Source organism: Anopheles coustani, chromosome X (assembly GCF_943734705.1).
Source record: "Anopheles coustani chromosome X, idAnoCousDA_361_x.2, whole genome shotgun sequence".
NCBI lineage: Eukaryota > Metazoa > Arthropoda > Insecta > Diptera > Culicidae > Anopheles > Anopheles coustani.
Genome location: NC_071290.1, coordinates 3,867,155 through 4,007,939, shown reverse-complemented (window position 1 = coordinate 4,007,939; position 140,785 = coordinate 3,867,155). Strand labels below are relative to the sequence as shown.

Sequence of the window (140,785 nt, the reverse complement as noted above, 5' to 3'; positions counted from 1 at the left end):
ATTGAATGGTTCGCACGGTTCGGGTACTGGTAGAAAAAATTGCACTGTGGGTAAAGTGTGGTTTGCCTTAAGGCGCTGACGCCGCTTGCAAAACCAGGCCACAAAATATGCTACAATAGCAATGGTCGCCAAAACGGGGCCCGTTACCCATGGTTTTTCCAGTGGTGCATACACAAGATTTTGCAATGTTGTTCTTTGGTGTTCTAAATTGTGAACAGCAACACCGAGTTGGAACAATTGCCGTTGGTCAGCAAAGGAGTATTTCTCGGCCGACAAGTTTGATGCTTTCACACGCTCTACTTCGCTTCCCGCTAAACTGAGTTTTGGAATGTTGATTGTTTCTAGCATAAGTAAGCTCGCCTCTCCCGCATCTGATTCCTCCTTATAGTGAATATCGATGCTGGGCGTGTGCACGGAAGTTCCCCGTTTTAGATGTATTATCCCGCTCCCCTTTATTGTTTGTTGAGTGTGGGTCCTGTTTATAATAGTGGTCAGGATAACCTCATTGGGAGAAAAATACATCCATTGATTGGCTACCCACGTTTCTATCCATATGTCGTGTGCAATTCTTATTCCCCTACTAATGCAACTTTCTGAGCTAACGTTGGTCAGTAGGGAAGGGAAACAGTCTAAACTATTTTCTAATGATTGAGTGGCTCGGTTCACTGTACATAATCTTAACTCTCCTAACTTTCGGCATTTATTTAACTCTTCCTCTGTGAGGGTATATCCTAATTTCTCTCCCTCTCTCATGAGTAGTATATTCCGGTCAAGATCGGTTATTATTAGCGTGTCACCCGATAGGCGCGGTGATACGACTCCTTTAATCGTCTGATAACTATTAGTTTCAACTATGGGTACCTCCAGATGTAATTCTATTATTCCCTTTCCCGTGACCACTGTTCGTTGGTTCATAAAACCCAGAATCCCCATGTTGATCTTTCCGTTGGCTTTCCGAGGAAAACTACGGTTAGGGGGAAGGGTTCGCTCCCTACGATCCATCTCGGTCATGAATTCTACCGGGCTAACTAATGTCATGAGGTCGGAAAGGGGTACGTCCTGGTTCATTAGTGCCGTTAGAGCAATTCGCTGTTTACGATGGATATCGTTAAGCAACTGTATAATCCACAAATGTAGCTTTACTAGCTCCTGTTCCATCCGGATCATTTGTCGGTGATGGTTCATATCGCGGATTCCCTCTCTCCACTCTCTTCTGATGGCTTCGAGTGCTATGCTATGGTTAACTAATCTCTCGTCAATATCCTTAGACGCATTCGCTACCAAATCATACATAGCCGTTACTACCCCCACTTCGCTATCTAGCCTGCGTTTCAAGTTTTCCTCATTGGACCGTACTTTATCGAGATCGAGATCGATTCGGGACCGATCCTCCGAATCCATTGCCCCCAGATACGTCCATAAGCTCCTTGCGGGTCGTCGTGGAATCAATTCCTGTTGCAGCATCCGCTGTTCTTTTATCTTATTATACTCGCTTTGTAGATTGTCGATCAATCCGTTACATACGTTGGAGGACACTAGTTGGCATGTTTTATTAAAAGTTTTGGTTGCCGTTTCCAACGCCTCGATTTCCTTGTTCAGCTTGTCCCAATCGAATTCGACCTTGAATCGAGCCTTTCCGCGGATCAACAAGGTGTCTCCCAACTGTTTGGTGTGCAATTTCCCACCTTCCTGAGATGCTGCCATGGCGATTAACAGCCTGAGGAAGAGAAAGGGAGAGTGTCGGGATAAGCACCTCGTCTGATCGCTCCCTTTCCTAGTCGTAATATTTTTTTAGCCTATTGTTATGAACTCTCTCGAGTCGATTGCCATTTTTGATGATCGATGTTTGTTCGGTTGGCATATCCATAACTATATACGGTCCCTTCCAAGTGTTCTGTAGCTTCTGACCTGCCCCCATTGGGTTAGCTTGCAGCAATACTTTATCTCCCCACATTGGCTGCCACTCATTCGTGCCTTTGTCATAAATCTCCTTTCTCTTTTCTTTCGAAATTATTAAGTTGTCCCTGGCTACTTCATGTGTGTGCTGCATTACCTTCCTCATTTCTAGTGCGTAATTGTGGTAGTTTTCTTCGGCCAAAGTGCCTTTGTAGATGGACGTAGGGATTCTTGGTTCCCTTCCGTACATCAGCTCAAAAGGAGTGAACTGGGTTGACGAATTTACCGTTGTATTATATTCGAAACAAAAGTAAGGTAGATGTTCGTCCCACACTCTTGGATCTCCTCCGACGAACTGCCTCAAATAGGTTTTCAGTTCGCGGTTTGCTCTTTCCACCAGGTTCGCTTGTGGGTGGTACGCACTTGTGTTGATCTTCTTAATTTTAAGAATTTTACATATACTCTTCATGACCTGACCCATGAAATTAGTTCCCTGATCCGTCACAAGTTCTTCGGGTACTCCAAATTTACAAATAACATTTTCTACAAATGTTTTTGCTACGGTGATGGCTTCCTGATTTACCATGGCTGCTACTATCAAATAACGGGTTAGGTCATCTTGGATGACCAATCCGTATCGGTTTCCATGGCTAGTCTCGGGCAATACTACTATGTCCATGAAAACCTTTTCGAAGGGCTCTGATGCCGTCGTCGAAAGTTTCATCGGAACCCGATTATACTTGCAGATCTTATTCTTTTGGCAGGAGTCACATCGACGCACATAATTCTCAATATCCCGTCTCATGCCCTTCCAATGGTACAAATTGGACAACCTCTTGCGCATGCGTTTGGCCCCCACGTGACCTCCTAGAGGTGCATCGTGGAATTCCTTCAAAAGTATTGGTATTTCTTCTTGCGCAACTTCGATGCGTTCGGAACTAGCATTGTACATCGTGATACTTTTGCCATGCTTGTCTCCCAGGAATTGAATCATTTCCATCACCTCAAATTGCTTGATTCGTCTAAACGATGTTACGTGAACCGTAGTTATTGGTTCTTCACTCTCCAGGGACAACCGTGTCAAGCAATAGTGAAACCTTTTGAAAAATGTTTGTGCCGTTATCAATGAATTGCTCTTCCCTTCTATTATAAACCCAAAAATCTTCTTCGCGGGCATGCTTATAATATTGTCTTGTGTATAATCTTTCAACCCGTGCGGTAGCTCACAAATCTTGCTCAAGTCACTGTGAGCCGTTCTGCTATTTAAGATGACTATACGGACATCTCCAGCTTGGTTTTCCGGTGTCTTTTGAAACTTGATTCTTCTTACGTCGATGTCTCGTTGCACATGGCATTGCTTGAATTCGGTGTACAAGGTTTCTGATTCGTCAGCAATTTGGTCCGTTACCGGGTTTGTGACGTCTAAATTCATAAGGTCAGTTACGTGTCCATCTGAATCAGCTGTTGAGTCCGTTCCCCCCTTTTCGTTTGCGGTGTGGTCTAAGTTTCCGCTGACCTTGGGGTTCTTGTCCACTGTACCTTCGCCGTCTTCCCCTGCGCTTGGTTTTGTGGTATGAAGCGCTTTTTGCTGACCTCGCGTTGTTACTGCTATTAGCCCGGCTTCGGTGTTGTTGGTTACCTTTTCTGGTGCCTCCGAAGGGGGTAAGCGGGACAGAAAATCGGCCACCACATTTTCTTTTCCCTTTTTGTAGCGAATTTCGCATTCTGTACCTTGTAGCTTTAAGCGGAGGCGTGTCAAGGTCGGGGACGTTTCTTTTAGTCGCCATATGGAAACTAGAGGTCGGTGGTCGGTGTACACAATGAATCTTCTTGCGAACACATACGGTTTAAAATATTTATACGCCCAGACTATTGCGAGAAGTTCTTTCTCAATAGTGTGATAACGTACCTCTGCGCCCCTCAGGCCTCTGCTGGCGAATGCTATTGGTCTATCTATTGTCTTTTCGTTAGAGAGTACTGCGCCAATCGCGTATCCGCTGGCATCTGTAGTAAGAACAAAAGTGTCGTCGTATTGAGGACGGACAAGTAAGGGTTCGGTAGTGAGCGCATGCTTGAGTTGTTTGAAAGCTTCGTCACAGGCCGGTGTCCAATTGAATTTCACCCCCTTTTTCAGCAGGTCATTCAGTGGTTTCCTCAACGCGGCTACATTTTCAATGAACTTGGCGTAGAAATTGATCGTCCCTAAGAAGGATCGTATATCATGGATCGAGGTGGGTGCCTTTATATCTTCTATGACTTTCACCGCCTCCCGGAGTGGCTGTATTCCGTGTTGGTTGAGTCGGTGACCCAAATACCGTACCTCTTCCCTTAAAATTTGGCATTTCTTCGGTTCAAGTGTTAACCCATTTTTACGGAGTCCTATAAGCACTTTACGCAGATGCTCGTTATGTTCCTCTATGGTGCGACCGTATACTACGATGTCATCCAAATAAACTACTGCCCTTACTCCTTCTATGTCGTACAGCACGTTATTCATTAGTCGTTGGAAGGTGGAAGGACTATTCCTCAGTCCCATTGGCATTCGGACGTACTCGTAATGTCCCGTCGGAGTTGAGAAGGCCGTTTTAGGCGAGTCTCTGGGGTTTAGTGGGACCTGATAAAACCCTGACTTTAAATCTAACGTAGTGAAGTATTTGCTATCCCCGAATGAATCCAACAAATCGTTTATAAATGGAATCGGATATACAAAGCGTATCGTGACCTTGTTGAGATCCCGATAATCCACTACTATTCGGTACCGTAGTGTTCCGTCCGCATCCTTCTTCTTCGGGATGGTCATGACCGGGGCATTCCAAGGACTCTTGCTGGGCCGTATAATTCCCTGCTTCAACATTTCGTCGGTCATTTCCCTCAACTGTGCCTTTGTGTCTTCTGGATATCTGTATTGTCTTGTGTTGATCGGAACGTTCGTGCTTGTCTCTATTTCATGTACTTCCTCCGTGGTGCAGGGGAATTTATCGCCTTCCAGGAAGAAAACATCGTTGAACTCTCGTATGAGTTGCTCCATTCCCTCTGCCTTGGTATCGATACTCATTGTTTCGATTAGTGTCTTTATACGCTCCTCCCCCTCGATTGGTTTCAATTTTTTGTATTCCACGAGGTCATAATCCTCATCTTTATCCAGACTATCGTCACATGAGTAATATGCTTCGGGCATTAAGGGTGCGTCCTCCTCTACGTAATATATCTGTTCAGGTTCCAACTCCTTTTTCTTAGCCCTATGACCCTTCTTACTTCCTAATTTCTCTCCGTTTCCGTCAGAGCAGCTACGAACTCCACATGTTAAGTGCAGTTGGTTTGTTTTCATACTTATCTCCGCTCTGTACAACTGGAAGAACTCCATTCCTAATAACCCGGGTGGGCCGTTTCCCCCCGTCCATACATGAAATCTAGTGGGGCATATGTGGCCTCCCACATGTAAATCTAAGGTACATACTCCTACAACTGCTAGCTGGTTCCCTGTTATGCCGAATAGCGGTTTGTGACCAGAAATATCTAATTGTGTTATCCCCAGCCTTTGGGCTTCCCTATATTCCAGCAAGTTTACCGTGGCCCCCGTATCCACAAGAAACCTCGTATCATGTCTGCGGGGATGCGCTTGTGTCGTTATAGTGGCAGAAACTTGACCGTCTTTAACTGTTATTGGGTGCACAATTTCGGTATCTGATGTCTTGCAAAGGCATGTTCGTGGGGAAATATGAGTCGTATCTATTTTACTTACAATATTGCGCAGGTCGGGGAATCGTGGTAGGAAATTTGACTCCCCACATATTAGTTTTTTGGACCGTTTCCCTGGTTATGATTCTGCTGCCTGGGCCCTCGGTTATTGTGGCGCCCTTGATTCCCATTGTGGTTATTCGGTTGCGGCCAGTTACCACCTTGTGGGTTTGCGTATCCGTTTTGTGGCCCCCATGTTCCGTACCCTTGGTTGTCATGGTGAACCTGACCTGGCCCATTTTGGTGCCATCCTTCATAGTGTTGACGTTGCGAGTTTTGTGGCCAGCTGTTTGGCTGCCACCCCTGAGGGTTTTGCATACCCCCGTGCGGGTATTGGAACCAGCCTGGAGGGTATTGGGGCCATCCAACCGGGTTCATTTGGCCTCCCTCATACGGATTGCTGAACCACGCGTTCGGATTGCTTCCGTTGTTAAACGGTGCCTGAGATGCCTGTGCGGCTCGCAGTCGCCTAGTCGCTTCCGCCACACGATCGGAATTCTCGTGGACGTCTTCCAAATAGGACATGAGTGCCTCTAGATCGAGCCCGTTTTGAGTGAGTGCTAACACTTTCAAATTCGGGTCGATCAGTCCCGTCACGAAGTGGTCTTTTATATGCCGACAGGCATATTCCAATAACGATTCGTTGTCTGGGGCGTATGCCTTGACCATCTCCACAATTTTTCTTGCCCTATCCCGGTATTTCTTGAAGGTCTCGTGTGGCTTTTGACTCAACGCTTCGGTGCGGTGGAAAATCGTTTCCACCGTGTATTTCAATCCAAACTCATCGGCGAGCAGATCCTTCATGTCGTCCCATGTCTCTGCTTTGAGGCGATGGCAGTGGCCTACCGCTTCACCCCTTAGTTTGGAGAGAACTATATCCAATAGCTCATCCTCCTCCACAATCTTGCGATCGTGGACACGGTCAACTATCCGAACGAACTGCTCAAGCTCATCCACTGAGCCTCGAAACTCAGGGATAAGTGCCATCACACTTACAATCGTAGCGTCTTTGGATTCACTCATCTTTAAGTTTCGCAATGTGCGGTTGAGCGACAGACTGTCTCGTAAAAATTCCCTTTTTGCTCGCTGGATGTTGGCTTGATGTTTCAACTCTCTTTGTCCCTGCAGTTCCTTATACCTCTCGTGCTGGGGTGTGCTTGCACAAAATTGATTCACTCCACGTTCCCCGAGATCTCCTAGACTGGGCGCGCGTGTGACACTGATCTCCTGCACTTTCACTTTCGTCAAGTGGGAAGGTATCTCTAAATTATTGAGACTACCTGACCTCTCGGCTTCTTTCAGCTGATGGCTGCGAAGCTGTCTGTCGGTCATCGAGGGACACGAAAAACAAAACTAATGCTAATGGTTCGCAATTTGCCAAAAGGAAGACGGTATCACTTCAACTCACCAGATGACCAGTAGTGTTGTCTTCATTCCGGTAGGAGTCATCCGTGGTTGTTTCGCGCTGATGTCCGCTGGTTCTCTTAGGGTCCCGACGTCCGTTGTTCCGATGTCGGCCAGCTGCTGTATGCTGGATCAGTCCTTTGTTTACTTTTCGCTACACTTTATTGTCACTTTATTTTATTGTTTACCACTTATTTTGTATCACTTATTGTCACTAATTCACTTATTGTCACTAAACTTACACTCAATGTCTCTAAACTTACTCAACTCAACACTCAACTTACTTCCCTACACTTGCATCACCTTCATAACCCACCGGGTTACTACTGAATGATACTGAGATTTTTATCCCACCGCTGTCACCATTTGAAACGAAAGTCGAGCGGCCAGGCAGAATGGCTCCTAACGACTTTCGCCTTAACTTCGCGAAAACTTAAATGACGAACTAGCGGACTTAAAAGACCTAAAATTAAATGGAAACGCGACACACTGATTACCTTACCCTGGCACTTCCAGGTCTAAATTCCGAACCTTTATTCAACAGTTGATTGTTCTTATATACTAAAGTCATCACTAAACTTACACTCAATGTCTCTAAACTTACACTCAACTTACTTCCCTACACTTGCATCACCTTCGTAACCCACCGGGTTACTACTGAATGATACTGAGATTTTTATCCCACCGCTGTCACCATAGATTATTAGGATGACTTTAGTATATAAGAACAATCAACTGTTGAATAAAGGTTCGGAATTTAGACCTGGAAGTGCCAGGGTAAGGTAATCAGTGTGTCGCGTTTCCATTTAATTTTAGGTCTTTTAAGTCCGCTAGTTCGTCATTTAAGTTTTCGCGAAGTTAAGGCGAAAGTCGTTAGGAGCCATTCTGCCTGGCCGCTCGACTATCGTTTCAAATGTTTGCTTTCCGTTGGGAAGGTTACCACTCCGTAGCGAAAATCGTTTTAATGAACTATAAATTTAATGCAAGCAAGAAGTGAAGTAGACTTTTATCAAGTATCACTAGAATAAGCTTAAAAATGTGTTACAAAACTATTATAAAATAGTGTCTCAGTATCACAACACCGAAAGAACATTCAACGTGATATTACAGCTTACAACAATGAGTAATTTATGCTTTTTTCTATTAAAAACTCACTACCGAAAAGAATAACAATTAAAACCTGCATGTAAAAGCTGTCCTCGATCAATGCCAGCTCGATTTGATTGACTTGAATTCTATAAACAACTTGTATCACAATATTCAAAATGAACGAAGCAGAATAAAACTCAAACATTTGGTCGAGGAAATTAAGAAGATTTGTTTGAGGAAACCTTTTTTTTATAAATACATCTTATTAAACATGAACAATGATAACCAATATCGGACGATCGTTTGAATTGTTGACAGCGAACAGTGTTCACAAGGCATAACACTTGCTATAGATGTTCTAGTATAAAAAAACACATAAAAATCAAAGATCATCTTGTATCAACTATCAGGATCATCTCGCATCAATCAAATAACCTCTAAATAACTACAAAAGAAACGTATGTGTTTCAATCTTCCGTCTAGAGTTGAACATATTACTTTATAATCTTTAAATATCATGTTTATATATTCACTAACGTTCTAAAGAAAGAGAGATTTGTTAGAGAAATTTTTCTGCAGTTCGTTTTTGGCTTTTGTTAGGTTTCGAGCATCGAGAGCTCATTAGTATCACTTGTCTTTTTGTTTGCTGATTTTCTTCCTTCACGCCGATGTAATTGATTGTTTCATCATGTCTTTTACGACGTAATGATGCTGCTTATACCTCTTAAAACACACGAATCAATTACAAAGCAGCACAATGTAATAAAGCAATCATTATTACACATCACATCACATGTCATCTGTTTGACATCCCTGGTGTAGACGTTCCGTAAACACGTTCTACAAATACTCCGCATTTCGGTTTCTTGTCTTGTAAACTGCCAACGGAAAGTACCTGGCAACGTTCCAACTTTCGATCGAAACACCCGCACTTCACGCACTTATTGTGTCGGAGGTAGATTTATTTTCGAATCTAGCGCGCTGTATCTGTTTAGAGATTCACAAATTCCGAGCGGCGGAAGGGTTACTACACGGACCGGACACTGCCGAGGCCTACCGGTTCCTGACAGGCCGGAGCAGCAGAGTTGCATTTCCCGTATCGCTTTTCCGAATTCAAAAGTCGCCCACGCTCGAGACGTGCTCATCGGATTGCCCTATATAATGTTTACTTTAACCCCGCTGTGTCTCGAGAAGCACTGGGGAGGGGGAGTGGTTCTCCAACCCTACAGACACAACAGCTATCTCGTCTCCAAACACCCTCTCCCATCACTATTTCTCCGTACGCGTGTGGATCCCATGTCGAGCTGAATGAAATTGTAATTTGAGCATCCGCTTGGGGAAGGGTGGCTGGTGGTTGCACTTTTCTGCATTCCATTCCCTATCCCCTTCCTCGTTAATCCACAGAAAGCTCGCCACAACCACGACAGTTCGCAGTTGGCGGCTGAAATCAAACGCCATCGCACATCGAAACAGCAAACAACGTACCGGCGGATGACAGCGCAGGACGACACGGAACGAGTCCGAGGTCAATGGCGCGAGGTTCAATCCGCGATGAACTTGTCAACTAAACCCGAGCATAAAAAAAAAAACAAAGCGAACCGGGATTTCCGGAAATACACACACGCGTTGAATCGTACGCCAGAGAAAACAATCGGAAGCGAACGTACACAGTTGGAAAATTGATGAACCTTAGAACGAAGGCCTGCTTGATGATGGATAACCTAAGCTACGACTCGGGTAGTTTAAAAACGTCTCCCATAGCTTTAAAAGTCTAGCTGTCTAGTTAAATCTGCTTCAAAACCGAAGATTAACTTTGAGTCATTCGTAGTTGCGCTGGACTAAAAGTTTATTTAAACAATTTCTCAATACCCGGCATGCAACTTTCTGAAATAAGGCAACAGGATACACCCCGAAGTTCACTTTAAACCTGCTCTATCAGCCAAGAAAATAATCAAATACGTCTCAAAACTTCCAATAAACACTATGCGATATCAAAATATTTGATTTGAAACTCTTACAGCTTGGCATCCCAGGTTTTGTTTTGATAACACGTTTGGTTATAGAAGTAAATTTATTATAGACGCGAAACTAATCGTAACGATCAATCCAAATTTTCGATAACTTGTGTAAACACAGAAGAATGTTAGAAAAATATGTAGAAAGCATATGAGTTGTATAAGTGAATATGCTGGACACTGAGTACTGAAACCGAATGTTGCAGAGCAATCCAATGAGTAATCAACCCGGGAATGTTAGTGTTAAGAAGTGTTAGGTTAATACAACATTTCACGTTTACAAGTGCTGGTCTGTGGTTTGGGAAGCGTTTGACCAACGATAACTGAAGTTTGCAATCGTTTAAATCGTCTATAAGAGTTTTCACCTGAGTGAAAAATGTTCTTCCACAACAACACCGTGTTTGATCCGTCGATGATTGATGGCGTCGTCTTTGGAGGATGGATTGAGTCGGTTTTGACCTGATTCGGCCACAAGCAAGAGCGTGAAAGCTCACCCGCCCCCTGCCAGGAAAGATTGTTGCATTGTTTTTCATTACTTTCGTGCAGTGAATGGGCAGTAAGTCCCCCCTCGTCCCCTTCCTTGGTAAACAACCTTCGCATGAAGACGCTGAGAAAAATTTCAACGGCGAGCGGCACCAGGCGTCTCCATCCATGGCTGCAGGGCTGCGATTCATCGTCCTAAGCATTTAATCTGCTCATTACATTGAGAAACTAAGTTCAAAGCACACACACACACACACGTCGCACATTTTCGTTTGTGTTCACACTCTTGGCCGCTGTTTTCAATTCCTTTTTCCTTCCGAAACTTTGCCTCAATCTCGGCAAAAATGTTTGAGGGTAGAATGCGACCGAGAAAAACCTTCCTTTCCAACACTCTTAAAAGTAAGTAACTCCTCCACACGTTTCACTCGTATTTGGGTTGCATCTTACTTTGTAGAAATCCTCTCAGGGGAGTATTTACTTTCCGGTTGAAATATTACTGCGTTTCGTTTGTTATAAATTGGTAAACACTATTAAGGAATAGTTTAATAACATTTTCAAAGTATCAAAACATCGCTTGGGGTACCTGGATGTCGGTTTTGTGATCTTTTTCACCATCCATGTACAAGTATAACGCCATTTTTCCTTCTCTTTTGCCGAATTGAATCCCTTTAACCTTTTTTCCACAAGAGACCGAATACTCAAACATGTTAAACACAAAGTATTTTACTATTTTCTAAGTAAAGCTGCGGGTGTGGGCAAACCATCGACAAACTTCAACTTCAAACGCTGCCAGATTTGCTCTGAACACAAACGCAATGCAACTCTGGTTGATGATTTCGAAAGAAAGTTGCTTTCGTTCTTAGTTTTTAAACGAAAACTCGTCAATTTACGTGCATGATTTAAGTGCATACGTTGTCGGAGTTATCGGAAAATGTCTCTTGCAATGCAAAATGAAGCAGATGGAGATGATAAGACACGTTTTTTAAATCCTTCTCCGAATGCACGGATCTTTTCAGTTAAATGTTATAATTCCAAAAGGAAAAGGCACAGGTCAGGTTGACCTAAAGGCGAAACGAAGTAAGAAAAAAAAAACGTCAAAGCTTAGTTGTTGAGGAAAATGTTTGAGGAAGTAAGTTCGTGGAGCTCAAACACCAACATTCTGAAAAGTTCAAGCTTGTGTGCAGCAATCTGCTGGAAAGGCAAGGGCGCGTGCCACACATTCCATCGATGGTGAGCTTTTTCCTTTCGTTCGCTTCATTTTTCCAGACATTCAGGGGGAGTAGGGGGGGAGAGGGACTTGTAAAGAGAAGGATACAGGAGGATAAAGAAATTTTACGCATTTACCTCACACTACACGAGTCCGAGCGCCCGGGAAGTGATTCCGGACAAAGGAAGTAATTGAATCCGGAAAATCCGGGAGCCCGGAAAAACGATTGCCACGATCGCACGAAGCAGATGGCCAGGCGAAACGATGGTGGTTTTTTTAGTTGTTTTGCTTGATTTTGATACCGGATGCATAACGAGATAAAGCTGGAAAGCGGCTAATTCGTCCCCACGCTGCATGACGAATGAACCGAATGAACACGTCCTTCACCGGAACGTCAACGACGGCAGGGACGATGTTGTTGCCTGACGGTTCAATTCGATCCCATTTTTCCACGCTTTGGCAGCCAAATGGACACCTTTGTTGTGCTCCTTGTCCCCCCCCCCACCCTCCCCCACCCAATGGAAATAGTTTCCATCATCCCGCGCCAAAAGGTGATGATTAATGTTGTCGTAATTCATTCCTCCGCGCGACTTCTCCGAGTTTGTTTTGATTTCACATAAAAGTTCTCCCTCCGCAAGCAGAAAATGCAAACAGAGCGTAAGTCGAATCGTGCACTGGCCGTTAACGAAGAATTAATTTCCCGAGGATTCACACTTTCCCGCACCCTCCGAAAATAAACAAATGGATGTAATAAAACCAAGGGGGCACACGGGTTTCGGGGCGTTCGGAGTGGACGCATAAAATACCAAGAAGCGTCGGCATTACTATCGCATCATCGTTTCGGTCGGGGTGCAATTGCAATCGTCAGCTGCACAGCGATTGACTGCATTCACGGCATTCCCGACTCGCTTCCCGTGACCGCGAATTATCGCGTTTCCCAAAAGCAATGCATACTGATTGCCGGCACGAACAACTGGGGAGGCAGTAAACTGGCTGTGTGTTTTTGATTGAGTTTCCGAGTCGATCACACCCGAGCTGGGGGTGGGTACCGTTGACGGAAGCGGATAAGATTGACAATCGAATGGAGGAGCTGCACGGCGCCGTGTCGAGCATTTATAATGGTCAACGTGTGAACGACGTCGTGCGGCATTAACTGGATCAGCATCATCGCATCTTTTGGCAGCTGTAACGAGCCACTGCTTGAGCGCTGAATTGCATTGCTTCCTATCTACGTTTCATGCTCTAAAGCAGGGGTCGGCAAAGAAAATTGTATTGCTTCATAACAAAAACAATTCTCAATTTTTCCACGTTGAAAATGTATAAAAAGTTTAAAGATAAACTACTTTATACGATATACTTTATTTTTCTGCACTTTGCATGTAACTTCACTATTTAAAATGTTTATACTCCATTCAAATTCACTTTGAAAACATTAAATCATGTTTTAGGGTATCCTTTTTGGAAAATGTATGCCAACCACTGCTCTAAAGGTAAGCCTTTTTTCCTTCTTACTTTTTCAACCTCAACTTGTTGCTTGGTTAGCATTAATTTTGGTTTGAAAAATTGACCATTGAACAGCTCTGGTTATTTATTCCCGAAGGTGATCCCGATTCAAATCGAATACAGCACAACATATCGATGAGAAAACAACGAATAAATTAAAAAAGGTTTTTCAAACTATTCAACAAACGTTTATATCTATGAATAAAAAGTTAAAACACTTCAATGGAATTGATTCCGGGAAAATCATATTCATTATACATCGAAAAATAGATGTGCGACAGTAAATCAACATCGGACAAGCTTCATTTTAACCACAAAGCTTTTAAAGCGACTTAAATCTGCTACTTCAAGAAATAGGGATGATCTCTTCCTTGCGATGCACAGTGGACACCTTTGGGGTGAATTGGGGGATGAAAATATTTTTCTCAACTTCTGATCGAACTGTATTTCATAACTGTTTCATCCACCCCCGAAAGTGTTGAGTAGTTTACCATAAAACTTTCTTACTACTCTAGGAAAATTGACTTCGGACTTTTCAAGCATTTATTATTGGGATATGAATTATTTTTTTACACGTTACTTCCCCCTAACTGGTCTTATAAGGTGGTTTTGGATAAAAAGGTATCAAATATTTGCGAAGATATTAAACCTAAGAATAATAGTAGCTCTGCAGATATCAAGAAGTAGTGAAACAACTTATACAATTTGCGACTCTGGGTGAATTCTTCAATTGTGTTAAAATTTCATTGCTTTCATCATAGAACTATTATATGTTTCATTTTGTTCAAACGTTCACAAACCTACAAGTATCGTATCTAACAATTTGTTTTTGTCTTAAATAATAGCAACATATTTTTCCACAAGACTTTTTTGATCGTAAGAATCGCAGCGGAAACGTAAGAGTTATTGATTGAAGTTGATTTGCTGACTTTCATCCCGCACGAGTGCCCACAGTGCCGGAGTGTCATTTTGTAACGGCCAACCGGCTTTCCTTTCACGTACAAAAAAGAAGTACCATATCAGTTGCATACTTTTTCAAGGCAGCATATTGTACGGTAAAAACGCAAATAATAAAAAAAACACGCACCCACATACAAATACATGCAGATGCATCAAGAAGAAGTGATCCAAAGAAACGTGTCCAAGGCCTGGGAAGGGGGACAGCAATGCTTTGCTGGAATCCTGAAGCACACGCTCGTGCAGCCATCCATCTTCCGTTCCGATCCGTCGGAATTAAATTATTCGCGTATGTGCTAGTATGCATGCCAGAAAAGAAAAGCTGGCGTGCCGGTTCCGGCTCGGCTCCGTTCGTTCCGTTTTCCCCCTTCTGTTTAGTTTGCCAGTCCTCTTTTATCCTCCCGCTCGCCATGTTGGGTTGATTTTCTTTTCATTGAGTAATTACAGTGGACGGACGGACAGCTCCATCGGTTTGCATTCGATTTTTCACCTCGCGTTCGCGTGCTTTCACTGCCCTCTCCCCCCCTTGATTACGGTGGGGAAACAATTAAAAATGCTTTCCAACCCAATGGCGGACCCGATGGATACGCGCCGTACTGTGCATACGCTTTGATTTTTCCTTCTTCCAATTTCCCGACGTCCGCTGCTAATCTGACGAGATTATTGCACCATACCCCTGGGCGTAATGATTGTGGGGAAATTAATCTTGTTCCCGGGGAGGTTATGTTAATGGCTCCACGACCCGACGCTTACACACACACACACACGCAGATCCCAGCTGGAGTCCTTGGAAAAATCAGGAAAACGGCCGACCGGCGTGCGTGACGGCGGTTTGCCGGTCGGTTTTATTATCGGTTTCGATTTATGAACCATTTCCTTACCGCTTGTTGTCTTTCACCTTAGCAGCCACCGATCTGACGTGCGTGAATTAAAAAGCCGCGAACGGCATTAATATCCCAATTTTAGTTGCATTTTCCGATGAACGGAAAAGATCGGTTTTATGCCGGTAGCATTCAAATTACCTTTTTTCCTCCTCCACGCGTATTTATAGAATCGAAAAACTTGCTGACCGTGATTGTGTTTATCGGGAAAAATCGGGCGGAAAAGCAGGGCCAGCTGATACATACATTTCAATTTTCTTTCGAACAATTTCGAATTTTCTTTATTCTGAATATTATAATTAAAATTCAGTGCAGTTTTACCAGAACAAGATGCTTTTAATGAAACCATTTTCACTTCAACATACGGATCCAAAAATAGTGTTCATTTGAAAGTTGCTTTTATCTTTCATTTTCAAATATCTCGGAAACGGTTGAAAGTTGAGAAAAAGTTGCTAGTATTTTATTTTTCCCAGGAAAAAAATGTTGTTTTTCTCCTAGCCTATTATGTTTAATTTATTTGTTGACTATCTGTTTTGATTTGTTTAATGCATGATCATTACAGTTTCGTTAATTTTGGAAACTTTTTAACTTTTTAAACGTGACGAATCGAGCTCGAAGATAAAACAAATTGAATTCTGATATCTTGCAAACAAAAAGTTCATGTAAGTTTGGTCAAAATCATCAATAACAATAGGTCTTATATTACCAAACGAACAACTGTAAGCCCAGAGAAAGAGGGAGCGCCAACAAGAGAAGACATCTAAAACTTAAAAGCGCCAAAAGATAGTCAATAAATAAACTAAAAAGTAACAGCTTACGGATTTGAAAAATCTTCACAAAGTTCCCACTTGTTCAACTTGAAGAGAACGTCAAGATTTTAAATGACAGTTTTTTATTCTCCAGTTAACAATCAATAACATCTAACAACAGTTCGTTAAAAAAAGGTATTCCATGCATGTGCCAAGTCCTGCCTGTTAAACCACCACAATATCGTGGCTGCTTCATAAGTGCAGGCGATGGGATTAGAGTTTGCACTCTGGCGTGAATGTAAATCATGGTGCTTTTTAATCACACTTGACCGTGAGACGCTCGTAAAGCGATGATGAGCAGTACTCGTCCCCGGCACGAGCTGGGCGGGTCATATAAAACCGATAAAGAGGTGTTAGCTTCCGGAGAGATTGAATCATCACCGGCTGCAGTTTGCTGATCGTTTCCTTCGGGCTGCGAATTTAATCGTCCACCGTTGGGTAAGACGAAAGAGGAATCCTTTTCTCGAAGCACGAGTGGTCGAGCCTCGGTTTATTCCCCTGCACACCCCCACAAACACTTCTCTGATTATCCCCCCTCCATATACACACACGGAAAACACATATTTATGGGAGTGCATGAAAAGAATCGTGTTGGGGTTGGACGCAATTTAGATGAGACCCCTTGATCCCGTTAATTGATTCAAATTGGGGCTCATAAGCCGAGGTTTTTCTCCGAACACCCCCACCCTCCCACCCTCACTTCTTGTCCTGGGGGTGCTCGATGCTGTCAATTGCACGTCCCCATCGTCACCCTTCGTTCCCTAATTGCGAGCTAATTTATGTACGCTTCAGCAGCACCATTAAAACCAACGGCGGCGCACTTTAAAAGCGGATGCAGCAACAGGCTGCATGCAGTGGAATGCAAGGGGCCAACCGGAAACAACTACAAACTAGTCGGAAAAATAGGAAAAACAAACCCTACGACAGACACGCTTCATCGGAGACCACTTTACCCGGGAGCGGGTTTTTGGGAAATTGAGTTTGGGGATGGAAGTTTTTCGTCGTTTTTTTTTTGGTGGGGTCGGTACCCCGGGGGAGTGTGGAGAGAGGTGTATTGCTCCGAAAAAGGGGCCTAAGGTTAAGGGTTGATGGACGAGAAAGGCGAAGCCGATGTGTCGTCACGACGTGTGAGTTTCCGTGGAATGTTTGATCGTTGCTGGCTGAACGCAATCGGTGGGGGATGATCGGTTGATGGCTCATATGGTTGCTGTTTTTGTGGTGGTGTTGGTGTTGGAGTTTGCGATGAAGCTTTCCCGAAGCGCAACTGAACTCTACTAGATTTTTTATTTACTTGTTATATCGTTTGTACGAACAACGAATCGAAAATAAACAACGACAAACACTTACGAACATACAGCGAAGGAGAGACACAGTCACACACACACACGGGGAACAATTAAAGCAGAACAAACTGTTGCTTACAAAATTGGCACCAGCGAGCGTACAACTTTTTGTACCACATTTTTTTTACCCGGGGTCTTCGCTTTCTCCCCGTTTCCCGGTGATTCCTACTCTACGCAGGCCATCAGTTCTTTCACATACACACACCCACACACCTACACAAGCCAACTGGAAAATCACCAAGCCGGAAATGATAGATTGGAAATCGCTCTGCAAAACACGTGCGCACCTGGGTTGACGTTTCGCCAATTTCCCAAAACGGCGGCCAGTTTTCCCGGTTTGTTCGCGGGCGCGCCAAAAGTCGCACTGAACCGAGCCGGCGGACGAGCGGCCACCGAATGGCACCGGACCGGCTTATCAGCGATAAGGAAAGCGAAACCGTGCAAACCGTGCTCCCGAAGGGAGGGCTCGGACCCGAAGGACCACCCGAAGAGACCCGACGGCACGCATCGAGCCCTCGGTTCGGCTTCATCCGGTGGGAGAGGGGATGGATTTGAGGCGTGTGGGAATGTGGGAAATGCAGGATTCGATCGGTTCGTCCGCTTGCCGATCACTGAGATTTTCCGTACCGAACGGGCTAAAAGATCAACCTCTAACGGGCTTTATAAGAAACTCTTAAATGAAAAAAGTAAGAAAAGAGCTAAAGTTACACAAAGAAATAACGGTAAAGAGTGCAGAAGATTGAATATCCACTAATAAGGTGTAGTCAATATTTTAGAAACATTAAAAACAACATTTTCTTAACTAAAAATTGTAATTTAAAAACTCAAAATAAACATACGCAGTCGAATTGCAACAAACACAAGACAAATAGCACAAGAAAATACAACAAAACGGTGTGAGCTGTACATCGAAAACATTTACTTTACGATTTTTAGCTTAATAGAAATGAATCAAAATAAACTCACACAATGAAATTCGCAAAAAAAGCAAACAAACTGTTAAAATTTCTATTCAATGTGAAAGGATTAATAATATCAAATTAAATAACATGGAATTCCATTCATGTAATAAAATTTATTTATTCACTCCCACATCCTTAAGCGAAGTAAACTAACAATTCAATCGAAAAATAAATCATTATTCCATTACCGTTGGTCTATTAGTTTGCACTATCCATATTTATTATTCATTTTCCTTGCTGTTTTACACTTGGTTGCACATTTAGTCGCAAATAAAGAAAGGTATTACCGTGTCAATTAACATCCAACTATGACAGTACAGTGGCTATTAATACTTGTCAAGAAAAACATACTAATATTAGAAAAAATGAATCATACAGATCGTGGAGAATATTTTGTAAAACTATCCAAGCAAGTTATTTATGTTTAATATGAAACTACATTGCATCTTCAGAAAACATAGCTTCATGTGATAAACCAAACGACTCAAAACATCCAATCCACTGTGCAGTGTTGACGGCACTGTAATATTGATGAAAGGAGTAGCGCTGCAACATGTTGTACATCAAGATTACAGTTTGGTCGGAAGTGAACCGTCGCTTACAATGTAGTAGAACTCAGGCCCTTTCGGTTTCGGTTCCCACATTGTTGCTGTATGCCGGCAAAAACTCCGCTCGACTTTCTTTCGCTGCGAAACAAGCCCTCCGATTGCCGCCCTGATTTACTCCACGCGTGCAAGTTGCGTCCACGAGAAGTTCGGGTCCCTGGAGGTAGCGGCCAGGCCGAACGAGCGAACCCCGGTAGGCCTGAGGGATTCAAGGCGATGGTTTGGTTGGTTTGTTTACGTTGCCGACGGAGCTTTCGAGGAAGGTTTTGCCAAGCGGCCGAGATTGCGGTGAGTCGTTGCGGTAAAATCGATTCGCCAGAGTGAGGTGCTCCTTCGCGGTTCAGCCATCAATGGGTCAATGGTGTATGCCCTACAGAAAAGGAGCCCGAAGAAGTACTTCAAGCAGTAGAAAGTCTCTACAACAGTAATTCATACCTCATGTGAAATAGTAACACTTCCACAGCACGACAACAAGCTGAACAACAAACGTGTCGCAGGTCTGCACCTTCTCGAGCAATTACCCAGGATCCTTCCACTTTCAAACAAGTTTCCGGCCAAAGAACACCCACACACATACACCGTTAGTGAACGTAGACAATGGTTCAGCAATTAGTTCCCCTTCCGCTGTTAGTGAAAACGTCCAAAAAGACAACGATCTTTTATTCGGATTGATTAATCAAAGTAAGCTACGGTCAATGTAGGGTACACTGAGGCAATATGCAGCACTTAAGGATACAAACAACTTTATACCCAATTCAACACATTCCCAGTTTTATAAGTCGATCCCCTTAATAAACATCAAAGCAAAACAAAAATCATCAATGCAAAATTAAAATAATAAAAGCCGGTCTATATTGGCCACTGGAAAGCATTCAATTTTGTTTCCAAATAACAGTTGCTAGCATTTTGCAAGCGGTTTCTCTTCAGTGTTCGTTAACGAGCAGTGTAAATTAGTAAATTCATTATAAATTCAGTAATCGTTAAATAACAAACAATGCTCAGATCTGCTTCTATTTTGGTGTTATACAAGAAGACGAAGGCATTCTTTCAATACAATAAAATAAAATTTGACACTTCTGCAGGAAATGACAGTCAATGCATACAGGGCATCTTGCCCTACTTGTCCCTAAATGCGCTCGAGCAAGTTAGTGATGCCCCAAATCGAACTTTGAGGTACACTAAAAGAAAATAAACAAAACTACTAAAGCTGACAAATTTTGTGTTCGGCGGTGAGGAGCTAAAAAGGAACCAGGGGTGGGAAGTGTGGGGAGGTTAAATGTTGTTTGATTGTTAAAATGTTCGTTTCTTCGGCGGGCGTTCAGTATCGATGGGAATGAATTGATTTCGTGCTAATGCTATCGGTGGATTTTTATCGCAGGATGAACTCTTCGGGGACAAAGTGACCCTTTTTGTGATGAGCTACCAGTTGACGAGCTTTTCGAGCCTTTTAGCTTGCCGGCTTCCAGCGTTCTGGGAATTCTGGGACACACCGCACAGACTAATGGAGTAGGGCTGAGCGAATCAACAGATTCAGTCAACAGTTTGTTGTTCCAGAAGCAAGCAAGCGTAGCCGAAGGTGGACGAGCATAAACGTTGGAGATAGTTCTCAAAATGGACGCCAGTACTGTCGAGAGCTGGTTCAGAAGGTAAAACAAATTCCTTGTTCGCTATTCTCGAAGTTGAAACGTGCCAATGTGCTGCACAACAAGCTCTACAATGGCCGTCGGGCGACGCAACAATGAAGGCGATTGATCTGTTCTCTTTGCGTGTCCGGGGGATCCGAAATTAACGTGGCTCTATATCTGTATGATGATTTCTAATCTGCATCCTTTTTTGCCTGTTTGTGTGTGTGTGTCGCACTAGAATTCACTGGGTGATGGTAGTCTCCGGATTAAGCTACATGATGTACGGATCCGTGTGGAACCTACTGAGCATCTACCTGTACAACCCACTGACGTTCTACGTCGACACGTCGTAGTAAGTGTACTACTTCTTTGGAGTCAGTAACCACAATAGTCTTAAACACAGAACGATCCGCTTGATATTCTCGTGCCTAGCCTACACTGGAACACCACGTTTCCTGCCATCAGTGTCTGCCAGGTCGAGAATAGCGAAACCATCGCCGAAGTAAGCGAGGAGTGAGTATCAGGAATGAACGGAAGCTACTAGAGCGCCACCTAACGGGAGATCCCAACCTAACCTTGCCAGATACTTTGGAGCCGATCGAGACCCGCTCGTCGATAGTCTGATCACGGACATTGCGTTCTACGGTGGTACCTGCTACTCCTGCGAAGAGTGTCTCCCGGGCGGTTCCCAGAGCTCCACGGTGGACTGTGCCGTCCTGCGTAACTTCTCCGAGATCGTGCTGCGTCACCGGGCCGCCTGCGACCAGCTTCTCACCGGTTGCCAGTGGCAGCGGGAGTCGTTCGACTGTTGCAAGCTGTTCCGCCCGCTGGACACCGAGTTCGGGCGTTGCTACAGCGTCAACACGGCCAACGCACGGCCCAAGTTCGTCAGCAACCGGGCGACCGGACCTGGGCAGCTGCGATTCCGGGTACTCGAGGACGTGCAGCTATATCTGCATGACGAGTTCAGCGTTCCGCACGCATTCGTCGATCGGGCGTTGCGCGAGACCGTACTCTGGGGCATGCGCAAGGAGATCGCCGTGCGCGTGATCGAGACGGAAAACAAGGACACGGTGCAGGAGCTGCCCATCTGGCGGCGCAGCTGTCGCTTTCCTTGGGAGGTCGTAGGTGGCGGTACGTACTCCTCGCTTCTTGCAGAACCGTTGAAGTACTACAGAGAAGGTTTGTTTTACTACAGCCCATCAGCTGTACCGGCACTACAGCTTCTCCACCTGCTCGCTCGAGTGTTTCCGGCGTACGCAGCTGGAGTACTGCAACTGCACGCACCATCTGATGCCGCTAGCCATCAACCCGCCTGGTATAAACTCTCGCCGAGAGCCCAAGTGTCGTGTTTTATTTCCCATGATTTGATAACGGCAGCTGTGGTGTTTTTCTAATTTTGTCATCCCACAAAGCTGCGGGTGAAGTCAACACTCCTGTATGCTCATTCGAAGGGCTTGCATGTCTCACCGAGCACTCGGTCGAAATCGCTCAGGCTCGCAAACAGTGCCCTTGCCTGTCGTCCTGCGTCGAGCCGGAGTACTTCGTCGTGTACAAGTCGGAAGAGTAAGTATAACAGCATTGGTAAACCATTCCGGTTATGGACTTCCAGTTCTAGGACTCAGAAGTTTGCCAATTTTGCGTTGTTTGTGCACGTTCGGTTCCTTTTAGCCTAGAATAGTTACCAGACTAGCAAACATGGTTCGCCATCGCTGCCATAGTAGTAGTTGCCCCCGCGAATGCCTACGTGTGGTCAGGGTGAATCCTTCTTCTATTTAGACAAATGCCGGATGGAGTCGGAGATGATACTTTCAACAAATTATGGCCATTCTATGCGTTCTCGTAATTCCCTCCTGCTTTTCCTTTCACTCCCTTCCACGCCCCTCCCGCTGGAAAGCTTCTACCCCGAGTTGGAGGAGGAGGAAGGCCACGTTACGGTTCAGCTGCTTTCGTTGCCCCACGAGCGGTTCGTACGTAACATCGCGAAGACGGAGATGGATCTGTTCAGTAAGTATTCGGTCGGAGATTGGAAGATAAATATCCTTCGATCGGTGGCTCGCAACTGCAAACTCCACCTCTCCAACTCATTCTGCTCACTACCCTTGCCCTTCTTCTCGTCGGGGAGCAACTGAGCAGGATTGAACATTATCCGGCGACAACCGAATCCGAATGGCTTGTGATTATCGTTATTTATAAAGACTTGTATTGCTCTCTCTCTCTCTCTCCGCCTGCCTTTACCTGCACCCTGGACTGATATCAACCCCGGCATCCTTCATCAGTTGCACTCGGAGGACTGATTGGCCTTTTCTACGGCATGTCGTTACTGACAACCATCGATTTTCTCATCAACCTCTGCAGTCTGACGTTCGGCTCGATCTACCGCCGACAGTGGCCGACGCTGGTGCTGGCCATGGCGCTGGGCGCCCTTACCGCAACCCTTCGATAAACTTCATGCCCCTCCCGTACCCCCACTCCTCCTACTCTATCTAATGTCATTACAGGGTAGCTCCACATATTACGAATGGCAAGTAACATCCCCCTGGGGAAATTCGCAATGCCCCGGACATGATTTTCGCGATTTTACAGAACGAGGAAAAGATCGACGTCGAAGTGTAAGCATGTTCAGGTAGCTCATACTGATGAAACAAGTCATGAAGTCATTAAAGGCATGCAACAATTTACAACTTTAAAGGGGTGAAGTCCTAAACGGCAACCAATCAAAATAAAAGTCATTAAAAACGTATTCACTATAACAACGATTCATAAGTGGACACCGCGGCAAAGGTTACAAATAACAATTCTTGCATTTTATCGCTTTAACCTGTCGTTTATTCAAACTGTTATTTTTATAACTTCCTTAGCCCATTTCAGCAAAGATAAAACTAGTTTTATTGTAACTAAATCTTAACAATTTGGTATAATTTTCAAGCGAATGTTTTGTAATCAGTCAATGCAGAAAACGTTTTATCTATTTATTACTATTGGACACAATTTTTCATCCTTTGCCGTTTTTTGTTACCTTCCATTGCTTCCCAAATAACAATTTCCTGAATCAGTTTTATAACCAACTTACTTAGCAGAAACATTCGATTTTCGTCAACAGTAAAATTACATTATGCATTCACGACGTTTAAGAACTGGTTCAGCATTTTTCGATTCACTTGTCAACTCTAAACTTTCCATTACAGTCCACTTCGGAAAAAATGCACAACATTATATATTCTAAAAATTTCATGTATTTGAGATAAAATGCTTTTTATTAAAACGTTCATATTAGTACTAACTATTCGTTATCCGAAAAAGTATTGGTGTTACTCTGGTAGACATTTTTTGGGGCTCTGCTCGTTTTTTTAGAAAATATAATAAAAACTGATGTTGCTTGTTAGACAAAATTCAGAGCTATCCACAAAATTTCTTCAGTTTTGATTCATTTAGTTTATCGGAGAAATAAAATTGGTCATTTAAATGATATTGTGTTTTTACTTTCCGACTGCTGAATGAAATCATAACGGGGGAAACCTCTCAAGGTCAGTCGATATTAGCATAAAACACTTCGACCTCTACTTCCAGAATCACTTGGCAGAAAAGCGTATTAAATGTTGGCTAGCCACGCAGAGCGTAAACAAAACCATTAAATCTTAGTAGTGTTCTGATAATCCATCAAGGCCAACCTCTCGTTTGGGAAAAAGAAGTGAAAACACGCACACACACATTCCAATGACAAGCCAAGGTTCGCTGAAAGAGGAAGGAATCAATTAAAAGAACTATCTCCCGAGCGCGTAAAACATTCCAACCGAACCGAAGTGTCAAATGTTTTACGACTTGTCGGTTCGGCTTTTCGCACGCGACTAAGGACAAGGGTATTTTCAAAAAGACAATTGCAATAAAAACGCACTACGGTTTCGCGCACGGGAAATGGACAGACATTTTTCCCAAAGTGCATTTCCATTTCCCGAATGCATTGGATGCACTTCGTGGCTGCACTCGTGTCGGGGTTTGGTGGTTGGTCAAGCCGGCCACCACAGTGCACAGTGTTTTCCCGGGCATCCTAACATTCCCCTCCCCCACCCGCACTCTCCCGCTTTCTCCTCATCCCTTTCCGAGGGGGCTCCAATTAAATGCCCCATTGTTTACGTGTTTCATTCGCGCCGGGGAAAAAGTCTCCGTCGGCAAGCCGGAAAGATTGTAAATAATTAAGTGATGAAAACAGATTCACCTTCCCACACCATCCCATCGTCCCACCACCCCCGCCACCGCCTCCGGTATGTCATCTGTCGCGCTTCGGCTGCGGTTTGCCTTATTTATTGTCTCCTCCCTTATTTTTTCTTTTTTTTGCTTTCCTCTCGCGTGTCGGAAACGGAAACGTGGGCAAGGGAGGGAGGGGGAGGGAGAGGTGCGGAACTATATAAAAGCAATCAGCGGACCGGAGCGCTGATGCACCGGGAGAAAATGTTTATTGCGCGCGCTCTAAGAAAAGATTTATCCCGTGACGAACCGACGAACACGCAAGGCAACGGTGGGTAGGGGAAGGTGAGGGGAGGCGAAAAAGGGGTGCACAGTTATCGATGACAGCAATGGGGGTCGAGCGCGGACAAACACGCGGAGGGGATAATCACTATTTTGCAAGCGCGAACAAATTTCAAATAAAAACGGCGAAGAAAACCGTTGGTTCCGGGAAATGCACGTCTCAATTTTATGACGCTTCCGGTGCTGGTGGTGGTATACGACGCCGTAAAAGTTTGGTTGTCTTCGACACCTTGCCTTCCTGCCGATCGGCGCTTATCGCCGCCCTGCCAGCGTTTGGAAAACGCGAGGGAGTCAAAAACGAGTACTCGTTAAAAGTTTCGAGCCCGGATGCTGCTGCTGCTGGTGCGGGCCGGATTTGCCGCTTGCCAGCGCACAGGTGCAGCTATGTTGCACCCGAGACGGTTGCCAACCCCCTTCCCCAGCCGCTTGTCACCCACGTTTTGCATTTGTTTGTTGCAATTTACTGCAACGCTGCGGCGAGCTGGTTTTCTTTTTTTGATTTAATTCACGAAGTAAACGTAATTTGCCATCGTCTCGGTTTCGGAAAATTGAAAAGGAAAGCGCAGCGCTTTCCACCAAACCAGCTCGCACGATCGATGCCACAGCCTCGTGAACCATGACCGTACGCAACGGAAACGGTACAAAAGGCCAAACTTCTTACGAAAGCCGGAAAATCCTTACGCGATCGCGGTTCGAAACCGGAACTAGTACCGGATACCGGAGTTTCACACCACATCGTTTTATTATGACTCGCCGCGGTTTATCGAGTTCGAGAGCATTAAATGTTGCCCATGAAAAACGAGGCAAAAGGAAAAATGGTGACCCACTACTGGACGCGTCTGGGTGTGAAATAGAGAGAGAGAGGAGAATAATAGTAAGCTCGGTCGCAACTAGTTTACGTCTTTCCAATGCGTCAATGCGTCGGAACGAGCATGACGAGCGGTCGCATCAATGCCAACAGTAAGATAAAAAAAAGCAGTTAGTAAAATACGGGTACTAAAAAGCAAACACTATCAAACCGGCAGTAAAGTTTCGAAATTGAAAGTCAGTGACGAGCATGATTTTAAGTTTTCCGAACCGAAGGAAAAACCCCGAGCTCGGTGGCAGTGGTTTGCAATTGCTTAACGATACCGAAAAAAAATGGAAAACCAACGCGGGATAGAAGCAAAAACAACCGTAGTTCTTTGCAACCAACTAGATAAATTCCGGGTAGTGAACTAAAAAGAACATGAAGCAGCTGTTTAAAGAAGCACTAAAGCTTCGAAATTCAGTGTCGAAATTGAAAATCTAAAAACGGCTACAAAATCATAAACACTATAAAAGATGTAAAGCAGATAATAAAACAAGCGAGTATATAAAACTATTAAACCACTGTAAAACTTAGAAATTTAGTTTCGGTGACAAGTAGTAGGTCCAAACTGGAAGGAAAACAATACAAGCCAACCATGGATTTTGTTTAACAATTCTGTAAAATTAAAACACAAAGAAAGATAGAAAAAGTTGTGTCCCTCAAACTGTCCGTGTATAACCGGTTTGCAACAAAGCAGCTGCCGGTGACAAAAATATCGCACACTATTGATCAACCCTTTGAACCCAGCAAGCTTCATCAAACAACCCAGTAGTGCTAGTGAGCGAAGGAGGGATAAATGGCTAAAGTTTAAATCGAAATTTGAACGGACCTGCTCATTCACTGAAAAATTGTGTTGTACTTCGTTACCCCGGTGAGCCTTTGTTTTACTAGCTCGTGAACTACAGATTAACGACCTGGCGCCATTAAACGGATCTGGCTGAGGGAATGGATGGATCGACGCTGGTGTGGTGCACCATACGACCTAACTGATGTACCGTAAGATTGACGTCAACGGCGCGTGTGTGTGTGTGTATGTTTGTGTCTCAACAGAACGTTGTTGTTTGTCTTTAAACCGACGTACGGTGGTCGCATGATCCCGAGCGAAGTTCTCACCGTGACTCACTCCAACGAGCTGCTAATGACTCGGAAATGTCCTTCCCATACGGTGGTGGAATAGGCGAAACACGAAGCTGTGTAGCTATCATGCCATTAGACTCCTCTCGCATATATTGTACACCAGGAAGACATTCCACACCAGGTCCATCCCGTTCGTACTCGAAGGCTCGATTTGTTTGTGACCGAGAGGCATGACGGGCTCGACTAGACAGGTCCGGAAAGGATGATGACCTTACCTTACCTAACCTTAGCAATTTCCCTCTGGAGGCGTTCACCCGCGTCCGGAAAATAACCTATGGTCTAAGGCAGCTCCCTAGCGCTTAGGAGAACTTCTTGGAATGGCCTTGTAGGCTGTCGGAATTTGGCAATTATCATTTGTATGCAGAGTTTTACGCCGATGTATCCTGGCAGGCTTTCAACAGCTCCAAAAAAAAACCAAGTACCGAAAAGCCTTGGCGAGATATTGAACCTTCTTCCATTGTGTTGTGTTTGTGTGTTTAACTCATTAGAGTTTTTTTTCCAGCTCAAACCACGAATTGCTTCCCGCAACGGACCTTGAACTAATGTCCACTGCTGTCAAATCGTGTCGGCAGCCATATTGTGGTGCCATGACGGAAAACCTCATCCTCCAAACTGCCCAAAACCGACCTCGGTTTGGGGTCTCCGAATTTGCCTGAAAAGTAAGTACTTCCAACCAGGTAAGGTGTGCGGTGGTGGAAGTCCTTCGGTTCATTTCGTGTCGTTATGCATCTTCTCTTCCGCCCACCACACATAGACACACACACACACACACCCACTCCATTATGGATTTATTTCAAAGCAAGCGGTTCGGACCACCAGACCCGGACCTCGCTCGTGCCAATGCTTTCCATAATCCAGTGTGTCAGTGATGATGGGAGTAACCATCAAGCGAGTCCTTAACCCCCGCTCTCATCGCTACCCCTCCTACGGGTGGATACTTATGACAAACGTTCCAGCTAGCTCGCGGTCGTGCTCCGGTAGCACGACTTCGTTGAACTTTCGACCATCACACGCCAGCACCTGCCAAACCGTGGGCGTGGAGAGGGGGAGACTGGGTTGGGTACACCGTGGGCGGTGTAGACAGCCTTACCTGCCCCAAGCACTCGCACTCGTGCCACTCGTACTACTACGAGCCGTAGGGGGAGCTTACCTCGGACAAAATAAAACTGTTAATACCTCTGACCCACGCCGAACGGGGGGAGTTGTTTACGTGTGTTTGTGTTTGCGTGTCCTAGAGACTTCCTAGGTAGGTAGTACCTGAAAGCTTGAAAATAACATCATTTCCACTTCAGTCGGCACTGGAGCGGCTGGCACGGTTCGGTTTCGCTTCGGGAAAGCTGGGTTTCCTGGGCTCGAAGGCTCAGGTGTGTCGCTAGCAGTGGGCTTTGTTTTACGTTGTCAGTGCTTTTCTGGCAAACCGTTTTTGGAACAGTCCTGAGCGAGATTCTAGCTTCACAGTGGTTATTTTCATCCGAGCCATGTTTCCCGGATGGCGACAGTCTTTCTAAAACCGGCCGAGAATTGACTCTGGCTGTAGGCAAACGTGAAATAAGTCGGAAGGATTCACTGAAAACGGTACGAAAGCACGGTGCATTGTGCGGAAGCAGGTTAACCATAGGCAAAATCAACTCCAGACCAGGTCGGTATTAAAACGAGTTGTCTTTAAGAGATAAAAAAAGGCAAACAGCAGCAATCAAACACCGCTCGGTGACAACCGGTACAATCAGCCACCAGCAAACCGTGTGTACACGAATTACGGAGTTTCACCAGAATTGACCCACAGGCCAGGAGTTTGTGTCTGGGTGTCTGAGACCAGCTAGCCAGCGGTGGACGTAAACAAATGGTTGCGTGGTCGGTGTGTCGGGAATCAATTAAACCCATTAGAATCGGTTACAGTAAACGGGTGTGTATCCCTGTTCGTGCGGTCTCGGTCCTGCGTCCGGAAATGTAATATCCCATTCCCCGAAGTACTGGTGCGCACCTGAGTAACCCGCAGTCTCCAGTAAATTCGTGCATAATTTATCGCATACCGTACCGCCTCCGATATTGCTGGGATTGTTGCTCAGTACCGCATGAAAGTGACCTTTTCCTCTGGCACTAATCAAGGCCTGTGGAGGCTTTCCGGGACCAGCGCGGAACTTTGGGCGTTGGCCGCTAGCGTGGTATCGATTTAAAGTTCACATACACCACTCCGGTGGGTCTTGATTTTCCCCAAAAGATTGTTATCTTAACCATAAGCACCAGTCACGGTGCATAAAGAGCAACCCCAATGACATTGAATACTGCAAGTGCACGGTTGAACGTGACAACTGCTTGGCAAACCTACTAGGTATTAGCAAGCTACCTGAAGCTACAGACTTTTTAAATCCCAAATAAATTTGAAACAATTTTGAAGGAGTAGGGGTATACTATCTCTTAGTAGTAGCGAATAGTGATCTCATGCTGATTGAAACGAGTCGAGATTTATATTCTGATACTTACAATCGTTTGCTCCTTTTTTCTATAACATTCTGGTCAGCCGTTAGGAGGCACTTCAAAGGACTGAAGACATTTAGTTCTGCTTTGTATTCGGGCTGGAATTGGAGGATATTGGTTCCTTGTTACAGGTGTTCTGCTGACGTGAAAACCCTGTAACGGAGCTGTAAAATAATACTTTGTTTTCTATGAGCCACATTTTGGTCAGGCCCATCCCTCGTAGAACTCATTCTGCTAATGCAGGTGATTCGTGTGCTCCACTTCAGTTTTCATGTTTACCTACTCCCCTATCCTCCCATCGCCAGCAGCAAGGAGCAAAATGTCTAGAACGCCGAACAACACGTCCGGGACGCCCACGGGCGCCAGTAGTGTGCGTCCACCAAATGGGGCCAGTCTACCGACGCGCGGCATGCCGACGGGGTCGCCTAGCGTCCGGCCAGGTCTCGCATCGTCCTCCGGTACGCCCCCGACATCCAACACCCTCCCTGGCGCGTCGAGTGGGCTAGAGGAACGCCTGATGGTGAGTACCGCAACCAGGTCATCACATCTGGGGGGGGGGGAGAAAGAAATTTGCATAGGCACCCATAAAAAGCGGAGGGCCGGGTTGTGGTCAGCGACTCGCTTCAGGACCGCTGCGGGTTGGAGTCAGTGACCCAGCTTATGGAAATGTGGTACCAACCCTCCAACCACGAGCTGGGTTCCAGTTTTGGTCCTGTGTGTCTCCGGCTTTGCTCCCAATGCGACGCGTTGTTATACTTATTTATATTTCGGTTTTGGCTGCGATGTAGGTCACCGTCCGCGTCCGACCACTGAGTGATTCAGGCGAACCGAACTGTATCCAGGCGCAGCCCAATAGGTCCCGGTCGCTGCTATTCGACGACGGTTCCCGCAACAAACCAAAGAAATACAACTACGATTGCGTCTTCGGTGAAGCTTCCACGCAGGTAAGGGCAGAGATAATCTACTTTTCGAAAGATAGACATTTCTAGTGAAGTCTGCTACACGGGCGATTTGTTGAGCCTTAGTTGAAGGTGTTTACAACACTTCTTCAAAGACTACACATCCTGAAGGGTTCATACAAGCGTAAGCAATAAAATACAGATCTGGTTTTGACCCGGAATATAAATCGGGTATTAGTGTTATCAGCCCTATCAGCGGGAACCCCCTCACACTGAATTTTGGTGCTCTACTTGACTTTATTTTGTTATTCTACCCTCCTGTTGACGTGCTGATCACCCTTTGCAGGAGGAAGTGTACGCGATTGCGGTGGCACCTCTCGTCCAGGACGTCCTGAACGGCTACAATGCGGCGGTATTCGCGTACGGTGCGACCGGTTCCGGCAAGACGCACACCATGCTCGGTCCGAACGTCAAAAAGCCAGCGCCGGGGACCGGCCTCAGCTCGCCATCCTCCGACAGCCCCGGCTCGGACACGCCGGGCAGTGCCGGAGGACAAGTCCCCGGGAGTACGCCGGCCAACATGGTGCTACCAAGCAGCGGGCTTATGATCCGGGCCGTGGCCGACATTTTCAACTTCATCGAGCAGCAGCCTGTCGGAGCGGATAACTTTACGGTAGGTAGCAGGCCTATCCGGGGAGCTCCGACGCACAACAGGTGCAGTTTCCAAGGAGAACCTCGTTCAAACAAACTGCACCTCGAGCGTCAGAAAGCTGTCGCACATTCTCGAACCTTAACCCTACTTTTTCAGCTTACCGACATAGTCAAACCATCCAGAGCTTCATTGTGGAGCTCGTAATGTATACATTGTCCGCCTGATACGTATCAGCTCCGTTACCGTAGGGTTATACATTACGGAGGCTCATTGTTGAAGGCTAATGCACTACAGCGTTAACCCCATGCTCTTTAGCTCCCTCCATACTTTGTATGGTTACATTAAATATTATATCGGTGGCAATTTATTATGAAGGTGGTTGCTGAAAAGTGCAGCACCAGCAAATGCCACTGACACTGACAGGATGATGGATGGACCGATCGAACTGTCTACTGGGCAGGACTTGGACTCTCCCTGGGAGGAGAACTGTCAAAAGGGAGTCAATTGAGCCTTCCCGTTGGCGTCAGTCTACTCCTTCAATTGCGTTTCATGTCTATCTTGCAGATATAGCCAAACATTAAATCCAAAAGAATCCCGATGTCTAGTGGTAGATATAGACGTTACTATAGGCTTATGAAGGGTGAGCCAAGTCGATTCCACATTAGAAAATTTGGAGTTCTGTTAAAAAACCAACCCACAAAAAAAGTCCAGCTAGCGCGAACCAGTTCTCTACCGCAAATATGTCCAAGAACTTTTAACCTTCAACCTCGCATACCCTTCGGCTAACCGCACACTCTCGGACGTACGGAAGCCTTGGTTTTGGAATCCAAAATGGGCGATGGCGTGGTTTTTTCAAAATCGCAAAAACACACTTAGCACGTGCGTTTAAATGGACTCCAAGGAAAAAGCCCATTGGACCTTTCCTTATCTACACCCCCTTTCTCTCCCCCATTCTGTCCTCCTTTCGTGAGGGACTACTATTTGTATCCATCGGTCGTGAACAGGTCCTTTTCCAGCGCTTCCAGTTTCTCTAGTTTCCTTCCGCCACGTGACGTGTTTGGAAAACTCACCGCAAAGGCGCAAACGTTCCACAGGGCCATGTTTGTGGCGAAAGTGTGTCCATTTCCACTCGAAAGCGCGCCCGTACCCCCCCGTTTTGTTACCCTTTCTTTCTAGTTCTAGTATGAAAAAAACGGGAACAACTTTTTGTGCCGCACACGTGCTTATGGTTGGGGGTTTAGAGGCGCGGACTCATTTCACTCGCTTGACGACGTTCGTGGTCTTGCCCTTCGCGTGGTATTCAGTTCCTTTTTTTTGTTTTAGTTTTATATGTTTTATTTACCAACAAACAAACGGCTCCCGATCGATCGACCAAAGCTAAAGACGTCAACGCCGCGTATAAAAAGGGGGGCAAGAACTGCGGTATTTCGAACGGGTGAAGGGAAAGCCTTGCGGTCCGAGCGTGTTAAGAATAGGATCGATTAATAATCGAAAGATCTTGACGCGCTGATAGGCACCGATCTGTTAAGTGAATGAAATGGACCACAGTGGCACAATAGCCGAGTAATCAATAACACTAGGGGGTGTCGACGTGCAGTACACCCTGGCGCTACCCTGGCGGAAATAGAGGCGACCTAGTGTTGTCGCAAGCGGTCATTCATTTTTGAACTGCCTTCTGAGCTCCTTCCAGCAAATGTTGTTGATATGGCCTTCGTGTGTTACTTTTTGTTTGCGGTTTGCATTAACCAGCTCAAAATTAATTAAACTTGTAAGCAAGACCATGAACGGACGGTCACTTGTCAGGTGAAGGTGGTTGGAAAACTCTCAAGAACCATTACCACCACCAGGGACCACCAAGGGACTTCCAGCTAGCGCTCGAGAGGACTATCCGAGACTCTGGAGAGGTGGAAACTTCGAGGACCATCTTCTATAAGTCAATCCAGATGAGACTCCATGAGAAAACTCTTCCACACGCAATACTTGCAGAGGCAGCCGAAGCTGCGCAACTATCTGAGTTCTTGTTTACTTTCCGTATGTGATTTAGAGGCGTCGACACGACGTTTTGGAGAGGATGATGCTCTGGAGGCCTTTTTATGCTGTGTGTGAGGAGTCTCAAAGGAAAGGAACTCGAAAGCTGATGGTCTTAGCCTCTAAAATACCAAGTTTTGGAGAAAGCTCCTCAACTTTTATCTTCACTGCATCGGGTTGTGTCTCGCAGTTATCTACTTTTTCCTTTAACCAACGATGTGTTTTGTGAGGTTAGGGCTAGTTAGACACACCAGCTGGACAGAACAGAGGATAGAAAAGGTATGGTAGGTATAAATTAAGGAAGTATAGCGTAGACGGAAGCTACCACCGGTCTCAGTGCACCTCAATAAGTGTCCAGCTTGGGGGTCTTACGTGTACGAGTACTTGCAGATATCGCTGTCCTACCTGGAGATCTACAACGAGCTGATCCGCGACCTGCTGAACCCGGGTGGGCCGCTGGAGCTGCGCGAGGACCACCGGGGAAACCAGTCGGTGGCGGGTCTGTCGGAGGTGACGACGGCGAGCCGGGCCGAGGTGGTGCAGCTGCTGCTGAAGGGTAATCGGGCGCGCACGGTGGAGCCGACGGCGGCCAACCAGACGTCGTCGCGCAGCCACGCACTGTTGAGCATCACCGTGCAGCACCAGACGGCGGCCGGGACGCGCCAGGGCCGCCTCTTCATGACGGACCTGGCCGGCTCGGAGCGGGCCCGCAAAACGAAGAACCGCGGCAAACGGCTGCAGGAGGGGGCGCACATCAACCGCAGCCTGCTGGCGCTCGGCAACTGCATCAACGCGCTCGCCGGCGGCGCCCGGTACGTCAACTTCCGCGACTCGAAGCTCACCCGCCTGCTGAAGGAGGCGCTGAGCGGGCGCTGCAAGACGGTGATGATCGCCCACGTCGCGCCCGAAGCGAAGCACCGGGACGAGACGAAGAACACGCTGGTGTACGCCGACCGGGCGAACCACATCACGACGCGCCTCCAGGAGCCGACCATTCTGGAGGTGGAGGCGGCCCGCGACGCCCTACCGATGGCGCACTACCAGAACCTGGTGGCGGAGCTGCGCGAGGAGGTCGGCCGGCTCAAGATGAAGATGCTTACCGAGCGGCCACGCAGCGGTGCCGCCCTCCAGCGCCAGCAGCAGCAGCAACAGCAGCGGGAGCCGGACCACCACCAGGACGTGGTGCTGCCTTCCAACGAGGAGCTGGTGAAGAAGGCCGAGCTCAAGTTCCTGCGCGAGCAGATCGTGCAGACGTTCAAGCAGCAGATGAAGCTGCGGCGTCGCCTGCTGGAGGCGGACAGCCACCTGCTGGGGCTGGAGCTGGATGCCGAGCGGCAGCACATGGTCATTTCGCACTGGCAGAGTCGCCAGGGCAAGCTGTACGACCGGCTGGACGAAGAGATGGAGGACGGTGAGTTCAAAGTTCGCTTCGGTTAAAGCGCCTCTCCTTACACACCGAGAGAAATAACCGTAACACCACTACGATGTTTTGTTTTTGGCAACATTTGTCCAGTCCAATGGTGCTATTTACAATTCAGAATTTCTTAACAACCAGATTCACTACGTATTGCTGAGGCCTATTAACTGTAAAGTGCGATAGCACAAACACGTTGGAATGGACATGTTGAAAAAGTTAAAAAAAACATGTTAGTGTTTACTTCTTCGTAAAGCAGAAGTCAAACTTGCTTCGGCGAAGGCGTTCGTTAAAATTGCACATTCACGTTTGCTAATCTTCTCCACTAACCCAGGTTCCGACTCGGAGGGAAGCTCCGCCCTGCGGTCCGCCTGGAGCGAGCTGGCCTCGATCGAGAAGGAAGTGAAACGCTACCGGCAAATACGGGCCACCACCGAGCACGAGCTGGAGGAATGCCGGAAGCGAGGGGTAGCACTGGAAGATGTAAGTCCCGTCCATCTTACTCTTGTGGAACCGTCTTTCACTCTCACTCTCCGTGCCCAGGAACTCCCCGAGCGCATCAGTAGCGACGAAGAGCGCGAACTGCTCTCCCTGCTGTGCCGTGTCCACGAGCTCGAGGCGGACAAGGTGTCGCTGCAGGCGGAACGGATGGCCCGGCAGGCGGAGTTGCGGCGCCGTGACCTACAGCTGCTGCGGGCCGAAAGACAGCGTCGCCTGTGCGAGGACATCATCAGCACGCAGCGACGGATCATAGAAGGTAAGCATGACGGGGCCGGACACTTTTGCACCGAACCAACCGGCTGTCTTTAACCCGCAGAAGGTAAGGTGGAACTTCCCGACGACCTCCGGGAGCTGTACGCGCTGTACCAGCAGGAGATACACGCTAGCACCTACACCGCCGGCACGCACACGGCCAGCACCGGCGGAACGAGAGGCGTCACGCTGTACGACACGAAGCTACCGCCGATTTTCGGCTCCGAGCGAGGGTAAGGAGCGCTTTCGGATACGGCCGAATCACACACTGGGACATCTTCCGTTCCTTCATTCTGTGCTCTTATTTTCCTTCCGGGCAGAATCTACTCGGCCGGCAGCTCCAGCTCGGGCTCGGAGTGGTCACCACCGTCACCCTTGCCACCAGTCGACTCCGAGGGCAACACGGTCAACCCGGACCGGGCAATGGGCCCCCCGGTCGGGCCACGGCTTCCGTCCATCAATCGGCTGCGGGATAGCTACGGCAGCACGCAGAGCAGCGCCTCGAGCGACGAGTAACTTCAGGAAAGCGCTCCTAACCATCAACATTTCATACTCAGTAACACACAGAAGGAACACAGAAACACACACCCACAAACAACTTTAGGCACACGGTCGAAACAAATCTTTAACATGTTATAATAATACGCACAAGCAACAAAGCCCTGATCGAACCAACTCATTGCATATAGTGAATCATGTAATAAAAAGAAAAACTCACATCGGCATACTATTCTTCTGTAGTACAAATCCTTTATGTAGATCTTAAAAGAGTTTCTAAAGCAACGATTGCTCCTTAAGCTATGTGAAGGGCTGCATGCTTCAACTGACTTTAGAACACGCTTAGCTTCTTTTGTTTGGAAGTTGTTTGTCACTCATGCACTTCCGCAGGAGTGTCAGCTGACAAATTCGCCGATGGATTCACCATCGCCATCAATAAGTGAACAAGCGGGCAGTTTCCTGGCGGATCACCGAAACTGGAACGACACGGCGACATACCGGGGTTCGGTTGCATTTACTTTCACTTCATAATACTCAGCAAGCCTTAGCACATTAGCTTCACGCGATATACAATGCTTTTCCATCTGTGTGTATTCCGGATGAAACCGGATGCTTACCTAACCTACTGCCGATTACACTATCCGATACGATGTTTATGAGTACGAATGTAATATTATACGCTTTTATACTTAGTCATGAACCCTTTCGCCTTTTGTCCCCTCGCTGTTCGTAGCTTATTTTCTTGTACGATCTAACCGAATGAGACGAAACGGAAACGAAAAGAAAACGTAACGCACCACATCGGCCCGATTCGTGTTGGCCACGTTGGGACAATTAAATGCAGAAGGATTTTAAATATAAAATAGAGCTCGTATATGCATGTTAAACTGATGCACGATGAGTGTGCATTGCAAAATAAACCTACTTCCCACTGCGACTCACTTCTTTTCCAATCGGGTACTTGTAATCGTAACGTGCAACGAAAAATTAATGGGGTAAATAATGTTGGGATAATTAAGCTAGTCGCGAAATGGAAACCCTTTCCAAAGCGGTACATTTTGATTCGGCCCCGTTCCAACCGCGGAAGTGCGCCACTATGCTTATAGAAATCCAACGTTATTCTCGTTGGTTCCTCCATTAGACGCACGGTTCGACGTAGTTGCCGGGGAAGAGTCCGGTCACACCGTCCATGACGCCCTCCCACCAGCCGTCGTCGTTCTTCTTGAGCACGTACAGCACGGAGCTCTCCTGGAAGCTGAGCTCGTCGTCCTTGTCGGCGTAGTAGTCGTAGATGGCGACCACCTTCTCGATGTAGTTCTTCGGCACCCAGCCGGGTAGGTTCTGATCGTCCGGCACGATCGGTGCGACCAGGCTGCTCTGGGTGTTACGCGGACGCCCGAAGTCGGCGTGGTCCGATTCTTCTGGCGGCGGTGGAGGCGGCAACGGCGGTGACTGCGAGCCCGGACGGGGCATGTTGCGGCTCAGCGTATGCATGCCGATATGACTGTGATCCGGCATCTCGTGCGCAACGGTCAACGGCGATGGTGGGGCTGTGGGAAAGAGGTACGAAAGCAACATACACGGCGAGTTAGAAGATAAGTAAGACGAGCTAAGGTGAACGTTGTGTGTAATGAAAGAAACTGGTGTTGTTAAGAAACATTCAGCAACGTCAATATTGAATTAGTTGACGTATCTTAATTAGAGAAAATGAAAGAACTAGATGAATTACTCTAGCTATTCATTGTTGCAAGGACATAGGTCCATATGCATCGGTTCATAAATAATTCAATGATGTATCATATTTAACCAATGATTAGTTTACAAACAAACAAATACAATAACCTCGGATAATCCAAACCCAAGTTTATCTTCCGCGAACGGTTCTTTAGACAAAGAGTATCGAAAAATGATGATTCTATTCTATTTCACACTCATCAACACTTACGTGGCATGCTATTGCGTTCCTCGAACGTTGATTGATGCTGCGTCACCGGTCCGGACTGCATCGGATGCACCATTCCGATTTGCGGTGGGTGGTGCATCACCACCTGACTCGGTGGCATCGGCAGCGGAAGCGCGCTGTAGCCGGGCCCGCGTTCACCAGCACCACCGCCGCCGGATGTGCGTCTCGGATGACCAACGGGATAGTTTGGTGCGTAGTGCGAGGGAACCTGCGGTGGCACAACGACCGGCGGGGTGCGATACTCGCGCGAAGCTTTGCCGAGTGTGCCAGTGTTGCTGACCGCCTTCCCGAGCGTGCCCGTGTGGCCGGAGTTGCGTTGCATTTGTGGAGGCGTCGGTGGCTTGGTTGTCGGTGGCGGACCGACCGACACTGCCGGCGACATAGTCGACTGGATCGAGCCCTGGCTCGACACGCGATGCTTCTTTTGATTGTTGTTCATCAGTGCGATGCCGTGACCGACGTCATCCAGCAGCGTGTAGTCGATCGGCTTGCGCACGTACTTGATGGGCTTCTCCGGGTTGAGTGGTGCGACGATCTTGTATTGGCGCGAGCTGACCTTGTTCGCCGTCAGCACGCCGATCTCACGGCGGGCCACCTTCTCCTTGTGGATCATCACCGTTTGCGAAATGTGGTTCATCTGCGACTCCATTTCCGCCATCTGCGTTGCCTGCAGATCCATCAGCTGTAGAAAGTTGTACGCCAGCGTGTTGATCTGGTACGCGACGCTGGCCAGCGATTGCGTGGTGTAGTTTTTCGTCTCCTCCAGCGATGCCTTTTTGTTATCGGAGCTGCCGGCAAAGGAATGATTGGTAATTCATTAAGGTTTGCGAGTGTTAAGCATGCAACTTAAGTCCATGCAAGTATGTAGGGTCTCTTTCGGTAATGCTAAGTAAATTATGTTCAGTGTGATACGACAGCAATGGGTAAACTTCAGCAAAACAAAACATTGCCTTCAAAATAATGCCTTCATTGTGCTACCATGTATTTCATCCCAAGCGAACCTCCCTGTATGCTTTCACCAGCTCCCAGGCCCGACTTAACTAGAGCGTGTAGCTCGGTGAAAACAGTACACCAACACCCCAGGGGGGCAAATCATACGCTTCCCTCGAAAACACCCTCGCCGGATCTAGTTAGTGCAGCTCATAATGGGCCGCAATTATGTTCCCACCGGACATTATTGCCGCTCTGCTACACGAGGGGGTGGGGGAGAGATCACAGTGAATCACAGGCAGGCGAAGATCGTACCAGAACCGAACACGCCCAAGAATAATGTTGTGGTTTCCCTTACCGATAGTAGGTATCCTCGCAATACTCGGCCACACGCTCAAGGTTCGAGTAGCTCTCCTGCAGATTCTTTCGACCCTCCGGAATCTCGGTGCGAATGAGCGTGATCAGGTCATCCATTTTCGTAGTGTTTCTTGTTATCGTTGCTTGATGCTGTGGCTATGATGGGCTGCCCAACCGCACGAAAGGAATACTCAAACACTACTTCGCTACACAATCACCATACAACGTAGATTGAAGAGCAGGCAGTCAATTGATGTGCAATCCACTTAAAAATAACTTTAGCTATTGATTTTCGGCTAGGATTTTCGGTCCAACTACCTACTGAAACTATTTTCTTCGATAAGCCTGCAGCGACCACCACTGATGACAAATGGCCAGGCCCTCCTGGAGAAAACTGTCAAATCTTTTCTTGCAGTTTTTGACAGTTGAAAGATGTACACCAATTCAAAATATCGGTTGAAGAATGTAACTTTTGTAATTTACATAACTTCTCCCATACATAAACACTGTTCACAAAAATACGTGATCACACTTTTACCATTTATGCAAACTTTTAGACAAGAAAAATGTTGGCGTATGCTGAGGAATTTAAAATAGCAACGAAGTGTTTCCAGCTACAGATTTCCCGCACAAAATAAAGCGGTTGGTTCAGGTAACGAGACTTTTCACAGCAGTTCACTTTTTGAAACATTATTGGACGTACGAGATTTAATTCTATCATTGCGAGACAATATTGAGATATTACAATTTAGAAGCCTCGCTAGAAAGCAGCCTAGAAGTATCTAATCTCACCTTCAAGCAATGTTGTCCCAGGTCAGGGATAGGAGTTTTAGGTTTTGGGTGCTCCTTGCTGCCTAAAGTTTCTTAAAGCATAGTTATTTATTTTTCTAATAATATATGAAAGAATGTATGTACTTAAGTAAATTTATTGATCGAAAATAAAGCACGAACTGTCGTCTAAAAAACGGATTAGATATCCAATAATTTTTGGTTCTAAACATATTCATCATCATTGAGAGGGTCGAACTTGCATTTCTACTTTCCTGATGTTTTTTTCGGATCGTTTTGCTTTGGTAGAGGAATAAACTCGCGATCACTTTCACGCAGCACGCCTGGCGGGAAGAATCCAAGCAATGCAGTCGCATGTTCTTTCAGCAACTTTATCCTTTCTTCTTCAATAATCAAATGTCTTCGTTTTTCTTCCTCTCGCTGCAGGTTCTCCTGCTGTACTGCCAGCTTTACATCCTCGATCCGCTGTTTGCGCCTTTTCTCTAAGAGAACCTGAACGTTCTGTCTGTATTCGATCATCTTTCGACGGCGTTTTTCGTTCGTCATTATATCGATACGATCGTTAGCGGCCCAAACCTTGATCTGCTCGGCCTGGAAACGTTTTTCTTCCTCAGCTTCCACCTCTTTTTGACACTTTATTTCCATAAGCTGACTTTCGAGCGCCAATCTTATTGCGATCCTCTTTCGAACATTCTCTTCCAAATCTTTTATTCGCTTCAGCTCGTCCTTCTCCTCCGTTTCTGCAATATACAGCTCTTGAAGCATCTCTTCACGTTTCCGCTTTTCCATCTAAAACAAAACCAAAGAATGCTGAAATGTTCAAAAGGAACACAAAATAATGTCCATACCGTTTCTTGCTCCAGCTTTCCAATCATAGCATCATTGCGTTCTTCTCGTTTTCGATCCATTTCCGCTTTCTGCTCTATTTCTTTCGCCTTGAGACGATCTTTCTCCTCTCTGTATTTTCTGATTCGATCGTTTTCTTCTTGCGCTAGCAGTTCTTGTCTAGCCTTCCAGGTCTTTTTGGCCTCCTGGAAGTACTCCATTTCTTGACGCGTACAATTTTGTTGCTCTAGCTTGCGCTGAATTTCTTCCAAGTGTTCGTCCTGTATTTTCTTTACCACAGCATCTAGATGCATTTTTTCTTTAAGAAATTCTTCGTACATGCACTTTTTCGCATAGCGAGCTTCTTTGATCTGCTCCAGTAGCACCGACCGAAACAGTAGCTTTTCGTTTGCATCGGCAATCTGCTTGCTCTTCATGTACTCAACATTTGCTTGCTGAGCCTCTTCAAACTCTCTCTTTTCCTTGCAGACCTGAATCCTTTCCGCATTCTTCCGTAATTCGGCCTCGGCCAACTGTGCCGCGATGCCCTTTGCGACGTAGGCTGCTCGAAGTTTTGATTCAAGCTCACGCAGCTCTTGATTCGATTCACGCAGCTGTTGTCTTTGCTTTGCTTCGTTTATTTTCTGACGGTTTACCTCATGTAATAGCTGGGTTTGTTCTTGGTCTCTCAGCAACTGTTGTCGTCTGAGCGTTTCTGCATCTTTTCGCTTTTGCTGAAGCTCCTGTTCCCGTTGCCGTGCTTGTTGCTCTGCCTCCTGTCTTTTCCATTGCTCGAGACTGTTTCGCTGAATTTGATCCAAATCTTTCTGAAAGTTTGCGTTGAGCCGGTTCGACTCCACAGCTCTGCAGAATGCAGATTGCTTTAGCTGCCGTTGTTTTTGATTAGCTGAATACTGTAAACCAAATTAAAACCATGTTAAACGTGATGTGAAGCTGCAGCAGCAAATTATACATTACTTACCATGATGGGCAAAGAACAAACGAATCAACCAAACAATACAAATTGATCGGATAGTATCGAACAGGAAACTATAGCAACGGTTGCGGTGGTATTTGGCGGCGAATTACGCTATAACAAAAGTACATGTAAAACACCACTATTGGAGGAATTAACTACAAATAAAATGTCTAACAAAGTATTGCTAATAGAGCTTTTACACAAATATTACAACTTAAGCTACCAATCTTCGTGCTAATTGAAGCAAAATAAAACAGTTTTAACTTGAAGTTTGTTTACTCAAAACAAAAACTTGAAATGACAGTTCCTCCAGATGACCGTCGTGTAGTGTCAAACATAAAAAGCGGCCCGTTGAATAAGCCGGTAATTTCGAAGCGTATGAAAATTAACTGCAACGCCGCGTGATATTGGTTTTAACCATAAAAGAATAATCCGTAATAAACATAAGATACAAAACAAAGTTTCCGAAAGCAAAGAAGAAACATCACAACACCCTGATTACTGATTCACCGAACTTCCCTATCCAATAATTTGAACTGCGAGAGAATTGATTGGAAATACAGTGCTTTAGAAATTAGCTCTATATGATTACTTGATTATGATACAAGACTAGTTTATTTTCCTTTTAGTGTATGAAACTGAAAGCGTCGAAGAAACACATGGTGGAGCGAGCAAAATCTGTTTCTTTCAACCCTTCCTCAACGACGTAACCATTAAATAAGTACATTCCTACGTTTGGACATTTATTGTGAACACCTTTTTCATAATAATATTTGTAAAGCAGTACAGTAGATCGCCTTCCTAGAGATGGAAATTGATGGGATACAGTGCGTCTAGACACAGGATCTTGTGTCGTTATCGTGTTTAAGAATGTAGAAAATAAACTTGAAAAAATGTGTCCCTTCGTCGCATTATACCTAGCACTTATCATCTGGTTTTCTCATGGAAACGGAAAGAAATTACCCTTACACCTACGGCGTGACACTTAAAGCCGTGAGGCGGTGGTGCGTGTCTGGTGGTGAGGTGATGAATGTTTATATGCAAATCGTAGCCATTTTCACGGCGTGTACTGTCCTTGGCTTGTAATGTACGTGTTTCCTCCTCGTTTCAATTGCCTCCGCATGAAGTAGTTGGAACACCTAAGCTCTCCTCTTTGTGTTATATGATTAAACAAGACAAAAGCCATAACTATCTATTTCCACGAGCTGCAAATTTAATTACACCTTTCACCCTCGCTCCGCTTTCCTCACTATACCTATGTTACTTTCCATTGGAGCCGCCGAATCAATTTAGCTCGAATTACACTGATGCATGCGCACCTGCGGTCCTGAATGCCCATCATCGTCGTCATCGTAACGACGCTGCTCCTCTCGTCGTACCGCAACCTGTAAATGAAGGATCAATGAGAAAGTCAGAAAAAAACAATTGTTTGGTTTGTTAGCAGAAAAAGAAATATATTATAAAAGTTACGTCATTAGTATCAACCAAAAGCTAGAGCAAAAGACCAACATTGTTACATTTAAAGAAGTGAAGAAGTGGCCACTGCAAACTATTTAGCTTTTCACCCTTTGTTGCGGAGGAATTACTGAATTGAGTTACATGTACAGTATGGAATCCAGCGTTTACGATATCTGCACATTATGGGAAGGACGAGTAGGAGCGGTTCTCGATAATTTGTCATGATAAACGATTATGTAAGATATGGAGTTACGTAGAGATGTGCAAACGAAATGGCAAAATGCAAAATACTAGATACGAACCGCGCTAGGGTGGATCTATTATTAAGATTAGGGTGGATATATTATAAGCAAGACTAGTGCTTACCATTTCCACGTACTCCGGATCCTCCGGTAATTCGACTGGCGGTGGCGGAGGCAGCAGTTTCCTGATTTCCGTTGCCGTTTCGACGGGCAGCGATTCGGGGAAGGTGACGAGGAACTGGATTAACAGCCGCCCCTTATCACTGGGGGTTTTAACGTATGGCATACCTTCCCCGTACACGCATTTGTATCCATTGTGTTTGATCACCTCACCCGGATTCGATTGAATCAGCAAGTCGCGCCCGTCGAGCGTCTTAACCACCTTCTGGAATCCGCAGAGTGCTTCCGTTAGCGTAAGTTCCATGTTAATGATCAGGTCATTGCCAAGACGCTTGAACACTGGATGGGGTTTCTCTTCGAGCACGATTACAATATCACCCGGCTTCATGTCCGGCTCCTGGTCACCCTCGCCCTGCAGTACTATCTTCTGCTCATCCCGCATGCCACGCTGCACCTCGATCATAAGCATTTTGCGTACACGCACTGTCTTGTGTCCGTTGCACTCACGACAGCGGTCCTTCTCGTCCATCGTCTCCCCCATGCCACGGCAGTTGCGGCAACGCTCCTCGTACTGCTGCACCAGACCCGGCGCAATCTTCTGGACCTTCGTAATCACACCCGTGCCGCGGCAGGGCGTGCATTTGTGTACCGCACCCTTCTTACCGCCAATACCGTCGCACATATCACAGATGACATTCTTTTGCAGGGCCAGCTTGCGCGTCGTGCCGTTGTACAGGTCCTCGAGAGTCACCGTCATTGGGTGGATCAAATTTTTCGCTTGACGCTCACGCTTTCTGCACCGACCAAAAACAAATAATACAATTAGCCATTTGCGACAATCCTGCGGGACTTGCTTGCTACCCACCGTTCGCCACCGAACCCGCCGTTGAAGAACATGTGGAAAAGATCCATCGGACTGTGGAAGTTACCTCCACCGCCGGCACCACCCTTTTTGATAGCCGCCTCGCCGCCCTCGTCGTAGATGGCTTTCTTCTCCGGATCGGACAACACCTCGTACGCCATCGAGATCTGCTTGAATTTCTCGCCCTCATTCGGGTTCTTGTCCGGATGGTACTTGAGGGCCAGCTTGCGGTACGCCTTCTTCAGCTCCTCCGACGAGCAGCCGGGCTGCACGCCGAGGATGTCGTAAAACGTCGTCTCGTATACCATATTTATTCAAACGCTTGCTTTAATTTTGTTGAAAACCCTATAAAGAGAACAAACAAACATGATGTTTAAAATATAGTAAAACCTGGATACGTCACGAAAACAAAAGCCCGATTCGAGAAACTTCACGAATGTGCCATCGGCAAAAACTTGACATGCAGAACTGGGTACTGGTCGAACGCCGGAAAACGATTCTCTTCTTTACATTGAAAGTTATTGTAAAACAGATAATATTCACTAAGGTGGACGGACAACCGAGAACGAAAAACACATTTACTAGGTATTAGAATTTACTGATTATTACAGCCGAAGCATAAAAATCGACCAGCAAGGTTAGGGTTTCGCACGATGAGCAATTTGTGTGGATTGCATGTTAACAGCTTTTTCTCAATTAAACGCCTCACCGGATAGACCGAAAACGAAACATTTCGATCAGTCAGGCCTTCTCAATTATAGAAATGGCATGGTGGAGCATCAGGCTTTCCAGCAGTATAAAAAAACGCGCAAGCAAAGGCATAGAAGCCCCATGGCCGACAACAGTATAGAATTTGCATAGCACCAGTCGTTTGAGCTAATAATAGATTAGCTGCAAAACCATTTAAGCGTCCCTTCTAGGGCTGTTACAACGGGACATCTTTCAACTACACTATACTTACGAGCAATGTTATTTTACAAGTTCGTGCGTTTCAGGAAACTAATCACTCGAGCACAATTGCTTGAATGTTCTCTTCTCTTACCGGAATCGTCCTTACGTGCGTTCCGTATGTATGTTCCGATCGCAACTGATTCAGCACGGTCACTCGAGGGAAGTCCACGGAAAGTTCTAGAATTGTGCAGAACAACTGACAGCCACGATGTTTCGTTGACACGAGGGTACAATCTGTGCACACTGCGTTTAACAGGCAATGACACTAAACTGAATGCCATAAATTGTACCGGCACTATGGGCGTAGGTTAGCAAAAGAACACCGAATATTTGTTATCCAAACAATTTCTGAATAATAGAACCCAAAATTCTTTTCTTGGCGGATTATAAACAATTGGGTGCCTTTAAAAAAACAATAGTCACAATTCACTTGTAGAAAAATTCTAAAATATAGTACAGGCTAGCCGTGCGGTAGCAATGGGGCTCACCACCCCGACGACGTGAGTTCGAATCCCAGCCGAGACCGGGCAGACATGACCAACATGGTCGTTACGTCAAGAAAGAAGAAACGTATGACATACTTAGTTTGTGAGAGCAACTTTCTTAATCGTTGCAGTTTGTGCGGCCCACAAAAGGCACAATTTCCTAGCAGCATTTTGCCTGCAAACTTCGCTAATCGCTCGCGTCATGTACCCTATGTTTGAATTTAAACCACCTCGACAGCGTAAAGTCTTTATGGCAGTTGACAAACCGTGTATAGCAGAAACGATGACATTTGTCAGTTCGTTCAACAAACAGCCGTCATCGAGTGAGGCAAGCATTCTGCCTGCCAAAGGTGTGTCGGTCGTTTATACAGCCACACCCAAATAGCAATCGAGTGAGTCGTTAGCAGGCGTCAACATCGGAAACAATAAACGCCAATGATAGCCTAACCGTGGCTTGCTATCATGGCTTTGTATTTATCTCGTTTAATATTATTTTGTGTGACGCTGCCAATATTGTACTCGTACGGGCAACAGAGCAACAATGTCTTGCGCGGTAACAGCCCGTTCTACGAGGAAGCGGATGACTACCTGAAGCAGCAGCGATCGTCGAGCGGTATAGACGACATCTTCCTGCGGACGGGCGGTGACCGTAAGAATATTGATGACTACTTCTGTCCGGAGTACTGGACTGCGTTTCGCAGCACCTGCCTGCGCGTGCACAAGTCACCGCGGAAGAGCTGGTTCAACGCGCAGAAAATCTGCCAGGCATACCAGGGCGATCTCGTCAGTGTTGACACAATCGAGAAGCACTCGTTCGTCGTAAAGCTGCTGGACCAGGATGTAAGCAAGCAGAATCGCTACTACATCTCGGCGCGTCAAGTGTCGCCCGGCAACTGGGTTAACGCGGACAAGAGCCAGCTGATTGCAATCGAGGACGCGATCAACTACGAGGAAAGCATTGAAGCGAGCGATGAGTTTCAGTCGTACTTCGAAGGCAGCAAGAACGTGATCGAGAAAGACGACCAGGATGATCCGCGACGGTTCTACCAGTCTGATCGCTACCGAAACCGCAACTACCTACTGCTCGGCTTTAACGGCCACAAAGAGAAGTGGCAGTTTCATCCGGTGTCCGGGGAGGATCAATTTCTCTTCATCTGCGAGTCGCGGAATCTGTACAGCGCGGACAATATGAAAACGCTCCTAGAGGACCAGCGGCAGTACGACTATGGGCTCGAGCAAACCGACCTCGAGAAGATCCCGCGTGGACCGTACTTCATTAGGCAGCCAGTGGATACGACCTACGACACGGGAAAGTTCAAGATAACGAAGGACGTTACTATGAGTTGTTTGGCCGGCGGGTATCCCACGCCCAAATACACCTGGTACAAGGAAGAGTACGTGAAGGATAACCTGACGGTCATACCGATTGATCCGCTGAAAAACGCCCGCCATACGGTGAGCGGCGGCAATCTGATCATCCACAACCCGTCGCAGAATCTCGATCAAGGTAAGCATCTGACTGGGCTGGGTGCAGTCGTTAAATATCAATTAACATCTTTCATTACCACTACCTCCCCATGACAGGAACATATCATTGCACCGCGCAAAACATCTACGGTAAAATCATTTCCGAAAGTGTGCAGCTCAACTTTGGCTACATCCTCGAGTTCAACCTACAGCGAGCATCGGAAAAGGGCGAGGAAAACTGGGGTAAGGCGCTAGTATGCGAAGAACCACAGCACTATCCGGACGTGAAATACTACTGGTCGCGCAACTACTTCCCGAACTTTGTGTACGAGGATCAGCGCGTGTTCGTTAGCCACGACGGTTCGCTGTACTTCAGCTCGCTGGAGGTGATGGACCGCGCGAACTACTCCTGCACGGTGATGAGCACCGTCAGCGACACTGGCCGAAATGGTCCGTTCTTCGAGCTGTGGGTTTCACCGTCACCGCACTACCAGGATCTCATCTTTGCCAACTCATTCCCGAAGGCGTTCCCGAAAGTGCCGTTGGCGGGCAAGGACGTACGACTCGAGTGTATGACGTACGGCTACCCGGTTGCGTCGTACAACTGGACGCGCCGGAACGGCCAGCTGCCGCGTCTGGCAAAACTGGAGAACTACAATCGCGTGCTGCTCATACAGAACGCCACCGTGAATGACAACGGCGAGTACCTGTGCACCGCGAAGAACGGCAAAAAGTCGATCATGCAGAGCATCTTCCTCAATGTACAGATGGAACCGAACTTCACGATTCCGTTGCGCGATCGGACGAAAGATTTCCAAAGCACCGTCTCGTTCCTGTGCGAAGCGTTCGCGATGCCGGACGTCAACTACACCTGGTACAAGAACGGCGAGCTGATGGCGGAGGATGGCCAGGACGCGAGATTCAACAAGGATAAGTACACCATACAGGACAATCTGCTGAAGATAAACTATCTCGAACCGGAGGAGGACAACGGGATGTACCAGTGTAAGGCGACAAACCAGCTAAAGGGTGTGTACTCGGCGGCACAGCTGCGCGTGCTCAGCATGAAGCCGTCGTTCAAGAAGCGCCCGCTCGAGTCGGAAATCTACAGCATTGCCAATGGCAACACGACCATCCATTGCGAACCGGAGGCGGCTCCGACGCCGAAGATCGTCTGGAAGAAGGACGGCAACGTGATCGGTGCGGGTGGCCACCGGAAGATACATCCTGGAACGGGGACGCTCTTCATTTCACCGACGTCGCGTGACGACGAGGGTACGTACACCTGCGTCGCGACCAACACCCAAGGCATGGCCGAGTCGAAGGCGCGACTGATCGTGCTGCAGGAGCTGCGCTTCACCGAGCAGCTGCCCAGTAAGCTGATCAAACAGATCGGCGAGCTACTATTCCTGCGTTGTGAGGTCACCTACGACCAGCTGCTGGACGTGGCCTTCATCTGGACGCACAACGGGCAGCTGCTGAACGACTACGGGCACGAGTTCGAACAGGTCGCGTCCGGTTCGGTGGAGGGCAATCGCATCCGCATCCACTACAACACGCTCGAGGTGCACAACATCACCCTGGTGGACGGCGGCGAGTACGAGTGTATTGCCAAATCGTCGGTCAACCGTATCGTGTCGCGCTCGACGGTGCTCATCCAGGGTCCACCGGGAGCACCCGGTGCGGTCAAGGTGCTCGACATCAAGCGCACCGAGGCGCTGCTCGAATGGACCAACGGCAACGACAATGGTCGCCCGATCCTGTTCTACAACATCCTCGGCCGCACGACCTGGAACCGCACCTGGGTGAACGTGACGACGAACGTGGTGGCGCAGGAGGCCGACCGCTACAACGGACGCCGACAGGCCACCGTCACCAACCTGACGCCCTGGTGCAGCTACGAGTTTGCCGTAGTCGCCGTCAACGATCTTGGCATCGGTACGCCCAGTCTTCCATCGCCCGTCTACAGCACGCAGAAGGACCGCCCGTACCTTGCACCGCGCAACGTTGGCGGTGGTGGCGGCAAGATCGGTGATCTCACCATCACCTGGGACCCGCTGCGTCCCGACGAGCAGAACAGCATCGATGTGCACTACAAGGTGTTCTACCGATTGTACGGGCAGCGCGAGTGGGCCAGCGAGGAGCTGAAGCGCCAGGGCAACTCGGGCAAAGCCGTCATCCACGTGTCGGTCGACAAATACTACACGCGCTACGAGGTGAAGGTGCAGGCCATCAACGATCTTGGCGAGGGACCAATCAGCGACCCAGTCGAGATCTACTCGGCCGAGGACATGCCTCAGGTTGCGCCACAGCAGACTATAGCCCGCAGCTACAACTCTACCGCACTGAACGTCACCTGGCAGGCGGTATCGCAGAACCGCGAGACCATCCGTGGCAAGCTAATCGGACACCGGGTATGTATGACTACTCTCAAAGCTTGATATCGTCCAGGAGTGTATTTATAACATTCTGTTAGAATCAAAGATGAGCGTGCTTCTCTTGCCTAACATTCTTTTGATGTTTCCCCCTTTCGCAGCTGAAGTACTGGAAAAAGGAACACAACGAGGAGGACTCCGTGTACTACCTATCGCGTACCACCCGCCCTTGGGCGCTGATCGTTGGCCTCGAGCCGGACACCTACTACTACGTGAAGGTGATGGCGTACAATGCGGCGGGCGAGGGACCGGAAAGTGAGCGCTATCTCGAGCGTACCTACCGCAAGGCGCCACAGAAACCGCCGTCCTCGGTCGACATTTTCGGCATCAACCCGTCGACGATTCGCGTTACTTGGCGGTACATTGCGCCGTCCCAGGACGAGGAGCCGGTACAGGGCTACAAGATACGCATCTGGGAGAAGGATCAGGACATGTCGAGCGCCAACGACACGGTCGTGCCGATCGGCAAAAAGCTGGAGAAGTACATCGATAATCTCACACCTGGTAAGCTGGCGAGTCTCGCTGTTCCCCCTTTCACATTGTCTCATCTGAGTTTAATCTGTTTTTCCACTTGGCACAGGAAAATCATACAACCTGCGTGTGCTTGCCTTCAGTAACGGTGGCGACGGTCGAATGTCCAGTCCGCCTATACAGTTTCAAATGGGTAAATAAGCGTTACTTTTCATTTATTTAGCTTTGGTAGTTTCGGTTCTTGTTTATCCCCCAACATATCTCCATTAAGGTGAAGGCAAAATAATTGATTTTGTTTACTACTTCGACACGTAAATAAAAGTGCACATAGAACACACGACACTTGGTGGTTTCGTAACAATAAACACCAAAACCCATCAGTAAACCACTTTTAATTAATCATTTGTCTTTGTTTCTGTTGCAACTTCGGGTGCGCATTATTGGTTTTTGGTTATTTTTATTCTTTCTCCCTATTTTTACAGGCATCACCCAATCGCCCTTGAACAATTCCAACAAGATGTCCATTCCAATAGTATTACTAGTAGTATTGAGTGTATTATGTTATGTGTCGACTAGCCAGACATATACGCTCTAAACACACTGCACCCCATTAGTGCAGAAACTGTCCGTCGGATCTGATGCTGGTGAATCTGTTTACTACACCTTGTTCGTCCAGTTAGTTCTTTACATTTTTTTTTTGTTTCCACCGATAGTAGTTAGGAAGGAAAATTGCCAGCGAATCTCAGCGCGAGGAAAAGTGTTATCGACGTGAAACGTGTTTGACGTTAAGCAGGCGTATGCATACCGAACAGATGCACGGAACGAAGGTACAATAAGATAGAGCAGCATGAAAAGAGAAGGTAGTAGCCTGAAGGGAAATGGCGTAGCAGAGAATAGCAGATTAAGTATTTACGACATTTTATCAACATCCGTCCTTAGACATGTAAGAGGAACAACAAGCACGAATCCGTCCTTTAGAGAAGATTGAGCCATGTATAGTGAAAGGAAACGTTTACAAACAAATTCTAAAATAAAGATAATAAAAACTAAACACACCATACACAGACTTTCATTTTTCAAATAGATGCCACTATGCAAAAAAAAATTCTCGAACTAAGTGATGAGGTCCCATTTTTTAATGAACCATGAAAGCATGAACGAAAGCGTCAAATGTTGTGCTTATATTAAAACCAAGAACGAGGATTCATACCACTAATTGAAAGACCTTCTGGTTTAAATTTAAAGAGCTCATATCAAGTCAATGCTGTTTTCACTACTTGAAAACAATGCAAAGGATCTTCCTTCCTTTAAAAGAAAATCATCAAAAGTAGTTTAATATAAAAATCAGAAGCAATTCAGATTGAAAAATCAATAAAGGATTGTTTAAGTAAAAAAACACTCAAGTGCTACAACGATTTGATGTTGCAACTTGAAAAGATCAGAGCCGTTACATTCATGTGACAAACAATAGCGTAGACGCAAGAATCTCGTGTGACAAACCGAAACCGCAAGGAACCTAGTCTTGGGCATCTTCGCGCACTTTTGCAGTCTCCATCATGGTGAGCGCAGTCAAAACTGTGATAGTGTGTGTAAAGGAGTCTTTCTGTTTTTCGATGCCAATTGGTTTGCGTCCATCTTCGCCCAGAAATCCCCAAAAAAACATAGTGGATCACTGGAAAACGATGGGTTCTTGCTCCCCCTCCAAGTATAGAGGCATCCATGCGTTTGAGGAAGAAGATAGGACGGCAACAATGGGGAGGCAAGAATCTTCGGTTTTCTCCAAAGGGACACATACATTTGTCACTTTGCGCGCGCGTCACGACCCACCGGTCTTATTGATACAACAGTTTGGGTGCTTATGGCGGGGGGGAGGGGGGGGGGGGTCTCACAGTAGGCATATGAAGTGCGATCTGTTGCCCCCGGACAAGGCAAAAATTAAATACTGCTACTATGTTACTATAGCTTATAATTTTTAAAACTATACCATAGAAGAATTAAAATGGAAACCAAAATCTTGCCACGGTCGATTTTATCCACCGTGTTTTGTTTGAAGCCACACACCTACATCTGAAGTGCCAATCTATATACCATACACATAGCTATACGAAGCTCGACCATCGGTCAGCAGGTCACAGACAGAGCCCACTGCTTTACCGCTTTCCAGAAGGCAACGGAAAAAAGGGTTCTAGTGCCATGAGTACGTGAACGCGCGTATGCGTTTCATACACCCATTAAATGACTAGTTTACATCCTGGCCCTACGATAACGGACAAGGATATTGCGATATCTGATTTGAAAATTTCTTCATTTGTCTGATGTTTTTCAAAGCTATTTATAATCTTTGAAGCGTTAAAACCATGTTTATAGCAAAGGATTTGAAAACCAAAGTCATTCAAAATAAGTTGTTTATCAATGTTTGTTAAATCCGAACCACACCGTCCAATGAGGGTTTTAAAAAGCCAACGTAACGGATGGATCGAACGTTTTACGTCGAACGTCGAAACCTAGAGTTTTGTTGGCATTTATTCCATAGTATTTTTCATGGTTTTAAAGCAAAGTATTTGTTGTATGAAGAAGTGAAACACCTGATTTAAAGCTTATCGCCAATGGAACACAAATACCGCTTCACGGATAGCGTCATTTAAATAAGTGTAAGAACTGCGTCCACTAGATTAGAAACCTATCCTGAGCTAGGATAGGGCTGAGTTGGTACACATATTGTTAGTCATTTAAGAACGTTCGATGAAAATTTGCATCACCTTTAAGCCCCAGGCTCCAATATGGGGAGATGCGATGTGTCGCAAGCTCAAAAACTAATTGATTGTTCGAATAGTTTCCCATATTGATTAATGAAACTTACCGTAAAAAGGCTCCCCCTCAGTAGACTTTTCATGTTCTTTGCGAAGAATAGGGATTCGAACCTACGTACTACGCCTCGGTGTTCAGAAGATATGTTCTAACCGGCATACGCGCACGGCTATCGTGGATCCATGTCGTCCGTATCACATTATCCCTGTTTTTCCCATACGGTCCATAGTGCAGTGCCGTTGTACCGAAACGTTCCGGTGCTCTTCTGCTTTCCGGTGAGAAGGCTGCTTATCTTGATTCCTTTGTCGCTCACCCTGTTGTCGCACATCTCTCGCTCTCGCAAACCCACCTAGCTACCATATCCACGTCTATACACGTTTTTTAGCCCTAGGTTCCCTTTGGAACCTACAACGCAACCGCTTGCGCCAGGGGTTGCTTCTGATGTTTGTGCAAGAACGAAAGCGTTTGCGCCTTCATGCGTCAAAACACGAAAAGAGTGAGCGAGCGCGAGCGAGTCCTGAAAGTGAGTGCGCGAATGGGATCGATAGTGTCAAAACCACATCATTCACAGGCTAAATGGAAAGATTCAACACGCAAGCGGTTGATGTTTGGAAGAATGGAAAAAAAAACTTATATACACCCATACAAACAGCATGTCGGCGGTACCCACGCAGCGCGGCAATCGCAAAACGCGCTTGATATCGCCATTTTCATTTTTTTTTTCTTGTACGACTGTTCGACTGTAGTTTGTCCCTCTACGAGCTGGGTCGACAGCGACAGGAGTACTCGATGGGAAATAAATAATTGTGCGGGGTGTTTGAGTAGGAGCCAGGAGGGTAACGTAGTAAGAGCAGCAGCAAAGCGGCCGCAACCCATCCAAAAGCACCGTAGAGGGAGATAGTGACGCGTCGTGTAATTGCACCGGATCACCGTCCGCTCACTACTACTGCCAGGACTGGACCAAGCATCCGAGATGGCATTATGAAAAGGTGGCCAGGCACGGTGGTAGGTAAGCAGGTACGCAGGTAGGCGGCTAATCCTACTAATACCACACCGTGTAGCGTACCGTACGATTTTGGGTGCTCTGGACGCGTATGGTAGTCTCTGCGACCGTGGTATTGTATCACACACAGCCTTCTCTCACTCGCTCTCGCTACGGCCGTATTATATCACACCTTCCTATAGGCCTGGGTAGCGTCGCATCGGTGACGCCGTGCGCGCTGTGTCCAAAATCAAAGCGCCGAACGCAGCGACCGAGCAGTTGACAAGCAGGCACCACTGCGGAGATCGTAGGTCTCGGGAATTGCGAACGCGTAGTCCACAGGCAAGCAGGCAGGCAGGCAAGCAAGCAAGCAAGCAAGCAACCCAGCAAACAAGCCAACACAGCCACCACGCTACAAGCGCGCGCGGTAGGTGCAACGTTACAGTACTACGGCTTATATCGTATACGATTTAGCCCCGGCCGTCGATGCAGGGATACACAGTAGGGTAGGCGGCGATGATACGATAATTCAACTGTCGAGTCCCGCAGCGCGCTTCCGAACCTGACGCGCTCTCTCTTGGACGCGGACGGCGACTCGCACAGTGCGACACTACACCGACGCCAAACACAACGAACGCAAACGACAGACAACACAGTGTCCTGTCGGGTTTCTCCCTGGTTCGGTGTCTTTGAGTCGTGTGTCTGTGGTGAGAAGTAGGTAGCAACAGCAACAGCAGCAGATGCAGCAGCAGCAGCAGCAGCGGCAGCAGCACCAGTAGCAGCAGCAGTAGCAACATCCGAAGCAGATGCAGTAGAAGCAAAGCAAACGCAGCAAGAAAGAAACAAGTGAGCGGTTTGTTTTTTTTTGAAAAAAAAAATTAAATGCAACGCCAAAACTGCATAAGAAAAGCACGGGTACGCACACACCTCTGTGTGCGCTAGTAGTGTTGGAGTTAGTATTCGAACAGATCCACATGGACCGTCCCGCGTACCGGGCGGCAACGGATGCGACCTGGGATAGGACTCCAATAAAACAGTGTGGAGACAGATTTAGTAGCGAAAAACAATAACGGTCATAAACACCAGCCAGCAGCGGAAGGGCAACACAACCATCAACAACTATCAACAACGAACAACGGTGGGGCGAAAGAAAAAAAAAACGAGTCAACAATCTGTTTTGCTTATCAGAGATAAACGCATACCGGCTTGGTGTTTGTTTTTATTTTGCTTCGCCAGTGCATTCCGTACTGTAATACCCCAAGTAGCAAGCAACAATAGGTGCAACGAAGCATTGTCTGGTTGAAAATGTTATCATATCTTCTCGTACCCGATCGGCTACCGGCCGCCGGATGCGGACGGTGTACCGACGAGGCCAATTATCACCGGAGCTTTTTGGCAGAAGTTTTTACCGCTCGGAGAAACAGGACGCACAAACAAACGGGGCCCAAAAATAAAAAGCTCCCCCAATTCCGCCACGAGTCAGTGCAAGCGTGTGCTTACAATGTGGATTTTATCATTGCTCTCTCCCTCTCTCGCTCGCACTCTCTCACTTTCTCACCCTTTTTCTCTCTCATTCTCTCCTCCCCCCGTCCCACAACCCCTCGACCAACCGTTTCTTTTTCTCTTCCGCTCTGCTTCGGTAGGGTTTTTCAGTGCAGTACACAGCAGCAGCGAGTACAACATCACACAGTGGTATCGTACAATTGTACTAGTGTGGCGATAGCAGGCCACGGCTCCGGTTGAACGTATGTGGGCCATTGTTTGCTAGTGCGCGCGCAAAACAACAGGGCATCCAAAAAAGGAGCAAACGACAAAGGAAAAACAAATCGCAATATACAACAAAACGCAGCGAAAGAAAGTGTCAAAACAAGTGCAGCTAAAAAGGTACGAAAAGTGAAACAAAAACAACACGACGCTAACACGGTGGCGGAGAAAGGACATCCCGCCGCTCCTCACGTGCCGCCCCTCCTCCGCTCCACAACACCCAAGCGGAAGCGCCACACCAGCGTGCTGGGCCGGATCCACACAAGAGCAACGTTTAAAGCTAGTGACGGTGTGCTTCTTTCTGAGTCCTTTCAACTCATTCAACATCCTGTGCATCGATGCGTTCACTTTCGCTAGCCGTGTCGCGTGTGCAATATCAGTGTGAATGTGTCCGTGTGCGTACGATTGCTACACCTGTGACATCCTATTGGTTTTTCGCCTGCATCCATCGCTAAGCGATCCACGTGAACAATAACAATCATCGGCAACAACCGCAACGCAACATTCAACCTGCTGTCAAAGGGACGGAGGGAAGCGAACAACCGCCCAGAAAAGATACCAACGCCGTTTGTTCGTCAACAACAACAGCTAGGCTCCCAGTACACCGTGGCTTCCCCGTCGTCGGCCCCATCACCCAACCACGTTCCGGGCGATTTAAGCAGCGTCCTCGTCTAGCAACACGGTGTGTGTGCGTGTGTGATCCTGTGCTTAGGCAACGTTTGCACAGAACTTTCACTGCACGGCTCCGGCTGAAGCCGCCACAATCGAGGACAACAACGGAAGCACATCCTCCGGCAGTCAAGATGATGATGGTGAGTACCTGGTTAGCGTACATCCTTGTCCCTTCAGTAAATTTCGCTGACAAGCATCTATTTCAATTAATACATAAAGCTGTCATTCACTGCATACATCAGAGAAATCATAAAGGTTTCGTTTGTCAATTAATTGTGAATTGTTGCTGTATGGTTGCTCGAGATAGCCAATCAATCAATTGCAACCATGTCAAATGCTGTCAATATATCTAAAATTATATGTTACGTTTCATATACCTTCTGTCGATAGGGATGAACCAAAACAAAAAACCAACTATTGTCACAACTAAATTGTCTGCTGCAAAATGTATTGAAGTGGAGTGTCCTTTCGCTGCTAAACCAGTTCGTTTTGATCAGTACCTGTTCACAAATCTACAAACTATTAAATAGTCAGCCTCGGTGCGCAATGAGAACAAGTTGCTGTTGCGCCTGAAGTTGCAAACACAGTAGCTTAATGGGGATGAGTTGTCCACCGGAATCCCAAAAATATAATGAAATTTCTTTTGATTACAAGCTCGTAGTTTTGCTGGCATCGACAAACCTGCCTTCAGTTTCTGGAGCCGAGTCCGTACGTCCGGCCAGAGGTTGGAATGTTTGTTCGGTACCTTTGCTAGCTGCGTCCATTAGAGCTGGGAGGGGAGGGGGGGGGGGGCATAAGTGAGCGAAAAGCTAACGTAAGGGCATCACAAACGATTTTGCAAAATTACAAAAGTTATGGTCAATATTAAACGACTGTTTGCCAGGGGCAGAGTTTATGTATGTGTTCGATCGGACGCATATTAGATTCCAAATGGGCTAAGAAATTACCCCATTGGGGGTGACCTCTCGGATCTCCCACTTCCCCCCTAGGCCTCTTTAACCGTCGCTTTCTCCTTTCCTGTATCTGTTTTATGGTTTTCTCTTTCTCTTTCATTCAATTCTTCCCGCTATCTGCTTATCTATATGGATCCTCACTCTTATCTCTTTTCTACACCAACGCCTGCGTAGAATAGGAGAGAGTGAGAGAGAAAGAGAGAGAGAGAGGAACGCATGAAGTAAAAGGGAAAGGAGATGGCCCATGGCAGGCGGGCGGTAAGAATGCTGCCCCACACCGTGCAAGGCGACCTGAACGGTCATCAGCGTGTCCACCTATACAGCGGTCAACCAGCAGGCTGTCACCGCTAGCTAGAGGACTACCCAATCAGGGCGAAGGGGGAGCCGCGGGCCGGGGGAGGAGATGGAAATTTTCCACCCTCCAAATGGCCTAGGCAGGAGTAAGAAGCAACTCTTTCACACTCAAAAGGAGGGATCGGTTTGTTATGGTATGGCTTGGGAATAAAGTAAAGACACTTCTGCCTTCGCTCAAGAAGGGCTCCTGAGCAAAGGTGCACGTGTGGGTGTACCGACCGACGCGTCCTTTCACATTGGTGGGGTGTACAATGCGTACTATGTGTTGGTGTATTACTAAGTTGTAGTACGGGCGGCCGCGGTTACCACTTCCGTTCGCTCGTTCGCGTTCCGGACCTCCCTAAACCCCTAAATAGCAGGGTTGCTCCTAGATTCATCAAGGTGTGTGAGAGAAAGGAAAATAAAAACTAACAATACCAAGCGCTTGAAGAAGCATTTTTCCGTTACTTCCTCTTTCCCAACGTTTGGGTTTCCCTTTTATGTTGATCCTAGCTCCAATAGGATGCTAGCCTAGCCTGGTTGCTTTTGTATAGGGTGATGGGTTTGGCTTTAGACGATTCTTCGCCCACTTTCACTTTCTCGATGTGGAAAACGGTTTTTTGCTGCGGTGTATTGCGTTCCTTCTCTGCTACACTGTGTCTGATCTATCAAGGAAAATCGGGAGAAAGGAAAACAACCCAGCGGTGCATATGCTTTAAAGTATGGGTGCACGATTGCCTGACGAGAGCGCACCCGCGTCCCAAAAAAGGACGAAGCATAAGCGACAGGGGATCGCCGTTCCCCGGTTCACTCTGCGCTGATCCTTACATCAAACCCCCTGGGCCCCTTCCACCCCGCGTCACAATTGCGCCCGCCTGTTACGCTATCCTTGCTTCCCGTCCGAACCATCGAACAGCCATCATTTAATGTCCTTTTGTTTTGCAGGGACGAAGCGCCACCATGGTGGTGGTCGAAGAACTTCAGGCCCTTGGTTTTACGCTTACCGTCCAAATCCCTGCCCTGTACCGGATTTACTGTTTTCCCGCCCGTCGCGTTAGCTTCGGTCCCGTCGGAAAAGGTCGATGACGTTGTTTCGAAACTGCCATGAAAATGGGTTCCGCCGCTGCCTGATTTTCCCTAGGTGAATTTTCTGTGCGACTGCTGTCCCTTTCGAGCACGTTTCGCTCATTGCCCACCATTGCATGCCCTCGCTTTTCCGGTACCCTGCCCATCCAAGCTTGCTATCTCGTTCTCCTGAACCGAGCACTTCGTCCTTTACACAGTCAAATAGGGTATGACGTTTAGCTTCCGTTTCTGTTCACATTCTCTTTTTAGCTTATTGCCATTTATTACCCGCTCTCTTTCTCCCATACACAGACACACACATCTACGCACCATTATCCTTTCCATTCTCTCCCCTCCAGTTGTGCCTAATGTCCTGCGTATGTTTAATCCATCACGCACTTTTCACTCGCTCTTACTTTCCCGAACATCTGACGATGGCCCCACTTTTCCCCCAAATTGATGCTACCGTGCTGCTTTCTCCGTGACGGCGCTAGAGCGGAATCCCTTCGGGAAGCCTCGCCCCGCAGGAGATTCCCCCCCTCGAATCCACCGGCAGTGTGGTGTTGGTGGTGCTACCGGGAAAATGGTCCATTTTCCTGCCACTTACACAAAAACAAAGACGGGCACGCACGCACAAATTTACCCTACTGATACATCAGGATATACAGACCTAGTGCACGCACGCCTTCTTGTACACACAACCCTTTTGACCGAGGGACAAACATCGGACGGGGTTTAACCATTTTCCTCCAGCCTTGTGCGAGCTCGAGGACGCTATTGGTTTTCTCTAAGGCTACGTTTACAGTGTAGACAATTATTATACACTTTAATACCTTCTATTGGAATACTCTGTTGGAATAGAGTGCGAATATCAATGTTGAATCATTGGACTGTTGTCTTTTTCACCGAAAGATGAACAATGTACTTCATATCTTCCGATTGAATGTCAGACAGCATGCTCGAATACTGCTTGTGCAGCAAACAGCTGATTGATGTTCTTATATCGCATGTTAGCTATGTCTATCTGTGGTCTAGTGTGGATTTGGTTGTAGTCTTAAATAATAAAACCTATTTTCACAACAAGCATAAGGTGCATGTGAGTCAGTACGCTGAGTTTTGTTTATAGAAGTCATAAATCCTTTCTGATCAGTAAGATTCACAGGTGTAACGTCTCAGTACTTCCATGGACTGCGCAATCTGATGTACTCGAGCTGCACACCGCAAACGGTGTCGTTGCCTAGCAACACAGCTTCAGGCACATTTTGGCGAGCCAACGTCGCCCGGCCCGTTGGGACACGCGCGACAACTCCACCGTTACTTACGTGGTAAGTGGAATGATAGGCATTTCTGGAGGGATGGCACACCGGCGAACGAACTTGCTGACGGGTCCGTCCTTAGTGTTTAGCTAGCTTAGTTGATGAGACGGAAAGGGGGCATGCTGAAAATGGAGAAGGTAGCAGCATTTACTTTTTTTCCCCCCCTGTTTGGCTCTTGTTCGCTTGCCCTAAGAGGCTCGCTCTGTCTGTTTGTGTAGCTGCTTCGTGCGCTGTCTTCGGGGATATGTATGTATATACGTACACTGTCCCTTTCCCGCCGAGTATCCACTCTGGCTCCTCCGCCTCATCTTCGCCATCCTGATTCATCCACCTAACCCCTCCCCCCCCCCCCCCCCCCCTGCCTCACCCCGTTGCCCTAACTAATGATCAGCAATCGTTTAGCCACAGTGCTACCCTTAACGTCTTTCGGACCGGCGCATGACACGGCAACAAACGACAACGCCGTTTCTGTGCACGTTAGCAATTTTCGCCTTAACATTGGAGGGTCCAAGACGGCCCGGTTCCTGGCAGGGGGCCGCCGCGCAGCAGCGGAAATTCGAGTGTCCGTACACCCAAATTGTCTTGCTGTGTCTTTTGGGAGTTTCCTTTCCATTTCGTCTTAAGCGATTCAATCACGATACGTCTCGCTCCCTCGCTTTTCAACTTTTTTGGCTTGCTGGTCGTTTTCCGTCCTCCCCACATCGATTTCCTCCCTCCCCCCCCTCCTCCTCCTCCTCCACCCGCTATCCCCCAGAGCGTTGATCTGTTTTTATCGTTACCTTCTCTTCCTGCTCGCTCTAATGCTTGCCTTGCCTTGTCCTGCTGCTAGCGGCTCGATTTACCTTATTTTCGCTCTTAAACGCACTAAAAACAAGAGACAGCTTCCTCACCGATGATGGAGCGCAACATTCTTACGCAATATATCGATGCCTGCGAGATTCTCGAGAGACACGAGCCATCTCGAGCGCGCCATGTCTCATCGCCACACCGACGACTCGACCTCTGTATGGCAACGGGCGAGCGTTGCATGCAATGTTGCACGGATCATTTTATTCTACTCCTCGCGAACCATTCCCGTCTCATGCGTCACACCAACACACACGCATGCACAAACCCATACAGGATAATAAGGCGTCTGGTGGTGTGATGTTAATCGCCCCGTGCGCGTATGAGTATGTTGTTTCCATCGAAAGTTATGCGGCGTAGAAGTAAAGCACGCGGAATTCTACTCTGAGCAGACGCGGCCATTTGTTGCAGCGATTCTATCGGTGCGTCTTATGCTAACTAAAGCAAAACATATACCCTCCCTTGCTCACGGTTGCCATCGATGCCCCGATCGCAGAACTAAACGGCGTCTAAACTACAGACTAAATGCTTCATTATGCATCCTTCCTTCACTGCCTTTCCATGATGCTCTCTCGTGTCTTGATGGTTATAACGATGGTACCAATGAATTGGCTTCTACACCATGTTTATTGACACAACCAGCCAATATGTGCAAATGCACAATAATTTTATAGCAAATCTTTTCCTACATCAACAAGTCAAATGATGTGGTTAACGTCTAATTTGAAAAGCGAATCGCGGACTTAATTAACAATGATTCAGAAATAGCATGAACTAGTTTTGGTCATGCAAATAATCCGGCACAACCGTTCTAATGTTCGAGTGCGCCTAACAGAACTATTTTCTACAACTCGCTTGCCAGGAGGACTGCCGTCTCCAGACTAAGCTTATGTTATGCACCTCAAAGTACGTCACAAGTCTGCGCCGTCTCTAAAGTATACTTAGGTTTACTATTTGGCAGGCTGAAGTACTCGTTGAGCTTGCACCGAAACATTACCGGGAGTTTGGTTTGACTTTACAAGCAGTCTCCCTTCTCGGCCGTGTGTTTGCCTTAAGACACGAGCTCAAAGAGTGTGGGTTTGTTCTGCGAAATTCGCGGTCGAGTGGAGCTTTCCGTGCTGGTATTGGTGGCCCCCCGAAATTGACCCTCAAAGCTTGGACGGGACCACGCATTCTCGTTTACTCGATTGTGTACGCACACCCTCGAATATTTCGGATGCCGGACCATCACTTTATGCTCAAGCATCTAATGGTCTCAAGCATGTAATCGCACTGCAACGTAAAGCCGGTTATGGTATCATCGTAGCCCCCCTGGATCACCATGCTGGCGTTGCAATGTTTGGATATTCTTATTTTGAGCCTTTACCCTACCAGAAAATAGCAAGGAAAAAGCTTTAATAACCAAACCTTATCAACTCGGAGATCACACTCTGAACTGGAGTAAAGAGCAGAATGTTTTGCAGTACTTAAAGTACCGTATAAGTTATTCCTGTTGTCAAACTGATGCCTACCAGTCTCTCCCAAACTCTCTTGAATGAACTGGGATATTGGCTCAGTTGACATTATTCAATTGTGGTTGTTAGGATAGTTTTTTATAAACTAAACCGAATCCAAAATAAGGATGGGTGAGACAAAAAACTAGGAAAAGCACATATGAACGATGGCACGCACTATTCTAGCTCCCAACTACAGGGAAGGCGCGTTTCTGGATAACGCCGGATTGCTTGCCCGTGTTTGCTTAAGGCGCTACGATAGGCCAGCGAACGCCAAGAAGATAGCACTTGCATGGCTCTGGCAATGTGAGAGCAGAGACGACACCGGAGTGGAACGCACACTTGGAGGCCCTGCTGTTCACCGACTCGTCGTACTACGCAGTTCGAACAAGTTGTTCGAGCAAAACAAGCGAACTAATGACAGGTAGACAAACAAAGTAACTATGGGCCGTTGCAATATGAATGCTTTTTATGATGAATCAGATTCTCGCGTTGGTTACATCCTATTGTCCCTATACTACTAGAATGACACAACTTTTAATTCGCCATTCGAGGGATGATAATCGTGTCCAAATATATCGGTGAGAAAAGGTGCTGTACAACTTGCTGTGACTTCAGTCAATCCGACGCACCGCGAATGATTACTAGTGCTTATATCGAGATGCATACTGGTACAAAGTATGTGTGTCATTGAACTTTCGATTCTTTGATGATTTCTGGCTATCAAACATTTTTCTTTTACTTCTCTAGCAAAACCCTTGCCATTTCCATAATTGTAGAGAATGCACAGCCAGCGATAGCGTGACTTGAAAAACGAAATTTTCAAAATCGCCGCCAGTCTCGCGTACCGACGAACTCCACACAGGTGGCCATAAGTATGGTAGACGGAAGGTGCGGCATGTTTACCTGTCAAATCTCTTTCCTCTCTTGCGAACTGTTTCTTTTTACTCAACATTCTGCTTCAAAATAAAGACACACAAAACACTGAGATGTGCGATTCTAAGCGCGCGCTTTTTCTTTAACAATGTTTGGCGTTTCTTGTTATATAGTGGCATCTATCCGCTTTATTTATGACAGTGCATCAAATTATACACACCGGGGAACAACGATCCTTGCATACATTAGTGAGTGCTTTCAATCCTGAATATTTTTAAGTTGTATGAATCATTTGCACACCTTATTCGATCGGAATAAGGTACTAAACATCACACGGTCAGCCAGATAACACGTATGGTTACAAAAAAGGCACTACACTACGCTACGTAAGATGTTTCGTTACGCTACTATTTGGCGGGAAAAATGCGACCACCACCACATCGGCATGGGGCAGTTATGGTGCGATAGAGAATCTAAAAATATGTTAAATGTGCACATTTGCTTGAATTGACGCGAGCGGTCATACGTGGAGCCAAGCAGTCTGTTGGCTGTTCATTGCAAAGCACGATGGGCGCGTTGTTTAAAACTGCATCTATGTTTATCGATCGATTATTGGGGCTCATTGAAGCCTACCACAAGCAAATTCCCTATCTATCGGGTTTACTTTGTGATTCTAGACTCCGCTCTAATCAGTTCTAGATGAGCCCTCTCGCCTGGGGGGAACTGAAGGGTAGATGATGCGTTTCTGCATTAGCAACGTGCCACCCAAATGGAAAATGTGTGTAATAGAAATGTGACTTTGTGTGAAAAAAACCCCGCGAAGTGTCAGCTGCAGAAGGCAGTGGGAAACATGAAAGTTAGGTCTTCAATTAGAGCAAGCTTTGTGCAATCGTAGTTCCTTCAGATTGCTAGTACGTCGCAAACCAAGCGCTATCATGTCGAGCGATATCGGACTATATTATCGTCCACTGGCATCCAGCATTTAATGGGCTTGAATAAACCCAAGAACTGATTCTGTTCTAGTGGTCGTGGTTGCGGTTAGAAAATCCGCTTGCAGGCTGTCGGGCAGTAGTGGTAGATCAAACGAGGAGTCGTATAACCAACACCACCGATCAGGCCTCCAGTGAGTCAGAGACAAAGAACCAGAGAGCGACAATGATATTGCAAACTGTATCGTTCTGATTTACCATCGATTTTTTGATTGTAAAAGCCACACAGATATAAGCGGATGACCATACAATTCTAGACGCCAGGCAGAACGCATACGCAATCTATACAAGGCGGGAGAGAGAAAGAGAAAGAGATAAGCCAATGTTGCTCCACCGGATGGCTTGCCGATGCTACGTAATTGTGGATGCTGTGTGACATCTTTAGCTTGCAAAACTGTGTGCACAAAGCCTTTCGAGCGACTGAATGAATGTTGCGTTGATTGCGACCTGGACTGGGAGGAATGTCATCGATGGGAGCTAACTGGTTTGCGCGTGCAAGCTTTCGATTTGCATCGACGATCTGCCACTTAGATCGCAATACTGTAACACAAGACGAACCGATTACTTGCTCACTCCTTTTAGATTTTGTGCATATTAGAAATACAAGAATAACAAAGTAGAATCCGTAGCCCAAGTGTGCATCATTGCAATAAAGTTATTACTAGTATTCATAGCATGAAAGCTTAAACCATAAAAGCTCTGCAGAACAAAAACACACTAAACATGCTCTGCAAACTTGTGCTCGTAAAAAATATAAAACTTTCAAATAACGCACCATGTCAACACAATCTGTCAAAATAATCAAAGCCTAAATATACTCAAGCATCAAAGTTCACTCTGCAAAGTGAAAAAGCGTCTGGAACATCAGCGCTTTTGGGATGTTGTTCTAACGCAACTGTTCTAAAACGATATATCCTGCAATTGTTTCGACAAGGATACAAAGCATTGACATCGGAGCTTTTCTTAAATGTTAGCGCCCCCAGTGGTGGATCAACAAACCTTGCACGGTGCTTGATGAAGCTTTGTGAAAAATATGAAAAAGCTTCAAAGACTGTAAAGCGGTGGAAACTAGCGCCACTCTTTAGGGTCTAAGAAGATTAACGGCAGGAATGGTTTCCAGAAGACTAACTAATGTCTTTTGAATCGGTACGTTTCCTTTTTTTACAACATGCTAACGTAATTTCCGAACATATTTTACATAAACGCACATTCGTCGCTCCAGACATGCATGAAGGAGTTGCATGCTTTTTTATGTACGTACAGAATGAATGATTCTTATTGTTTTACAAAAATGTTGCGGTAGACGCATTATTTTCCCTAGGTTCAACAGAGAATGCAGATCCCCACCACCTTGCACATACTTTTCGATCAAGGTTTTCCACGGCAATCGCTTTGATCTCCGGGCGTTGTAGTTTATTTTATTGTTCATTGTTTCGTCCATCCGGACTTCTTATTCGTGTACTGCCAGTGGCGCGGGAATGAACCGTGCTGCTTCGTGGCATGTTCTTCTGCCTGTTGTGTATGGAAGGATTTCAACTGAGGAACTGCCTTGGACTCGCTTTTTCCCCGCCCCGGAATGCCACATCGTTACCTTGAACGATTCGCACATGAATGTTTTTCTTGGAACCAATGTTCGCTTCTGCTAAACCCCGAAGTGGTCATGGAACTAAATATAGACACAGACAGGATACTAAGGATAACGAGTAGGTTACATCAAATAGTATTTATGCTTGATTTGTTATTCAGCAACAAGAAGCTTATTCTTTTTTTTGCAACACCTTAAAAGCAAGTGGAACATCCTTCGCAATCCTCCGCAAGAGATTAACAACAAAATGGCGAGACAAGCCTTTTACGTTCAACATTTATAATGCCAATGTAGGATATCATAAATCGCTTATCAGCTGAATGGTACACCCTTTTACGTCTTCGGAAAAAAACCTACTACAGTGCGAAAGGACTGTTCCCTCAACTTCCATTGCAAAAGCATCCAGGGTGCGTTTTCGATAGCAGAAAAAGCTGTGCTTCCATGGATGATGCACACTCCCGCGTCAGCGAAGGAAGCCCGGGGAAAAACGCTTAAAAAATGTTTACACAAACCAAGCGCCTTCACTGCGATCGATCGATTTGCCTCGCGAGGGTAGTACGGAAGTGTGCGTGTGAAAATACACGGGGAACGGCTTTTTTAGATGCGCGCGCTATGTGGTCCCATGCGAACACAACGAGCACGAGGCATGTGTTCGGGCCCGCGAGTATATGTAGCCAATTCCTCTCGTGTCGACGCTCGAACTTGTGTACTCATTGCCCTCGTCGAACAAGAATGGAAAAAAGAACACACGTCGTCACGATTCCCCCTAGAGTCTGGGTTTGAGCGAGCAGTGATGTTTTTGTCCGCTAGTTTCTACAGGCCGGCTAGCTTGGCGCTGATGCTGCTAATCATGACGACGCTCTCGATTTGGCCATTTCTCTCGAGCAGCCAAAATCCCGGAGAAAAGCCTCTCGCGTACGTCATCGATCGGCCTGCTGCTTCTAGATGGTACATATAGCGTGATGCCCATGCACGGTGGCTGTTGTTGGCCAAACTTTAATTGATCAGCCCGAACACTTCACAGACGACTGGCCATAATGCTGCTGTTTCCCTTCTCTATGTACAGCTATACATATACACATATATATATGTATATATAAACCCCCTTCCCCCCTCCCACTCTTTCCCTTCGAATTATGTACTGCCATGGAAAGTCGCGCGCTCTCTATATATCGCGAGGCGCTATTTAACATTCTCGTTCGTTCGCACACCCGTGCGGACGTGGGAAAGAGGGTTAAACCCGTGAAGGGGTTCGCACAGCAGATGGTAGCGCTGAGGCAGAAGCAGGGTACCATCGACGTGTTTTCGTCGTCGTCGACCGTCTTCACGGGTTAATGGCTGGCAAGGGCAAGTAAAAGCAAGCTGTGTTTCTCCGCACAGCCCGACGCCCGGCCCGCCCGACCAGCGTCATTATTCTCCCTATCAGCTACCCTCGTCGTTGTTTGCTGGTTAGAGAGCAAAACAAAAAACCAAAAGGGAAAGAAAACAATTCACTGGTGATAGAAAGACGTTCCTCAAGACGGACAAACACAAATTTGCTCTCGCAATAACCTCGCGTCCCTTAGTTTGTATCTTTCGTTTTCTAGCTCCTGCTACTCTTCTTTACCGGCTGTACCATACCTCTGTTACCCCCAACGCTTCTAATCCCCCCACCGTCCAACCCTTTCATTCCCTAGCGTCCTTTTATTCTGGTGGAACATTTCACAACAGGTTCCACTATAGACGAGCAACGCGGATAGCGTGGAGGAATAGTTGAGGGGATAAAAGATACATACATACGATTTTTCACTGGCATATAATACAGTATTTGGCATTGCCAACAAGAACGATGTATGTTTAGGAACATCTCAAGTTCATTCCTCGAGGCCCAACCAATCCGTTGGAAGAAAACGGATGCCAAAAAAACGCATTGATATTACATTTTGATTACTATTGAATCCAATACATGGACTATCCTGCTTGATCGAAGCAGTCCGAGCAAGATCCTGCTTTTTTTAACAATAGCAGCTAAACATTGAATTGGTTAAATCATTCGTTTTGGTTTACAAAAGCCCACAGCTAACCTCGATATTCTAACTCAAGAACGAAGAAATCCATTCTGCGCAGTTAGAACAAATTGAAACAACGCTAGTGGTGGTAGTAATAGTAGTAGCAGTAGTGGTGATGGTAGCAGCACTACCGGTGGTGGTCTGTTCGCACGGTTATGCATTCATTCGCTAAATTGAGAATGGCTTTAGCGGTGAAAATGGCTATCCCACAAGAGAGCGAGGGCTGGCAGCGATGAATGGAGCACGGACGTTCGATCGATTGTTCCCTGGTGCGGAACAATGTAAGAAAAGGGAACCTTGGATAAAGAATGTGGAAGCAGTAAGCCAAGAAGAGCAGGAGCTGAGTAGGGTATTGTATACCGCACAGTGGTTCGGACAGATCGGAAGGGGTTTTCCGGTGCGGGGATGTGGGAAAATATATTACCGGGAACGGCACTGGACCGTGCTGGCGTCGTCGTGTGCCAGAGCAAGTGTGCGTGACGCGCGAGAGAGTGCGTTTCGGTCGCACACGCAACTGCCACTAAAACTGCTGGATCCTTTCGACTCTCGCAATGCCGCAGTGGTTGTGCGGTGGTGTGTGTGCCACCGACTGAGCGTACCGATACGAATTTGCCGCCATGATGGCGTGCCTCCGACACGCGTAAGAGGGAGAGAACGCCCAGCAGCGTGGCGTGCATTGGTCGGACTGCGTAGCTGAATGGACCCCGATCCGAAATTAGCAAATTCTGACTACGGGATTCACATTTTTGTTTTGCTTTTACCGCTACACAATCAGCTTACGCTCAGTAATGCATAGCCTTTTGATTCTTGGAAGTGACGCACGTGTGTTATGAATCGATGGCGCCTCGACAGCTGCTAGGAACCTGTAAAAGCGTGATGGGTTTTACGCCACACGCCTTCCCGCTCCGCCGTTCATCATTTGCAGGCCTGTACATTCGATTGTTTGTTTTGTTGTTTTTGTATTTTTTATTGTTAATAGAGGACGGGAGGATTTACGTGCACCATGGACCCGGGTCGAACTGCTGGGTGCTAATCAATTGCATGCTCATGAATGACATCAGTGCGTCAATTACGAGGAACGTTTAAATGCCCACTCAAACATGCTGACGAAAAACAAACAAACAAGAGCGGCTGGACATAGCCGGAATAACTATTTGTTGTCCATTTGAACAGTTTCAGTATGCATGTTGGTTGATCTTGAACATCGTTTTAAAACTAATGGAAAATACAAAGTCGTTTGAGCCGTTCTCAATAGCCTGTATAACTATTTAATAAAAAAAATCAAACATGCAGTTCTCCTTGTTTTTCCATTACGCTGCTTTATTACTTTCTTTATAATTATCGATTATTCGTATGATTATTTCCTGCTTAGGAAGAAATCGAATACAAAGTAGAAATGTATCTTCTTGGAAACGGCGATGCTCAACATTTCATTACTTTGATGCAGAATAAACCAACGTATTTCTTAGCGTGAACCGCCAAAAACTGTTTCAAGGAAATTTATTTTTTCGAAAACCAGAAACGATTCGCAAACCAGTAAAATCATAAAATCTCACTGAAAGCATCCGCCTTTAGCACGACCACCGATTTATGTCGTGGTTGTGGGAGCAATTGATACTATTTTATTCCGTTAACCTCTAGAATCCCATGCTAGTGTCTAGCATATTGCATGATATATTCGATCGATATGGGCAACGAGCGGCAAACACTTAGTATACGAGTCTGGCGGCTTCTCACAAAATCACATTTAGCCGCCAACGACCAGACTAGGTATCGCCAAGGAACTCACGGAGCTCGCACCCCATTTGCTAGGAGAGAGAGAGAGAGAAGCATAAGCTCAAACGCAAAAAAGAAAGAAATTGATCATCCACAAGCTACACCAAGCTACAGAGCAGGCTCTACGCTAAGCATCAATGTCTGCGCATAGTTATTTGTGTGTGTGTATCGGCAATTCCGTGCGTTTTTTGGTCGTTAAACACTATGGCGTCCGTTCCGTTTTTCAAAATTCGAGTGCTTGGCGCCGGTAAGACTAACTCAGATCAGGTCACTTGCTATGCTCAATTTGCAACCTCATGTATGAATCAAGGACATCAAAACAGTACAATTTTATCTTAAGGTCCAAATCGTTCAGAGTAAACAGGATATTGAAAAATTAAAAAATAAAAATAACAAGAAATTTTGAACGAGAAACCACTGAGACAAGGTTATTGTTGAGTTTTTTTTAAATATTCTGTCCTCGGCAGAAGCTGCTACCCGTTTGCGCAGCTATGTATTGCCTTGGTACGAACGATGCACAAGAAGTGACCATCGATCAGTTGGACAACCAGCCCCTTTTACCACGCCGGCGTCCTGATAAGCAATGCTAACATCTGGCATGAAGCCCAAACCATAAAAACCCTCTATCTGCAGCGGAGAGTCAACTCACCATGCTTAGGGCGTACTATCGTATTGTCAGCGTGCAAACGCCGTTCGATATCACTGCTCTGTCGATGCAGAGTGATACCGACGCTACATGCAAGCAACCCGAAGGATGGCTACTCGCATTTCGCTTGGTTGTTTTGCGTTAGATTTCTGCTGTCAGACACCGGATTCCGGTGGTAGGCTACAGTAAGACCACCACCATCAACAAAACGGCGCTAGGGGGTTAGAGGCATCCTCCAAGCGTCGCTGTAGCGATTGCTTCGCAGCAAGCCTGGTGTTGATGCAGCATGCCACCAAAAAACGTTTGCCTGTTTCTGTGTGCGTGTGTGTGTGTGGGTGTGCATCTGCTCTGCTGAATTGCGGGAATTGAACAGTGAGATTGGTGTGAAAGAACAAAATACATAAATAATGCAAACAATCTAAAACGAAAGAAAGAAATAGCGCATGATATCAAATGTGCTTAGAAAAGTAATCTTTCATTTAAGCGCGGCAGAGAAACGTGGAAGCTTGCCGCCTAAAACAAAAGGACACACGTATACATCTTAAAAATAACGTACCAACACACACATACACACACGAGTATATACAAGAAGAGCGAGAGAAGAAATATATGGAAGGTTTATGTGTTTAACGTAAGTTTCTTTTCTTCGCGTTGCTATTCGTGATGCGCAATGAAGCTTCGTTTGGAAAGAAGCAAAATCCGCACTAGATTGATTTATAATATTGAAAAAGGTTCTAAAAAAAACACCTTTGAATAATTTATTGTAATATGGGGAAGGCCATATGTAGTCCACTGCAAAATGAGAAACGGACAATTAGGAATCGCTTAGAACCCAAGCGCTCGGAGGGAACAAAGGTAGCAATAAAACAATTAAGAATAAAATAAAGTAAAAGAAAAAAACAAGAAAAAAGCCATTGGAACGCTCGCCAACTAACGTTGGGTAACGCAGCGACCGGGAGAAAAAGGAGCGGGAAGAGTTCGTTTATTTCTCGGATGATATTGCCTGGTCATGATTGTGTGAGTGTATGTTCTTTTAAATTTTCTTCCGCTTCTTTTTCGTTACGAACACCAGCGCAATTGTAGGCGAAGGAAAGAGTATTCATCATGTAGATCCAGTGCGACTATTGGGCAGTTTAGATGGAGCACATGTGGATGTTCATGTCCTGGGAAGACCAGACCCTATAGGGTATGCGCGGGGGTGTCGGAACGAGCCCCGGTCATGGCATTTGCGGTTGTACGGTTGTGTGCGTGTGATAAATATATATTTATACGGTCTATGTCAGGCCAGTTTGTCGTTTCGATCGTTCCCATGAACGACGTAAGAAAAATGGAAGTACACACACATCTATGTACAAAAAAGGCAAAGAAACCAGGTACCAACCAGAGAGACACCTGGTACATCCACACATACACAGGCGAAACCCCACTTTCTCGCACCCTTCTCCTTGCACTGCCCGGCCATTTTTCTCGTTCCCTCTCGCTCTCTTTGAACGCTCTAACACGAACGAACGCCGTGGAACGTTTTTATATGATTTTATTTCCTTGCCCTCCTTGCGGTGGCGCTCGTGAAAACGTACCGTATTTTCCTATCGTACGGTGAGTGGAGTGTACACAAGTAGCAGCAGCAGCAGCAGCAGCAGCAGTAGCAGCGCGCTGAGAAACAAATCCCGAGAGCTGAGTAAAAGGCAAGCGAAGGCAGCAAAAGCAAGGGTACGCTTTGCCAAGCCTTGTGCGCTCTGTGTGGTGCGATACGTTGATACTGCACACTTTACCTCGCCGCGGTGTGTAGCGTCGTTCCGTCGTGTGTTTGTTCGTAGTGTGTTCAGTGTGTTTGCCCTCGGACGGCATCGATCCAACTCGCTAATACTGTTGAGGGAAACAAAAAAAAAAAGAAACGGAACGTCCCATCCATACCTACTGGCCATAATGGTTGGGCACTAGTGGCAACGTTGGTGTATCCGCGGGTTCGATCCAATTGGAATAAGCACCAGTAACAGTAACGGGGAGGAGGGCAAAAAGAGTATCGGGCAAGACATACGGGAATGCCAGGGTTCGAAACCCGACTAAGGCATTATCATTTCCAAAACAACGCCATTACGAGTAGCGAGTAGCAATAACAGCAGCAACAGCAGCAGTAGAACCAGGGCTAACCCCCCCAATACCTATCAAGCAACTAAGCAGCGATGAGTGAGCTGGCTAGCAGAATTTTTAGCATCATCGCGCATTAGTGGACGAAAATAAAGACAATTTTGGATGATGGGGCAATGGATGTGGACCAAATCGGGCCGTAATAAGATGTCTGCAGTAAAAGCAGTACTGTTGGTGATAATTTTGAGCAAAATAAAAGCACAAGAGAGAATGTAATGTGTGTATGCAGTGCATCGCTTGCAGGAGTTTATGCTGCAAAGCAACTCGTGTATGGCAGTACTTAACAACATTAGAGAGAGGACGTTCGAGCGTGTGTTCACACGCACGTACAATTATCAACAATCCACGCAACGAGTTACCATCCCGATGAATTTTACCAGTGTTATCGATAAGAGAGCGAAATTTCACTAGATCGCCACAGCCTGCTTCCTCTCAATCGGTTATCCCTCCTCTTTTCGCACATCATCCATTGATCGTTATGATTATTATTGTCTTATTAAATTAGTCACAACACACCACCCAGCTTTTCCCTACTACAATTGGTACCCTGCGGGTCAGCTGGTTCTGGTTGGCTAGAATAATGAATCGCCAACGGCCACCGCTTAATTGGATACAAAATTCTGCGAAGACGTATATAACAGCAAACAAAAAACAAGGGAACGAAAAGAGTAAGAAAAATCAAAACGACACCCGTGGCAGCTGCCTTCCTTCTCTCGACAAAGAGTTTTACCACCGGTTTTGTAGTGCCAGTCTGCAAACGCAGGAAACACGCTTCAATCAATGGCAAACTAAGGAATTGCATTAAAACCAACGCCACGGACGTAACCTCTCCTCAAAGCAGAAAGATTTAGTTAACCACCGGCATGTTCATCGATCGCGGGTTGTTTTTTGGCTTTACCATTTTAGAACAAGCGCCATTGGTGGTTTTTTGCCAAAATGCTAACTACGCAACGGCAAATGTTTCATGCAAGATATCATCACCAGTTTAAAATGTAGGTTTTATTCAAAAGAAACGAGTACGGTTGCGTAGTGACGCGTCCAGGCGCAGGTCTTGCCACCCGTATTTCACACATAGTTATACATCTGCACAATACAAACTACCTTTTTTCAACACAAAGATATGAGCATGTGGTGGACTCGAAGCGTCGGTTCGAGTACAGCATGAGATGGAAGCCGCAGTCGGCATGATTATCCTTTTTTGCAATTTTTTCAAGTTCCTGCAACTGTTAGTTGCACAACCTTCCGGAAAAATTAGCTGCGAGTCCGGAATTAAAAAATGGCAATGCTGCGCTTTTTACGAATGTCACCAAAACAAAGCAATCACGCCGGCGTTTAAGGTAGATTCCGGCGGATCAAAGCGTTCAGGCCACGCTTCGATGAAACAAAGTGTTCGGATGAAACTGACAGCGCTGACGGAACATGACGAGCGAGTTCGAAATGAGTTACAACGCGGCGGCCAAACGGCTGCCAACGGTAGCAAGCCGCCGTTAATTTGTGATGAGTGGCGAGTTTAGTATATACTACGCGTTATCCGTGCGCTTTCGACTGCGAACCGCACACATCGCAACGGTCACTCAGAGAGTATGAAGGATAGTTTGTGTGTATGAGTAATAAAAGCGTGCAATGTGCACGTGTGTACGTACACGAAAATGAAGCAGGAGATAAAGCTTTGAACAGAGCGCAAGCCATACAATACAACACAACATTGTGTAAATAAATCCATGAACTTAAGGCAAAGGCTCTCAAAGCCATTGAGTTGGATTTATTTTCCGCTCATTGGCACCCGGTGTGCACTTGTTTGGTATCTTTTCGTGAGAAAAGACGCGTGGTGGCCGTAAACGTTTTATATAATATGCACATGAAAATGTAGGAAATCTTTTTGAAAATATCGTTTGACAGCCCGCGCCACCACACTACGGCGAGGCATTTGATAGTATCCCCCTACGTTTCGTTCCACCGTCCAAATGGGAGATGGGTCCGGTACGGGGTGAAAGTACGATTGTACAGACGATGGTAGTGTAATGGTGACGTTGCTGTCAGTCGCAATTTAGTTGGTCACCCACCACGTGCCGCTCTGCTTCAGGATGTACTAAGCTCAGAAGCAACTCACCAGCGCTGCGTGACGCCAGCGGAGAACCGCGAGAACCGTCGCCTCGCCTGTAAATGCTCGCGGCGTCTCGTGAGCAACTGCCTGGCCGTACGCCGTCACACCACAGTTGCTGGTCGACAGCAGGCAGAATAGCAGCGCGCGAGTACAGGGTTAGCAAGTAACACCATCTATTCACACATACGGATCGGTGTGTGGTAGCGTTCACGCTTGGTTGTATAAACCAAAAAAAAAAACAAGAAACTAAGAAAAAGCGGAAGTAAGATTAGTCCCCTTTTGCGTCCCCAACCCCGTGCGGTTTCGTGTTTCTCAACAGGCAAAGGAAAAGAATTGCAAAAGCAATACTGTACAAGTGCATCGCGGTACGGCCCTTATTTTGCAGTGTGGAATGGCGAGGCCAATCAATGTAAAGAATCGAAGAAAGTGCGAATTGATGATTTTTTTTATACAAGCGCTAGGTTAAAACAAGCAGCGTGCCGCGTGGCAAGCGAATAGGCAGTGTGGGTGCGTGCGTGAATATTTAATCGTGAATTTAAAACAAAAAACAAGTGCGCCTGAACCACCAGTTAGCTACATTTCTCTCGCCAGAATCATCGATGGTGCGATGGCAAATACGCATTGTTTTTTCTCAAAAACCCCATAACGATGTACCGAGCCTTTTTGAAAAATCCTCAGTGAATTTCATCACTTGCATCGCATCTCTTCGTCCCTATCTATCAACCCGTCAGTCGCGCTTCCAATGAAATGAAGCAAAATTGTGCAGTTTATACGTTAGAAGGCGCACAGTGAATTACAAGTAGCAATCTGGAACGAAAATTGCCATGTGGTTTTACAAACAAACGCCACACAATCAACCATAAGAACACACCATACCACACCAGCAAGCAAAACCACCGTACCAGCAGCACGGCAGCAGCGAAAGCGAGAAACGAACATGCACGAAGAGTGAAATAAAAGAAGGTCTGAGATCATTGATGTGTAAGCGAAGAGAAAGAGGGATAAATGAAGAGAGCAGCGACGGTGAGAGCAAAGGTTCCGCAATGAATAAAGAGTAAAAAGTGTCCCAATCAGAGGCTGTGGACAGCAATGGTTATGTGTTTTAGACGATTATCAAAAGATTATTAGTAGAAAGGGGAAGAAATCATGTGAGTGAATGTGTGGCACAAGAAGTAATGTTTACATGCAAGCGAAAGGAATAAAGAAGCAGGCGAATTTTGCTTTCTTCATAAGCATGCAGTCATCTTCTAGGATGAAATGAAGGATTCAAGATCGCGAGAGCCAAATATAGCAATATTAATGCCTTTGGATGATGGTTATTCTTACCATTCGCTCGATTATATCAACAATCAGATGATTTGTCAAAAAGCAACCATCCCACCGGCTACCAGACATGGCAAAAGCGATGCTTTAAACGATTGTCTAGTGATGTTGCACAAAAGCGATCGGAATACTTAACAATTTATCGGAATCTGCATTTTCGCAGATGAGTCAAGACTTGTTGGAACAGTATCTACGTGCAGACGTCCTGTCACCCAAACCCAATCTTTTCTGCGAAGCGTGCATGATCAATCATCTGATCATCAATCTCACTGTTCGACCAAAGTTAGCCTATTGCCTATTGGTGGATTCGCCAATCCACCCAAACCACTTGCATTTGGGCTACTCTTCTTCTACTTAGGTCCGCTCCAAACATTTGAGTATGTCATGCTGATAGGACCTAATCACTGATTGTTCTCCAGAATACTCGCTCGCAGACTGCAGCTATCAATACTTATGTAGGTTTTGCTCCACTTGGTCCACCCCCCCCCCCACTGTTCAGTACCTACCTGCGTAGCGAAACACGACTCCGGTACTCTCATGACATGCCCAAACCAACGGATCCTAGCAGCTTTCGTCACCATCAGGATATCCGGCGTAATATCCACTGCCGTCGATTGATACACTGCTCCCCAGCCTGACTCTATCAGGCCACTTACTTTTGTTCTTCTTCTTGGCGCAACGACCGTCTTGGTAATGCCTACCCTCTATGGGCCGTGGACTTTAAAATCCAAGAAAACCAAGCGTTGATTGTCCATGTTTGATTGATGCTTTGTTTTCTGGATAACAGATGGGTTTTGGATAAGCAGGGAAGCGGAGTGGATAGGTTGAAATGTTGGGAATTGAATTGTGGAGTTGGATGATGGGTTGGATTGGAGCATGTGGAACTTTGATAGGGGGGGGGAGGGGGGAAACGTTGAAACCTGTAACGAGATGATCGAAAATGATGCGTTCAGTTATGAGTCTTATGCTGTAAAATGACTTGATCAAGCAAGCGCAATGTTTTGTATCCTTTTCATGGGTGAACTTTTAGTTCGATGATTACAGCTAAGGGTAATATTATGCGAAAGTTTAGCCCAGACGAAAGGCACTTTCCGATCCGGCTAGCAATACACGCGCGCGCGTTGTAGTCGCGAAGCCACGCACACCAACCGGGGCGAACAAAAGCAAGCATGAGGCGAAGCGCGATGGTCGCTTCCGCTTCCTCTGGCACGCTTAATATCTTGCGCAGTGGCGTTGGGTACGCGTCCGCTTGTGTCTGGGTGTTAAACATGGCGCGCGTATTGGTTACGTGTGGCGGGCATAGCCGCGATGCGGGTACATTGTTGCTTCTACATGCACACGCGCCAGCGCGCGAGACTAAACCTTTAGCTTCGCGGTGCATGGGAACTCATCGCTCAGCATCCAGCCCCCCATTCCCACCCTTCTCCACACTCCCTGCCCACCCACCGACCACAACACCAAGGCCCATGGTTGCGTGTGCAAATGGCGTCTCTTTTGCCGCGCTACCACGCCATAACCTTTTAACTTTCTCGCTTCGGTTTTTTGGAGGCAAACTCTTTTGGGGCGATCAGGTGGACATGTGAAGGGTACTAAAACAAAACTGCTCCGTGCAGGAAGCTGGGAAGGTACGTCAGTCCACTGTTGGTCCTGCAGCGAATCAACCCATTTTATCCCGACCGGGCGAGCCTTAGAGAGAGCGGGAATAGACCAGCCATGATACTGCCACTGCCAGCACAGCGCAATAACGGCGCTCGTGTGCGTGTGTGTATGTATGTGTGCGCGCTACCGATAGATGTTCGAGCTAGTGAGAAGGAAAGAGCGGCACTTGCATTGGACGTGGCCATTTTGAAACGTTCGCGGAGGCCACACTACATTGTTTTATTTTATTTTAAACTATCCCAACAAAGAGATCCTTTGGGTCAAATACCAGCCGGCAACGCTAGTCGCGTTTACACTGGCTAGAACGTCGCTGTTCGACGCAATTCGCGCGCTTTTTCAAGTGCCGTCTCTAGGCATACGCACGTCGGAAGAGTGTGCAGCCTATCGCCACCACAATCATTGTACGACGGCTTCGACCCGCTCCCGTTCAGGTCAGTGGCTTGCGATAAAAAAAGCTGAAATCCACGTCCGCTAGCCATATGCCAGGCACGCGAATTTACAATGCGGCAGATCGAACACGTAAGTCCTTTCTCGCGCCTTCATAAACCAAGGCGAAATGGTTGAACCACGCTGTGGCCGCCAAAGCGGGCCATATGATCCGGTAGCTGCCTAGTTTTTCGCCTGCAGGGAGATACAACTTTTATCGATTTTTCTTTGCCCAGCGCCGCCGGTGCTAAAAGTGTCAAGCTTCCTTTCTCGCCGACACAAACACTGCTTGCGAAGAGGCATACCTACACAGTGCCTCCATCCAACACATACACACACACACACATATATATACTGGGGACTTTTCTCAGCCGTGTGTGTCCTGCTTGTTTTTCTACACGCTCCAGATGTGATGGTAGTAGTGAGGGTTTTTTTTCTCCCTACACCCCTCTCGTTCTTTCCTTCGCTTTTGTTTTCTTACGCGAGCTGTCCCGCTCGCACTGCTTCCATTTTGTTCGTTTTGGGACGAACACAGCCAAGCGTCCTTTGCGACGTGCTACGGCTATGGCGTCGCGGGCTTCCAGCAATGTCAGCGCACGGCGAATGGATGTTTCCTGCCGGTCTTTTTTAGAAATTCTATTTTTCTGTTTCCAGCCCGATTGTACACGGAACCGAATTGATCGATTCAAATTTATCGAAAAAGATATCAAATGAACCCTCCCCACCCTTCTCCGGCGGACTCTTGGGAGAATTTGCCCAAATTGTTAGCAAACTCTGAAGCGGAGAACTCACTTTTTTTCTTGCGGAGAGGCCAGAAAACTGGGATGAAAGATAATCTGATATAGAACGCGTGTGCGTTTTTGCCGAGCTGCACATGCCCGCACATTTTGGCTCTCGTTTTTTTTTTTGTTAACGCTTCTTCTCGCCCCTGGGTGAGCGGCGAACGTGTTGTTATGTTTTTTACCTTTTGGGGCACCTTGGGCACACGCTCTCAGACGGACCATGTTCCGTCCTCCATTTTGCTTATGCCAGTGCTTGGTGCTGCTGCTGCGCAGCGAACCAACGGCATACTGCATCACATACTCTACGCCGCTGAGGACACCGGAATGCGGCGGAATCTTATCCTTGCACGTTCCATTGCCTCGGTTCCTGGCTGAAAGAGAGTGAGCAACGCCTCGCATATGCTGGATCAATATGCTATGGTAGCGGATTGTCGGGAAATTATAACAAAACATCAAAGAATAGTGGAACACCCTCCTGCCTCAAGCAAACATCTCTTACAGCGAGGGAACGGAACTGCAAACAATAACTGTAAGAAAAGCTTTGTTCGCTACCAAAAGTACTGAGGCTTTGCTATTCACACCTCCTTCCAAACGTGTCCTTCTTTCAAGCAAGGCTCAATGCAATAGCCGGTTACACTTAAATTGTGGTGTTCTACCGAACCAGCACAACGTGGAAAGATCATCCCAGCTACGTTGTTGCGCACATATCAAACAAACTTATTGTTTTGAACAGCCTCACCCCTGTTTGTTCCATCTTTCCAGTCGAAAGATTTGCACGCAATCCCGCCTACTTGGGCACCGAAAGTAAGTAAGCGATGTGCCGCTGCAATGGGCCGCAGTAACCAAGTTGTACGGGTTGTTGTGGTATATTTTTACCATCCTGCGCTTGAGGCTGTGATGAGCTGCCAGGTGTGCAGTACCGTTACCGGTATGAGCTGCTGCTCATCCGAAATAAACGATGTGTCGTGCTGGTTGGCAGCATTGAGAACGTGACCAACCATAGAACTATGACTACTTTGTTGGCATCATATGAATGTCGGAGGATCATCAGGGAATTAGGGAAGTATTGGGTTAACAACAACAGCACTTGTACAGCTTTTGCTATTTAGTTGTGCCATCGATTAACAATAATCCTGCAGTTTTTCGTTAATGGATATTCATTCATTCCTTCAATTGTCCCTGCTTCTTGGGGAGTGCAAAAAGGGCGAGTTAAAAATGAGATAAACCTTCCCATGTACCACATTGTTTACTATTTTTGGCAACGCTTCAGAAGAAACAAGAACTGGAATACAATCCTGAGTGTTTTACTACACCAGGCCAATGGGGCGGCCAGAATGCCAGCCCCAAAACAATGTAGGCCCTTATTCTTTTCCCAAGCGAACAAATCGTCCTGAGTTCGCGCGCGCGCTCCCTCTTGCGGTCGGTGCGTGAAGCCCGTGCGGTTTTTTCGGTTGCCGCGCACACACCACCAACCGCCGCTGCTCGCGCTGTCGTGGTGGTGGTGGTGGTGGTGGTCCGTCTCGCTTTCGCGCGTACTCGTTTTCACACGCGCGCGCAACCATTCCGCTGCCCGCCAGGGAAAATTTTCAGCACGGGTTTTCCTTATTTCTTTTTCGTTTTTTTCCCCTTTTCGTTGGTGTTTTCATCCCAACCTACCAACTGCAGCCATTTTGTATTGCACACAGTGGGTCCTGTTTTGTTTCGCTCTTATAAAACTCTCCCACTTCCAAGAACTTGGGGGCTTCCAACAAAACCCAAACTTGAGGTCGAACACGTTCAAATGAAAAATATCACTCCAACAACAACCATCGTTTCGTCCTTTTGATGCTCGCCTTGCCCGTCGCGTATGTGTGTGTGTGTGCGTTCGAATCGTACACGTGCACAATTGTGCAAAACCAACCTGGCACGTGTTTGTTTTCGTGGAAAACTCATTGCGCATCCGCGTGACAGTCGGAAAGAGTGTTTCTCTTTTCTCGGTATCAAGTTTTATCCGTTCTTGCTTTTTTTGTTGGATATTTTCTTTTTTGTTTTGTTACTTCTGCTTGCTGAGTTGGGGGGTCTTATACGAGGAGACTCTCTACCAAGCCAGCCAGGAATATTGGGTAAACTTTCGTGACGTGTCCGTTTCACAACGTGACGTGATCTCCGTCCGTGTGTTCCGCTCCTGGCGGAACTTATAACTTCCAAGCGGACCAAATGTCATGCCCTTTCGAAAGTTGCTTCAGAGACTTGTTGTGATTCGCATTGTTTCAATTTTTACTGCTACTGCTGCCGCTACTGCTACTTGCGTTTGGATGCTGTGGTATTTTAACCGAAAGGAAAACTAGTATGAAAAAAAACTAAAGAGAGGCAGAGAAAGAGAGAGAGAGTGAGCAGGTCCTTGGGCGCGTGCGGTTCGGCGTCGCCTTGGCAAGCAATTTTGCGTTCACAGCATCAGAGAGCTGGGAACTGCTAGGGCTAGGGTTAGGCAGCTCAGGCAGTACCAGACGTGCTGCGTCCATGTCCGGATACCGTTCCGGGGCCCCGAGTTGCCCTGCCCCAAATCGTTGCCTTCGAGAGACAAACACACACACACAGTGAAAGTTGCGTGAGAAAAGAAGAACATAAAACCCTACGAACAAATGGGACCTGCAATGGGAGCTTTTGTTTAATAAAATACAACATATATTTTGCAGCTAAAACGAAGTGGCAAAACAAACATATTTGTGCGTTACTAGTGTGTACTGAAGTGAGTGACAAAAAAAAAACAAAATACCGAGAGCAAGCGAGAGAGGGAGCAGAAGTGTTCGAGAACTACCAACACGGCAACAACAATCACGCTATTGTGCGTACCAGCAAGCAGTACCCGCCTCAATAACAGCACACCATCAACGTAAACACCAACAAACGCCGTTGTCAACAGCAACCCTGCCCGCAATCGTCACCACCAGCACCCATGCACCCCTCATGGCGAGCGGTCGTTCGTCCTGTTGTGCGGTGCAGCTCGTCGTCGAAGAAAGCCAGTGCGGGTCGTGGTTGTGGAAGCAGTAGTGTGGGGTGCGGTAGCGGAGGAAGTACTTCCAACATTGCGAGCAGACCAAGGTGCTAGAGAGGAAACGGAAGCACAGCGGGCCGGCACGGTTGGCAAGAAATCTCTGGGCGGTGGAAGAAAGGGGAAGAAATAAGGAGCGCCGCAGAAAGGGTTGTAGAGCAGGTGGAGGTGGTGGAGAAGGTGGCCACCGGTGGATAGAAGGATCATACACCCGATAGACAAACACACACAAACACGCACACTGGGTCGGCTCATCCCGTTGTTCTGCAGCCTCATCCGACGATAAGTCCGGGCAGGAGACCCGCGTGTTCCCCCGTCCGTGCGTTTGTGTGCCGAGGTGTGTGCGAGAGGGCCAAGAGCCCACAGGATTGTTTAGTGCACGGGAGCGCGCGCGCGCGCGATAGTGTGCTAGTGTACGACGGTCCCCCGCGTGTGCCTTTCGGTGTGGTGGATTCGGTGGGGAAGCGGTCTTCCCCATTGTTGTTGTTGCGTACGTCTCGTTGTGCCTTGTGCCAGCGGTTAGGGCAGCCTGCCTTCCCGAGTGACAAACCCGCCGCGAGATCAGCCAAGCCGTGGTGTTTGGCAGCTGAAGGAGCAGAGGTGAACGTGCGTGTGCCGCAAACGTGCTGCGTACGCGTCGTGTTGTCGGTGCAGCAGCAGGAGGAAGATGTCGGAGCACCATCGCGGTGCTTGGGGTACGCGTGAGGACGCTGTCTGGTGGCCGGGTGCCATCTCGTCGACGGAACAGCAAACACTGCAGCATCATCAGCATCTTATCAATCAACACCACCAACAGCAGCTCGCCCAGCAGCAGGCCCAACTGCAGCACCAGGTGGCGGTCCAGCAGCAGCAGCAACAGCAGCAACAGCAGCAGCAGCAGCAACAGAGCCAACAGCAGCAGCAGAACGACAGCGCCCGGAGCAACAGCACAACGTCCACGTCCGCCACGCAGCAGCTGTTTTCGTACAAAATGGCCAACAGCTTTCAGAACCCGGTCACCACGATGTCGGGCGTGACGGTGTCCACCTCGAACGCACCCTACGACTACCGGCTCGGCATGAGCACGGTCGTGGCGCGGCCCGGCGACCCGCCGACCATGTCCAGCACCGCGCCCACCACCCAATGGTGGTACCCGGGCGGCCAGAACGCGCTCGACAATTCCCTGCAGCAGCAGCAGCAACAGCAGCAGCAACAGCAGCAGCAGCAACAGCAGCAACAGCAGCAACAGCAAACCCAGCAACATCAGGTACGTCCCCCATCTCCCTTATCCGTATGTGCTTTACACATACACCACCACCACACGACGACGCCGACGACCGGGGCGAAGACGGCGCCGGAACCCCCGTTTCCTCGGGAAGCGTCATGTCATGGCGGCACCCCCCACAAACAACCCCATGAAAGTAACGCCAACAAAATACCTCGGGGGGCTGGATTCCGAATTGATTCTGCTTTGTACTGCTTCCTCAACGCAGAGAACGTTACGGAAATACGCCATGGCGATCGTTTACTTACCCCGGTAACTTGATTGTCCAAGCAGCTACGACAATAACGCACTGATGCCGGAAGCCAACGTCGTAAGCGACGTTTTCCACTCACTTTTTCCAACGCCGAACATTTCCCACGTCCACCATTGCTCGTGGGGCTTCGGGAGGTTCACAAGCAACGTTTCCACGAACGAAACCAAAACGCAAAAGAACGCATTTATCGCTTTCAACACTAAAACGTTCTGAACGCGTCCGAACATGATCGCTCGCCATGATGCAGTGACAGAACTGTCACATTTTCACGCAGCTCGCACAGTGGACTCTTCCGATTCTTAGCTGGAGGAAACAGCACGCTTTGTTGTTCGCTTGCTTTCAAAACGTGCGATCGATCAATTTTCTCGCTCAATTGCTACTTCGGTAGCAAAAGCATATGTTCGCACAATAAAATGATTTCAATGCTACGCATTTGCGCACCAAACTTAATTGGTACACTGGCAATATTTATCCACGAGCACGGATCACTGTGACAGCATTCACAAAGGGCTGGAAAATCGCTCAAACCCCTTGTGCGATCGTGCACCCAAGGTTCTTACCACCAAGGTGTGCTACAATGCACAACGCACGAGCTGCGTAATTTTATCCAGTTTTTGGCATTTCATAACGCAAATCACGTTGAAATTTATTAATAAACAATATGGGATCGAACAGTAGCGAAAGGAAGTGTTCTTCGGCAACGGTGCACACTTTCATGGAGCAAGTTCTTTCGCACTCCAACGTCGCGTTCAAACGCGTTACGCACGACAAAAACGCATAGGTTGCTGCGTCAATTATGACAATACGCCATGGAATTTTCACCGGGCCGGTTGAAATTTTTAAAATTTCAAATTTCAAAAGCTGGTAAATTTCCACAAGCTCTTTAATGCTAAAACGCGTTCGAAAAAACATTAAACTATAGTGAAACGAGGACCCTACACCATGGTACGTATACGGGCGGTGCCTATTTCGGGCTCATCATTTGGTGTTGATAATCGATTCGTTCACAGCTTGCTGTACTTGTTCGACGTATGATGTCTTCTCAGCGTCTCCCATTTTTGTTTTCGATTCTAATGAGTATTTGCTTATCTTTCCGTTATCGTTGCAGAATCAAACGCATGTGCAGGCCCCGATGCAGGGTAAGATGGTTGCCGGCAACGTCACCGGCGGTAAGGTGAAGGACAATAAGCCGAGGGGGCGTATGACGGCGTACGCATTCTTCGTACAAACCTGTCGCGAGGAGCACAAGAAAAAGCACCCGGAGGAGCAAGTAATATTTGCCGAATTCTCGCGAAAGTGCGCGGAGCGATGGAAGGTAATTAGGAGACTTAATTGGCGTTTGCTGGTTTGGTTGGTTGATAGGCCAAGCCGGACGTGTGGCGACGCAGACAGGAGGCTGCGCTGTCTGCGCCGGCCCGTGTTGTGATGCGCGTACGGACGTGCGGTACCGAGATAAAAACTCTTCCTCACTTTCCCTTCGTTTCCCCCGTTTCTTCTTGTGCCAGACGATGTTGGACAAGGAGAAGCAACGCTTCCACGAGATGGCCGAAAAGGACAAGGCAAGATACGAGCAGGAGATGCAGAACTACGTGCCACCGAAGGGTGCCGTGGTTGGCCGCGGCAAGAAGCGGAAGCAGTTCAAGGACCCGAATGCGCCGAAGCGTTCGCTGTAAGTCATACATACAGGGATCCATGGGTAGCAGGAGCTTGTTTGGCTCGAGATTTAGCTATTTCATTTCCTACTTACGTTGGTAAAGAATTGTTAAGTTTCACAGAAACTGCAGTAAAACTCTCCTGCTGCCTCACCGGAGGCTAGACCCGAGCTCTCTTCGTCAGGGGATGGGAAACGAGACCAACCTAACACCTTGTTTGTTTTGTCTTCCAAATCAGGTCGGCCTTCTTCTGGTTCTGCCACGATGAGCGAAATAAGGTGAAGGCTCTGAACCCGGAGTACGGTGTCGGCGATATCGCCAAGGAGCTCGGCCGGAAGTGGTCCGACATGGACGCCGAGATCAAGCAGAAGTACGAACAGATGGCCGAGAAGGATAAGCAGCGATATGAGCAGGTAATTGAGTCTCCCTTCCCCCTTTCTCTGCGCGTATGTTCTCGATTACATACGAAAACTCGTGGAGAAAGCTGACTTTTCCCCAAACGCTGACACAATGCTTCCCTTGTTTCCGTTTCCCCGCTCCATCGTTTGGGCACTTGCAGGAGATGACGGAGTATAAGATGAAGTGTAAAAATGAACAAGGTGGTACCCCCGGTCTGAACCTGCCGCAGCAGCTGCAGCAGGCCGGTCTCCAGCATCTCCCGCAGCACGTACAACAGGCGGCCGCCGCCCAGCTACAGGCCCAGGTCGTCCAAGCGCACCAAGCCGCCGCCGTCGCCGCCGCTGCCGCCGCCGCCGTGCAACAGCAGCACGACGACGACGACGACGAGGACGAGGGCGATGAGGACGATAATGAGTAAAGCGGGAAAAAAAAGCCCGGCTCTCGGTCTCCCCGCGGAAGCGGCGGATGGGGGGTGGAGGGGGAGAGGGCCCCGACACAAGGATGCGGGAGATAGAGAGATGCAGCATCAAAACAAAAGAAAAGAAAAAAAGCAAAAGAAAACAACACAAAAAAAGATACAAAAAATTAATCTTATAACCGAATTCCTTTTATGTAAAAAAATGATGATATTAAATCTACGCCATCATTTAGAAAACACACACACACACACCACAGAAGAGAGGAAAAAACAGAAAAACACACTCACTCACACACAGAAATACACACACATACACAAACACAACCACACAAATCATTATCATCATTAAGGATTAGCCAGGGAGAGAAGGCAAATAGGAGACGAACCCTACACAAATTTACCAACCCAACCCAACAGCAGGTTCTGCCAGACAGGAGTGTGCCCAAAGCGCTAGGAAGCCACCATATGTTCCCCGCGATCGATCTTCCGGAAGATCCGAACACAAACGAATGTTTTTCCTTAATTCGAAACTCACTTCTTACCAGACGAAAGCTGGTATTTTGCTCCTTATAAGTTGCACGCGATTGGCTTTGCGGGAATGAAAAATAAAACGAGCGAATAGGAAGTATGGGCGTGTAAAAATTGCATCCGCGTACCAATTTGTCTCCCTTTGGTGAACCGATAGGATAGGAAGATAGGACAGTGCCCGAATGGCGCCCGAGCACGCTTAGGTTTAGTCGTTAGTTTTTCCCTTTTTCATTATCCTTTCCTTATTATCGCCCGGCAGCGAACTGCACGACAAACGCTGCGCCAGTCCTCCCGCGAGGAAACGACAGTACATTTCTCACCAGGTAGGCCATAGCAAGAGTTAGCGAGACAGGTAGAATACGGACACGCGCGAATGATGTTGGAACTAAGAAACATTTGTCAAAACAAACTTGATTCATAATATAAGCAATCCATATCTAGAGGAAAAAAAAATCGTGGCGATGTTACTTCGACTTTCTTTTTTTTGCGTTGCGTTATGGTTTTCCGTTTTATGCACGAATCAACCCACAAACCAGTGTGCAACGTTGTACTGTGCAGGGCATATGGCGGGCGCATCCTGGCGACAGGTGAATGCATGTGGTTGGCGAGATATCATACTAAGCTGATAAGGAACATGATGCGGTGTGTACATTCGGTTCGACCTGGTGGTACGCCTGGTCTGGCCCCATTCGGGTTCAGGGAGGCGCTTGAACACACTTCTCGTTGTATGTGTTTAGTTTTTTTTTTTGTTGTTAGTATAGTGGTTACTTTATCCTTCCAGCTTTCTACGTTTTTTTTTTCTTATGTTCGGAAGGGAACACGAGCTGCATGTCTGCATTTCCCGAAACGCACCGGTGGAAAACACCACAGACACACACAAACACACAAATTACACACACACACACACACAACCAACACACCACCAGTAAAAGTTGGGAGATGATAAGAATTAAAAAAAATGCGCGCGAGTGAGGAAGAAGAAAATAAAAAGGCAACACAAAAAACAAGCACTTCAATATGAAAAGTAAACTAAATGCGATTCTCAAGAAAAAAAAAGGAACATTGTAAAACGCCAGTACAATGTTGTATTGAGATATGATAGGGTGGGTGTGTAACAAAATCGAAAGTAAAATTTTATAGTAGTAATGTTTAATATGAGAATAATAAAATGCAGAAATGAAAATTTACGGACAGTAAAAGGAAGCGGAAGTGCAGGCTAGATAAAAAAGGCGCTCGAGTTTGTGAGGGAAAGAAGAGAGAGAGAGAGAGAGAGAAAGAGAGAGACAAGGAGAAGTCGAAGAAGGTAAACAGGTAGGGCATAACATGGGAAGGAGTATTAGTCTGAATTCAAATTTGACGATAGTTCGATTTACTTAACGTTTAATTTTCTTTTTTAATTTCTCCGCTTTTTCCATTTGTCATCGATGAACCATATTTTTATAGAATTAAAAGAACCCAATTTTTTTTAAATACGTTTTAGTTATTTTTGTGTTTCTTGCTTCCCGGCTCCGTTCTTGCTGCTGCCGCGCGTGCGGTCAAGACAAAACAGAAGAAAAACACGGAAAGCAATGGACGTTGAAAAGAGCAACTAAGATGTAAGGCATGGAAATATCGATTGGGCCCGAAATGCAGAAAACCAGAGCGAGTGGAGAGGAAGGGCTAAAGGGAGATCGAGAGAACAAGAGTTGCAGCGGGAAGATGGATAGAATCTTCTGTCGCAGAGGGGCCCTCGTAAAAAAAGTCGACATACAATTTGAAGTACAGTACCGCATTGAATACAAACAAACAAACAAAAACAACACAAAACTGCAAAAAAATAAATAAAAAAACAAACAAACAAACAAAAAATATAAAATCATCATAAGCTTACAAGAGAGAACATCGGACACTAGAGAATAGTTGAGAAAGGCAGTGGAGGAGAAAAAAACAAACAACAAATATTGCATTGATAAATAGGACAGACGTCGTCGGCAGAGGATGCACATGAAAAGGGAAAAAGAAATGTACTCGTTTAAACAAACAAACAAACAAACAAAAAAACACAAGAAAAAAAGTGAAGCGGTAATAAATAACGCAACAGTAGAGTTTGAAAATATGTAAACCATAACATTTGTACTGATACTGGCCTGGCGAATCGCGAACTGGGAAAATTTGACATTGAATTCGCCTGGAATTATATGAAAATATCAAATTGAAGGAAAAAATTATCATCAAGCGTAAGTTATCGGTGAAAATGACCCCATTTATCCTGTAACGGTTTCTACTGCGCTTCAACGTTCCGTTCGAATCCAAGGTATGTACAACCAGCATAAATCGAAACGGCGGTTAGGTGGTTGAAAAACGCAAAGATGTCATAGAATGTTCAGCGTACGCAGGAAACAAGACGCCACAAATTTTCATTACTTTCACAGCGAAGACGCGGACGCCATGGTAAGTATGCGCTTAGTGAAATTTTTTGCTTTTGTACCATTTACGACCACAATTTGGAGTGAAAAAATGTCCTCGGTTTGTAGTGCCGCCTCACTGCATTCGTTTTCGAGTTGCAATTCGCTAATCCGTCTCCCCTATTTTCCCACAGAATCATAAGATGGATGCAGACGGCGTCACCGGCCATATGGGAGTTATTAAAAAGCCAAGGGGACGCCTAACGGCTTACGCATTCTTCTTACAAGCCTGCCGGGAGGAGCAAGTCCAACAGGGGCAGATTATCCGATTTTCCGAGTTCGCTAGAAAGTGCGCACGGCAGTGGAATGTAAGTAATTAGAAGAGTTAATTCTCGTGATTGGACAAAGGGGGTTCGCGCAAACGGGAAACGGCGTATCCCAGGGGCGTATCATACACACGCTCGCTCAAGCTAATGTTAAAAAAATCGCCCTCACTGTCCTTCGCTTTCGCTTTTTATAGATGCTGCCGGATATAGAGAAGGAGCAGTTTTACGTGAAGGCTCAGCAGGACAAGGAACGCTACACGCAGGAGTACAACCAATACATAGAGGAGATGCAAAACAGCCAGCCATCAAAGGCCATGACTATGCGACGCAAAAAACAAAAGAGGACAAAGGACCCGAATGAACCGAAGCGGGCGCTGTAAGTAACATCACCGACGCCAGGAATCCACGATAATCGGGAGTATATCTGTCTGGACATCGAATGGTTTGGTTTCATCTGACGCACCTAAAGAAAAAAAGCCGGCCTGCAAACACAAAGGGCAATTGCTTACGAACAGTGTTAAACATGCATGGTTTTGGGCAGGATGGAATAGTTTAACAGAAACGACAGCAAATCACTTCCTAATACAAGTTTTCTAAAGAGTGTTTTCTTCACCCATAGGACATGGCAAACTCGAACAGCCTAATCTAACACTGTTTTTCTTTCCAAAATAGCACAGCGTTTTTCTATTATTGCTTCGATGAGCGGAAAACGGCGAAGGAGTTGAACCCGCAGTTAAGCTTCGGTGGTATCTCCAAGGTGCTCGGTCGAATGTGGTCCGAAGCGGATGATGTGGTGCGTCAGAAGTACGAACAGATGGCCGAGCGCGACAAGCTGCGATACGAGCAGGTAACTGAGTGCTTTCCGGACGCTGTTGCCCCCTAGTATCCATTGTGCAAACCGTGCATCAAACTGGCTGACGTAATTCTATTTGTTTCGCCTTTGCTCCTTGTAGGAAATGACGGAGTATGCAAAGACATGTATTGTGGTTAAGGATGAAGGAGGCCCTTCCGGCCTGAATCTGCCGCAGCAGCAGGACGTTACTCCTACGCCGGAGCAGGCAATGACGAGCATGCAAATAGGAGATTTCACTTTCACCGCCCTATATCCGCAGATGGAGGTAAGCAAATCGTAGATCCAACTGGCTGGCCGCAATGGTAACGCAATGCTTTCCGTTTCCCCGCTTTTGCAGTTGCAGGAACTGCCGGAGTACACAATTACGTATTTAACTGCTGACGAAATCCTCCCACCGGACGAAACCGTCACCGCCGTCGCCACCCTGCAACAGCAGGCCAACGAAGACATGTACGAGGGCGTGGAGTACGTCGAGGTCAACGACCACGATTGACCCGGCAAAGAAGCAGAAGGCATCCTATAATATTATCCTTTAGAACTTAATTTTTGTAAAATTATACCGAATAAAAGCGATAGTTCTTCTTTCATCCCGCATTGTTTCCTCGTCATCACGGTATGCAATTTTCACAACATCACATTAACGTTTCCCATGTCGTTGACCACTGGCCATTTTATTTATTCCATTTGGATTAACCTAGGTAAATACAAGAATAAGCTGTAATCGAATGTCAAATGAAATGCAAGCGAAAGAAATCGTTGTAAAGAACCAGGTGATGGCGGAGAAAAGAAACTACTGTACGTGTGAATGAAATAGGTGAGTATGTTGCACCGGCTAGTATGAGCAAAAGGGTACACTCCGGAGTAGCTAATCAAAAGGAAGTAATCGAAAAGATGACAATTTAGTGATGTGTAGTTTAAGCAGCTAGTTTGATTTCTTTTGTAAGCGATTGTTGTGAACACACGCGGTGCTGTTAGCTTTGGACCACCGCTAGTCGTCCTGTTCTGGGTCGTGGTCTAGCTCGAGTTCGATTTCGTACGGCATTGCGACGGAGGAAGTCCCATGTTCGCCATGTTCGGCTGGCTGGCGTTCCCATGCCATCAGAAACGTGTCCCTGCCGAGGTCGTTCGGTGCTGCGGCATCGTGCTGCAGCAGTGTCGATAGAAGCGGATCGGTACGCTTGAATCCGATGTAGGTCAGGAAGCCGAGCAGGGTGGTGCGATACCGATAGGACGTTGATGGCCCGTGATTGGGCGGAAGACGCTTGGCCACTAGACAACGGATGGCTGAAAGTGTGTACTGCTCGCGGTGCGCTCGGGTGTGGGTGAAGTGTCGTAGCGTGATGTACCGGCGCACGTGAAAGTAGAGGGCCAGGCAGAGACCATGCCGGCGATTGTGGCAGAGCGCATCAGTGAAGAGGTCGCGTAGCCGCCTGTCGACCTCGGCGAGGAAGATTTCGTCGGATGGGTCGGGTTGTAGTTTGAAGCATATAAGCTGGGCGTAGCAACGGGCCGCCTGCCGGCGAACGAGATCGTGTTCGTGGCTCAGCAGGTCCCACACGCAGGCCTGGAAGTTTTCCACGGTCAGGTACCACATTCCATCCAGCCAGTCGTACCCACGGTACTCGAAGCGGGCGAGAAACTCGAGCAGCAGCAACAGGAAAGAAGTCGAGCAGCGAGAAGCTCCGACGGTTGTAGCCCCGTCCAGCGCTCGCTGGATGTAGGCCACGGTGAGCGGAAGCTTGGATATCACCTCATCTAGCGACACGTAAGCTGGTGGCCAGTCACAGTTCGGGTCGACGCACTGCTGCTGCTGACCGGCCAGCTTCGTCGTGCAGGACGTGTAGAGCTGCAGGGCGGCGTTGCGCACCGGCCAGTCTGGGCGCCGGAACGCCTCGAACGCCACCACCGTCAACTGATCGACGTACGGCAGCATCGTCTCCTTCATCGAGGCCGTCTTCATCAGCAGGTTCAGCTGGTGCAGCTCCAGCACGCCAATCGGATGCAGCGTCGGATCCACCGGCTCCGCGGCTGCTCGCTCGCTCAGCATTACGTGCCGTCGAAGGTAGTGACACAGCAGGGAATTAGCCTCGACGCCGGCTTCCACCTCCGCCTGCATGATACTATGCAGCAGGAAGAGGTATCCGCGGGCACGCCGGAAGTCGCTCCGTTGAGCCGGTTCCATTGCTAGCGTCTTGTGGAACAGCTTCTCGACATGTCCGATCGTTTGTACCGCCGCAGCGGCCGGCACGAGACGACTGCACGTTTGGGCCTTGTACCGCATGATGCGTCGCACCACCCTTGTCAGACAACTAGCGGACGATTCGATCGCACCTCGATGGCAACAGTTAAGCAGGATGTTTCCGAACCGATTCATACAGCAGTCCAGCTCCTGGTCGACCTCCTCCGGATTCTGGTCGTAGTGATCCAGCAGCCAAATCGCGTACTTTTCCGTAAAAGTCGCCACCGCCTGCAATGTATGTGAAAAGAATGGTTAGTGTGAAAAGCATGATAGAGATGTGAATAAAAGCAAAGATGAGGGAAGTAAAGATATAGTTACAGCCACGATCTTCGGCTATTCAGCTGTCCATTTGTGGTTTGAGCATACTCACTCAAACATCGAACCACCAGCAGGATAGCCGAAGATCATGGCACGGAGGGGCAACGAACGTATATGCACAGAGTGATTAAAAGCGGTGGCAGAAAGAAGAATAAAAATACCCGAAACACATTTTATAAAACGAATCCCCTTATCCAAACACTTACGCGTAGCGACTTCCATAGTTCGGCCTGCATCGAGCGCTTGGCCAGCGCAATTTCGACCGAACTGACCGGCGAGTCTCGGCTCGCTAGCATGCGGACCCATTCGGGGGATCGATCCAGCAGTAGCTGCATGCTGCACTCCATGATTTCGAAGCTCGTCCCTGCCATCAGTGGCGATTCGGTCACCTCTCCGAGCACGATGGGTCGCGCAACGTTCAGCAAGCTCAGCACGGACCCCACCACCGAGCCGACCGCCCGGGCCACGCATCGGAACGGCTCGATCGCGTCGACGCCGGTGTCCAGCAGCTCCGGAATGCCAAAGCACACCTGAGTAGCACGGTCGACGGCGTGGTGCAGTTGTGAGCCGTCTTCCGTGGCTAGTGCGAACAGATCCAGGTGGACGGATTCGATCGCCTTTTGCACCCAGCGTTCCGCCTCGGCAAGCAAGGCCGGGTAGAGGTCGGCCGAAGGGTGTGCGTGGATGTGCGTAAGCCGCCCCAGAAGGCTCCCATCGAGGGAGAAGGCGCGCGGCTGGTTGAAGAGCATGCCCGCCACCGCGAAGCATACGTCGTCGTACTCGCTGTGCAGGAGATAGTCGAGCGAGAAGACCTCATCGCGGAATTCCACCAGCCGGCTCGCGGGATCGGAGCTGATGGTGGAGGGCAGATGCTCGAGCCAGGGACCGTATTGGGCTGCCGGACGCGGCGTTAGCTGATAACGGTGGGCCGGCGGAAACTCGAAGCACTGGCCGACGAGCAGATTGAACAGGCGTACCGCCGTGATGGTTTGCTGGTAGGAGAAGCGCGACTGTTGGCCTGTGCTCGGGCGCAAGTAACGTTCGTACATGCCGTACAGGAGTTGCACCAGAATGTCGTTGGTAGAATCGGTGCTCTTCTCGACCAAACAACGGCACTGCTCCACGACCGTGTTGCACAGTGCCATACTGCGGGGTCTCTCGATTGCTTCCAACACGAAGCGCTGCAGATTGTCGAGCAGCCGGCGCTTATTGGCCGGTTCCCAGCGCCAGTTGGCGATATGATACGTGAGCGTTTTGATGAGCAGCTCCAACGACACCGTCGACCGGGGCCGCTCGTTGTAAGCCAGCCGGCACAGCATCTGCAGCAGTTGCTCCACGTGGGCGTACTGTTTGTGAAACTCGCGCTTGAAGAGATTCGTTAGCAGGAACAGTCTATCGTGCTCGCCTGTGTTCAGGTACGCCGGAAATTGGTGTTCATCCGGTGGCAGCGTGTGAAGCTGGAGTTGATTGAAAATCTCGCTATGGCATTTCGGTGACAGACTGGTGAACCAGTATTTGGCCATGCGGCGCAGCAGTTCGATGTCACAAGACCGGACAAGTCTTGCCAACCAAGCCACCAACCATGACACAGTGTCCATCTGCTCGCCGGACAATGCACGCAGCAGCGCCTGGCCTCCGCTAACCAGATGCTTATAGCGGAGCGACTGCTCGAGCGCATTGTCCAGCTCGCTGAACGCCACACTACCTTTCAAATCTTCCTTGTAGGGACTCTCGCGAAGAAGTAACGCCAGCAGATGGTACTTGTTTCGGTCCAGCCAGTGCCATACCTCAATTTCCACCAGCATCAGGGGAAAGCGGGCTACGAGTTGCTTCAGCAGTCGGAGCATGACCTCGCGTACCCCATGATATGGTGACTCAAGGTTAACGAGCGCCACTCTCCAAATGTGATTATAATCCCGAGAATAATCAAATTTTCGTGGTAGGCTTTCCGGTTGTTCAAGCACCATTACCATGCACTCCGCGAGAGTGTGGAACCAGCGCGTGTAACCGCTGGCTTCTGCCCGGAACATACATTTCGGCTGGTACGGCACGTAAGCTAAGTCGGAATGATCTTCGAACCGTTTCAGAAACTTGGAGTGCATCATACCGTACAACACGATAGTCAGTTCTTCATCCGTAAGTTCTACAGCCTCCGCATTTGCACCCAGTGCAGCGGCTTTGTCTCGCATCATTGTGCCGTGATTGCTAGCGAATTTAGTCAAGCTGAAGAACGCTTTGGAGATATGCTTCCGGTGCGTGTGTGGAACATCTTCGGCCCACAGGAGACCCTTCAGGATGTTATACGTTCCTTTCTCTCGAAGTGGATACAATTGCGGTTCATATTTTGCGCAAATCTCCTAAGGTAAAATGCAACGAAAACAGTCAGCACCCTACCAAGTATGTACCCTTGTGTGTTTCTCAGCTTACCATACAAATCGTCACCACATCGGCTAACCTCTTGGCATCCTTGAGCTTAACGTGCCAGGAGTCGGCATCCTCCAAATCGCGCGGTGTTATACAGGCGACGGCCATGCGAATGCTTTAAATTTCACCTATTCTATTATCACTTTAAGTTGCACATATTACCCCGATGGATTCAAAATTCCAATAGGCTCTTTGTAACGCAATGTCGTACGATGCGGCGGCGTATTCTGACGTTTCTAGTATATGCATATGTGCTGTTTGATGTTGCAGGGCTGAACTGCGGAAAACTTTCACTTTTTGAAACGTTGGGAACTATACACTGTTTCACCGTTGGGAAAACTATCTCTAGGGGCAAAATGTAGTGCTTCATTTTTTTTTTCAAAGTGCTGTTTACTTTTTGTGTGGCATTTTAAAAACCGCATCGCGAGAACTGACTGGTCTTCTTATTAACTTGTAACGACCTCAACTTTTTTTCAAACGGGTGGTAATTTATATGCCTCTGTACAATTATCAACCAGCGTGAAAGAAGCGAAGGAAATTAATCGAGAATACATAAAACTAATGAAAGCAGACCAGCGGTCAGTATGTATATATTTCCGTTGTTTAAAAATAATTCGAGTACACTGCGTGATTTTCTAACAGCAGCCATCTCGGTGCAGGGCTGTGTCGTTATTTTGCCATAATACTATCCACCAGGAGCGCTCGACTTTTATGGTTGGAGATGGTATGAAAACGTGTTTTAAAATATTCAATCAATGAGTGAAACTCTTAAACTATACATATTAGGTGAAGTGATTTAGATTCTTTTGATAAAAATAAATATTACCTATTTATTGAAGCCGTCTGTTTTGCACCATGTGATGTCGATGCCAATACTTTTCGTCGGTGCTGCCAATAGTGGTTACCACCGCAGGTGGCGCGGTTCAACCAGCGGATCCCGCAACAAGCGACCGCAAGCAGACGGATTAGTTCAACAGAAAGCATCATCCGGAGCGGTTCGCAGCGAGTAGTGTCGGCAGCGATTGCTATTCCGTACGTGATTCGTTTGATTTTTGTTGTTTTACGAAACAAATTCTTTACGTTCGGTCCAATCCCTTTTCCGCCGCATTTCCTGCTCGGCAGTTATTTCAACTTCATAGTGGCATAAACGATACATTCGCGAAACAGTACATTACGCGCAGTGCCTAATCAAAAAACCACATACAATTCGGTACAGAAAAGACTGTGTTTTGGAAGTATTTCGTCGAGCAGTGGAAAACGTGCTGTGGATGGATGTATTCTCCTGATTGGGTTCGCTGTCCATTCGCGAGGATGGTTGTTTTTCCTGTTTTATCAACTCAGACATCATGTGCTTCGATCAACCAAAGCAAATCAACCTGTGCTGCCGGATCCGACCACCGAACTGTCCCTTGTTTTATCCTTCTGAAGCTGAAGGATGTCGGAAGGTTGTACGCACAGCAGGAAGCGAAAAGCGGGACACACAGACGCATGTGTGTGTTTTCCGGCGTCGATTCTGGGCCGTCGTGCGTGTTGGTTTCTGGTTCCTCTTTCGGTTATATCCTGCCCGACATCCTGCTAACCAGCATCCTGTGTCTTTTGGGCCAGAATAGTTTTTATTTCTTCGTTTCTTCGTCCCCTGTTTTTTTTTTTTTGCTGCTCGCCAGATACAGGGACGTCCTTGCGCATGCCGGACGAAAACCAAAACACCAAACAACCGGTGGTCCGGACATTGCCCGTGGTGTGCTTGCGTGTGTGTATGCTTTTCCGCCGAGAGTCCATCTGCTCACTCTGTCACACACCCGGGATGTGGGTTCGGTCCGGCCATAAGCATGCACGCACGCACGCACGCGCACCGGTACATATTGCGGTGTGGAATCCTGTTTTTCTTTTTGAGGCTCTTTTCAACGACGTAACAACCCTTTGTCACAACCAGCGTTAGCTGGAATTGTAATATTGATCAGATTTCGTCATATGATCAGTCTCGGCGTGGCAAAATAGATTAAATTAGAAGAGCCAGCATCCAATCGAATGCTGAAGGTGATACGGGCACATTCGCGCTTCGATAACGGATGTCGGTGTGTTTGTGCATCTTGCATCTTCGCGTCCGCATCTCGATTGCAAAGTTCATCACGGTTCAGCTCCATCCAACCAACCTGCTTATTTTCCGCTTGTAAGCCTACATCCTTCGAGCGCAACGAAAATTGAGCGATCACAGAGTGGGCAATGTTATTGAGCTATGGTTTCATAAATTGCGGATGTCTTTCCCACGGATTGCATCCGAACCTTTCTATAGAACTTGGCATTGTTGAAGATGAACGGATGTCAAGGGAGGCTGCTTCACCGGCGAGGTCAATCCGGTTTCAGGTTCACGAACCTCCCGCGGGTCCTGTTCACTTCATCTGCATCATCACAATTTCGCATTCGCTTTTTCGCGAAGACACACACACGCACAGACGTGTTTTAAATGATGCTGCGCGACAGGTTGCTGTTTTTCGGCGAACGTCATTGTCCGCGCGCGCTTCGGAATGTTTTCAGGACAACATGGCCAAACAACGCATTACACCGGAAGCCAAGCAGGGAAGTGAAGCGACATTTTTCGCTCAACCCGAGCGGGGCGGGTACTTCGAATCGCGCTTTTTTTTACAGCCATGGAAACCATATATTTACACGAGCTTGTGTTGCTACAAGCTTTCGTTACACTTGCATGTAACACTCCTGTAAAAATGAATGTCACTCCAGCGCTCGCTCCCTCTTTCTCTCTCCCCTTGTCTGGGTAAACCTAGGGGCCCGTAAAACCCAAACCTTCGCACTTGATGATCCTCCGCCCCGTTGTCGCCCCGGTCGTTCGATCGTTGCAACAGGTTTTGTACCCTTTTATTTTCTTCCCCCCTTGCCTTGGCTGCTGCTTTTTCATCCCAGTCATTTTTCTGCCCTTTTTTCTTTCCCTACCGGTTCCGTTTCGTGGCCGCGCAGATGTACAAATATCGCCAATAAGTGCAGTGCCCACCGCGCGCGCGTGTGTGTGTGTGTGTGTTTGTGTGCCTCCGAGGGAAAGAAAATCCACTCTTTACTAGAAAAAAGCAACAAGAAAAAAAAGATAAATAAAAAACAAAAACAACCACAGGGAAACGAAACAAACGAGACCCACTCTCGGTGATCGGTGCGAGCATGATTGAGCGGTGCGAGTCGGAAGCCACTAGCAGCACTACGACGACCCTTTTCATTTCCGGTGCGCACAGGCGCCAGCGAGCCAACAGCGAGCTGAAAAGTGACACGACGGCGTGAGAGGAAAAATTCGTCCACCAACCACGATCAAACCGACCAACCCGAAACCGAAGGGCGTGCAAGCCTGCGCGAAAAAAGGGTAGAAAAGCACGGGAGCCATCAGGATTTCCCAGACGCACAGACGTCCCCACGTACGCGGAGGATTAAGCCAGCCAGGTTGAAACACAACCGTACGCAAGGTAAGTCAGTCGGCAGATTTTGTTTCGGCTTTACTTGTCAATTTGCTTGGATTTTCCCTTCAATCGCCTTACACAGCCACAGGCAGACGGCCAGTTTGTCTCGAAAGCAGGTGTTACTGTCTTTAGAGCATCCGATTTTTGCAACAATGCATCTCATTTTGTCTCCTACCAAACCATGTTCGATTTTCCTAGTACAGTTCATAGCTGCCTCGTTTGTTGATCACTTATTTGTTTTTTGTTTTACATTTCTCCAAACGAGGACTGCACTGAACATTTATTTTTGCATTATTTTTCCAGTTTCAGTTCGGCAGTGAATCAGAGCGGAGGTTAGCAGTGCAGTTCCTGAAAGGGTTAGCGGAAAAGTAAGGTTACGGCACGACCGCGTGGTCACGCCGAGCTGGAGCTCAGGTCAGAAAAATCCTAGCTGCCGCACATCTCGTTCTGTTTGAGTCAATCAAGCGGACCACGAGTTCTTGTGTCCTGACAACGGAAGGAATTATCCCTCCCGTGGCCGGCGGGTGGACATATGGCTATTATTAGCCGGTCCTAAAGGACGAGCCCCTTCATAGGAGTTCGGACAGAGTCGGTACGCCTCTGATTACGAGTAAGGGAACAAACGTTCGACTTAGCGTAGGAGGATATACCCCGACTCGCATAGCGAAAGAAGAAGAAGAAGAAGCATTATTTTTCTCTTTGTAGGTTAATCTCCTTGTTTACATTTATGCCCACAAATGACCACATTTTTAGAAAGGTAGACAATGAAAAGCTGATAAACAAAAACGGTTGCCTTAGAGCGGAATAGATCGAAATGGATGCGTTCTGTCAAAACCATCTGCCTCGGAGACAAAAGTTGATGCACGGAGGCAAAAAGTAGGCGGCAATCGCTTTAACAACACTTGGTAGCTACAAAATTCATTCGTGCTGAGACGAGACGTCGTGTAGCAAGTTGAAATCGGCCGTTTATAAAATGTGGAGCATAATTCCGTTGATTCGATTTCGTGAAGTAAATATCATTGCAAAGTGAGCCCCCCGGGTTCGGTTTGACAACACTGTTGAGGGGGAGTGGTTGGGTTGGGTGGCGAGGAGATTTCTATCAGCAGCCTCCCCACCCCCCCCTCCCTTTCCCGGTCGCAGCCCGAGCAACTAATTTCCGTTCTGGTCGTAATTGAAAATTGCATTTTCACCTTGCAGAACGGGTCGCGGGAAAACGTCGGCGGAGAAGAAGGGGCCCGTTGGCGGCCGGAAAGAAGCTCACCGTGCGCGCCCCCCTTCCCCGTGCCGCCTCCTCCTTCCGCGGTTTGCATCGCATCACATTTTTCCATTCCACATTTATTGTTCCCCCCATCGGCGCGTATATGCATCCGTGGCGAATCGTGAAAGTGGCTGTGGCTGTGGCTGCAAAACCTGCGGAGGATGATCCTCGTCCCATTCCCAGTGCGGCGCCCGTTGCCGCTGCACCCGCGAATGTTGTGGGAAGTTTATTGATCGAGGCCCGGTGTGGCCTCATTCCCCCGCACCCCATCCAAGCCGTGGCGCTTTGGGTTCGGGGAGGGGGGAGGAAGCAGCGCTGGCAAGACGAGACCAAATCAAATTAAAAATTGAGTCCTGAAAATTACCCATCCGGCTGTGGATTGCAACCGAACATCATGGGCCCCCCAGCCCCCACCCCTAGCCCAAGCTTTTTCCAATCCGGCGAGACAATTTAATTAGCTTGCCCGAGCCCGAGCCAGCGGTTGTCCTGCCATCATCAACGCCAGCATCTCAAGCTGCGGGAAGGAAATCGAATTTGACTACACCGGATCGGATCGGAGAGTTTCGCTCTGTTACGAGGCTAAATCGATCGAATGGGGCATGTTCATTCAACTTTGTGTGGATCTTGCAACGGGCCCGGATCGGTAAAACCTAGCAGCTTTTCGGTGGCTGGCTGCTTCGAAGGAGGTCCTCCCAACTTACTTCCCGAAACAGCTCCTCACCACCCACTCGGTGTGCGGAAAGGCGTTTCGTTTCGCCTGCGATGGTCTAATTTTAGAATTGTACATGCCCGTTTTTCGATTTCCATCCCGGGGCCCCCGAATGTGCCACCAATGAAACCATCGCGACAGCAAAGTATGTGCACACTCGAATGGTTTCAATTATTAAACATAGAAGTAGAGGATACCATTTCCGCCAAAAGGGAGCACAATTTCATATCCTTTTGCAAACCGGGAAAATGAACATCGCCCGCAAACCGCCCTCAATATAGCCGAACAATAAGCATCCACTCGACGGGCTTCTTTTATTTTATCCTGCATGTGGCCCCGTTTATTGGTTCGTTCTTTTTATTTTCACTTTTTTACACCGTTTTTCAGCACAATTTTGTTTCCGTTTGCCGTTCGCTTTTCTCCTTCCACAGCCGTTTTTTTCTTTTTTGGCACGCTATAATAAAACAATGGAAATGACAACATGTTTTAACATCGCAATCTTTCCTGTCGGTTGAGCAATTTGCCCGGCAATTGTGACCGGAGCGTGACACATTTTCTGGCTATTCGTTTTTCGAAAAGCTCGTCGCCTTTGCGTATTACCCGTTTGTAACTCATGCACTGCACGTGCCTCGGTTTAGTTTAGCATCCTGAAGCGATTTTCCGACATAATTAGAACGCATTTACATGTATTGCACATCGTTTTCATGGTTATCATGTAATAATCATATTTCTTTTTATGTTAATTGGAAAAACGAAAACAGTTTAACAGTTTAATATGATTGGAAGTTTGATTGACATAATTAATCTTTCCAACTTGCAAATGGTTGGTTGTTTTCTTGGTACAACAGATTGTTTTGCAACGATGAATGGCATGACAGATGGCGTCATTATTCTTTCGAAATTCACTCATCAGGATGACTTACTCCAGTTTTGTCTCTTAGATCATTTTCCTTCACAGCTAAGGACCTTTTTCATTGCATTTGGAGGCACTTCTCTCAACGAATGTTAATCTTTAAGTGAGGTTGTCCATTTCTTTCGATGCTTTTATGGTATTTGAGGCAATATTAATATAATTAGAATTGTTTCTAACGAAAAACTTTTCTTATTTGTTTACTTCATCGTAACCGAAAGGACAAAGTAACACGATTAATGGTTTTCCAGCTCCGTTTACTCAGTTTCCATGTAACTTTAGCAGTCTTTGATCAACTTTAGCAGTCGTTGTTTTTCGAAACATCGTCTTCTTCTAGTAATGGTTGACAAAAAGGTTACGTATTGGCGTAAGATTTAAACAAAAAATTGGGCAAAACTTCACACAAATGAGACCAGATACCTTCCTTCTTCTTAGTTACGCGACACTCGTAGGGTAATTGCATTTCCCGCCCCTTTTCCCCGTTTGGAAACAAACTCTGCCTCTCTCTAACGTTGGGCAACGTTAATTTGATTTTAACCTACCGTCCGTTGTTTTCCGAAACCGATCCGTCTCGTGCTCAACAAATCACCAACAATTGCAGAATTTAGAGAAGGTATGGGGAGGGGGGAGGGAGGTGGTTTGACCGGGGAAGAGATGCGACAAACAACAGCATAATTTCACTCCGCATTGACAGCGACGAGCTGGCGGTCGTATCTTCGTAAAATCGCGGATGACGTTTCTTTCTGTTTTTCCGGGCGGCGGCAAGTGCTCCAGATGGAAACGAAACACCACCCGCCAGTGTCCCCCCCCCTCCATTCCCCTATCCCGGCATCTGGGCGCCATAGCGCTTTCTTCACCGTCGCTCGGCTTGACTGTTTGGCGAGCCTGCGAGCCGGATGACATAAGCTGGGCTTTACTTCAGTGCTGTACTCTTGTGGTTTTTAATGGTCTTTGCTCCCGTCGCCGCCCGCCTTCCCCCTCCCCGCGCGATGTTCATGTCCGCCCGATGGCGATGCAAGCTGCTGCACGCGTTTTGCTTTCTTTTTGATTTTGTTTTTTTTTTGGGTTTCGTTCGCAAGTTTTCCCTCCCATTTCCATGCCGGCGTGACACGGTTGGCATACGCACCACATGGTTGGGCTCGCCTTTGTTCGTCGCTTCTTCGTCGTGACGGGAAGTGAACCGCAACCGGGGAGAGAGAGAGAGAGAGAGAGGGACAGCGCGACGGTGGGTAGCTTCAGTTTTTCCTAATTCGATTCTTCGGCCAACGCGATTTTCCCGCGCCGCCGGTTGTTGATGCTGTGCGCCACTATCATTTAATTTGCGTTACATGACAACCCCCTTCGCCCTCGCCCCTGGTGAGCGGACACGCACCAGACCATTCCGGTTACAGCATCCCAGTGTTTTTGGGCGAGACCTAGTTTCCTCGCCGGGCCGATTGCAATTGTTGGTCTTTTGCCGGACACACGGAACACACTGGACAAAGACGCGTTTCCACGGGGTAAAACACACCGATCTCGGGCGCACAACAGCACACCGGAAAACAAAAACACCATTTTGCGAGCCTTGGGAAGGTTTTCCAAATTACGCGCAACGATATATTGTTCATCAATTTCGCCTTTGCGGTGTGACGTGTTCATCTTCGACTCCTTCTACATGTGATAGTTCCCTTTCGGAAGGACTCCGCACAATGGTAATGGTACTATGGTGGGACGGAAGTGGACTCGCACACTCTTGGAAATTGCATTAAACCATCTGTCAACCTTGCCCAGGAGCTTACCAAAATTAGCAAAATAATTAGGGATCGGGTGAAACCAAAATGATCAAATCATTTTGTCCGGAACATTAAAGAAAAACATTTCTCAGCTCACAGCAACACACAGTAAACATCAAGACGTATAATTGTATTGTTTATTACATATGATCACGCTATTTTGCATATATGTTTAATGATTCTCTCACAAGATGAAGACAAGCAATGTCTAAAGCTTGTCGTATTTTTTTATTTTGAATTTAGTTTTAGTAATTTATTTACGGATAGTTGATTTAAAATGATTTTGCATTTTATGACCGTCTCTATGAATTGAAAATTACTGATTGATTACGTTGGGTCTGCAGTTCAACTATTTGTCAGAAGTTAAATCAATCAAACTTCCATTTTCCAGTCCACCGCAAACACCTACTGTGCGCAACTAGTTACCCCCTCGTCCCTCTTGCTGCTTTTTACCCCGTTTTTTTTGTTTTGCACAATGTCTCCGTACAAGTTTGACCCCCGACAAGATGTTGTTTCCGGTCGCCGTGGCAGGGAAGGTTTTCGGATTGTCTCGGAGAAATTTCCAACAACGACGCCGGTGGTTGGGTGGGATGATGTGTTTCTGCCTCTGTTACGTTTGCCCAAGCGGTTTGTGACCGTTTTCGGAGCTGCTAGATGTGTGGCGGCAAAAATGGCCCGAGCTGAAACTATGGTCGTTTGGATGGCCAGAAGGAGAGGAGGCCACGGGGGGGGGGGGGGGGGGGGAAACAAGTTACGAGTCGCAGTTTCCTCATATTTGGATAAAAGCTGCAATTCCGCCTCGTATGTGGCGATGATGAGGGTAATAGGAGAGAAAGGGGGGGGGGGGGGGGGATCGGTCGAACACACGTCTGTAATGTCGATTTGGCGAAGGCAGGCGCTTGCGTTTGCGCTCGCGGCGTGACGTTTTCAATGCAAATACTCAACAAGAGAATCCAAAACAGCCGGACCTTTGATGGGTATCTCCAGGGCCATAACGCTTCTCTATACGTGAGCCTGGTAGTTGTCAGTGGTCGGCAAAGGATCTACAAATATACGAGCCAGAGGCAAGTTTAGTTTAATTCTTCACATTCATACTAAATCCCTTTTGATACAAATTAATATCGCTCTATATAAAACATAGTAATTAACATAGTGAAATGGTGTGACTATTAAGGCTTAGATTCAAGTAAAGACACATCAAGCTCAGTTTAAAAAAAAGGTAAATTAAAGTAGTGTGAGGCACCATGGATCACTTCAAAATTTCAAGAAAAATCCTTTCACTGTCACTGTCGAGAAATAAATTTTGACACTTCTGTCAAAAATGACAGTCATTGCAATATTTCGATGCTTGACCTGGTTGGGATCATTGCAATGTTGCAATGAAATAAGCACAGACATATTGGAATGACTGTCACTTTCAGGTGAAGTGTCATATTTTATTTCATTGCTTAATGCAGGTGACAGAAACATTCCCCCCCTTTTTACCAATACAGTAGTGCATTAATTCAGAAGTAAGCTACTATAATTACAAACATGATACAGCATGTATGCTTTGGGAAGGTATTGTCTGAATGATCGCACCTGGAATAAAGCAGCGCGGTTGGCGACCCCTGCATATCCAGGGCAACCCGCGAGGGGTGTAGGTCATCCAGCATTATCTCACCGTTCCGGGAATAGAACGTGCAGAGCCGTGCGGAACTCGTGACCGAAACCCTTCATCAAGCGTGTCTGGCTTGGACGAGGTCGAGAATGTTTTCGCACGAAATCTCCCTCCCCTGCGTGAGTGTGTGTGTGTGTGTCAATGATCTCTCGATCGAATCCAGATGTTGGCCGCTTTCCGCTACCTTGCTCTTGAGCTGAAGTGTGCGGCCATGAGGAGGATCTTCAGCGTGCCAGAACGTACTCGGAGAAGAAAACCCAAGCGGGGGACTGGCTTTTCCCGAGGCAATTCAATTTCCCCACGGCAGAATGGTACACCGGGGATGGCCATAAGCATATGAGCGGTCCGAAGAAGATGGTATGCGAAATCTCCACCAACGGTCTTCGCCAGTTGTCGGTACTTTTTTCCTTTCCGATTGTGGCCTTCGGTTTTCCGCCCGCCGTTCAACGTTCGGGCGGAGGGGAACACTAAGGCGATAAGGTTTGGGCACACTGATTTTCTTTCCCTCCCCCCCTGTTGCGGTATTGTGTGTGGCGGCTAAAATAAAAAAACCAGATAGGAGAGCAAAACCCGCACCGAAGCACACACCGAAAAAAGAAACATGAAACCAACCAAGGTGATTCGTTAGATACGGCCGAATGTGGGGGGGTGTTTGGGGAGTTTTCACCGGTTGCTCCGGTTGCCAAAGAAAAACCGAACCGCCGAACTATCGAAACCATACAGGCTAGTCGTCTTAGAAGCATAAGCGTATAAGACACAGAAAGGGGCACCGAACGTTTCGAAATCAGCTGTAGCGATGGGGCGCTCTTCTCCGAGGGGGTGGGGGAGTGGGAGGAAGGATGCTGGGGCATGGGGACCGGAAGTTTGGTAGGTTTAGATTTCATTCGCCACACACTGTAGGCTGGGGTGAAGCTCCTACGTTGGCAACACCGTTTGCGAGCGATGAAGTGCACCCTGAGTCACAGTGAGTGAGTGAGTTAACTCTTCGCAATAAAGGAGTTGCTTCAATTCACCTATTTTGATAATTTATTTTGACTCATTTAGAGTTGTGTAAATCTGATTCAGATTCATGAATCTGAATGAATCTCTGTCTTATAAGGGATTCATGAATCTTTCGTCGAGAGCTAAATCATTTTTAGTGAGCTAAACCATTCTGAGTGAGCCAAATCTATTAAGAGGGAGCCAAATCATTCTGAATGAGTTAAATGCTTTTGAGTGAGCCAAATCTATTCCGAGTAAATCGAATCATTCTGAGTGAGCTAAATCATTTTGAGTGAGCAAAATCAATTCGGAATGAGCTTAAAAAGTATTTGAACATAAGCTAAATCATTATAAATGAACTAAATCAATTCGGAGAGAGCCAAATCATCCTGAATAAACCAGATTGTTCCTAGCGAGCCAAATCATTCTGATCGAGGTACATTACTCTGAACGAATTAAAGAATTGCCTCTCCATTCCAACTAGCTCGCATCGGATTGGCTCACGTTTCTGAATCGTCACTAGTTTCCAGTGCGTCTAGCCTTACTCCACAGCAGCTATTTCTCGCTACCGCTACCACTTTCCGTCGTCCGCTCTGCGGAGCGGTTCCGTTTCAATTCGCTATCGATTGACACACGACGCCGCGTTGCATTTTGTCGCGGGAGGCAGCAGATCGGCGCAGATCGCCGGGGTGGGGGAAGCGTAAAGGCCATCGAGTGGCCTTCGGACAACGTTTCTACTTGAATTGTTACACCCGAAAAAAAGGAGGAAAATAAACCAATTCTGTAACAAAAAAAAATAAAATTAACCACAAGCCAAAATCACGCACTTCAATGCCGAGGGTGAAAAAATTTGGTCAGTAGTGCGTACAAACGCTGCCGCCGAACGCTGGTGAAGCAGTACGGTGGGTGAGGCGGAAATCTACAACAACAACAAAAAAAAAAAAAGATTTAAACGGAAGCCAAAACGGATTGCCAGCCAGATCGGTGCGGAGTAGCGAACAAAATGGGGTAAATTGTAGCTACGGAGCAAGCGGCCCCCCCCCCCCCCTCGCGGCTAATTAGTTTTTTCAAGGCCTCCGCGCGGGGTTGGCGAGGGGATGGCGGGGGCCTTCCGAAACTTTCTCCGATTTCGATCGCCCATTTTTGCGCCTTTTGGGCGTCGGATTTCGTCGTCGAACACCAGACGGAGACAAGAGGGGGAAACGAAATAAATGCGTTGCGCTTTCGGGGAGGCCGTGTTTTAAATGGCCGCGTGCGATAAGAACGTTGTGGACGTAAGTTCTCTTTCGCAAATCCTTCTGCACAACAATAATTGTTGTCTCTAAACGATCCATTACTTAAATAACGAATTCATGTTTACCTCCTCTGACACATCTGTTTTTGACAGAACTCTGAGGCAACGTGTTTTTGCATAGATTAGAGGCAACAATTTATGCGCTTTGTTCAAAGGAGATGCTAAGAACTGATGGATACTTTCACTAATTGTTAACTGTAAAACTTGCCCTTTGAACTAAAACTTGTAAACGCTAATTATGACATGATTGATTATTGCGTTGCTCTGCAACTTTTGTCGTTCTGACAGCTCCACAAACCTATTGATGCACATATTTTTTCTGTTTCAATGTATTTTGTTTTCGTAGTTTATTGTCTGATCTGGTTTGTTTTTTGTTTATATGGTAGAGTTTTTGAATTCAAATGCAGCGAATTATGTTTTCTTGGTTTTAGAAAGTTTTAGAAACAGTTGAAAGTTTTCTATTGCTGAAAGTCATTTATTTTTGGATAAATCAGATGTCACTTCCGGAACCATTTCCAAACGAGCAAATAATAGTGAAAAATGTGTGCGCGACCTTTCATTCCCGTCAAAGTGTTTCATTTGAACATCATCGCTTTGCCTTTTCCTTCATGCTCGAGCAAATCCGCAATTCGCAATGCATATAAACATGTTCTCGAGTTTTCACTGCCGGTTTGTTTGTGATCATACGCTTAACAGTTGCTTCAAAATCTTCCAACACAACACAACCCTGGGGGTGGACATTTTCTCAAAACATAAAATAAACATACAGTTTTGGTTTGCATTTCGTCCATAAAGGTGTTTTTGGTGTTGTGGCTTTTGGAAAGAGGGAAAACGGTACCGCTAAAGGTCACACCATCACCATCGACCGATGTACCGACCCGTTATTCTAACCCTTTTGGGGAGAAAATGTGTCACTCCCATGTCGGCGTGCTTTGCGGGTGGAAAACTAGCTGTTTGACAGCCGCACGTGGAAAACAACACGCAGCAACAAAGGGAGGGAAATGCGGCGATGAAAGTTGTCGGGAATGTGGGTGTGGGGGGTCGACAGGCCCCCGGGAACAGGCAGAAGTGTGTCAAGTGAAGTTTTCGCGCTGGGAAAACAGGCCGCGTGAGTACGCATGCAATTAGTATGCGACGTGTGTCATCCTCCCCTCCCCCACACACACGCAGAAGAAGAACAAAACCACAACGGTCGGGGGGTGGAGGAGTTGACAATGGCGGTTTGACTTTCACTCCGCTCTCTTCCCGGTGGAGCACAGCACGGTTGAGCAAACGGTCATTACAAACAAACGTCACGTGCTGGCTGTCGCGTGGTCAGAATTGCATTTGCAACAACCTTGTTTTTGGGGCTCGCTTGGTTTCTGACCACTCGCTGTTGGGCAGCTGTACACGTCCACGTAACAATGCAGCCAGGCTGGCATCGGTTCGCACGGAATGCAGACCGGTGCACCGATGATGGATGCTCCACAAACCAACTGCTTTGAAAAAAAAAACATCTTCGACGCGCCGAGGGAATCTTCCACACCCCCATTCTCACGACCGCAGCGCTGTTTGACAGGCAAACAAATAAAAATTGAAATGCCAGGCCTCACACCGACCCACAATGGCGCCGACATAAATACTGCAGTACGCGCCGGTTGCGTGTGCAGCATTGTTAACGCCCCGCGGTCCCAGTTTTTGACCATTTCTGCACCCCGACTCCGTTGCGTAAACGGTTCGGGTGAGGTTACGCGGAGGGAAGCAGCATAGGGTCAGTATTTGCAATTGTGGGATCTCTTTACCCCCAACGCCGAAGACGCTTTAGCTCTACTGAACGTTTTTCGTACACAAAACAATTCATCTCAATGTTCACGATATGACGCTGGTTCATTTCCAAAAAACGTACGTCAAAGCTGTTGGACGAGGTGTACAATACTAAGGCGCCTTCCTCTTATACTTTGATGAGACTTTTGAAAACTGATCGTTCTTAGACTACCCCGTCTCAGGAATTTACATTCCACAATAACTACTTTGACAGAATACAATTTTCGACACCCTAAGTAAACAAAATTTGCTTCACAACATTAAAGGCGTACCTTGTCATGGTGAATCAATTAGAGTGAATGATTAATTTCAAGTATTGTTAAAGAAATTATACCGAAACATAACGAACAAGCAGAGATATGTTAAAAGAGTATAAAATACAACAAATCCAACTATCATCATTAATAGTTAAAAGTAAAACTTATAAAAATATTTTGTATTATGTTTAAGTTACGTTCCTGTTTAGAAAATGGATACTACATTCAACATCACTTTCCAAACATTAAGACATAGTTGGAGGACAACATCTTTCGGGAAAAGTGTACCGTCCCCTGCTGTGAAGGTGCGAAATACATTTGAACAATGGCACACTGTATGTAATATCCAAGTGCGGGGTTTACAACAATTATTTTGTACGCAACGAGACATAAACATAACCCTTTTTTTTGGGGGGGAGGTTAACACACATTCCTGAGGTTATCAAAACCCATCTTACATTTTCGGTGTAATCGAAAACAGCTACATTTCTGTTCAATATTGATTGCGCGAGTCAATCCGAAGGTGTAAACAAAGTTGTTTTGTTTGCATCGCATGCATGCGGTGGTACCTGATGATAATAATAATAATCGTGCTGTTCGACGATAAGGTGCGAGTTGCGTAAATGGAATCCGAATCCTGAGGAGTCAATCGGTGCTCGTGGAGCTCAAAGCGTGAGTCGTGCAGACAAAAACACATACACTGTGGGGACTACAACAAATTGGCCCTCCCGAAAGGGGGGTTGTCCCGCGCCGAGACACGTTGTTGGCACCCTTTTGCGGCCTTTTTACACCGCCTCTGAGCTCGTGTGTACAGCGGTGAAAACATTGAGCTGTTACCCTGCCTACTAATTGCTGTTCGTTACGCCGCGTACAACGATTGCAAAGTGAAAAATTACCTCCTTGTGAGAGCGCTGCTAATGGAGCTGTAATATACATTGTTTGCTGGATTGTTTTGTCGTTACAGAGAGGTCGGCATGGCGGCATCCATGGCGGGTTATATGACGGTGGCATTGGGAGAAGTTACATGCGCACGTAGACAAAAGTCTTCCGCCGGTACCTATTTTGTCTATGGAGTCGTCGACGTACTGTGGTTCCTCATCCTTGCAATGCGGAAGTGCCCTGGTTGAATTGTTATTAAATATGAGGCTATGTATCATTTACATTAAAAAATCTCAATTTCTAAGTCCCACATTGAAATAGTAGGGACACCACAAGAGTAAAGTAAAGACGTAGTTGTTGCCGAGGTGCCACAGAACAAGTTGAAGTATAGTCAGATAACAGAATTTTATCCCAGCAGAGATTCGAACACCGGACCTCCAACTTACGAGCAATGTACCTTGACCATTGCGTCAGATAGGAGTAACGAAAATCTTGTAAAACTACGGCTACAGGTGGCCATCTGTATGTACCATAGGAAGGGTAACCAACAAGTTCTATATCTGAGAATGGTAGGGAACATTTAAAATCTATGTTTTTAAACTAGAACTCATAGAAGTGACATCTGGGGGAGCTTTTTATCCAAGCGATTCAAAGGCAGAACATCTCAAAACACGTTCATTTGAAGTCTGCTAAATCTTAGGAGTAGATGGTAAATTGACAACTTCCAACCTGCTCCTCTTTTTCTCGAGTATAACCGGGGCTCCAAGTTCCAAGAAGACTTCAGCATTTGTAGCCCAGAACTACACTTGGAGAAGTCTGAGGAGAAAATCTGCTCGAAGAGAAAAGAAACACAAGTGCGAAATACCAGGCACAGTAGTTCGGCCTTTTGCCTTCCATTTTCCCACCGCAGCACACCACACTTATGGTTTAATTCCACCGCATGGGATCGAGCATCGCGCCCGGGCCCATATGGTCACTGGCGGCCACCCGGTCCGCTGTAAGTCTTCCTCATCTCCTGTGTTTTGGTTTTGTTGAATGTTTACCGAACTTTTTGCGCCCCTTCGCGCGTCCCGTCCGCCGCGAGACGATGTTATGTTTTTCCTCTGTTGCTCGAAGGCTAGAGCTTTGCACATTACATTGGTGCATGTAACCAGCCGGCAGGCCAGCAGTCGCAGTTGTTCGCCACTCCATTCGGCAGCGCCAATGTTTTGCTTTTGCTTTCTCTCGCTCTTCCGGAGGCGGATTTCGGGTGGACCAAAACCGGCGGGCGGGCGCGCACCTGATGGGTGTAGGTTGTGATTTTTTGGATGTTTTTTTTTCTTCGGACCATCCTACCACCACAGCCAACCCGCCGGAGAAGGCACCCCCAAGGGGTATGGGAGATGGCGCGGCGAATTTAAAAAAGCAATAAGCTCTTGTTGTTCCAAATAACCCCAGAGAGAGAGAGATAGAGAGAGGCGGAGGCGGCCAAGAAGGAGCATCCAATTTTGATCGGCCAGCCCAAGTGGATGCGCGCTTCCTTGATTTCTTTCCTTCCCCCCTTTTTTTTCTCGGTGCTGATGTGTGGAGTGCGGAGTGGCGAAGAAAGCCACAACAACCGAGCAACACGCAAAGCGCACACCCGACAGCGTATCCGGCAGGCGCCCAACAACAACAGCTCTTACGCGGGATGCTGTGGCGAACCGGGTTATCTCCGCTGATGGACGCGTACCGAAATCGACTTCCCCGAAAGCCGCTCGCGCAGAGGAGGCAACACCCCCAGGAGGAGGGTATCGATATCGTGCCCGATCGGTTTCGACATGCCGGTTGGGTAATTCTACTATGCGTGCGTTACGAGAGCCCGCACCATTCGAGACATCCGCGAGCTCGCGGTTGCCCGCAATTGACATCGCGTAGAGAACTCCGGCCAAGTAGCGTACATCCACCAACGTCATCTTGTTAGAAGTTCTAGAGTTCTGCGGTGAGATACTGGGAGCTACTAACTTAGAGTTGACGTGAACCTATCAAACTCTGTCCATCTAACTTCATAACATAGACAGGAGTTAGTGGCTGAGGTGTCATTTCAATACCTCAAGATACCGCAGATACTTCTTTCTAGAACAATGCCTCTACTGGACATCTGTCTTCCTTTTTGGCACAATTGGTTTCTTTTAAGGATCATCAGAATTTTGGAGTTGTGTGTGGTCTTAAATATAATTTCACTGACGTTGCAAGTTTACTCTACCTCACCAATTTATACGCGGACAGGCTGTTACAGATGTTTTGCAACGCCTTTGTCCGCGCTGGACATTGGAACTAATGAGGAAAAAGCGATGACTATTCGAGGTGTGCGGCTTCCCCCGCTTGATCATATTTTCAGGGCCGGAGGATGGTGTCGCAACTGCACGGTATTGCACCAAAGCACTCGGCCATCTCTAAGGTCCACCGCGACAGGCCAATCGAGCGGTTTCAATTACATCCGCCCGAAGGTTGCGCACACCTTGAGAGGTAGTGTGGTAAACTTGCCCCGAACACCGACAGCAGAGACTTTTCCAGCCTTGTTTTGGAAGAATAGTTTGGGCATCTTTAAACCGCTGCCAAGCGGAGCTAGCCTTGGAGCGCAATAGTGCATTTCAGATGGACGAACCATCATGATCCGTGACGATGAATCAAGGCGAACGTTTCATGCTTTGCACCCGGAGAGGCCTCTTGACCAGATGTACAACCGAAGCGTCTTCACGTTCTCGGACTGTGACTGAGTCCTACCTGGAAGTGTATAAGAACTTTCCAGGCGTTAGGGATCTGACTGTTGCGTGACCGGTGTCTTGTCCCTCTAGGGAAAAGTAAAAAAAAGTAAATTCTGGATACATCTGGTATGTCGGACTTTGACTCTCCTCCAACTCCATGAGGTTTGAAATATTTGTAGCTGCTCCAACCACCGCATCTGCTGCGCCTCTACCCCCTCCCTCCCCGTTGCAAGTGCAGCTCGAGGGGTTCGGTTTATCCAAACAAACCCCCAGTAAATAAGTTAAATAACTGTTCGGACTCTCGACCGTCCCGGTAGATGTGTTGTTCTACCGCCCCCCCCCCCCCCCCCCCCAAGCGAACGGAACTAACGGAATTCGGCTCTGGACCATATTCGGTGAAACGAGCTGCATCCGGCAGGCCTTCCCCCCCCCCTCCCCTCTTTGTGCGGGACGAGTTGCAGACGCGCGCGCAATTGATTCGGCGGTGCAGTTGCCATTCATCCACCGCCAGTTGTTTCCCACGGCGTGGAGCGATGGCAGTGATTGCTTTGATTTAACTCGCGAATTTGGCTCACGTCAAATTTTGACACATTAAAGGTATTCCAGGATTGTGGGATGAATGTTTGTCCCAGCGTCCCAGCGTTTGGTCGCATTGACGAATGGGGAGAAAGCAGAATGGTCGGAATAGAAGCATCTACCCCCTCATTCGTAATCCTCTGATGACCTTCCCGAGGTCATATCTCATCGCTCGCCGTGCTTTCCTTACGGATTTCGGGCGGACGAGCTGCTAATGGCCCATCGGCATTCTGATGCGGCATTATCAAATGAAAGAATAGCGTCATCGGATGCCCGAACTAACGTCCAGCTAGGCGAACGCCTCAGGAATCTCATCCTGTGGCCTGTGTGCGTGCGTGCGTGTGGGCTAGGGTTTATATCCATCGTTCGCTGGTCGGGGTTGGACCTGATGAAAACCCGTTCCAGCGCGCTTCAGTCTCCAGAGGAAAGTTTCCTCCAAAGATTTCCACGTCTTACGGCTTACCAGCCCATCGCCTCCCGCAGGCCCTTGGGTCTTCTCCGCTTCCCCGGATGTCTGTGATTCTTTTATCTTAGACCAACGCACGGCGCGGGGTCGAACGAACAGCAAAGGGCCCGGGTTGAGCCGCAAGAGAAGGTACACCTAGATAACTCACGCTCACACACAAACACAACATTGGGCTGTGAGGTGCAGGTCAGAGAGACGGGGTTGCAGCAGGAGCTGGTGCCGGCGGAAGAGGCGAAAGCGAGCCCATGCCAAGAACTGGTACTCGGTCCGCTTGCTGCTCTTGGTGTGGGCGAGAAGATAAGGGCGACTGGCAGGCAGGTTTTCTGGTGTGCCACCCGAGGAAGACAAAGAAGAACAAGCAGAAGACGAAGAAAGGAACTCTATTTTAGCCGAACCAGCTCCTAGCGGTCGAGGAGATTGTTCCTTCGCCTGCTCCAGTGGTTCCCGGTTGTAGTGAGGTCGCATATGTTGGGATCAGCATATATTTTTTCCCCCGTGTTTCTTGATCCCTTCGTCTTTGTCTTCTTCGGTCGCTCTTTGGTCTCCCGCGTTGAGGTAGGCTTTTTGCTTTCTCCAGCGATTCTGGCTCTCGACGGCTTATTCGGGAACCTTGGGTCGGGTTCGTGGCGGGTTTTGTCCGTGGCTTTGCCTGGCGAACGTGTTGTTTTGTATTTTTCCTTTCCTATCCTCAGTGTAAAAAAGGCTGTGGTTGTACCATTTTTTTCCCTCACCGGTATGCTGTGTCAGAAACAGAGGGGAAACATTAAAACCACCCAACGACGAGAACGATGCTGACAGCTTCAGAATTCTGTAGGGTGAGGTGAGGCAATATGTACCTCGTATAAATATCGCAATCCATCAAAGAAATTCACTACAAATTTTCACATTCTGGATAAATTCTATATTATACACCCTTTTACTTCCACTCACTGAATTCAACTCAACTGGCTGTTGTTCTTCACTTCTTTTTATATCCTACTCTTTCTTACTTCAATGTTAACTTGATTGCTTTTCACCCAACTCACATTTATAGTGTCTTACTCTTACTATTCAGAATGTAAAGTCTTACTAATCAGAATGTTAGCTTTATTAATCCGTTTTTTTTTTCTTTTTCGTTAACATGTTGACTGTTAAGCGTTTAAAGCACACTTTTTATCACTATCTTTTTGATAACATTTGTTTATAACATTTATTAAACTGACGGGTTTTGAACGTAAAGCTATGAATTAACTTTTATGTTGTATTTTCATATATTTATGGGACAAAAACTTTTCAGAAATAATGACAGCGTGCTGTCAAAAATGATACCCATGGCAGACAACGTGTTAAGTAAAATACTGAGGCAATTCATAAATGTTTGTTATAAATGATTGTAATACCTCATTTGAGCGCCTACATTATGTTAGCTAAATAGTAAATAATTTCAGACCTATTGTTATATCTTACTATCACTATAAAATGTTCATCTAGAGACGTGAAAAACTAAGCCTTATGTCTTGCTGGTGAACTTATTCCTTTAGTTGAAATGTCTTCTAACATACCGATGCATTTTGCCTCACTTTCCCCTACCCGTGACGCGTGCAGTAGCTCAGAAGTGAATTTAAGGAAGGTTGGTTTAAAATTGAAATTACACCCCAGCCCCGAATAGTGCCTGTTTGGATGCGTTGTGGATGAGAAAGTTCACCGAAGCGACAACCGGCGGAAACTGCTGGAGGCGAGACAATCTAATGATGCTGGAATTGCGTTCTTGCTGGCCGAAAGCAGGCCGCGAATATTTCTCGCAGGCAACAGAAGATATTACCGAGCATCTCCTACGAAAAAGGGGTTAGTTGGAAAAACTACGTCGCGATGAATAATGATGCTGGCGGTGGATGCTCGAGGCACGTCTCGAGCTCCAGTTGGCGGCCATGTGGGTTCAGCTTCCGCTAGATTTTCTTCAAGTCAGACGGGTTTTCTTCTATTTTAATGCCCTCCCCCCCATCTCCGCCCCTTAACGATAATAAAAAGCATCCGGGATGCCACGCTCCAGCAAGATGTTCTTTCGATTCGTTGCATGTTGGCGAGGGAAGACAGACACCGTGTTTGGCGTTAAAACTCCGCAACACCATACACAGGCAGCATTTACCCGACATCGGCTCCCGGATGGTTCCGGCAGAATCGATAAGGTTCTAGGCCCGGTCTCCTCTCCTGGCGGGTGTGTTTTCTGCATTGCCGCAGTTCTATAACTGGAGTTGTCGAGCTCGCCAAGGCGCACCAGCATCTGCCCGAGCCGGCATTTCGGCTCCAGACGCCGGGAGAAAGTACCGCCGCCGCCGCCGCCGCCCAGCGTGTGTTTATCGATCGAATTCCATCCCGCCGGCGGAACGGAATCGAACCGCGATTGTATTCCCCGATTCGCTTCGCGTTCCGAGTTTTCTCTTTTCGTCGGAGTCACCCGCCCCGGGGGCCTTGGGAGACCACGGAGCGGCGGTGATGTTTACGTCCGAAGGCAATGGTTGTTTAGATAAGGCGTGCCCGGCGTTTTAGCCCACGACCGCCGAGACAATCGTTAGATTTTGTTCTCTTTTATCGAGGAAGAAAAGCCACTCTGCAGCGTGTGACAGACGGGGTTTCCCGTTCGGACCCACCCTCCGGTGACAGCTAGTTCAAGCGCCATTAGCGATGACGGTTCTAAAAGGCCGTTTTGACAAAGTCAAGTGGCATCAGGCACGTACCACATACAGTTAGTCAACAAAGTATCCGTACAGTCACCAAGTTCTACTTGAAACCAAAGTTACTTGTAGGTGACTTTGTTTTCAAGAAAACCGCGAAAAGATTCCAAATAGATCAGAATGCCAATAAACTATCCGTTTATCCAATAATAATAAGGTAACAAGGTGAACTATTCGCGGGAAGTTGATTAATTTGTTGGCGATCCTCTTGTTAATGCCTAGGACGTTAGTCCCTATTGAATTTACTCCGGTAGAACTAGAGAACTAAGGGAAACTAGAGAAGGGAGTTGCTTGAAAAGTATCGAAAGAAGTCCACACTTAGATCTTGGGATTTGAAAAGTTCTCTAGTGTGTCTAGATCATCAAATCTATAGCTTAAATGTGATAGATTCCGTGAAGAAGGTGGGAAATAGGCATGGATGAATGGAACGTCGCATTTCTGAGGCAAAACATTCGATGTTCAAGCTTGTTTTACAAATCCAACAACTTCCAAAGCCTCCAGAATCGAAGGATACGAGTTGATTTACAACATGGCGTCAAATGTTTGCAGTATACATGCATTCACCGCGATAACAAGAGTGGTACGCTATTGTTTATGTCTGTGTACGAATATTATATCGGCTTACTGTATGTCCACACGAACGAACTCTAGAGATCAGCTGAGGATCATGGAACTCTATGCGGTATAATGCCCCTACCCATCCGGTTGGATGTGCCGGGTTGCCACCAAAAGGTCGAACAATTGGAGCAGCGGAGACTTTCCACCGACGCCAGCCTTAGTAGCCGACCTCATCTCGTTGCCGCTGAAACAATTGATACCATTGTGCGCAGCATAAATGGCGTGAGCTCAGCGAGGGGTCGGTGTTGGGGCTCGCGTTGGAATCGTTAAAAGACCCAACTCGGCAAGCACGTGCAGGCACTTGGCACAACGCGCCAAGTGTTGCGCTGGAATAATGCAATGCTCTGTTGACTTTATCTATGTGCGGCGCGGTCAACCTCACAGTCGATTCGAATTCGTTTTGGGGTGAACGGATTGCGACGCGCAGCTGGAAATAGTCTCTCCCCCCTTCCCCTCCCAACGAATGTCTGAACCCCTCTGTATACCCTCCGAACGAGATGTGCGTTGGCGTCTGTCCTTAGCTGGGGTTGACGCACGCCACGGACTAAGAGCTAGCTCGGTTGACATTCAACATCTTCTGGTACAAATGACTTGCACCCTGCACAAACTCGTTATCAGTGCTACGCCCAACGAGCGTACATTTCGGTTGCATCATGCAGATTTACGCAAGAGTCGCTATATTTGCGCGGCCTAACCCGCTACTCGGTCACCAGGTAATGCAAGTAACCGGGCGAACCTGTTCGCGTCCGACTGGAATGCGCTTAGGTGGCCGCAGTCTGGAAGCGTGTGTCCCAATTAGGTCACCACGCGCTAGCTTACAAGCATATTAACATAATTATTTGGTTGTACATGTTACGGTGTCTAACCACGTCTGGATGCGGCTTTTCAGAATACAGTTGCAACAAGATCTACTTTATTTTACCATAAATGTGCAGTTTTTGCAGCTATATACAATTGTGTTGACAATATCCTATGCGTTACATTAGTTTAGAGCGTACATCGTTGTCACATCCAAATCCAATGAACTCTTATCTTATAGAGTTCTTCTAGTGAACTTACCTAGCAAAGAGGGTTGATGGTTTGTTCCACTTATTAAAATTGAATCTCCCAGACTAGATTATGTGTCTTTTTGTTTACCGTTTTAATAATACATCTAACTAGGTGACCCTCAGGAAGTGCGACCTAATTCAGGCTTGACCGATCTAGCTTCTGATAGATGCCCATGGCGTAGCGGTAGCGCGAGGACACGCCATGCTAGAAGTCGTTGGTTCGATTCTCCAGCCCTAGAAACTATCCGTGATTAGGAATTTCTAACCATCAACTCTTCAACGTGTCTTAAACAAGGAGCTCATTATGCTCTTTTCCTTTCTTGTCTCTTCCAGAGAGGGCGCCTCGCCTAGGAACCACTGGATACACGCCTGGAGCCTAACACTACACGTAAATCTATCTGCATCCAGCTACACGGACACCTTGTGAAGCTATTTTGTCTTTTCGCCTTATTTTTAGAGATTGAGGTAAGTGTTACAACATTGGTGCAACAACTGTGTGTCAATAGAAATTTAGTTCGGGACATCCAATGGCGTATGTCACGTTCATATCGATATGGAAGGCTACCTACTAACACTCTCTACTAGTGCAAAGTGACAATCGAACGTGACATAGTTGGGAGTTGCAAAGCACTCTTAAACGAAATTAGAGACTACTACGATTCCCCACGTCGACGGTCTCTTTGCCATATGAACCGACGGAACCCATCATGCCGTTGAACAGGGTTGGGGATTATAGTGGAAAGCACTTCGGAAAATCGGTTGCTTTACCGCTCGCATTATTGCCAATTGTGCCGGGATTTGTGTGTGTTTATTTTGGGGAACACATTCCAAACCGGAACGGCCTCGACAAATCGACATCGGTAACAGCTGATTGTGAGACTACCGTAAATTGGCTTACCGGCGGCGACGGCGGCAGTCGGCGTGGGGAACTTGAGGTTTCAGTACCTCACCACCACCAAACAATCACCAACAGGGGACATCGGAGCTGCGGAGGGGTTCGCGCACGTGACCACTTCCTTGACGACGCCGATGGTGATATGGCGGTTCTAAAGGCATGCTTTGGTATCTGGCGTATGTCGACTCTTCCAGCGTTATGTGTGTCTTGCTGCATAACGTGACATAATCCCCTCCAGCTGATTGCAAGCAGCATAAATCGAGCCTGGAGGTCCGGGTCCCGCGCGGAAATACCAGAGTAATGTGTGTCGTCAGGTGTACGCTTGGAGGGCTAGCAAATAAAGGGAACAGCGAAGCGTTCCGGCTTACGTCAGAATCAGTTTTTCGCATGGAAGGGGTCGCTAAAGCCGAGAGCCCGGAGTTGCGAGGTTCACGCCCATCGCTCGGGCAAGTGTCACCGGTAGTTTCAGCGACGTCAAGACATCGCACAAACCCAAACAGTCCAAACACGCGAGTGCCTGTAATCTAATTAAGCTACCACGATTAATGTCGCTCCAGGGTCGGCACCGGAACTCACACCGCAGAAGGGGCTTTGGATGGAGCCCGAGATTGATTACTAATTGATTGGAACTAGCCATGAGAGTAACAACTCTTTTTAGAGATTCAAATCACACTGAACCACGATGATTCGAATCTTTTAGTTACTCTCTTGTGATTCAAAACGGGAAACATGAGCTACTAGTCGCCACAGAGATTTCAATTCTTGATAGAGACTCGAATTCCAAGAGTTTTAAGAACACTTTGTTCCTAAGGCTAGCTCCCAATTCAGCTCAGCACATAGAGCCTGATGATGGCGATCAGTCCAAAAAGAAGTAGAGAGTTACTTGTCACCGCAGTGATTTGTATCCTTTTTCTTTGTAAAAACATCAATGTCACTTGTTTGTTTACTTTTTTAACCACTCTTACGGGTTCCACGTACGGATTGAAATCTCGGTTGTGACTAGAAACTTGTTTACTTACTTTCTTACTCTCAACAAATAGTTCCATAAACTGTCCGTGATGGTTTAGATCAAATCAATTCATCAGCAAGATTCTACTCACTCACCCATTCTTACTCAGTACGCACATCCCTATTGCGGACCGACACCGGCGATGTTTCGTCCCCAGCTCAAACCGAGCGAAACGATCCGCGAAAAGATGCGCATCTTCGAGCGAGCAGGTTGGGGGAAGGGAGAGGGGGTTTAGCTTGGAGTTGTGTTTTTAACCCTTCCCTCGCTTGTTGTCGATGGCTTCCTATCTGCGCGAAAGGGCTAGGTGATCGGATCCTGATGTAGAACACACCTTACTTGTATCGGTAATGGCTTGCCAAAAGTAGTTTCTCCCCGCACCGTATACCGTTTGCCGCTTCCCCTACTCTTGTCGTTATCTGTGGACGAAGAAGATTTTGGTGGACGAATTGTAATTAATGCTATCTTATCTCGCCTAACTCTCACCCCGGTTTACAGATGCTGCACACCTAGACGAGCGCGAGGGCGTCACGAACAGAAGCTTTGGCTACGCGAGGGGCAGCGAGCGGCGGGAGAAGCGCACGGGCATCCGGAACGGTTCCGACGGAGGTTTGCTGGAGGGGACAGCGGGTGCTGGCATGATGCCACCGATCAACTCGAACCCGAACGCCATGACGGACGCGCAAGGACTGATACTACCAAAGAAGCTCGTCAATCCCGTGCTCGAGTCGATGGACCGTCAGAACCTGCACCGGGAGTTGATGTTCAATCAGAAGATGTAGGCGGCTTTGTTGGTTTGGCCAGTGGTGACTCGAACCTAACCCGTTTGTTTTGTTTTTTTTTTGTTTTAGCGGCAAGAGTGTGCTGAACCAGAAGTCGGAGCTGCAGCGGGCGCTCGAGAAGCAGAAGGAACGGCAGGTGCTGACGGCCCAGAATCTGGCCAAGCAGACGGAGCAGTCGATCGCCAGCGAGCTCGGGCGCGTCATCATGCAGCGGGCCCAGCGGCTCGAGCAGCAGAAGGCGGCGGGCGGCGGTGCAAATGGGGGGCCGGACGCGACCAGCGCCTCCATCAACCCGGAGTACTTGAACGCACGCGCCAAGCTGCGGGCCACCGTCGACACGAAGTGAGCGCCACCGGCAGCGCAGCAACAATGTGAAAAGCTATTTCTTAAGTCTCCTTTCGTAAGCTTCGGTTTTCCTAACGGCGGCCGTTCCCGTTCGGCGGAGAGTGTGCAGCCGTTTTGTTTTACCCTTTAACTTTAACGGCGAACAGGCAGTCGATATTATCCTTGTAAACGTAGCAGCAGCGTTGGCGGCCAGCAACCGGGAGCCGTAGATGGTAGACTCTAGGGATTATGTTTTATTTACGCAGAGTTTTTAACCGCATCGCCGTTGACGAGCGAGCAGCAGTGTTTCAGTCGATAGTATTTAGCCAAAACGTATATCTGCGCCAGTGATAAGCGTGACGGATGCGTGTGTATGCGTGCGGGTGTGTGTGTGTGTGCGTGTTTGAGATGTACGGCGAGGGGGTGGGCGAATGGGTCAACGAAAGGACCTGCATAGGCTTTAAATAGAATTAGTGAAACAAGTGCTCCTGGACGCTGCCTCTGCCGCTGCACTAGATCTTTCGTTCCCTGTCGAGTTTTCTTAACCTGCACACAGCCTTGTTGGTCGTTTCTTTCCTCTGTTTCGCAATATGTTTGTCTTGATCGTTTGTCACGCATCAATTTAAGGTAAATCATCCTGATCGAGGTGCATGCTTTGTTTTCCATCTATCAATCCCCGTTTTGGGACTAAAGTTTCCTCCCAATACTGTACCGTTTAGAGCGCTGTTGGTCTTTGCCATAATTGCAAAGTTTGCTCGCCACAAATATCAAGTTCAAACACACACGCTACATGTAAACCAAACACAACTAAATTTAAAACAAAACATACAACCAGCAATCCAAACAAAAGTGATGATGCGTTAATGCAACCTGTAGCAACTGATAGTTCTTCCAAGCAAACAACAAATGAAAGTACCATATACCTAACCCATTTTTAACTGATATAGACAGTTTCGTGTGCGTGTGACTGTGTGTTTGTGTGTGTGCGTATGGGAAATAATGAAATATAAATAGGGTAATCGGTTGGCAGCACAGTAGGCAGTAAAATTTTCGCGTTTCCATCAGGCCAAAAACCAAAACCCATCAAGTGCTGCTGCTCACCTAGATTAAAGTAAAGCGAAAGTTAAACGAACGAAAGAAGGGAAATTAAACAGCACATGGAGAAAGGATACGGAACGTTCTAGGGTGTATTCCCGAGGCAAAACTACAAATCAAGTATAGAACACATTATGCAGGTAACCACAAACATAGCAGGCCTTGAAGTATTAGTCGATTAGTGATGCTGGTAGCCGAAGCAATATACTCTCCCTTTGTGTACACGTGAACTGGTTTACTTAAAAATGGTTTTCTAAATAACGAAACTTGTTCTTGATTCCGTTGTTTGTTTCAAAGCTATTATGCAGGTTGTGTGTGTGTGTGTAGAATTGTGTTTGGATCAGTATGAAATCAAATTCGGGGACCGAAGGGTAAATCCTAATGAGAGGGATTCGGCTATTGCGTTCGGTTTTTGACTTTCGATACATCATATACATTAGAAGAAGTGAATGGAAACCGGTTGAATGTCGAGGCAAGGCTCATTAAGTGTCACAACATAGACTACTCATAGACTGTTGAACCTTTTCGATACATCTACATAAAACTAGGGAAAGAGATGAGGGAATGAGAACAGAAGCCTTTGTAAGGGAATGGTAAAGGAGAGTCGCCCACCAATTTTCGTACGTCGCTGAAAAGGTGCGCCCTAGCGGATTCTCGGCCACCACGGCCTGTTGCTAAATGGGAATATGCTCACCGCCACAAACGACCACGTCACGTTTGTTCGCGCAGTTGTGTTGTACCAAATCGAGCGAACAATTGATCCAACTCATTGGTTGCATCCTTTTCCATCGATTCGATAGAATTATTTTCTAAATATAACTCAAATCATAATGCTCAGTTTTTGTATATGTCCAGAGACATCTGTGACTAATGTTGTAAGTCATTCATTTCAACGTTGCTCAGTGGTATTGTACAACATGAATTAAAAAAACTTTATCATCAAGCAGAGATTGGTACAACTTTTAAAAACAAAATGCTAAACAAAAAGTTAACAATAACAAACATTCAAGAAACGGATAAATAAAATCAATTGCAAAAAATAGAACTGGCAACGAAGGATCCACCGGGCGACGAACGACAAGCGATAGCGAACCCATTACGAAGACAAAAAACACACACACAAGCGCTACCTTTGCACACCTGTTGGGCCTTAGTGTAAAACTGTAAAAGACTTTTCCTACAATGAGTACAGGGGCGACGTAAACAATACCAATACCAAACAATCAACAAACAAAAAAACACATCTTACCACCGTAGTGAAAGTAAGTGAGAACTGATAGTTAACCTCAGCGATTTTAAGGCGAAGAAATAGTGTGAACATTCGGAAAAGGCTTTAGGAGAATCGTCACAAAGCAAAACAGGACTCCTCGACACAGGGAAACACAGCTCCAGTTTTCCAAGCGTCTAGGCAAAAACAAAAACCGCTCATCTGCGAAACTGCTCAACCCATTAAAGCCATGCTCACTTCACCATCACGCAGACCGACCGCAGACGAACGGAGACCGTCAATCGACAGTGCTACGACAATGATATTATTTTGACTCGCGAATACCGCAACTGGCAAGGACTCATGTTCGGGGAAAGACACGATAAGCAGCGAGCAGGGTAAACGGAAACCCAGCAAGGGTTTGGTTGCAAAGTTTGGCGTTTTGATTGCCCTCAGCTGAATCCATCATGTTCGGGCGCTCCTCTTCCGTACCCGAGAGGTGCGGTGCGGCTAGATGGATGACTAGCGAAGAAACAAAGCTATATATGTAGGCAATCCGTGTTGATGTGACAGATTAGATAAGGAAACCCTCACCCCTCCCCCGATTGGAACGATTGGCACAAGACAGAAGCGGGAACGAATTGGTTGGCAGCTGTAGGAGATTTAACAAACCGAGATTAGAACATGATAAAACGCGAGTAACACAACCGTGATTAGAATCGACAAAAAACAAAACATGTGGTAGGGAACAGAAAATGCAAAAATTACAATGTTATAACGATATTTCATTAAACGTAAACAAAATCATTAATTGAGATAGAGAAAAAAATATAGTGAATATTTTAACTGAGCGTCGTGTGTTGCGGTAAAGAATTTGATTCAGTGCGATCCGAAGGAAAATATGTGTCTCCATCGTTAATGAATGCATACCGTAATTGTTGCCGCTTTTCCTACTGCTGTAGTTAGTAATATTTTATTGTTAACAACGTTTTTATTTCACTTAAAATGTTTTCTTGTATTTACAGTTTGACACTTCTTCTTCTTCTTTCGCTATGCGAGTCGGGGTATATCCTCCTACGCTAAGTCGAACGTTTGTTCCCTTACTCGTAATCAGAGGCGTACCGACTCTGTCCGAACTCCTATGAAGGGGCTCGTCCTTTAGGACCGGCTAATAATAGCCATATGTCCACCCGCCGGCCACGGGAGGGATAATTCCTTCCGTTGTCAGGACACAAGAACTCGTGGTCCGCTTGATTGACTCAAACAGAACGAGATGTGCGGCAGCTAGGATTTTTCTGACCTGAGCTCCAGCTCGGCGTGACCACGCGGTCGTGCCGTAACCTTACTTTTCCGCTAACCCTTTCAGGAACTGCACTGCTAACCTCCGCTCTGATTCACTGCCGAACTGAAACTGACAGTTTGACACATTCAGCGGTTACATTGGTTTATTACTGTATTCCTATAGTTATTATCATTTGTTTTTGTTTTATTGGAGTAAGTGGAAAACTAAAATTATGATTTTTAAAATGGCATTTTTAATAAAAAAATTGTGTGTTCCTCGAGGAACGCTTTTGTGAAAGTTACGCTAGCGCCCTCTATCGTTGAAAATGGTGCAGCTTGGACCGCGAGCGCCCTCTGCCGGAGCAAACACGGGAACTTCTCGCATACGACAATTGGTGGAAAACTTGCGTGGAAAACTAAAAACAACCCCTTTCACGTACAAATGTTGGGTGGAAATAACGAAAGTGAAGGAAAAATAAAGATACCTAAATGATTATGAAAATATGCAAAACAGTTTCTTATCGCTCGGATCGAGCTGAGGAAAGCAATTTGTCAACCGTACGCTGTTCAGAACGCGATTCAGCACACAACAAAAACATGACCGGACTGTTTTTCGTCCCAAATCTTTGACTTTGGATAGTAGAAAGGCTGAAGGAAAAATGAAGGTATCCTTGCTTAAAAAATCGTAAGCTTTAGCATGACTAATGATGCTTCAGTTTTTCTTGTTCGTTGGTTAAAAAAATGTTCTCGCAAGGAATTGACGTGGACTCCACCAAAAGGACTCCTTTTTTTAGTGCAAAGAAACGAACGAAGACAGAACAAAATATTGATTCGCCGTTCGTTGAGAACGCAATGCACGGACCGTAATGGTGTTACCGTTACTTAGCCTCCCGATCCGATCGATTGACTCTATGATCCCGGTTTTGTTCCCCGACCACCGAACTGAATCCCCGCATCCTCGATGTTCCGCCAGCCTTCCTGACAAGCGATCGGCTAGAGTTGGGTAGGGATTTTGTTTTTTTTTTTGGCAAAAAGGCAAAGGCAAGCTGGAAAGCGGGGGAATGGGATTATCCGAGGGGCACCGGTTTTCCGCAGGCGAAAATTGGATTAACATCTTATTGTGACTTTGGCCCATTGTGCTTTGGCTCTCGATCCGACTGGCGGCGGCGATCGGAGTTTCCCGTTCCCGTTCGCCTCCGCCGGCTTAGCTGTGTGGGTGCTCGAGGCGAAAATCGTAATTTACAGCGGCTTAAGCCGGCTTTCGGACAGCTTAGGGCTGTGCTCGGTTCGTGTTGACTTTACCTTCGAGGATGGCAGCAGCAGCACCAGCAGCTATCAACAAACGTTCGTAAAACCCACTGGACATTCGTGAACGTTTTCGTGAAACTTTATCGGAAACTTTCGTCCCCGAAAAAGGGAAGGAAACTCAAGCGGACGCTTCTCAAGATCTGGGCAACAAATTCCAAACAGCGAAGCGGTTCGGTGGCTTAGAGGTCCCAAACGGTTTCGGGGGATTACCCGCGTTCGACCCCTTTTTCTCTGGGGGCCTTTCCCACTGCGGTTTGTTGGTGTTACGGGGCCGAACGGGGTAATTGGATTAGGCAGCAGCTATGATCTTCGCTGGTTTTCCGGGACCCCCGGGGGTCGGCACGAAAACCGTCGACGTCAACGACCGGTGGCGGTAAAGTCATTATTAGCTGACAATGCCTTCATTGCCCGCCATATTACCTGCATCGTACTTCACTTTGCTTTCCACCGGTTTCGATTGCGATCATTCTTTAAGCCGTGCCGCGTCGTTTAATGCTGTCGATGAGTGAAAAGTCTCAGAAAGAACATTCTGAACATGCACCAGATAAACAATCTTTGAGCAAACATCATTGTAGACCTTCCATTGGGGTGACGCAAGTGACAACTCCATCAAAACAATATGTTTTTGTTTATGTTTTGTTTAAGTCAAAGTGATAAAAGTGAAAGTTCCGAACAAACTCAATCAAACCTTAGAACAGATAACACCGAACAGACACATGGAAGTATTACTAAGAACACCATTTTCATCAAAAACAGAATAAAGTAACGAACACTGGGAACAGTTAAAGTACAACAGAACACTACGATAGCATGAAACGACCGAACGAATCGAAAGTTATATTTTTTTAACTAATATATTTAAAGAATTTATAAAATTATAAAAACTATACAATATTTCCGAAAACATCCTCAAGTATCTTCACTGAAAATTACAAATCGATTCGATAACCCAGCAAATAACAATGAAAAACAAACCCCGGGGATGGTTTTAACAGTGACTAAACTCATCTTGGAAGTGTGCTAACCAAAACAAATTTGCATTGAAAGATCAAGAATTCATTGCAAGCGATCTAGGAACTAAACACCAAGTTAAAGGCTAACCAAAACTTAGACAACTTCAAAACTATGGTCTATAAGACCAACTGAAAGGTGGACGAAGAGTCTTAAAACTTAAACTTAAAGTAAATGAAGACCTCAAGTTTTTGATTCCACGGTTTAAGCTAAAGTACTATTATTATTATTTGTGTTTTATTGATCTACAACAGAATTCATTACATAGTATACTTTATATTTATATTACTGGGTTCACCAATTGTTTTCCTCTGTAATTCTTATCTTCTGATCATCTGAAAATTGAAATGCTTATGTAATAACGCGGTTAGACGAAAAATAAATATTAGAAATCCTAGCTTTTAGTTTTGCTTAACTCCTATTGAATTTGACAAATTGAAGAACAAACATAAAAAGTAGAGATTAATTGCCGTAAGAAGGTATCGGAAGAGTCAAAATGACTCCTAAATGTGTCGTAACCACGTTATTGCTTATTTGTATGTTTTAAATTTCGGAACTCACGCAGAATGACCCGACGTGACGATGGAGCGAGGAGTTTGATATTGGAACTCCATTATTTCGACTGTCGACAGTCCGACCGTATCCTTGGTATCCTCCTCAGGACGTCGGGGTTGTTTGGGGTGCAAAAACTCGCCCGAACAAGTGAACAAATGCTCACCGGTAACCTGATATTGCTTCGAAGGCCACGCAGGCCGGCGCAGGCCGGTCCGTGAAAAACCCGTTCGGCGGCTCGGGCGAACCGTTTCCCACAGTTTCCCATCCGGGCGACGCGAGGTGTCGGGATCGTTCCGCCGGAGTTTCCGATTTCGGATGCGCCCTCCCGTCTCCTCGGTTTGGGTGCGGCGGGATATCCGATAGCGGCCGTTGTCTCCCGACGAAAATCGTCTTATTATGTTATTCCAGTCTCCCAGAAGGTTTGCGCAGGTAGGGCAAAAGGGGCCGGAAGCCGCCGTTCGCACCGGCGATGGCGAACTCTCTGGGCGTCGGATTTCGTCGCACAGATTGAGCAACGGGAGGGTGGTGGTGGTGGTGGTGGAGATGTGCCAGATCGATACGTTGGTACGCCACCCGCGCCGGGTGCAATACAGGTGGGAAATGCACCTTTTTCCGAAACCGAAACACCAAACTATCAGCGAAGCGAAAGGGCAGGGAGGGAGACCGGGGAAAAGAGGTAAGCTGAGATCCGCTTCCGACCGATCGATGTGTCGTGTTCATGCGTGTATTTCGATGCCACCGCTCGAGTTCCCGCCATCGAACAATATACAATTTATTCCACAGCTCCATCAAAGTTCTTGCCTTACCTTTTGTCATGTGAAGAAAAATGCTTCATTGCTGCTTCCTCCAAAAGCAGGAAAAACCTACAAAAAAGCTGAAGAATAAAACTCTTCAAACACACGTTTAAATAAGGGAAAGTTGAGGCAATATGCAACAATCCTCGGATGATTAATCAATTCGACAGCAATTCACCCATTACTAAGAAAATGTAGAAACAACATTTAACATCGTGTGAAGTAAATGAAATTACACTGTTAAGCTCAATTCATTTTAAATAGTAGAGCAAAACGGCCTAGACGGTTGGACGGAACACACCAGAAATTATTTACTTAGAATTATTAATTTAAAGAATGAAAGAAGAAATTAAAGAAAGATATTCGATTTAGAAAATATAAAAGTCAAAATAAAAATATTCCAAAATTAAAGAAATTAGAATAAATTTGTTTCTATTATAATATATTATAATCAAAATTGATTGAAACTGTAGAAGCTAGCGAAAATTAATCTTTTTTTATGTTATGGACGCAGAGTACATATACAACCTTGAGATGATTTTATTTTGACAAAATGAGTTGAAAGTTTTAGATGTTTCACGTTTGAGTCTTCACAACTAGAATGCAAGTATGAAGAATCATGTTTTTATAAGTATCATTTAAATATATGATTAAAGTACTTGATAAATGTCGGCTTGATTCCATTTCAACAGTTAAGTTGAACAGTTGTATTAATATGATAAACGCTAATGGACATATTTAATTTCCATTCCTTCAGTTTAAAGCTTCATAATTAGTTTTAAAAAAACATTCTACCCCACTCGATGCTTTCCCCTGCTCTGCTTTCATCACTTTCCCTTTGCCTTAGCACTCGTATGTCGAGTTTCCATTCGCGTTGACAACTCATCCGAGTTAATGAAGGATAAACGAAATATTTATTTCAGATGCAGATCTGGATTTCGACTCCAAAAATAACGGAAAACACACAACTGTACTGTGGAGAACAATCGCTCGGAAAATTTTTAACAATCGAAAGGAAACCAACGTTGATTTCGAACAAAATGTTATCCTGTGGTTTGTTGGTGGTTTGTTTGTTTATTTGCTTGTTTGTTTGCTTGTTTACAACATCGCAGACGCTCCCTGGTGGCGCTGATCGACGCACAATGGACTGTTGACTGTCTAGGGCTAGGCGATAATTTTCACAATTGTCTCTAACGGCCAACCGACGCGGCAAGACACCGTCCAGGCTGAGGACGAGCCCGGGAAACGGTGGTTTTAAAAAAACAATCGAACGGACACCCACTGCGTGTTGTGGGAATTATGCTTTGTCGAACGAACTGGGAGGGTGGAGAAGGGGAGAGTGGGGGATGGATATTGTTAGGAAGGAATAGTGTTGGTAGCCTGATGCTCCCAGCCGCGTAAAGGATTGACGTCACAATGATATCACCGTTAATTTCAATCGGTCCCTACTTTTAAAAATTCAAAGCAGAAAAGCTAAAATCTTTTTCTCTCCCTTTCTCGCACTGCCTTCCAATTTTCTTCCGTATGTGTGCCAGCATGAGGTCCACTTTTCGCCACGACCCGGCAACCGCACGCACGGTTGGCCCCCGGAAAACCCAAGTGGCACTCGGTAAAATCCTTTCTGTTTTCCGCTCGGAATCAATCGATTCCTTTCGAAGCCTTCGAAGCCTTCGAGATCGATTCGAATGCAGTTATTTTGTCAATACAAACGCGGCAGGCGACCGGCAAGACCCTCCCCGGAGCTGCTGCTGCTTTTCCACCTTTTCCTTCGTTTACTGCATGCGCGTGTTTAACATTATTTCACGCGAAAAGGGGATTGATTGCGATTGTTGAGGAAGAAAACTCCCAACGATTGCGTTCGGCAACGGTTCAAAGAAATGGTTTGGCTGCCCGCTGAGCGGTAACCGCCGTTCGGTAGGAACTGTTTCTTGGTCTGCGAACCTGCGAGCAGTTAAACCGTTAACTGCTTGATTTAGAATGCTGAATTCGGTGTTGGTGAATTTACTTTATTATTATATTAAAAAGCCTTTCTCTTCTAGTGCTGCGCGCTATTTATAACTCTTGTTTTTATCCAATTTCGAATCACTCACTGATTGCTTGTGTATCTGCAATATAGGGGAAGGTGGGGTAATACACAACAGCATGTTTTTAGTTAAATTATGAAACTTCAAACTATTTGAAGTAAAGGAATCCAATGAGAATTTCAGTGCCTTACGTTAATATTTAACAGCAAACCCGTAAACCCAAGAAATGTTGTCCGTTTTTTGTTACCGAATGTTGACCAAAATGAATGGAAAATTTCATCCCACAAGAGCGCCATTTTTTACCCGTATTAGCAACGCTGCTAAGGAGTGGATGGAACTGTTTAGATTAATGTTTACGCAAGTGTAATGTTATCAGTGATTTTTTATATCGGAATCTGTTAAAACGTAAATATTTCTAATGAATCCAGTTTAAGCTCGGCGCTTTTTGCGACTTTTATGCATATTTTGAAGCGAGAGGCACTTTTCTTTGTAAAGCTGCAAAAAAGCTAAAAAAGGAACAAACTCGCGCCGAAAAAAGAGCAGCTCGTGAAGCAAAGAAAGTCTCTGTAGCAAAGAGAATTGGTTTTCCCCGTTAGTTGTTGGTATTAAATTGTGGATAAACCTTGGTTAAAATCCTTTCGTTCGTAGTTTACTTTCAATGAGAGTCATTTGATAAAGGATATTAGATACAAGAATTGTTTAGCACTAAGGAGGCGCAAAGGGTTAAAAACATTTAAAAAACGTTGAACGAATGGCTCAAACTGGAGGATTATTTAATGAAGTTTTTTAAACCAGGAGATTTCTTTTTAAAGTCTATTTTAAAACTCATTTTGGTTGTAAAGAGTCGAAAATACTGAGGTGGTGTTCTACAAAGAAGGTGGCTGGCTCTGAAACAACATTTAAAACTCAGTAAGAAGGTCTTAATAACCATGGTTGGAAAATATAAATTAAAATACGTGTTGTGGAAATTAATTGATTATGTCAACAACGTCCATATTGGTCCAGCTTCCCCTATTGTCCTAATTGTGGCGAGCTTTCGCTCGGGGGATTTTCTCCACCGAAACCGTTCGATTTCTCCCACGCAAAACCGCCGAAACCGTTAGCGAACAAGGGAAAAGAACCGAACTTTTATCAAAGTTGCCGCAAACGTGTGTCACGCCCCGTGCGCCCCTACAAGTTCCGACGCATCGGAACGCTAACACGGACACGAGATCGGACACTGATAACGGGACGGACGACCTGCGAGGAGGTGCAGGTGCGCCGACAAGGGTGTGTGACAACTGTTGTTTTCGCACAGGAACCGAGGCAAAAGGGAAAAACAACATGCCGATCGGACGAAGGTTTTCCCGAATTTTCTCACGCGCCAAGGAGTCAAAAAACACTTGTTCTAACTCTGATAGCGGGTCCCGTTTGAGGTCCTTCTTCCTTCACTTCACCTTTTTTTTTTTCGGAAACTCGGTCAATCCCGTTCCGAAGGACGCAGCGGGAAAAAAAAGAGAAAAAGCACACACACACACACACACACACCTGAGCGCGTTGGCGCAAAGGGCGTTTGCGGGGCGTTAATTTATTGTGGTAGGAATTTATGATCGAGACGGGAAAATTAAAGAAGCGACCCACATACTTTAACCTAATAAAAGTCCCGATTCCATGCGCGACCTCGGGTGTATTCCCAAACCTGGGACTCCTTTAGCGCCAGGGTCCCGGGACGAATCGGTGGCTCTTTGTAGTTTGGTCGGGTTTGTCACCCGGTTGTCCCGTGATTGACCTCGTTTGCTTTCGTGCGTTTCTCATACACATATTTCATTCCCAAGACGATTCGCCTTTTCTTTTCCCGCTAGCTTACGGTTTCGATGTGGCCGATATTTATTACGGACCCGCAAGGAGGCGAGCAGAATTTTATGTTGCAAAGAAAGAAAAACAGAGAACAAAGTTTAAAATCTGAAAATCACCGTTTTACCACAGGATACCATAAATACGTTAAGGGACGACTTAGGGTTTCTAAATAAATCTTAAATAAAGCAAACTAACTCCTGTTCCACTTTCATTACATGCCCATAATGGTTTAAATTTAACCTTAAAGAAAGCGGTAGGAACAAAAACACTGACTGCACTTGCTATAATATCACACTTATTAACAAAACAATTTAATTTTTGCAGCAAGTTATCGATGTTATCGATTGAATTTTATATTTTACATTTATTTAAACCGTAGAATATCGTTTTCATGGTTAACTTCTTGTAATCAAATCTCTTGCAAAGTGATTTATCATTATTATATTTTTATGTTATTTATCACAACAAGTCATGATGTTACTGGTTCAACTTTGTGATTTATGTTTATTTAAACCGTACTATATCGTTGTTATGTTTGGCTTCTATTAACCACGTTTCTTTTAATGTTAATGTAAAAACATATAGCTGTTCAGTTTCCACAAAACCACAGGAATAAGGATTCGTTTAAGGAAAACAACCTTTCCAATCTGTTAACATATCGTGAAAAGTTCAATTCAAGCGTAGTCAATTGAAATAGCAGAGATGATAATAAGCTGTTATATTATTTAAACAACCAAGATTATTGTTTTTTAGCAATAAAAATTGAGTTTTGATGATACTTTACCATCATTCTAGCAAAACTTAATGTGTACCTTTATCAGCTTTTGTACTCTGATCCTTTTTTCCATATTTATGAAAAAAATTGTTACTAACATATGAAGGATCATCATCGCTTGGGTGAATTTTAATCAAATTAAGGAATTCTACGCTAAATGAGACAATTTATGCAGCATTTCTACAGCTCCGATCATACTTTTCCTTTGACAATAATCAAGATTATATCACCAGCAGTCTTTCATCCTAGGAAACCTTCACTCTTGGCAATTTTTTGTTGTGTTGAGTTGAGTTTTGACAGAACTTCCTGAGGTACAATCGTTCGTATCTGTAATTTATTATTATTTTACAAAAAGTTAGTTCAGAGAGAGCTGTTTTACTTTACCTAAACACAACAAGTTAAATCATTACAAAACTTTATTCAACGCTGTTGCCATCTAAAATCTTAGAAAAGGCAGAAACGGAGAACCTAAAGTTTTTTGGTGTTTCTCTAGCTCGGATTACATTGCGATTGTTTTAGAAGAGTTTGGGCTTCAAACTTGTTACACAATTCCTCCGTCCGTCCTGTTTGGTGCTTCGAATGTGGGAGTTTCGCTTGAGCAGGTCCTTTCCGAATGCGCGGATGCAAATGTCCTGCTTTCCCTTTGGCCGTTGCGGCTACAATTACTCGGCTTGGTGCTTCGCCAGCGATCCAATTTCACCGAGATCGAGAACGAAATAATTACTCCCAAAACCGTGCGCTTTCGCTTTGCGCTGCCGCTGTCGTTCTTTTATCTGGCGAAAAAGGAGACAACGAAGAGGGAAACGCTACCATGCATCATTGGGAACGGCCGACGACGTTGGACAAAAGATGGAAAAGCAAGCAAGCGAAAAAAATAGAACAGGCTGCGAAGGAAGGGATCGCCAACATGTATCGGCGGCACCTTCGGGGACGGTCCCGGGGTTCTTTCATGTGCTGACGGCACGCGGCGGGCGGTCCGGCAATTGCGTAAGCCCGGGACGCTTGTCCACCCGAATCCTTCTGCGAAGCCGAATCCTCGCCGTCCGGCGAACCGGCACCGGATCAAAGGCCGACCCTAAGGTCCACTCCCGATGACAACCGCGCACACAAATCACAGCCGAGAGCCCTCCGATGGTCCGAGGTCAGGTTGCGACGTTCCCGGGGACAGGTTTTTCTTTCCTTCCCGCGCACTTGCGAGCATTTGTGCAGCGTTTGTGCAACGTGCTAACGATGTCGGTGCATCTCCCAAAGGCTCGGATTCCTTTGGCCCAGGTTCGTCCTGCCCCTCGTCCGCTTCGGGCCAGCATGCAAATGCGACACCACGGTTGAAACACAATTCCCTTCGACTGTGGGTGCATCCCACATGACCTTGCCGAACGCGACACTTTTCCAAAAAAACATTAAACTGATTTCTTTATATTACCAATCGGCAAACAAACAGCGAACGAACCATTTCACCGAGATGTTCAAACAGAAGAGGCTAATTTTGTGTCCAAGAGCTTACTTTCCTTCAGTCCGAGAATTTTTCAACGTAAAACAGATCAAAAATTATTCGGCAAATTTGATAAAAACATACAGTATACCAGCCTACCACCCTACCTTCAACACATTGCAATTCCTAATGATATTATACATCTTGTAAAGTGATAAGCCAAACATAATGTTAACGAAATGTAAATTTACGACTTACCATGAATTATAAATACGAGCGTACAAGTTGCTAACGAACATGAAAATATCGAAATGAATATAGTTCAGCAATCACTTGACTGGAAAAACTTGATGTTTCGAAATGTGTGTAATGCTTATTTATACCTTCGGTTTCTAGAAGTTCAACATGTTTTTGCAGGTTTTCTGTAAATTAATCTGTTGAAGGAAATAGAAAAAAATAACAGTAATCAAGATGCGAGGTGTTCAAGCAGGTTGTTCAAAACAAAAAGAGGAAGTCGTAACTTAAAAACTAACGAATCGGACATTACAATTAAGTGGACAATAGTTTGATAAAAGGCTGACATAAACAAATTATTGGAGCAAAAACCATCGAGCCATTCAATATTGCCTTGTGGGCAGCAGTTCGAAGGAAAGCAGTGAAAATCGATTGTTGATTTATAAAACCATGATAAGACTGACTATAATGTAACAAAAAGCATCTTAACTGTAGTCGAAAAATATGGTCCGAAATGTGCGTAAAGTCATCGGATTATATCCCACTTACTTTACGTGTTTGTTTCAGTGTTTTTATGTTTACTAGTTCCTCCTTTGCAATCTACTTCTAGTTTCTATTTTTATACAAAATAAAAGAGTCACGCATTTGACAACAAACTAATATAAAACTTATTTATAATAAGAACTCTCTGTTACTACTACTTGTAATAAATGGAAACATGATGAACAACTCGATATATAAATCTTCCCGAAGTTAAACTTTTTCTAGAAATCAATCATAAATAAATCCTTTCGCTGTAGAATTCGGCAGAGGAGTAGCTACAGCGTAATAAAAACAAGATAATATCTCTCGTTACAAAACGCCCTTAAAGCTGATTCGGCTTCAAAAGAACACATCACTGAGGGCCTGTAGTTAACTTTGGCTTTTTGCAGCAAGTTCGGAGTGAACGGTCCCGGTTCCGGCCACGCGTTCCGATATTGGTTTATTGGGCTCATGATCACTTTATTTGCCCGTTGTTGAAGCGTGGGGAACCCATTTGCTTTTATTTTATTGGCCCTCTATTAGGCGAACTCGCCATGATGATATTTACGGGGCCTTGGGTTGAGGTGGCGAACAGCTACCTCACGGTGGCGATGGGGTTGGAAACGGAGGGGTAGCTTTGGTGTGCCAGCAAAAACCGAACACAAAACAAGGTCCTTTTTTTTTGTTGTCCTTGTGCGACACAATTTTTGTGGGAAGACAATTCGAAAGGGACTCAACATTCTTACGAAACAACGCTCACCAACGGGCATCCGAGCTGTCGGTTTGTATTTTGTTTGTTCACTCGAGCAACGGCCTTCGTAAACGCCTTTTTTTTTGGCATGCTCCACTCCTTAAACTGCTCTTTTCATTAATAAATCGGTGAAATGGGGTTTAGGTTGGGCCAAACTAATTGCCAAACGATAGTTTGGTAGGCAAGCAGTTAAAAACAGCAGCAACGAAAGAATATCTGGCACGTCCTCCCTCCAGAACTCCCTCCTAAAAAGTCAACTGAAGCACCTAAAAATAATCTATTCTACTTTTTCGTCAAAAAAAACATGAAACGTTCATAAGCACGTTTAAAAAACGAACGGGTAAAGAGCAGGAGCCGAAGTAAAAACAACCACTAAAGAATACCCGAGGAATGTCTATGCCTGTGCAGATCGTAGGCAGAGCTAGGTATTGGTAACCAAGAGGGAAAGGAGGTACTCGCTGGGTAAACGAGGGGTAACACCTTTATTTTTCGCCAGGTCAAGCCTCCGAAATCGAAAGGATTTTACGCTGCCTTGGGTTCCTGTCGCCAAGTGTGAATAAGCATCCTAACCTCACTCTCTCCCTCTCTCTCTCTATCTCTCTTTAGGAGCCTTACCTCCAAAGGTTCGTACAAAACTTACCCCTTTTTTTTAAGGTTGGTCGGCGGGTCTATGTTAAAGAAACCTGTAGGAAAACAGTAAGGAGCGCACACACATCGTAATAATAATAGAAGAAAGGAAGGGAATAAAACACTAGCAATCTTGGGCACGGCCAGGGCGTAGCGGGGCGTAATGGTGGGTGTGTACCCCGGGCCTTTTTTGGGCCAGAATCGCTGGGCAGTGACCGATTACCGATGAAGTTGTCATAATACACAACCATCTTTGCAGGAAAGAGGAGTATTAAATTCGGTGTCACTCCGATCCGCCTGGCGAAAGGGTGGTCAAGCGGGGGGAGGGGCGATTATCGACGCCCCATTTAACCCCTTTTTATCAAACCCCCGGTTGCTTTCCCGTATGCGCGCGCGTCCGCTCCGAGTGGGCTATGATTTTCTTTTGTTTGTTTTCCATCCCCCAATCCTTGCCGGGGACGATGGGGGGGAGGGAGGGGATTGTCCTCCCCGGGGGCACGTGCCCCGGATCGGGAAGGTTGGCCATACTCCCTCGATCGATTAATAACACCAATCATCCTTGGAGCCTACGGTGTCCGCTTTGGGGAAAACCGAACGTCTGCAAAGTCACCGTTGGAGGAGTTTTCCGACGACCGGGAAAAGTGGTGGGAAAGCCAGGTGAAGTGTGGAGGAGTTTACAATTTTACCACAACACCAATCGAGGTTACTAGGATGCAACTCGTTCCGGGTGCAAAGGATTTGCCCTATTTTCCTTAATTTTCCCCCTCTTAAGGCAGAAGGGAGGAAATTTCCACCATCAAAAACGGTTTAACGGTGATCAATCAGACTTTTCTTTGGATTAACGCTTTCAATGTCAACTGTAAAGATCTTGTTCTGATGTTTTGTTCATGTTCTGTTGTTTAACACTAGAACTATAATTTTGAAAATAAGTAAATAAATGTCTTTTACAATGCAAAAAAATCTTTTAAAGAAGTAAACAAGTGAAAAATCGAATCGGATCGAATGTTTGTTTACTTGCCAACAAAATGTTGCCAAATAGTATTCTGTAACAAAAACAGAAAAAGTATGTATACGGAAAACGCACGCGTAATGGAAGGAGACATCTGATAAAAAAGTGTTTGCTAGACAGGAAAATTAGCTTTGCTTTTCTTGAAATGACCCAAGAGATAGGATTGTAATAATAACAAGTCGAATAAATGATAAGGTAAGCAAACAAGATTAATTGTTTTTATAATGTACTTTTTCATTCCGTGCGGTTTTCCCTTACAACAGGTTCGATTAAAATCTAAGTAAATGTTGTGTTAAAAAAATCAGAAAAATGTAATTATTCGAGCATTCAAGGTTATGTTTAATCACATCGAATGCTCGTATAATTAAATTTTACTCCAATACCATTACTTACTCGACAAAACAAAGCCATTCAACATACCAGCTCTTCTACATTGTTCACAAAGTGTATAAATTCCAGTAGATCCAGATCTAAAACATTTCATGCGAAGCTTTTCCGCAAAAAGCCTTAGGTTTCCATGCAGTTTGTGCAAGCAATCCAAATAGATCGTTTAAAGCAAAGGTTAAGTATTGTCAAAACCGCGTGCTTGATTAATCGAAGCAAAGCGGGGGAAAGGAGAAATAAAACCGGTTGGCGGAACTGCGGTGTGCGGCGGAAAGAGCTGTTTAGCGAAAATTTCAACACATTTCCCTCCCCTCCCCGCGGGCCCGCACTAGTCCTATGATCATGGTGCCACCCCGGGCCGGGCGCGTGTTTTCCTTGCACGGAACCAAGGAATTATCTCTTGCCTTGCCCTATACTTTAACGGAAGCTGCCGGAAGATGGGATGGGGGACTAAAGGACTCCAGGTGGAGGAGGAAGCGCGGGTGGAAAAGCCGAGGTGCGCGGATCGCCGGTTTGGTCGCGGAAAATTCTCGCTGCACAATAGGAAGAAAAACCAAACCCCGGGCCGTCCGCTTCGGGCACCGCTGTGCGACAAGGACGGAAGGAAGTGAGGATGCGCAAAGGTGAGAAGAATAACACAAAGATGTGTGTGTGTGTGTGTGTGTGTGTGGGAGAGGGAGAGAGAAACGCGAGAGGCGAGAGCGGTTATCCTGCTTTTTCGTTGGTATCCGTTCGCTAATGGGTGTGTGCGTAGTAATATGATGTTTTGGTGTCGACTCCGCCTTCTTAAATACATGGATCGGCCGGATTGGGCCGGCAAGCACACATACCCACACACACACACACACATACGCACACTCACTGTTTGAAGCTCATAAAACATTCTCCCCAAAGGCAAACACGAAGGTTGAGGTAAAGTTTTGGTAAAAATTGTAGCTAAAACATGTTGGAAACAATTGTCAAAATACAACAATTGAAAAGTGAGTCCCTTTACATTTGCGTGAGTTGCTGGCCGGAGAGTGGGAAAGAGCAGCAGCTCGGTCGATTATCCTTCAGCCTTTGAATCCTGAAGGTCGTTGCAGTGTGGCTTTGCCCTCCCAGCACGTCAGATTCACTCACTCCTAGGCGCTCAAGTCGAGTGAGCGAGTGAGTGAGCAGATCGCGGCGAATCGCGAAAAAGGTGTGAGATTTGAGACTGGGTTCCCTTCACGGTGCCCGCTCCCTTTCTCACTCACGCGCGCGTGTTTGGCCACACTCGCCCTTTCTCGATCGTGCCTCTCGTTCGCGCCCGCCTCGTGACGTCTCGCTCGCTCGCTCGAATGCCGGGGCACTCATCTCGCGCATGAGGCGCGCAGCATCCGCAGCAACATCGAGGACGAGGACCCGAGGACGAGGACGGACGGAATGATGATGATGCGCTTCGTCCAGCGTTCCCTTTCTCGCTGCCCGCAGCCAAGCGAATCGAAAGGAGCGCCTCGATGACGCTAGGAGGAAGGCAAACGGCAACGAAGAGAAAAAAAGAAAAAGGTAAAGAACGAGGCAAGGCAAAGGCAAAGCGGAGCCGAAAGCAGAAGAAAAGAAAAGGAGAAAAAAAAACACAACGGAATCGAAAAGACCCGGCACTCTCAGTCGAAATTCGTCTGCCGGATGGGAAAAAGCGTTTTGCCTCGGCAACCCTATAATTAGTCGAAACGTGCCCGTCGTCGGTTTCGCTTGCGTTGCTCGCATCCTTTCATCGTCGTCGTCGTCGTCGTTGCCGTCGTCGTCATCATCGTCGTGGTTGTGGTCGGCGTCGGCTCGTTCGAGTTAGTTTGTGTTTCTTTTTGGATTTGCGTTGTTGTGCATTTCTTTTTTGCTGTTCATGTGTCCGTCCGTGGTCGCTTGGATCTCCCTCCTACCGCCCCCCATAAACTGTTTGGAGCCAGCCGAAGGGCCTCCAGTGTGAGAAAGCGAGAAGGGAACGGCGATCGAAGGAGCGATCGAGTTGGAGTTTTGCGGGCAGCAGAACGGGAAGCAAGGATTTGCACGTTGGAACCTCCAAAACAATAGCGCTGATAAAAGGACAAAGTGCGAGAGTAAAGAAGCGAGCGAGCGAGACTGAGATTGAGCTCCCCAGTGGCGTGCGTGTGTGCGTGTTTCTGTGTACTATTTTTGTGGAGCCGCTTATCAAGTTCTACTTAACAAAAAAATAAAACACATCGGTCGCTGATACGCCTGATCAAATAATCAAAGACGACAACAATCAAACAACCTCCCGGGGGTCAACCAATGTGCCATCTCCGACCAGCTGTCAGCGCTGGATAGAATCGAACACTAAGTGCGTTGACAGATATCTAAGTGGCGTGATCATCAACCAACCAAAGCACGTCAAGTCAATCCTTGCGAAAGCGAGCGCGTGTGTAAACAGAGTCAGTCACTTTTTCCGAAAGTGTCATCGATCGGATTTGCGATCGATCCGGCTGTCATCTACGGCCCGGTACGCGCATCGATCGCCCAAGTGACCGGATTTTCGGCTAACGGACCCGCGGTTCGCTGAGTGCCGTGCCCGTTAGGCGAGCGGGTGAGAGAGCGTGTGTGTTTACAGTGCGTTGCGCGAGCGGGCGCACCAGAGGCACCATCTTTCGACACCAGCGTCCGAGCCGCCGAGATTGGCTTCGGGAAGAAGGAGGTGTTGATTTTTCGCCCAGCTCAAACGGGCTCAGTAAAATCCCCTCCGCGCTTCGCAAACCGGGGTCCTTCGGTGCAAACACACTCACACACAGAACACAGCCGGAAAGAAAACTGCACGCACTGGCCGCGTGCGTGCCGGTGTGCGCGAAAAATCTCTCTCTCCTCAGGCCCCCCGCCCCGCGCGTAAAAGGGGAAATGGAAAAGCGCGTGTAGATAGCTGCTGGGTACGTGGTACGAAACGGGCAGGATTTTGGGCGCGCGCGACTCCACAAACACTCCGCACGAAGCGCTACCGAGTGCTGCCCGAAGTCGTGACAGAGCGAGACGGCAAACGGAGAGCGAGAGCAGATGAGAGGCTGAGCGGTTGCA

The 140,785-nt window shown here is 46.7% G+C and overlaps 10 protein-coding genes across 14 annotated transcripts; 6 read left to right on the top strand and 4 right to left on the bottom strand.

The window, feature by feature from the left end:
- The first annotated feature begins 20,795 nt into the window (after positions 1-20,795).
- On the top strand, positions 20,796-22,963 carry LOC131268867 (sodium channel protein Nach-like). The gene is made up of 7 exons (XM_058271156.1): positions 20,796-20,869; positions 20,950-21,030; positions 21,101-21,651; positions 21,716-21,835; positions 21,933-22,083; positions 22,415-22,524; positions 22,797-22,963. Exons 1-7 carry the CDS (start codon positions 20,796-20,798, stop codon positions 22,961-22,963), a joined length of 1,254 nt encoding a protein of 417 aa, XP_058127139.1.
- A 6,862-nt stretch (positions 22,964-29,825) lies between these two features.
- LOC131268866 (kinesin-like protein KIF19) lies at positions 29,826-35,768 on the top strand. Its single transcript, XM_058271155.1, has 8 exons — positions 29,826-30,026; positions 30,295-30,450; positions 30,752-31,078; positions 33,476-34,496; positions 34,834-34,982; positions 35,043-35,256; positions 35,317-35,485; positions 35,573-35,768. The coding sequence occupies exons 1-8, from the start codon at positions 29,826-29,828 to the stop codon at positions 35,766-35,768; spliced, it is 2,433 nt and encodes an 810-aa protein (XP_058127138.1).
- A 103-nt stretch (positions 35,769-35,871) lies between these two features.
- Positions 35,872-39,328, bottom strand: LOC131268632 (abl interactor 2). Its single transcript, XM_058270863.1, has 3 exons — positions 39,002-39,328; positions 37,696-38,501; positions 35,872-37,300 (listed from the first exon to the last, which is right to left on the bottom strand). Exons 1-3 carry the CDS (start codon positions 39,115-39,117, stop codon positions 36,888-36,890), a joined length of 1,335 nt encoding a protein of 444 aa, XP_058126846.1. The 5' UTR covers positions 39,118-39,328; the 3' UTR covers positions 35,872-36,887.
- A 585-nt stretch (positions 39,329-39,913) lies between these two features.
- Positions 39,914-41,821, bottom strand: LOC131269071 (meiosis-specific nuclear structural protein 1-like). Its single transcript, XM_058271388.1, has 3 exons — positions 41,597-41,821; positions 40,638-41,528; positions 39,914-40,578 (listed from the first exon to the last, which is right to left on the bottom strand). Exons 1-3 carry the CDS (start codon positions 41,597-41,599, stop codon positions 40,036-40,038), a joined length of 1,437 nt encoding a protein of 478 aa, XP_058127371.1. The 5' UTR covers positions 41,600-41,821; the 3' UTR covers positions 39,914-40,035.
- Positions 41,822-42,315: 494 nt separating this feature from the next.
- Positions 42,316-45,384, bottom strand: LOC131269615 (dnaJ homolog subfamily A member 1-like). The gene is made up of 4 exons (XM_058272074.1): positions 45,237-45,384; positions 44,279-44,620; positions 43,418-44,207; positions 42,316-42,978 (listed from the first exon to the last, which is right to left on the bottom strand). The coding sequence occupies exons 2-4, from the start codon at positions 44,581-44,583 to the stop codon at positions 42,883-42,885; spliced, it is 1,191 nt and encodes a 396-aa protein (XP_058128057.1). The 5' UTR covers positions 44,584-44,620; positions 45,237-45,384; the 3' UTR covers positions 42,316-42,882.
- Positions 45,385-46,116: 732 nt separating this feature from the next.
- LOC131269645 (contactin) lies at positions 46,117-51,135 on the top strand. Of its 2 annotated transcripts, XM_058272112.1 has the most exons (5): positions 46,117-47,218; positions 47,296-49,592; positions 49,715-50,117; positions 50,194-50,277; positions 50,567-51,135. In XM_058272112.1, exons 1-5 carry the CDS (start codon positions 46,174-46,176, stop codon positions 50,677-50,679), a joined length of 3,942 nt encoding a protein of 1,313 aa, XP_058128095.1. In that variant the 5' UTR covers positions 46,117-46,173; the 3' UTR covers positions 50,680-51,135. The 2 variants fall into 2 exon arrangements, with proteins under 2 accessions (XP_058128095.1, XP_058128096.1); XM_058272113.1 differs by lacking the exon at positions 50,567-51,135 and having other exon boundaries at positions 50,194-50,560.
- A 4,859-nt stretch (positions 51,136-55,994) lies between these two features.
- On the top strand, positions 55,995-87,304 carry LOC131269456 (high mobility group protein DSP1). 4 transcript variants are annotated; one of them, XM_058271822.1, is made up of 6 exons: positions 72,068-72,200; positions 81,354-82,955; positions 84,335-84,541; positions 84,732-84,895; positions 85,117-85,291; positions 85,438-87,304. In XM_058271822.1, exons 2-6 carry the CDS (start codon positions 82,377-82,379, stop codon positions 85,693-85,695), a joined length of 1,383 nt encoding a protein of 460 aa, XP_058127805.1. In that variant the 5' UTR covers positions 72,068-72,200; positions 81,354-82,376; the 3' UTR covers positions 85,696-87,304. The 4 variants fall into 4 exon arrangements, with proteins under 4 accessions (XP_058127807.1, XP_058127805.1, XP_058127806.1 ...); XM_058271823.1 differs by lacking the exon at positions 72,068-72,200 and adding an exon at positions 74,593-74,750 and having other exon boundaries at positions 84,735-84,895; XM_058271820.1 differs by lacking the exon at positions 72,068-72,200 and adding an exon at positions 74,593-74,750.
- A 1,063-nt stretch (positions 87,305-88,367) lies between these two features.
- Positions 88,368-90,319, top strand: LOC131269457 (high mobility group protein DSP1-like). The gene is made up of 6 exons (XM_058271825.1): positions 88,368-88,653; positions 88,802-88,975; positions 89,128-89,309; positions 89,606-89,780; positions 89,887-90,051; positions 90,124-90,319. Exons 1-6 carry the CDS (start codon positions 88,582-88,584, stop codon positions 90,277-90,279), a joined length of 924 nt encoding a protein of 307 aa, XP_058127808.1. The 5' UTR covers positions 88,368-88,581; the 3' UTR covers positions 90,280-90,319.
- A 455-nt stretch (positions 90,320-90,774) lies between these two features.
- LOC131268865 (uncharacterized) lies at positions 90,775-94,875 on the bottom strand. The gene is made up of 3 exons (XM_058271154.1): positions 94,771-94,875; positions 92,550-94,700; positions 90,775-92,253 (listed from the first exon to the last, which is right to left on the bottom strand). The coding sequence occupies exons 1-3, from the start codon at positions 94,873-94,875 to the stop codon at positions 90,775-90,777; spliced, it is 3,735 nt and encodes a 1,244-aa protein (XP_058127137.1).
- Positions 94,876-95,735: 860 nt separating this feature from the next.
- Positions 95,736-123,291, top strand: LOC131269531 (protein FAM107B). Its single transcript, XM_058271944.1, has 5 exons — positions 95,736-95,799; positions 97,741-98,231; positions 118,228-118,359; positions 120,294-120,573; positions 120,647-123,291. The coding sequence occupies exons 4-5, from the start codon at positions 120,434-120,436 to the stop codon at positions 120,921-120,923; spliced, it is 417 nt and encodes a 138-aa protein (XP_058127927.1). The 5' UTR covers positions 95,736-95,799; positions 97,741-98,231; positions 118,228-118,359; positions 120,294-120,433; the 3' UTR covers positions 120,924-123,291.
- Positions 123,292-140,785: the final 17,494 nt, after the last annotated feature.

Coding starts and splice junctions, on each gene's coding strand:
- LOC131268867 (XM_058271156.1), top strand. CDS start 20,796: ATGTACGGATCCGTGTGGAACCTACTGAGCATCTACCTGTACAACCCA. Junction 21,031..21,100: donor ATCGCCGAAGTAAGCGAGGA/GTGAGTATCAGG, acceptor TAACCTTGCCAG/ATACTTTGGAGCCGATCGAG. Junction 22,525..22,796: donor GACGGAGATGGATCTGTTCA/GTAAGTATTCGG, acceptor ATCCTTCATCAG/TTGCACTCGGAGGACTGATT.
- LOC131268866 (XM_058271155.1), top strand. CDS start 29,826: ATGTCTAGAACGCCGAACAACACGTCCGGGACGCCCACGGGCGCCAGT. Junction 34,497..34,833: donor GGACGAAGAGATGGAGGACG/GTGAGTTCAAAG, acceptor CCACTAACCCAG/GTTCCGACTCGGAGGGAAGC. Junction 35,486..35,572: donor ATTTTCGGCTCCGAGCGAGG/GTAAGGAGCGCT, acceptor CCTTCCGGGCAG/AATCTACTCGGCCGGCAGCT.
- LOC131268632 (XM_058270863.1), bottom strand. CDS start 39,117: ATGGATGACCTGATCACGCTCATTCGCACCGAGATTCCGGAGGGTCGA. Junction 38,502..39,001: donor TGCGAGGATACCTACTATCG/GTAAGGGAAACC, acceptor CTTTGCCGGCAG/CTCCGATAACAAAAAGGCAT. Junction 37,301..37,695: donor GGAACGCAATAGCATGCCAC/GTAAGTGTTGAT, acceptor TCTTTCCCACAG/CCCCACCATCGCCGTTGACC.
- LOC131269071 (XM_058271388.1), bottom strand. Junction 40,579..40,637: donor GAAAGCTGGAGCAAGAAACG/GTATGGACATTA, acceptor GTTTTGTTTTAG/ATGGAAAAGCGGAAACGTGA.
- LOC131269615 (XM_058272074.1), bottom strand. CDS start 44,583: ATGGTATACGAGACGACGTTTTACGACATCCTCGGCGTGCAGCCCGGC. Junction 44,208..44,278: donor GGCGGGTTCGGTGGCGAACG/GTGGGTAGCAAG, acceptor TGGTCGGTGCAG/AAAGCGTGAGCGTCAAGCGA. Junction 42,979..43,417: donor ATCCGGAGTACGTGGAAATG/GTAAGCACTAGT, acceptor CTTCATTTACAG/GTTGCGGTACGACGAGAGGA.
- LOC131269645 (XM_058272112.1), top strand. CDS start 46,174: ATGGCTTTGTATTTATCTCGTTTAATATTATTTTGTGTGACGCTGCCA. Junction 47,219..47,295: donor GTCGCAGAATCTCGATCAAG/GTAAGCATCTGA, acceptor TCCCCATGACAG/GAACATATCATTGCACCGCG. Junction 49,593..49,714: donor GCAAGCTAATCGGACACCGG/GTATGTATGACT, acceptor CCCCTTTCGCAG/CTGAAGTACTGGAAAAAGGA.
- LOC131269456 (XM_058271822.1), top strand. CDS start 82,377: ATGTCGGAGCACCATCGCGGTGCTTGGGGTACGCGTGAGGACGCTGTC. Junction 82,956..84,334: donor AGCAAACCCAGCAACATCAG/GTACGTCCCCCA, acceptor TTATCGTTGCAG/AATCAAACGCATGTGCAGGC. Junction 84,542..84,731: donor AGTGCGCGGAGCGATGGAAG/GTAATTAGGAGA, acceptor TTCTTGTGCCAG/ACGATGTTGGACAAGGAGAA.
- LOC131269457 (XM_058271825.1), top strand. CDS start 88,582: ATGTTCAGCGTACGCAGGAAACAAGACGCCACAAATTTTCATTACTTT. Junction 89,781..89,886: donor ACAAGCTGCGATACGAGCAG/GTAACTGAGTGC, acceptor TGCTCCTTGTAG/GAAATGACGGAGTATGCAAA. Junction 90,052..90,123: donor CCCTATATCCGCAGATGGAG/GTAAGCAAATCG, acceptor CCGCTTTTGCAG/TTGCAGGAACTGCCGGAGTA.
- LOC131268865 (XM_058271154.1), bottom strand. CDS start 94,875: ATGGCCGTCGCCTGTATAACACCGCGCGATTTGGAGGATGCCGACTCC. Junction 94,701..94,770: donor ATGTGGTGACGATTTGTATG/GTAAGCTGAGAA, acceptor ATTTTACCTTAG/GAGATTTGCGCAAAATATGA. Junction 92,254..92,549: donor AACTATGGAAGTCGCTACGC/GTAAGTGTTTGG, acceptor CATACATTGCAG/GCGGTGGCGACTTTTACGGA.
- LOC131269531 (XM_058271944.1), top strand. CDS start 120,434: ATGATGCCACCGATCAACTCGAACCCGAACGCCATGACGGACGCGCAA. Junction 120,574..120,646: donor TTGATGTTCAATCAGAAGAT/GTAGGCGGCTTT, acceptor TTTTTGTTTTAG/CGGCAAGAGTGTGCTGAACC.